Below are 131,109 nucleotides of genomic sequence, written 5' to 3'. Positions count from 1 at the left end.
TAGTCCAGCTGATAATTGTTCAATTTTATGACAACTATCAAACTTGTTACACTAATACTGGATACCTTACCTTGAGACATTTTAAAATATTAGAGGCAGTCTGGGTAGCCTGTCAGTCAACCATTAAAATGTCTGCCATCCTGATTTCCTGTTAGTAGAAAATAGGGTAAAATCAGTCCAAACAATATAAAGTTGATTTGGCAAATATGGACACTTTTGTACGTAAAATGTTTTTGAAAATAAAACCTATTGAAACGTATTTTCTTCACTCTGTCTGGAAACAAGATCTAAGTAACTGAGACCATACTTTTAAGAATATCATCATTTTTAAAAATCGGTTTCCGAATACCAAAGGGGAAATGTCATTACCACCATGTCATAAAATGTGCTATTTTAGTTGAAAAGGTCATTACAGAAAGGTATTTTGTATAACATTTCACATTATATATATATATATATATATATATTAACTATTTTGAAGTTTTAATTATATGTATTCATCATTGTCATGTCTACATATGCCTTGATGATACTCAGAAACATGTATTTACCAAATCAAAATGTTAAGATTATTCCTAAAATATAAAATATTAAGAACATGCATACAGTATAAAGGTTAACATATGGGAAAAATCATCAATATCAGTTGTAATTGACTTAGTATTGTGGTAATGACAGAGTGTGGTGGAAATTACATATCATATACAACTGATGAAAAATACAATTACATATTTTGTCACAGTAATTTTATTGAAGATATGGGACAGACCATTCAAAACCTCAAAAAACTAAAAGGTCACATGCCTCAAGAACGTAAAGAATATTTTATAACAATTTGGGATTCAATGCATTAGGCATAAATACAAGGTTGGAAACACTGGTTGACATTAAACAAATTATTGTTCACTGGCTGCAGTCTATTGATTCAGACACATGAGACAGGTGTGTGCTCACTTAAGATGAGGTTTTGCCCTTAACCCCATCTGGACATAGACATAACTGATATGGGCAGAATGCTTAAATTCTTCTTAATCTAACTGCACTGTCCAAATTACAGTAACTATTACAGTGAAATACCATGCTATTGTTTGAGGAGAGTGCACAGTTATGAACTTGAAAATGTATTAATAAACCAATTAGGTACATTTGGGCAGTCTTGATACAACATTTTGAACAGAAATGCAATAGTTCATTGGATCACTCTAAAACTTTGCACATACACTGCTGCCATGTAGTGGCCAAAATCTACATTGTGCCCAAACTTTTTCTTTGTATTATCTTTTATCAGATCTAATGTGTTATATTCTCCTACATTCATTTCACATTTCCACAAACTTCAACAAAGTTTTTCCTTTCAAATTCTATCAAGAATATGCATACATGTATCCTTGCTTCAGGTCCTGAGCTACAGGCAGTTAGATCTGGGTATGTCATTTTAGGCAAAAATTTGCAAAAAGGGGTCCGATCACTCTATTGCTTAACGAGAGACCAAATTTCCTCCCAGACGTCGCCATCAAGCATCACATGCCATTTTGTCACTGGATGAGGCTCAGAGACAAGCCCAAGCACATTTTCTAGTTGGTACTGTACCATACAATGTCCTCTCTCATTGGCCAAAATAATCGGTTGGCTCCCTCACGACTCATGGTTTTTCAACATCTTGTATAATACCAGGGTAAAGGGTCAATATCATATTTCACTACACACCACTTTCCTATCAGTCTCTCAACACACCAATTTATTTTCTCTTGAGGTATCTTTTTTTTGTTTCTTAAGATACTCTTGGTATCTTATAGGATCTTATTTGATTTTGTTTAAATACACACTACATTACCAAAAGTATGTGGACACCTGCTCGTCGAACATCTCATTCCAAAATCATGGGCATTAATATGGAGTTGGTCCCTCCTTTGCTGCTATAACAGCCTCCACTTTTCTGAGAAGACTTTCCACTAGATATTGGAACATTGCTATGGAGATTTGCTTCCATTCAGCCACAAGAGCATTTGTCAGGTCCGGCACTGATGTTGGGCAATTAGGCCTGGCTCGCAGTCAGCGTTCCAATTCATCCCAAAGGTGTTCGATGGGGTTGGGGTCAGGGCTCTGTGCAGGCCAGTCATATTCACCAACAACAATCTCAACAAACCATTGCTGTATGGACCTCGCTTTGTGCACAGGGGCATTGCAATGCTGAAAGAAATGGTCTGAAACAGGAAGGGGCCTTCCCCAAACTGTTGCCACAAAGTTGGAACCACAGAATTGCCTAGAATGTCATTGTATGCTGTAGTGTTAAAATTTCCCTTCACTGGAACAAAGGGGCCTAGCCTGAACCATAAAAAACAGCTCCAGACCATTATTCCTCCTACACCAAACTTATCAGTTGGCACAATGCATTGGGTTGGGTAGCGTTCTCCTGGCATCCGCCAAACACAGATTTGTCCATTGGACTGCCAGATGGTGTAGCGTGATTCAACACTCCAGAGAACACGTTTCCACTGCTCCAGAGTCCAATGATAGCTAGCTTTACACCACTCCAGCCGACGCTTGGCATTGAGCATGGTGATCTTATGCTTGTGTGCTTCTGCTCGGCCATGGAAACCCATTTCATGAAGCTCCCGACGAACAGTTATTGTAATGACAATGCTTCCAGAGCCCGTTTGGAACTCGGTAGTGTGTTGCAACCGGAGGACAGACCATTTTTACGTACTTCAGCACTCCGTGGTCCCGTTCTGGGAGTTTGTGTGGACTACCACTTCACAGCTGAGTCGTTGTTGCTCCTAGACGTTTCCACTTCACAATAACAGGGCACCGAATACAACAGTGAAATGTTAACTTACCAATAGTGCAAAAAAGGTGTTAGGTGAACAATACGTAACTAAAGAAATAAAACAACAGTAAAAATACAGGCTATATACACTAGCGAAGCTATAAAAGTAGCGAGGCTACATACAGACACCGATTAGTCAGGCTGATTGAGGTAGCATGTAGATATGGTTAAAGTGACTATGCATATATGATGAACAGAGTGTAGCAGTAGTCTAAAAGAGGGGTTGGCGGGTGGAGGGTGACGGGACACAATGCAGATAGCCCGGTTAGCCAATGTGCGGGACCACTGGTTGGTCGGCCCAATTGAGGTAGAATGTATGTGAATGTATAGTTAAAGTGACTATGCAAATACGATAAACAGAGAATAGCAGCAGCGTAAAAAGAGGGGGGCCACACAATGCAAGTAGTCCGGGTAGCCATTTGATTACCTGTTCAGGAATCTTATGGCTTGGGGGTAAAAACTGTTGAGAAGCCTTTTTGTCCTAGACTTGGCGCTCCGGTACCGCTTGCCATGCGATAGTAGAGAGAACAGTCTATGACTGGGGAGGTTGGAATCTTTGACAATTTTTAGAGCCTTCCTCTGACACCGCCTGGTGTAGAAGTCCTGGATGGCAGGCAGCTTAGCCCCAGTGATGTACTGGGCCGTACGCACTACCCTCTGTAGTGCCTTGCGGTCAGGGGCTGAGCAATTGCCATACCAGGCAGTGATGCAATGTTGGCAGCTGTAGAAACTTTTGAGGATCTCAGGTCCCATGCCAAATCTTTTTAGTTTCCTGAGGGGGAATAGGCTTTGTCGTGCCCTCTTCACGACTGTCTTGGTGTGTTTGGACCATTCTAGTTTGTTGTTGATGTGGACACCAAGGAACTTGAATCTCTCAACCTGCTCCACTAAAGCCCTGTTGATGAGAATGGGGGCTTGCTCGGTCCTCCTTTTCCTGGCCCCACCCGGCCAGGTCTCTGATCTCCTCACTATAGGCTGTCTCATCGTTGTTGGTGATCAGGCCTACCACTGTTGTGTCGTCTGCAAACTTAATGATGGTGTTGGAGTTGTGCCTGGCCATGCAGTTGTGGGTGAACAAGGAGTACAGCAGGGGACTGAGCATGCACCCCTGTAGAGCTCCAGTGTTGACGATCAGCGTGGCAGATGTGTTGCTACCCACCCTCACCACCTGGGGGCGGCCTGTCAGGAAGTCCAGGATCCAGTTGCAGAGGGAGGTGTTTAGTCCCAGGATCCTTAGCTTAGTGGGTACTATGGCGTTGAATGCTGAGCTGTAGTCAATGAAAAGCATTCTCACATAAGTGTTCCTTTTGTCCAGGTGGGAAAGGGCAGTGTGGAGTGCAATAGAGATAGCCTCGTCTGTGGTACTGTTTGGGCGGTAAGCAAATTGGAGTGGGTCTAGGGTTTCTGGGAAAATGGTGTTGATGCGAGCCCTTACCAACCTTTCAAAGCACTAAATGGCTACGGATGTGAGTGCTACGGGTCTGTAGTCATTTAGGCAGGTTGCCTTTGTGTTCTTGGGCACAGGGACTATGGTGGTCTGCTTGAAACATGTTGGTATTACAGACTCAATCAGGGACATGTTGAATATGTCAGTGAAGACGCCTGCCAGTTGGTCAGCACATGCCCGGAGCACACGTCCTGGTAATCCGTCTGGCCCCGCAGCCTTGTGTATGTTGACCTCTTAAACTTTTTGGGGATGAGGGCAGCATTTGGAATTTTGGATGAAAAGCGTGCCCAAAGTAAACTGCCTGCTACTCAGGCCCAGAAGCTAGGATATGCATATAATTGGTAGATTTGGATAGAAAACACTAAAGTTTCCAAAACTGTTAAAATATTGTCTGTGAGTATAACAAAACTGAAATGGCAGGCGAAAACTTGAGGGAAATCCATCCAGGAAGTGTTATTATTTTGAAATGGGTGTTTTTCCATTGAAAGCCTATCCACCATTTAAAGGGATAGGACCCAGATTCAGGTCCCTATGGCTTCCACTAGCTGTGAACAGTCTTTAGACATTGTTTCAGGCCTATTTTCTGAAAAATGAGGGAGATTGGGCAGTTTCAATGAGAGGCCAGTGGAAAGTCCCCAACCTGTTTGGTGCGCAATCTTTGCAATCTTCTTTTATATTGAAGACGCTATTGTCCGGTTATTTAGGCTAAAAACAAGCTCAAGATTGATTATAAACATCGTTTGACATGTTTCTACGACCGTATTTGAGCCATTGGATTACTGAACAAAACGCGCCAATAAAATGGAGGTTTTTGGATATAAAGAGGGACTTTATCGAACAAAACAAACATTTATTGTGTAACTGGGAGTCTTCTGAGTGCAACCATATGAAGATCATCAAAGGTAAGTTATTAATTTTATTGCTATCTCTGACTTTTGTGACTAATCTACTTGGCTGCTAACTGTTTGTAATGTTTTGTGTGCTGAGCGCTGTCCTCAGATAATTGCATGGTTTGCTATCGCCGCAAAGCCTTTTTGAAATCTGACACGGCGGTTGGATTAACAACAAGTGAAGCTTTATTTTGATATATTGCATTGATATATTGCATATATTGATTTCATGAAAGTTAAATATTTATAGTAATTTAATTTGAATTTGACGCTCTGCAATTTCACCGGAAGTTGTCGAGGTGGGACACGACCATAAGAAGTTAAAGGTCTTACTCACGTCGGCTACGGAGAGCGTGATTACACTGTCGTCCGGAACAGCTGATGCTCTCATGTATGGTAGGCTTGTGTCACTGGGCAGCTCGCGGCTGTGCTTCCCTTTGTAGTCTGTAATAGTTTGCAAGCCCTGCCACATAAGACAAGCATCAGAGCCGGTGTAGTATGATTCAATCTTAGTCCTGTATTGACGCTTTGCCTGTTTGATGGCACAGCAGGATTTCTTGTAAGCTTCTGGATTAGAGTCCTGCACCTTGAAAGCGGCAGTCACTGTGGGGACGACGTCCTCAATGCACTTATTGATAAAGCCAGTGACTGATGTGGTGTACTCCTCAATGCCATCAGAAGAATCCCGGAACATGTTCCAGTCTGTGATAGCAAACAGTCCTGTAATTTAGCATCTGCCTCATCTGACCACTTTTTTATTGACCGAGTCACTGGTGCTTCCTGCTTTAATTTTTGCTTGTAAGCAGGAATCAGGAGAATAGAGTTGTGGTCAGATTTACCAAACATCACACCTGTGGGACAGGTACAGGATGGCAACAACACACTGCCCGAGTTACACCAGGAACGCACAATCCCTCCATCAGTGTTCAGACTGTCCACAATTTTATTTTTTATTTTACCTTTATTTAACTAGGCAAGTCAGTTAGAACACATTCTTATTTTCAACAACGGCCTAGGAACAGTGGGTTAACTGCCTTGTTCAGGGGCAGAACGACAGATTTGTACCTTGTCAGCTTGAGGGTTTGAACTTGCAACCTTCCGGTTACTAGTCCAACGCTCTAACCACTAGGCTACCCTGCCTAGGCTACCCAGCCAATAGGCTGAGAGAGGCTGGACTGAGGTCTGTTGTAAGTGATGGGGTCAAATTGGGGTCATGATAGGGGCTGCACCAAATGTTTGGTTTATTATAGTAATTGATTATGCTTTTGTTGTATTAATAGAAAGGGAGGGGCTATAGGACCCTCCTCCTCCACATTTATAGAGTCCTAGACTACAGATTAACAATATATACAGTGGGGAGAACAAGTATTTGATACACTGCCAATGTTGCAGGTTTTCCTACTTACAAAGCATGTAGAGGTCTGTAATTTTATATCATAGGTACACTTCAACTGTGAGAGACGGAATCTAAAACAAAAATCCAGAAAATCACATTGTATGATTTTTAAGTAATTAATTTGCATTAACTGCAATCAGAGGCAGGTGTTTATCGTTGTCTCTGATTGGGAAACATATTTAGGCAGCCATATTCTTTGAGTTTGTCGTGGGTGATTGTCCTTAGTGTCAGTTTGCACCAGTTTAGGCTGTTTCGGTTTTCACATTACGTTTATTGTTTTTGTAAAGTTCGTGTTTCTTTATTATTAAATTGGTCCGATCCTTGCTACACCTCCTCGTCCGAGGAGGAAATAGAAGAAAGCCGTTACAGAATCACCCAACACAAACGGACCAAGCAGCGTGTCAACAGGCAGGAGCAGCCCAAAGAGGAGATGCGGAATAAGGATTTCTGGACATGGGAGGAAATCCTCGACGGGAGAGGACCCTGGGCTAAACCAGGGGAGTGTAGCCGCCCAAAGGTGCAGCCTGGAGAATATCGCCGCCCCATAGAAGAACTGGAGGCGGCGAGAGCTGAGAGGCGCTGGTATGAGGAGGCAGCACGGCGACGCGGATGGAAGCCCGAGAGTCAGCCCCAAAAATGTATTGGGGGGGGGGCTAACAGGGAGTATGGCTACGCCAGGTAGGAGACCTGGGCAGACTCCCTGTGCTTACCGGGGGGCTAGAGAGACCGGGCAGGCACCGTGTTATGCTGTGGTGCGCACGGTGTCTCCAGTGCGGGTGCATAGCCCGGTGCGGTACATTCCAGCTCTGTGTATCGGCCGGGCTAGAGTGAGCATCGAGCCAAGTGCCATGAAGCCGGCTCTACGCATCTGGTCTCCAGTGCGTCTCCTTGGGCCGGCTTACATGGCACCAGCCTTGCGCTCGGTGTCTCCGGTTCGCCTGCATAGCCCAGTGCGGGCTATTCCACCAGGGCGACCGTGAGCATTCAACCAGGTAAGGTTGGGCAGGCTCGGTGCTCAAGAGCTCCAGTGCGCCTGCACGGTCCGGTTTTCCCAGTACCACCTCCACACCCTAGCCCTCCGGTAGCAGCTCCCCGCACCAGGCTTCCTGTGCATGTTCTCGGTTCAGTACCACCAGTACCAGCACCACGCATCAGGCCTACAGTGCGCCTCGCCTCTCTAGCGCTGCCGGAGCCTCTCTCCTCTCCTGCGCTGTCGGAGTCTCCCGCCTGTTCAGCGCAGCCAGAGCCTTTCTCCTCTACAGCGCTGCTGGAGTCTCCCGCCTGTTCAGCGCAGCCAGAGCCTTACTCCGCTACAGCGCTGCTGGAGTCTCCCGCCTGTTCAGCGCAGCCAGAGCCTTTCTCCTCTCCTCTCCTCTCCTCCTCTCCTCTCCTCCTTTCTCGCAGCCTGCATGGAGCAGCCAGAGCTGTCAGTCTGCATGGAGCAGCCAGAGCTGTCAGTCTGCATGGAGCAGCCAGAGCTGTCAGTCTGCATGGAGCAGCCAGAGCTGTCAGTCTGCATGGAGCAGCCAGAGCTGTCAGTCTGCATGGAACAGCCAGAGCTGTCAGTCTGCATGGAGCAGCCAGAGCTGTCAGTCTGCATGGAGCAGCCAGAGCTGTCAGTCTGCATGGAGCAGCCAGAGCTGTCAGTCTGCAAGGAGCTGCCAGTCTGCAAGGAGCTGCCAGTCTGCAAGGAGCTGCCAGTCTGCAAGGAGCTGCCAGTCTGTAAGGAGCTGCCAGTCTGTAAGGAGCTGCCAGTCTGCACGGAGCCGCCAGAGCTGCCAGTCTGTAAGAAGCCACCAGAGCTGTCAGCCTACATGGAGCAGCCAGAGCCGCCAGTCAGCGTGGAGCAGCCACAGCCACCAGTCAGCATGGAGCAGCCAGATCTTTCAGTCTGCCAGGATCCGCCAGTCAGCCAGACTCTTCCAGATCTGCCAGTCAGCCAGACTCTTCCAGATCTGCCAGTCAACCAGACTCTTCCAGATCTGCCAGTCAACCAGACTCTTCCAGATCTGCCAGTCAACCAGACTCTTCCAGATCTGCCAGTCAACCAGACTCTTCCAGATCTGCCAGTCAACCGGGATCTTCCAGATCCGCCAGTCAGCCGGGATCTTCCAGATCCGCCAGTCAGCCGGGATCTTCCAGATCCGCCAGTCAGCCGGGATCTGCCAGAACCGCCAGTCAGCCGGGATCTGCCAGAACTGCCAGTCGGCCAGGATCTGCCAGTCAGCCAGGATCTGCCAGTCAGCCAGGATCTGCTGAAACCACCAGCCAGCCAGGATCTGGTAGATCTATCTACCTGCCTGAGCTTCCTCTCACTCCTGAGCTTCCTCTCACTCCTGAGCTTCCTCTCACTCCTGAGCTTCCTCTCACTCCTGAGCTTTCCCTCAGTCCCGAGCTTCCCCTCAGTCCCGAGCTGCCTCAGTCCCGAGCTGTCCTTCAGTCCCGATCTGCTCCTCAGTCCAGTGGGGTTCTGGGTGACGACTACTAGGCCATGGTCGGCGGCGAGGGTGGACTATCCAGGGACGCGAGGAGAGGGGACTAAGACATTGACTGAGTGGGGTCCACGTCCCGCGCCGGAGCCGCCACCATGGACAGACGCCCACCCAGACCCTCCCTATTGTTTTGAGGTGCGGTTCTGTCACGCCCTGGTCAAAGTATTTTGTGTTTATCTTCATGTATTGGGTCAGGCCAGGGTGTGGCATGGGTTTTTGTATTGTGGTGTGTTTTGTCTTGGGGTTTTGGTGTGTATGTATTGGGATTGTAGCTAGTGGGGTGATCTAGCAAAGTCTATGGCTGTCTGGAGTGGTTCTCAATCAGAGGCAGGTGTTTATCGTTGTCTCTGATTGGGAACCATATTTAGGCAGCCATATTCTTTGAGTTTGTCGTGGGTGATTGTCCTTAGTGTCAGTTTGCACCAGTTTAGGCTGTTTCGGTTTTCACATTACGTTTATTGTTTTTGTAAAGTTTGTGTTTCTTTATTATTAAATAAACATGGATTGCAATAGCCACACTGCATTTTGGTCCGATCCTTGCTACACCTCCTCGTCCGAGGAGGAGATAGAAGAAAGCCGTTACAATACTACTATAAATCAACTTGAGGAGTGGACATTTACTGCTAAGCCTTTAGATAACACTGAAATTATGTTTGTATAGCTGTGGATGCATGGGCTTGGTCTCATGAGTAAAAGGTAATGACGTAGGCAGTTACATCCCAGGGGGTTGACTGCAAGCATGATAAAAGCAACTTGGGACTTTTCCTATTTTGCAGAACTCAGGAGAGACATCAGTTGTATGTGTGATGTTTGATCTCTGACTTCTGTCTACAGCTGTATTTTGATAAAAATTGTTATGATTTATAGGTGCACATTTTAAGTGTTCCTTATTTGTTAAGTAATTAAAACAGAGCACAGAAAAACGGAATAAACATTTGGCGAGCTTGCCAGGAGGGAGTGAGTGCAACGCTACTGGACGGAACCTGAACCCCCTTCTCTGATCACCAAATTATAATGTAAGCAGTCAACTGTTATATTGAAGTCCATAATTTATAAGAAGTGTGTGTTCAGTGTTTCGCTGGTATGTAAAAGCGCTGCCTCCCTCTTGTAATTGTAAAAGCAAAGGAACCTAAAATGTGCATGTATAAGTCAATGAATGTGTGGTAATTGTTGTATGTCAATGTGTGTTATATGTTATATATATTAAGAAGAGTAGCTCACCTTCTAGCTTGTTGGAGGTGCTGGGGTAACTTCCGGAAGGGTACTCAAGAGTAGTTAGGGATCAGAAGCTTTATCTAGCGTGAAAGTTCTGAAACAGGCGATATGGGGCACCTGGAAGATAGGAATAATATGTTGTTTGTCCTTATGTGTTTGGCGTGAGTGAAATGCGCAGTGGGTGAGGAGATAACCAATTCTCGATTTGTTTATTTGGTCTGAGGACTGAGAGCCGTTAAGTGGATTTTTGATAAGGAGGAGGACGAGGAACAGTATATAGATAAAGGCATTAAATTGGAATAGTATAAGAAAATGATTTTTGGAAGTGAGGACGGCAGGAAGGAGTTCTGTCATTGTATAAGAAAAGACGAGTTTGATAAAGATAAGACGTATATTACCCTACACCCTGAGGAACTAGTAATAACCTCAACATATTTTGTATTAGTTGAAATACGACCTATGTTGAATGCCACTTGTTGAATGATAGTTAAGGAGCCTTTTAAGTGGAATTGGTGGAGAGGAGGTTGTGTTTTATGGGCACATGAGAAGACAGTGGAGGAAATATAGATAAAACTGATACAACAGCCACTATTGATATTATTACAGGTTAGATAATAGGTAATAACATAGGTCACCTACACCAGTATCATTACATGGCTGACTGTCAAATAAAACCAAGCTAACGCTCACCATGTCTGCAAAGGCCTGTAAAGTTTTTTATTATTAGGTATTGGCCCAAGGGTGGAATAAAAATGTAGGAGTAGGACAGAAGTTATTTGAATAAAATGTTGAACATATTTGTTAGTGACACTTTCCTACAATAGGATAGTATATGAAATGTACAACCCTTAGTATACCAGTAAACTTATTACAAGGAAGATGAGTTCTGTAGAGATTTCAATAGAAAATGACTTTGTGACGCTATCACCAGGGGACACTGGTGAATAATATACACTGCTCAAAAAAATAAAGGGAACACTAAAATAACACATCCTAGATCTGAATGAATGAAATATTCTTATTAAATACTTTTTTCTTTACATAGTTGAATGTGCTGACAACAAAATCACACAAAAATTATCAATGGAAATCAAATTTATCAACCCATGGAGGTCTGGATTTGGAGTCACACTCAAAATTAAAGTGGAAAACCACACTACAGGCTGATCCAACTTTGGTGTAATGTCCTTAAAACAAGTCAAAATGAGGCTCAGTAGTGTGTGTGGCCTCCACGTGCCTGTATGATGTCCCTACAATGCCTGGGCATGCTCCTGATGAGGTGACGGATGGACAGTCTCCTGGACAGTCTGTGGTACAACGTGGCGTTGGTGGATGGAGCGAGACATGATGTCCCAGATGTGCTCAATTGGATTCAGGTCTGGGGAACGGGCGGGCCAGTCCATAGCATCAATGCCTTCCTCTTGCAGGAACTGCTGACACACTCCAGCCACATGAGGTCTAGCATTGTCTTGCATTAGGAGGAACCCAGGGCCAACTGCACCAGCATATGGTCTCACAAGGGGTCTGAGGATCTCATCTCAGTACCTAATGGCTGTGCGGCCCCCCAAAGAAATGCCACCACACACCATGACTGACCCACCACCAAACCGGTCATGCTGAAGGATGTTGCAGGCAGCAGAACGTTCTCCACGGCGTCTCCAGACTGTTACGTCTGTCACATGTGCTCAGTGTGAACCTGCTTTCATCTGTGAAGAGCACAGGGCACCAGTGGCGAATTTGCCAATCTTGGTATTCTCCGGCAAATGAAAAACGTCCTGCACGGTGTTGGGCTGTAAGCACAACCCCCACCTGTGGATGCCGGGCCCTCATACCACCCTCATGGAGTCTGTTTCTGACCGTTTGAGCAGACACATGCACATTTGTGGCCTGCTGGAGGTCATTTTGCAGGGCTCTGGCAGTGCTCCTCCTGCTCCTCCTTGCACAAAGGCGGAGGTAGCGGTCCTGCTGCTGGGTTGTTGCCCTCCTACGGCCTCCTCCACGTCTCCTGATGTACTGGCCTGTCTCCTGGTAGCGCCTCCATGCTCTGGACACTACGCTGACAGACAGAGCAAACCTTCTTGCCACAGCTCGCATTGATGTGCCATCCTGGATGAGCTGCACTACCTGAGCCACTTGTGTGGGTTGTAGACTCCGTCTCATGCTACCACTAGAGTGAAAGCACCGCCAGCATTCAAAAGTGACCAAAACATCAGCCAGGAAGCATAGGAACTGAGAAGTGGTCCCCACCTGCAGAACCATTCCTTTATTGGGGGTGTCTTGCTAATTGCCTATAATTTCCACCTGTTGTCTATTCCATTTGCACAACAGCATGTGACATTTATTGTCAATCAGTGTTGCTTCCTAAGTGGACAGTTTGATTTCACAGAAGTGTGATTGACTTGGAGTTACATTGTGTTGTTTAAGTGTTCCCTTTATTTTTTTGAGCAGTGTATTACTGTTAATCTACACCCTTAAGATAATATTAGGAATTGAAGTCTAGCATGTAGTTGTCTATGTGAGGCTCGTGTGTGAAATATATTTGAGTTTCGTAGAACCATTTACTATAGCCTGGAGTAAGTGAGAGTAGAATTAGGATTTCAGTGTCACCCACTGTTGTTTAAATCACACTGAAAGGAGATAGAGAATAATTTATATAGGCATATTCATACATATTACACCCACTTTAGGATTACCCTATAGAAATTGCTAAATACATTACACGCAGACTAAATAAAAAGCCGGAGCACCATGGCACAGTCAAACCATAATGAGGAGATAGGCGCAATGAAGCCTGTCACGCCTATTGAATATATGCAAAATAAGTTTCCTGCTGTGGAATTTACATTCACTTTTAAGAAATGGCATGTCTGGACAGAGATGGCAGGAGAACATAGATATCCAATGGCTGGTTCATTCAACAAGACTAGGTTGGATTTAGTCAAGGAGATAATTCAGACAGGAAGAATGGATAAGGAGATGAAGAGAAGTGCCCTTGTATGAGAAACTGTGATGGGAATGATGATGCTGGAAGAAAAAGGAGGCACAGCTCAATCCACAAAAAGGAGTGGAAGACCCTAGACATATAGAAGCCTGTAGAAAACAAACTAACTACTAAAGAAGTTAAAGAAAAGTACAATGTGTCACCATCCATGGGTGACCTATTCAGAGACCTGAGAGAAAGGGAAGAAAGAAAGAGAAGAAAGAAGACTGGAAAATGATAAGTTGTATACATTATGAAAATAGGAAGTTGATAGAAGATCTGCAAGTGCTAATTGCTGATAAGATTTAAGAGACAATGGACACAGATGATGTGGATGAAAGTAAAAAGCTAAAAGAGGAGGTCAGACAAGCCACGGATATGGTAAAGACAATACCAGAGGGAGATTGAAGAGTGCGACATGAGGACGACTAGACACTGCACTGGAGAAGGCCCAGCTTGCACAGATCGAGAAAGGAAGTGGTGATATTACTCGCAATATGATGGCTGCTAAAGTTGTTTCTACAGGCTCACCACAATCCCAGCCTGCAAGGTATGTGCTTTTCACCACTCAACATTATGGTGACCCACAAACATGGACTGGGAGAGGAGGTGGGCCCGCCAGAGCCCTTCGTGAATGGAACAACACTCAATGCTGGACCTGTAGGCAGTTGGGGCATGTGAGTTTGCAGAGTGGGGGAAATGGAAGAGGTTACAACAGGGGCAGAGGAGACTTTGGGTCTGGCAGAGGAAGAGGAAACTCAGCCGTAGTTCCACTTACCCGGAGCTGGAAATGCCCCCAGGGGCTACCTATGGACAAGGAGGACAAGTTAATGATAGAGGACAACCATGGCCAATGGGAAATCAGAACACCAACAGCTCATATTTCCCTCTGAATCAACAATGAAGGCGCCCGACTCCCCTGCTCCAGTGTCCCTAGTATGGATTCAATGATGGAAGAGAAGAGCCAATGGTTACTCTTAATGTTAATGGATATGACCTACCATTTCTAACAGACATTAGAGCTCACTGTTCCTGTTTAGGCAAACCTGGACAAGTTGTTTGGACTTCTCTGAGCAAATCATCAGTAACAATAACAGGGACATCGGGACAGCCTAGGAATGTGTACTGGACAAAGACTTGTATGATGAACCTCTGCTTGACTCTGACATGGTGCTGTTCGTTGATGGTTCTGCTTATATAGATCAAAGCACAGGGAAGAAACATGTAGGATTAGCTGTAGTAGATGTGGAGGGTGATTGAGGTTATACGGCCCCTACCAGACCATTTATCAGCGCAACAGGCAGATTTATTAGCTCTGACCACAGCTTGTGAATTGGGGGAAGGGAAGGCCCTTACTTTCTACTCAGATTTAGCATATGCTAGTGGGATTTGGAAAGCAAGAGGGTTTACTAATACCACAGGCACACCTATTAAAAAGAGACCTTATGTTGAAGAGTTGATTGAAGCTATTTGAAAACCTAACACATTGGATATTGTTAAGGTTGAGGCACACACGTGTTGGTGTGATTATGCTAGAATTGGTAACATCATAGCTGATGAGACAGCCAGATTGGCTGCTTCCTGTTGTCACACACATGCATTCTATTTATAGTCGTTTGTGTCATCTGAAACTACTGATCTTGAGAAACAGCAGCAGGCTGATATTCTCAATCACTCAAAGTGTGGAGGGAGAGAGGGTGTGCTCTCTGTCCTAGGTCTGGCTTATGGCTACATCTTTTGTCTGGCATGCCCTGTTTACCATCAACCATGATCTTTAATATTTGCAGATTGGCTCATGGATTGCTACGGATTTCATAGACATGGTAGAGCGAAAAGAAAGAAAGAGATACTGCCTGGTGATAATTGACAGGTTTACCAGGTGGGTGGAACCATCCCACTACCAACTGTTATTGCCGAACAGTTGCAAAATTGCTAGTTAGGGAAATTATACTCAGGTTCGGAGTGCCTTAGGTTTGTCTGCAGACAATGGGACCCATGTCATAGGAGATGTGGTTATCCAAGTGGCCAAAATGATGGGTGTGTCAATCTATCAACCGTGGCGTAACGGGAGTTACTGAGAGGGCTAATCAGACCCCGAAAGGCTCCCTTGCCAAACTAAGCCATTCCACAGGAATGACATGGGTAGAGGGATTACCTCTTGTCCTTATGAAAATCTGCAGCAGCCTTAACAAAGATATTGGCTGTACACCTTATGAAATGTTAATAAGACGACCAATGAACACCCCAGGGGTGAGACCTATGACTGACCGACAGATAGACATAACTAAAACATAGTGTGACCATTTTGAGTAAATGAAGGAACTAGCTTCTGTTGTAAGTGTTCTCCACTCTCACACTAGGAAAGCAGCAGAACCAATCCAAGAGGTCCGGATGGCACCACCTCTCCCATTCCAGGCTTCTCCCAGGTTGGCAACCATCCTGCTTGGAGGACACAGAGGTGGAAAGAGGCTGAGATCCACTGATGAGAAGGGCCGGAGGAGAAAAAGGGGAAGACCACAACCAGAGGGCTGAGACCAAAGGCCATAAGAACCAACAGAGGGTTCAGCCAGAGAACCTGAAGAGTTATGTATCTGCAACTCAGGGAATGTGGATGTAGGAAACACCACTAATTGCCTGTCTTACACAGGCTTAAAAACAGATACCAATCATTTTGATGTACTTGTTTGGAAACAATTTATATTGAGGGTAAATATGTCAAACATAGGCAAATGCATGGGGACACCTCTGGATCTGTGGGTGTAATGGCTACATTTCCCTCCCCATGGGATGGAAAGGATGTTATCTGGAGAAAACTGAACTGACAGCAGCATCGTTACCTGCTTCTGAGCTGCTGAACAGTTCTTTGCAAATTAGTTTCAGATCGAATGGCAGAGCTAAAAGAGCAGTGGCTCAAATGAATGAGGCTTATGGACACGTGCCGTCTCAGGTAGAGATGGCAGCCCTAGTAATCTTTCCAGGTGCAGGAGTTGTAGTAAGGGTAAGGGGATTAACAATTTGACATACTCCATGCAGGCCCTTACTAATATGACTGTACAGGGTTTTACCCAGTTGTCACAAAATGTGCAGAAATAGAAGGCAGTAGTGACCAGAGACAAAATGGCACTCAAGTATATATTGGTTGCAGGGCCCTTGGAATAGACGATGAGGATTACTGTGTCATGTTGCTTACTGACTCCTCTGACAACACTATTATTGATGACCTGGCTAAATTAAGTTGTACTCTGGGAAAAGCTGACAACTGTCACGGCTGGCTGAAGGACTGGATCAAAGTGCAGCATGGTAAGCGTACATTTTCTCTTTATTCAAAAAATGACGCTGACAAAACAAAGAACAAAAAACAAACCGTGAAGCTTTGGGCTATGTGCCCTGAACAAAGACAACGTTAACTTCCCACAAAACAGGTGGGGGGAAAAGGGTACCTAAGTATGTTTCTCAATCAGAGACAACGATAGACAGCTGCCTCTGATTGAGAACCACACCCGGACAAACACATAGAAATAGAACATCATAGAACATAGACTGCCCACCCAAATCACACCCTGACCAATCCAAAATAGAGACATAAAACGTTCTCTATGGTCAGGGCGTGACAACAAAACCATCTTTGACCAAATTGGACACTGGTTTAATGGTGTATTTGGAAACGTGATGGGTAAGGTAATGATGTTCCTGTCTGCCATGGTAGGACTACAGTGTTTTGCTGTTGCTTTCTGTATAATAAAGTACTTGGCTAAAAAAACTATTGAACATTTGGGGATGTCAGAAGAAGGGAGCAAATGTACCTAATGTGGTAAAGGGAAGTAGGTAGATCGTGTACATATGGATCAACTGAGAGAAGAGTATAGTGATAGGATAAACTATACTAAAGGGGATTTTAATGTGACTTACAGCGACAGGTGTAAACCTTTCCAGGATAGAGGAAGGCATGAGAGCACCTTTTGGATGGATGTGGGTATGCAGCGATAAGGGGTATCTCACTTTACCTCCGGGATGAGGGGGATGCTGTTATTTGGGGAGAACATAAATGTACATGTTATGAATTATTTCCAATGAGACAGGTAAAACCAACTCTGGGGAACTGAAGCATGCCAAACGACTCATCCCAGACAATCAGGAAGCCTATGGTCATGTCCTACACCCGAGTGAGATTTCTGGTATGCTCGTCATACCCTCCTGGGGTGTGGCTGTCCTGGGAAAGTGGGTAAACAATTTTACCTACTCTCTACAGGCTCATATGAATTTATTGATCCGAGGGTTTAGCGAACTCTCATTAGATGTTCAAAATCTGAAAAATCTGTTTTTGACATAATTGGTGACTGGTTTAATGCTACATTTGGAAATGTAATGGGGGAAGTTATGTTGACTTTTTTCATTGTTTACTCCTATACTTGTAGGAGGTTTTCATGATTTTGGCTACAGTTTATATTTGTAAGAACATGACTGTAACTGCTCTTGAACATGCTGGAGTAATGGTGTTGGTGGAAGCATACAACTCGTGCTGGTGCTGTTCTGGTTTCTCATAATCCCATTGTTTATTCAACTCATGTGGTTCTTCCCAGAACTCAGGAGGAAATGGGAGTATAGACAGACACGCCCCACCCCCACCAGCCTTCCAGGAACCTCAGGAGTTGTTTCTACCTTTGGCAGGCCATCCCTGGGATCAAATGGATCCGGAGGATTGCCAAATCTGTTTGATTTCAGAGGAGAATAATATGATGGAAGGTGTAGGGGGAAATGGGGGAATGATGGGGTCAAATTGGGATCATGATAGGGGCTGCACCAATTGTTTGATGTATTATAATAATTGATTATGCTTATGTTATATTAATAGTAGGGGAGGGGCTATCGGACCACTCCTCCACATTTATAGGGTCATTTATAGAGTGATTTCCTGCAAGACAGGAATGTCAGTGTTCTGCCATGGCCAGCGAAGAGCCTGGATCTCAATCCCATTGAGAATGTCTGGGACCTGTTGGTTTGGAGGGGGAGGGCTAGGGCTAGGGCCATTCCCCCCAGAAATGTCCGGGAACTTGCAGGTGCCTTGTTGGAAGAGTGGGGTAACATCTCACAGCAAGAACTGGCAAATCTGTCCATGAGGAGGAGATGCACTGCAGTACTTAATGTAGCTGGTGGCCACACCAGATACTGTTACTTTTGATTTTGACCCACCTTTTGTTCAGGGACACATTATTCAATTTATGTTAGTCACATGTCTATGGCACTTGTTCACTTTGTGTCTCAGTTGTTGAATCTTCTGTTCATACAAATATTTACACATGTTAAGTTAAAATAAAAAATAAATGCAGTTGACAGTGAGAGGACGTTTCTTTTTTTGACGAGTTTACATAGGGCAAAGCAGTCTCTAAAGTGCAGGGTAGAGTATCGGGTGGTAGCCAAGTAATAACAGTGACTAAGGTTCAAGGCAGGGTACTGGGCAAAGGCCGGTTAATGGTGAACAGGCCATAGCTCGGGTGGCTGACATCTTGATCTCTTGGGCCTTTCTGTGACACTGGGTGCTGTAGATGTCCTGGAGGGCAGGCAGTGTGCCCCCGAGGATGTGTTGGGCTGACAGCACCACACTCTGGAGAGCCCGGAGGTTGCGGATGATACAATTGCTGTACCAGGCCATAATACAGCCTGACAGCATGCTCTCAATGGTGCATCTGTAGAATTTTTTGAGATTCTCAGGGGCCAAGACACATTTCTTCAACCTCCTTCGCCACACTGTCTGTGTGAAGGGACCATTTCAGGTAGTCTGTGATGTGCACACCGAGGAACTTGAAGCTTTTGACCCTCTCCACTGCGGCCCGTCGATGTAGATGGGGGCGTGCGTGGCCACGCCATCATGAGTGAACAAGGAGTACAGGAGGGGATTTAGCACACACCCCTGTTGGGCACCCATGTTGAGGATCAGCATGGGTGAAGGGTTATTGCCGACCATCACCAGTTGGGGTCAGCCCGTAAGGAAGTCCAGGACCCAGTTGCACAGGGAGGGGTTCAAACCTGGGGCCCTGAGCTTAGTGATGAGCTAGGAGGGCACTATGATTTTGAAGGCTGAGCTGTAGCCGATGAACAGCATTCTTACATAGGTACTGTATTTCTCTTGTCCAGGTGGGATAGAGCAGTGTGCAGTGCAATCAGAATTACGTTGGCCGTGGATCTGTTGGGGCGGTATTGTAGTGCATCTAGGTTGTCAGGTAAGGTGGAGGTGATATGGTACTATTAATTAGCCTCTCAAAGCACTTCATCATGACAGAAGCGAGTGCTTCCGGGTTGATGGTCATGTTATGAAAAAAGTGCCTTTGTTTGTTTTGGTGTTCGCCAGCGTTCAGAGTTAGGTAGCTGAAGTCTACGCCCCTTCATTGGGGATTGGTCAACAGTAGGGATCCTTCAATGAAGTGTTTGTTGTCATTCAATGAGAGACGACCATGTTCATGCTAATTTTTTTCACTTGAAATATACTACACAAAACATCTTAGATGTAAAAGGGTGTGACTAAGACCTCTGCAAACATCAAAATTAATTACAGATTTCTTGAGTTATCTTAGATTATTTCAGACTATTTTGAGGAATTGTACTTGCTGATTTGGCTACAGCGTCTCAAGACGGACAAACAGTAATATTGACTCTTCTTTCTAGTTTTTCAAGCCAAGTTATTTTAAGGGAGTATGCGAGCGCAGATGTTCACTTCACCTAGCTGCATTCTACACACTGAGGCATATTGATGAGACACTAAGAAGACGTTGCAGTTCAGTTCAATTGTTTATTGAAACTTGACATTTAATTAAGTTCCTCTCATGCATCTCCGATCTCACCCTATCACCTGGTCTTGCTCTCCACCATCAAGCTGGAATTGCATCCCAATCTTATTTTCTCTACATCTTTTTCTCTCCTTTCCCTCTCATCCTTCTCCCTCAAGACATTTCTCCTATCATCCCCCTTCCTGCGCTAGAACCTGTCATTGCTCTGGTAACTCCCGGAGTGTTAACATGATTGGCAGGCGTCCCTGGCATGACGGAGCCGGTGTCTGATGTAGGCGGTGTTACTGTAGACTGGTTCATCTGTGGAAGGGATCATCTCACATCAGATCAGTTACTCTCACTCCAAATCAGTTACATTACATTAAATACATTCAATTCTAGGCTCCAGAGTTTTTTTTTTGGTCAGGTTACAAGGTCGTGTGAAGCTCTAGGACGTAATCATTATGCAACATACATAACTTAAAATTACATTGTAAATTGAGATTCAATTTTCTCCCCAAAAAGATTGTCAAAATAGTTTACCTGTGCTGTATCTTTGCCTCTTTCTCCATTGAAATGCAACCACAGCCAGCACACTAGGAAGAAACACAGCTGAGCATCCACCCGCTGTGATGACAATCCACAGTGCTACCCCTGTATCCCCACCAACTGGCACATCTGGGGTGCTAGATGAACTGTTGGTTGCAGTCATGTTCTGTGAATCTGAAAATCTAAGAATAAATATCCAGGCCACTAAAACATGCTGGGTTAAAATCAACTACATTTTGATTATTTGGTAACCCAGCGCTGGGTAAATATTGGACAGAACACACACTGGTAAATTTTGACCCAGACAGTTGGGTTGTTGGGATTACCCAAACATGGGTTAATTTAACAATCAATTGGGTATTTTTTAACTCTCATAGTGGGTTGGCTTAGCAGCTGGAACTTTTTAGAGTAATCCTTAGGCTATTTTCAGGATGTGTGGCTAGTTAGAAGTTTGGCTTTCAGGTAGATCATATTGGCCACCCATGTCATGCCTGTTCATCATGTAAAGTTTACATACAAATTTCCCCTTATTTTGTGTGCATTTTCCACATTCATCTAGAATAGTAAGATTACCTCATTAGAATATGTAATAAACATGCTACCTTATTATATCCCAACAGTGAGATTTACATAGGCTTTTAGGGGAATTCATACACTTCTGTAAGGCTCATTGAAGCTACAAAAATGCTAATGTTTGATAACTACAGAACAGAATAGATGAACATGAATGAATGACATTTACTCTCATGGGTGAATAAAAAGCCACACCCCTACTAAACTATGCCTCCAGTCTTCTGATCTGACACACTGGGTCACATCTTTAATGCAAATTACCTAACTAAGTGACCCAATGCCTGCAACACAGCAGTTGGGTCAACCAAACCACCCAGTATTTTTTGTATAATCTCAAACACAAAGAAATTAAATGTTTTACCCTAAATTGGCAATAAAGCCTTTGAACTTAAATCATTTATAAAGTGCTCAAGGGGTAGACAGCATCCAGATAACACTGAAGATTGGGGTCTGAAGGAAATTAGGACTCAGATTCTGAGCTTCTGTCTGTTCCTACAAATAACTCGAAGCTAAAAATGGCCTCAGAAAATACAAATAAACTGCTCTTACCGGAGATGACACTGACAGTTGGGTGTGATTCCCTGTCCACCCGCACATTCAATGTAACAATGTGTGTCTGGATGGTTCTGCCTGTGGAGACCACACTGCAGGTGTAATCCCCTGAATCTACCCGACTGAGACCCTGGATACTCAGAGATCCATTATTCTGGATCTGCATCCGGTTGTTAAAGATGGTTGTCTTGTGGTCACCATCTTTGAAAAATTGTACTATAGACAGCAGCTTATTTTTTCCAGGTAGACTATATCTCCATGCAACCCGACTTTGAGGTTCAATCTGCTCACTAGGTAAGGTCAAAATGATGGACTGACCCTCAAAGGCTGTCCTTGTCTCAGCCACAGCCAACACCTCTGGGACCTCTGTAGGGAGGAAGGAGGAGATGTTTATGTTAGTGGAAATTTAAAGTAAATAGGTCATCGTAAGACAATCAATAAATGTTTCTTACCTATGGAGAGAAGCTGGAGAGTGAGGAAGACGATGATATGATGGGGCTTCATTTGTCCCAGAAGCTGATCCTATGAAATCTGTGTCAGGTAGGAATGTTTGACGATGCACTAACTGACTAGGTATCCCTCTTTCCCTTGTATCTCTCTCTCGCTCTTCTCTCACACCTCAGTGCTACCATGGGTTTTTCTATTTTACATAAAACGACATCACTGAACCACAAAATGGTTTCTCTAATGCCATGGCTACAGAGAGCAACACAGTCTCCAATTGCAGAGCCTCTAGAGCATAAATTGCATACTCGTGCCTCTACTTCCTGTGTACAAGGATGTGGTTACTGAAGTTAGAACCCTACACAGTATAGGGCTGAAGGCCATTGCCAGCGTGGGTCAGAGGAGATGGTTAGGTTGTGGTTGGAGGTGTGTTGATCTATTGAGTAGGCTCTATGACCTGAACACAACCGTGATCTCTGCAGATAAGCATCATTTATTACATCCAAGTCCATTCTGACTGACATACAGCCCCCAGTGGTTTAATGTTTTGCAAGTTCCTGCCATATGTGTCTGCTAGATTGCATTGCTCTCTCTATGACATATTAAAGTGAAAAACGTATGAAGCCTGTCATACATCACCGAAGCACCGACATACACAAATAATATTAATTTATGTCAGAACATGTTTGTAATAATTACCTGTATATTGTTAGCACTGCTCACATAATCCATACATTTATGGGCTTTATTCCATGATCATAGAGCCCCACAGTGGAGGTGTCATAATACCCATAAAACCTAGCAGTCAAACAGGACAATGGTTCCAATCATTTTTCCCATAGTGGATTTTTCAAAACACTTAAAATAAGGGCAGTGTTTCGTGTAGGCTTATCCTGGCATGATGTTTTGATAACCATGTAAATCTCTCGGACAAGGTGACTTTTATCAATATATTGGGCTCTGTTTACTCTCACATTCGAAAATGTTAATTAGGTATCAAAGTAGAGATCATGCCAAACTATCCCTGCAAGCTCCTGCATATCATATCTAGCTGTCACCTTTGCTAACAGGTATTGTGCCAATTAAAAACTTGCACAAGACAGTTCACAGAATAAACCATTTAAAGAAATTTAGCAAATGTATTCAATACTACATTTAGCTAACAGTTGATAGTAAATCCAGAGATTCTTACCTTTGCCTCGATTCGGCAGTCTCATCCAGATCACCATGGCATTTGTAGTTCTTTATGATAGCCACATTAGCAGCTAATTAGCATTTCATTTTTGTGGGGTAAATACAGGCAAATATATTGATAGTCACCTTGTCCTAGAGAGATTTACACAGTTATCAAAACCATACCGCAGGGTAAGCCTACACAAAACATAGCCCTTATTTTAAGTCTAAAATCCCCTTTGGGAAAAATGAACAGTGGAAAAACGATTGGAACCACTTCCCTATTTGACAGCTAGGTTTTGTGGGTATTATGACTCATACTGTGGTACTCTATTTTGGAAGCATTTGTTTGAAGCCCAGTCAGAAGAGGCCCAACCTAGCAACTACCGCCCTCCTTGTGCATATCATTATGCATATAGGCTATCGATCTTATTGTAGTCATTATCATTAGGCCTAACCATATTTTTTATAAACTATTGCAAATCATGTATGCTAATCTTTACTCTAAATTACAGGTGTAATTATTAGTCCAAAGAGTTACAAGAGTTTCTATTAGACGAATTCGTGAAGAAAAGTTTTGCAACAGAATCGGCATAATGAATACACCCCTGGTGTCAAAGTCATTCCATGGAGGGCCGAGTGCCTGCGGGTTTTTGCCCCTTCCCTGTACTTGATTGATGAATTAAGGTCACAGATTAGTAAGGAACTCCCTTCACCTGGTTTTCTAGGTACTCCATGGAATGTTTGACCCCCCTGCTCTAAATCATTGAAATAATAATTGTTTGTAGCCATTGAACACTTGTCTGTTTCCCATCATAATAGTACAGTGGCAAACCTGGGCTATGTTCAGTACGAAAAAACATAATAGAACATTAAATGAAACGGAAATGGTACTGTACTAAACAACCAGTTGAAAAATGGGCAGGGGTTGGGTTAAATACATCACTCATTGCTTCAAGCGACACCCCATAACACCCATCAAATTGAGAAAACGTACCTCAAAGTCTGTTCAAGAACGTTTTGGGAAACAAAACATTCCACAACATAGCAAACGTTCAATTGAACTGAACTCAATCCTGGTTTGGAAGATTTTAAGGTCTTTTAGTGGAGGGTAGAGCTCTAGGTAGACCCTCCCGCCAAACTTCCCGGGGTTCAAACTAAGTATGGTATAGGGGGGAATTTATAAAAAACGTTTGGAATGTAGGTCTATGCTATTGTATGGCTACCCATGTCATGGTCATGTCCAAATCATCCGAAAGTATCTACAATTGATTGTGAAGCTGAACAGAGTCACTTATAGATGCTATGAACATGATGCGTGAAAAATGCTCATATAGGTCCCATGACTTGAATGGGATTTGTGCCACAAATGCTAAAATGTTAGCATGTGGGAACAGTGCCAGTGAAACTAAACCAAAGCATGAATTGCTGTCAAACCTTGTCCATCAACCTGGACTCAGGGATAGACGTAACATAGTAAGGATAAATCCGGGACACTCATTTGTCTGATATGTTATGTGTGTATTAATTTGTGGATGTCCATCATCCATTTCATATGATATGCTACGAATTACAATTTGTATGGTATGCTGCGAATTGCAATATGTACAATATGGTATGATTTGCAATTCATACGAATTTGCAAAACTTCTATGTAATGAATTACAATTTGTTGTGGCTAATGTTAGCTAGGTGGCTAACATTAGCTAGGCTAGGGTTAAGGTTAGGAGTTAAGTTAAAGGGTTGGGGTTAGCTAACATGCTAAGCAGTGCACAGTAGCTAAAATGTAGTAAGTAGTTGCTAGTGCTAAAGTTGTCTGTGATGAGATGTTCGAGCTACACAACCAACCTCCCTACCTTTGTTTTTGCCTTAAGTAACCTTCTGTCTTCTGTAACCATACCAAATGTAGCATGTCATACTAATTTGAGTGTCCTGTATTTACATTTAGTATGTTATGTCTAGTCTGACTATGAGACCAGACTGTATCCATAGACTTCTTACATGGTAAGGAAATCAATGGGTGTGTTTGAGCAGGTAGCCTAATGAAGCCTACTGTATACGAAAGTTGACGAGTAAAGTCGGGAGAGGTGCATCTAGCTGAAAGTCGGACACTAGTGGTTTTCCAACAGCAAGGCTCAGCTCAACTTGTCAGTATCAACAAAGCTGATATGGTTGATATAAGTTTTTCTGGATAAATGTCCAAATAAACTTTTTATTTAACTAGGAAAGTCAGTTAAGAACCAATTCTTATTTAAAATGACGGTCTAGGAACAGTGGGTTATCTGCCTTGTTCAGGGGCAGAACGACAGATTTTTACCTCGATCTAGCAACCTTTCGGTTACTGTCCCAACGCTCTAACCACTAGGCTACCTACCTACAGTATATATACACCATACAGTATAACACAATGAAAACATAAGGTGTATAATGAATTGATGAGAGAGATGTCTCAAATATGACTTTCATTTGTAACCCCTGTTGCTTTAGAATAAAATAAAAGTTGCTTCCTGATTCAGTCACATCTTTAGCCACGTTTGTGTAGGTCAAACAAAAACACCCTCGTGTGGTTGACCAATAGTGCCACCCACAATGCAGGTGATGGCTGCATGGTGCAGTTGGCGACTTAATCAAAAACCTCATGACCTTTGATCACATCATTTTTGTCAAGCTCATGCAGTCAATATTTAGTTCCAAGTCTGATCTTTTTTATAACCATATTACAACACACTTTGAAAGCCTTGACCAACGATGGTCACCGACTTAATAAAAGTGATTCGTTCGGAAAATAACAAATAATAACAAAATAACCACGTTGTTACCTGTTCGTTGACATTTGTATTGCAGTCAGACATGAATTTAGAACCTTTGAACTGGAAGTATTCTATAGATTTTAGGCTGTGGTTTCCTGATCAAAATGTTGTTTCTTATGGATTCAGTGATCATGTTCACCTCACAGGTAAGAACTAACGTTAGCTAGATAACGCATCACACCATTTTGGGATCTTATTGCTTAGCCAGCTAACGTTAGGATGTTTGCACATACACTGTCTGGTGCAAGTTAACTCACGTGGAAATCTTCCAACTCTCTTCCCAGGTGCTGTTCTTTGGCTTTGGGTGGCTGTTCTTCATGCGGCAGCTGTTCAAAGACTATGAGGCATGTTATATTAGTTACTAGCTACACAAGTAACGTTATTGCTACAGTGCCTTCAGAAAGTATTCATACCCCTTGACTTATTCCCCATTTAGTTTTGTATTACAGCCTGAATTTAAAATGTATTAAATATATTTTTTTCTCACCCTTCTACACATAATACCCCATAATAACAAAGTTGTCAAAATATGTTTTTAGACATTTTTGCAAATGTATCGACAATTAAATTATACTAATTTACATAAGTATTTACACCCCTGAGTCAATATTTGTTGAAGCACCTTTGGCAGCGATTACAGCTGTGACTCTTTCTGTGTAAGTCTCTAAGAGCTTTCCACACCTGGATTGTGCAACATTTTGCCATTTTTCATTTCAAAATTCTACAAACTCAAATTGACAAATTGGTTATTGATCATTGCTAGACAACCATTTTCAGGTCTTTCCATAGATTTTCAAGTAGATTTAAGTCAAAACTGTAACTTGGTCACTCAGGAACATTCACTGTCTTCAGGGTAAGTAACTCCAGTGTAGATGTGGCCTTGTGTTTTTGGTTACTGTCCTGCTGAAAGTTGAATTCATCTCCCAGTTTCAGACAGAGACTAGTTTTGGTCTAGGTGTTAGCCTGTGCTTAGCTGTTTCTTTTTTGTCCTGAACTCCCCAGTCCTTAACTATTACAAGTATACCCACATCATGATGCAGCCACCACTATGCTTGAAAATATGGGGGGTGCTACTCAGTATTTGCCCCAAACATAACACTTTGTTTTCAGGACAAAAGGGATATTCAGTGTCTGCTTTTTTCTTTTTTTTTACCCATCTACCAATAGGTGCCCTTTGCGAGGCATTGGAAAACCTCCCTGTCTTTATGTTTTTGAAATTCACTGCCCGACTGAGGGACCTTACGGATAATTGTATGTGTGGGGTACAGAGATGAGGTAGTCAATCAAAAATCATGTTAAATACTTTTATTGCAAAAATAATGAGTCCATGCAACGTATGTGACTTGTTAAGCTACATTTTACTCCTGAACTTATTTAGGCTTGCACTAAAATATATAAGGTTGAATGCTTATTGATTCAAGACATTTCAGCTTTTCATTTTTTATTAATTTGTGAACATTTCAATAAATAGAATTCCACTTTGACATTATGGGGTGTGTAGGCCAGTGACAAAAAACATTTGGAAAAGGATATTTAGCTAGTCTACTGCCCGTGCCTTTATTTCTGCAGCTAGATGGCTTACTGTCATTATTTTCCTGGAACTGCCTATAAGACCAGTTGTAAGAACCAGCATGAAACAGAAAGTGACTGATACATCAGACTGATACATCAAAATACTAATACCAAAGCAAAAACAAACAATAATGCATAATAAATTCACACAACTCAATGGTAAAATCAACAAAGTTTGATAAGGTGATGCAAGGGTAGTGTTATTGGGGATCTTTTAGAGGACAATGCCTATTCACAATAGTGAAGGTATTCAAAGTATTTGGAGCAAAAGCCAGTGGGGGAGACACTGGTAGTGTTCAGCCAGAAAAATAGCTGTAATTCACAATGACTTGTCTTTCAATCCAATGGCTAAATAGAATTTGAGGATTGTCGATGGCTGCGGATTAAATGAGAGAGGTGCAGGCTACTTAACTTGGGGAAGGGTGAACACGTTTCACCCCAAAAGGCCACCTCTCTGCTTCGATCCGGTTCACACTAGTTTGTTGCATTGAGGTCTGTGTTGTGTGCGGGGCTCATTGTTCTCTGGTCAGGTCCACGCAGCTAGAAATTCAACCCACAGGTGTGCTGTACAATATTTCTTAACATTGTTGATGGAATCTGACGGTTTTGCCGGAAGATATTGATCTCCCTTTGCCATAAGTGCTACGGACTGGATAGTCTTGGAAAAGCAGAAACAAGTTGCACATCTAGTCTTGGGGTTGTTGCCACCAAAACTCCCAAATCATTGAGTCCCAAATCATTGAGTTCCACTTAAGTACTTAAGTAAACAGTATTTATGTTCAAAGCATACTCTGTTTTCTGTGTTACCATATTCTAAAAAGAATTGAGTGCCCCAAAAATGTGTGTAAATATTATTCATTCAGAGGAGTTCAAGATGCAGTACCTGAAGAATTTCCCCCCATATTATGTTCTTTGTCACACATAAATTCATGCAGGTCCCCCCCCCCCCCCCCCCCCCCCCACACACACACACACACACACACACACACACATATATATATATATGCATTCCAGGTGACTACCTCATGAAGCTGGTTGAGAGAATGCCAATTGTGTGCAAAGCTGTCATCAAGGCAAAGGATGGCTATTTTGAAGATTCTAAAATATATTTTGACTTGTCTAATACTTTTTGGGATTTCATAGTTTTGATGTCTTCACTATTATTCTACAATATAGAAAATAGTAACTATGAAATAACAGATATGGAATCATGTATTAACCCAAAAAGTGTTCATGGGGGTAGTCACCTGGAATGCATTTCAATGAACAGGTGTGCCTTGATAAAAGTTAATTTGTGGAATTTCTTTCCTTAAATGCATTTCAGCCAATCAGTTGTGTTGTGACAAGATAGGGGTGGCATACAGAAGATAGCACTATTTTGTAAAAGACCAAGTCCATATTATGGCATGAACAGCTCAAATAAGAAAAGAGAAACGAAAGTCCATCATTACTTTAAGACATGAAGGTCAGTCAATCCGGAGAATTTCAAGAACTTTTAAAGTTTCTTGAAGTGCAGTCGCAAAAACCATCAAGGGCTATGATGAAACTGGCTCTCATGAGGACCGCCGCAGGAAAGGAAGCCCCATAGTTACCTCTGCTGCAGAGGATAAGTTCATTAAAGTTACCAGCTTCATAAATTGCAGCCCAAAACAGACACATCTCAATATCAACGGTTCAGAGGAGACTGTGTGAACCAGGCCTTCATGGTCGAATTGCTGCAAAGAAACCACTACTAAAGGAGACCAATAAGAGACTTGCTTGGGCCAAGAAACACAGGCAATGTACATAAGACCAGTGGAAGTCTGTCCTTTGGTGAGTCTAAATTTGAGATTTTTGGTTCCAACCACTTGTCTTTGTGAGATGCAGAGTGGTGGACGGATGATCTCCGCACGTGTGGTTCCCACCGTGAAGCATGGAGGAGGTGTGATGGTGTCGGGGTGCTTTGCTGGTGAAACTTTTATTTAGAATTCAAGGAACACTTAACCAGGATGACAACTACAGCATTCTGCAGAGATATGCCTTCCCATCTGGTTTGGGCTTAGTGGGACTATCATTTGTTTTTCAACAGGACAATGACCCATAACATCTCCAGGCTGTCGAAGGGCTATTTGACCAAGAAGGAGAGTGATGGAGTGCTGCATCACATGACCTGGCCTCCACAATCACCCAACCACAATCCAATTGAGATGGTTTGGGATGAGTTGAACGCAGAGTGAAGGAAAAACAGCCAAGAAGTGCTCAGCATATGTGGGGACTCCTTCAAGACTTTTGGAAAAGCATTCCAGGTGAAGCTGGTTGAGAGAATGTCAAGAGTATGCAAGCTATCATCAAGGAAAAGGTTGGCTACTTTGAAGAACCTAAAATATAGATTATATTTTGATTTGTTGAACACGTTTTTTGGTTACTACATGATTCCATATATGCTATTTCATAGTTTTGATGTCTTCACTATTATTCTATAATGTAGAACATCGTAAAAATAAAGAAAAACCCTTGAATGAGTAGGTGTCCAAACTTTTGACTGGTAGCGTGTGTAGTGTTGTGTTGTATTTTGTGTTAAGCCTATTGTTATGTACGTTTGGTTGATTGTAATAATGTGTCTTTGTCCCTCTCTTCACTCTTTCTTTCCTGGACTGTAGGAGTGGATTGAATACTCCAAGACATTCCAGGGGAAATACTTCAACTTCCTGGGTTATTTCTTCTCCATCTACTGTGTGTAGAAAATCTTTATGGTAAGAGTTACAGACATAGTCTGACTGAGACCTAGATTCACCTCGGCCCGACTAGCCACTGGTTAGCTTGCTTGACAGCCTTAGAAACAGAGGAATCTGAGAAAATCAAGTTTGAGTTTGGTATCTGTCAGTTTAGAGAATATTCAGTGTCTTTTGATCTCTATTTAGTAACATGTATTGTGTCTAAGTTAAAACATTTGTTATTCTACCCATATTGTTTTTGCTTTCAAATAGAATGACCTTATACTTCACATACAGTCAGTTTATCATATCCACATCAGGCCCCAAAACTATATCTGTAGTAACCCTGTTTTTTGTCCCTCTAAGGCCACCATTAACATTGTGTTTGATTGTGTTGGGAATGCTGATTCAGTGATTAGAGGGATTGAGATCACTGTTAACTACCTAGGCATTCAGTTTGATGTGAGTTCTGCTGCTCATGCACACACACACCTCAAGTAATGTTAATGGTTGTCATTTTATTAAAATGCCCTTCTGTACTCAATCTTCACTTTTATGGGATAATTCCAAATGGAAATAGTAAGTTGTATTGGTGTGTTCTATTGTTGCTCCAGTTTTCCTTACATATCCTCTCCTCGGCAGGTAAAGATCTGGTCTCAGCACATCTCCTTCATCCTGGTGGGCATCATCATCGTCACCTCTATTAGAGGCCTTCTCATCACACTCACCAAGGTAAGCCAACTACAGACAGGAAGTAGTCAGTCTACCGAGGCATGTTATGATGTATCCTAACACTGATCTTGTTTCTCTCTAGTTCTTCTATGCCATCTCCAGCAGCAAGTCCTCCAATGTTATAGTGCTGGTCCTAGCTCAAATCATGGTCGGTATGTGTTTTGTTATATGCAAGATTTGTGACAAAGAGCAGAGGGCATATATTTCAGTTCAAATGCTTTTTTTGTGGTCAGTTGTCTATTCAATCTTTAGATAAGTTAGTGCAAAAGACAACTGACATCCTGCGTGTCTCTCTCTAGTTTCTCTTAGGGGATGTACTTTGTCTCGCCCGTTCTCCTCATGAGGATGAGCATGCCTCTAGAGTATCGCTCTATCGTGACCGAGGTGCTGGGCGAGTTGCAGTTCAACTTCTACCACCGATGGTTCGACGTCATCTTCCTCGTCCATGCACTCTCCAGCATCCTTTTCCTCTACCTCGCCCACAAACAGGCTCCCTGACCCCCTGACCCCACTTTGAACTTGACCCTTTACCTGGAAGCTCAGCTGGCGTCCAGAACTGAACTTTGAGTCTGTGGGATTTAGATTTTCTCTTTTTAAATCTCTGGTCCGTCTGTGTGGTGGCGAGAAGAAGACGTTTTGCCTGTGTTTCCTGAATCAGGAAGGGCCGACGCTTGGCCATGTGGACCATTGGTGTCGTGGGGATTCAATGGAGGGGAATTGGTGCCATGGAACGCTGGACTAATGTTGGGGTGAACGTGGGGGTGGAATGACTAAAACAATGTGGATGTGTCATCGTGCTGTTGAGCCGTTGGACACAGGTTCTGTCTAGCCTTAAATGAATCTGACCACAGGAGAACTGCATAGTATACAGCACAGACCAGCTTCACTGCAAACACTAGCTTTGTTGTATGAATGGATTGTAAAGACCATCACTACCTGAAGTTTACACTCTATTTTTGATAAACAGAATACTCAAAATTAAAGAAGAAATGTATCCCCAATGTCCATGATGCTATTTGCTAGCATCATTCATTCATGTACCTAGGGTTGTTTGTTGGTGTATGTGTGCGAATATCTACTGTACTCTACTGTGCTTTCACACAGGTGGGAAAGCTACAGAATAAACCAATAAATTTGGTTATTAGTTACTCCGTTCCCTTTCTTTTAAGTACTGCAATGCCACTATACATTTACCAGTTAAACAGAGAATAAGTGAATAGTGACTTATAGAAAGATCTGGGACTGGATACTTTGTCTCTGTGAGCGCGGTATTTGGCATCTGCTAAAATAAATGACCATTTAAATGCTATGTAAAAGACAGCTTTATGATTAAGGTGCAGGCCGATGTCTCTATATGGTTTTTGTTATAGTATAACACATTGAACTGGTATTACTAGTGTTATTTTTCTACATTGCAGGTGCTTGTAATAAGATCATATGAATCCATACGTTTGTTGGGTAACAGTGGCATCTAACTGATCAATGCAATTATACATCAATAAATATATAACAATTTATTACTATTTTAAACCAATTGCATTTATACCTTTAAACAGACTGTCATTGGAATGTATTCAGTTTGATCAGAGTTTTTATGCCAAGATATCCACATTATCCTGCATGGTACAAAGGTTGACGGGAGACAGAAAAAGTCAGGAAGTTGTTTCTAATTGGTGACTTCTCAGAGTCTCTCATCAACACTCGAGCAAGATGATGCTGCTGAAGACACAGATGGAGTCTAAGGGAGAGAAAGAGTCAAATAATTGTCTGCAATAGAATTGTGGGCAAATACAATTGATACTAACTTGCTTCTGAATACTTTGGTTCTAGTCTATACATTCAGAGTAATTTGAATCTAGTTCAGAAGGTACCAAGGCACTCGAGCACATTTATGTTATGTCACTCACTCTCTCTCGTGTCTGGGGCAGTGGGATGTATGGCTTAGCTTCCTCCTCCTCCTCCTCCACCTCCTCTCGGACTTCCTCCAGAGTGGCTGGCGTGTCTATCTGGGCTGGTGTGTGTCTTTGGGCTGGGGAGGGAGGTGGGGTTGGGGACCTGGCTGTGGGGGAGGGGGGTGGGGATGGGGACCTGGCTGTGGGTGCGGGGGTGAGGAGCTGGGGTCTGATGGCCACCCCTTTGGCTTTGAAGTGGTTGTAGGCCTGCTTCCCAGCCACTAGGAGCACCAGTGAGCTGCCGCTGTTACGGATCAACCCCACCACTTGCTGGTGACTGCTCTGCTCCACGTTTACACCGTCCACCTCCACCACAATGTCATCGTCCTCCATACCCACCCTGTCTGCAGCTCCGCCCTTCACCACCTGAGCGAGAGAACACCGCAAGTGGTGAGCTGAGTTTGGAATGGTTTGAAATGTAAACAGTTGACAGTTGCTGAATGACCGGAGTGTTTCAGAGGTACACAATATATACAAAGTATGTGGACACCCCTTCAAATGAGTGGAATCGGCTATTTCAGCCACACCCTTTGCTGACAGGTGTATAAAATCGAGCACACAGCCATGCAATCTTCATAGACAAACATTGGCAGTAGAACGGCCTTACTGAAGAGCTCCGTGACTTTCAACGTGGTACCGTCACACGGTGCCAACTTTCCAACACGTCCGTTCGTCAAATTTATGTAAGTGCTGTTATTGTGAAGTGGAACGACTATGAGCAACAACGGCTTAGCCGCGAAGTGGTAGGCCACACAAGCTCACAAAACGGGACAGCCGAGTGCCTCTGGAAGCAACGTCAGCACAAGAACTGTTCGTTGAGAGCTTAATGAAATTGGTTTCCATGGCCGAGCAGCCGCACACAAGCCTAAGATCACCATGTGCAATGCCAAGCGTTGGCTGGAGTGGTGTAAAGCTCGCCGCCATTGGACTCTGGAGCAGTTGAAACGCGTTCTCTGGAGTGATGTCTCATGCTTCACATTCTGGCAGTCTGACGGACAAATCTGAGTTTGGCGGATGCCAGGAGAACGCTACCTGTCCGAATGCATAGTGCCAACTGTAAAGTTTGGTAGAGGAGGAATAATGGTCTGGGCCTGTTTTTCATGGTTCAGGCTAGGCCCCATAGTTACATTGAAGGGAAACTTTAACACTACAGCATACAATGACATTCTAGACAATTCTGTGCTTCCAACTTTGTGGCAATAGTATGTTTCAGCATGACAATTTGTCTGGAATTGTTTCGCTTTGTGCACGGGAGGTCCATACAGAAATGGTTTGTCGACATCGGTGTAGAAGAACTTGACTGGCTTGCACAGCGCCCTGACCTCAACCCCATCGAACACCTTCAGGATGAGTTGGAACGCAGACTGTGAGCCAGGACTATTCACCCAACATCAGTGCCCGACCTCACTAATGGAAGCAAGTCCCCGCAGCAACATTCCAACATCTAGTGGAAAGCCTTCCCAGAAGAGTGGAAGCTGTTAAAGCAGCAGGGGGACCAACTCCATATTAATGGCCACAATTATGTAATGAGATGTTTTGACGAGCAGCTGTCCAACATACTTTTGGTCATGTTGTGTATGAAATTGAGGTTTATTATGTGCTTTGTTCCCTTGATCTTTCCCATATCTGATTAACAGTCTTGTTAAGTTCATGTATTTGGGATGCAGTATCTTATCCGTTCGGCTACCCATTGGGTATAGTAGGTGCTCTACATTGTACTTACCTCATTGATGTACAGGCCACAGACCCCCTGGATACTGTTGAGGTGGAAGCCGTACCCAGCGGAGGTCTTCTCCATCTTACACAGCTTGAGGAGCGCTGTGGTGGCTGGGGCAAGGGCCGGGATGCACTCTGGGTAGCTGGGTGGAGGGCTCGCTGGAAGGAGGAATCCCATCTCTTCCAAGTAGAAAAGAGGAGACACGCCTCCCTGTGGAATATCACAATTAATCTCAGACCTACATCTCAATCCCCACTATAGTCTTCTTTACTGCACTGTCTCTCTGGCCACTTCCTGAGCCTGTAATATATGCTATGATAGTTACCAGGAAATGATTGCCCCTCAGCCATTCATTTAAAAAACAATTATGTAGGCTTTTTGAATGGTCTTCAAAGGGCAAAAATGTAGCACAATGGACTTAAGTGCAAAATGTTTATAATATGCATCTGGCAGAAGTAAAAAAACACATACTTTTACATATATATAAAATGATATAATTGTGAAGCCTGTTCGATATAGCTTTTTGATTGAACATGAAAAGCACTCAACAAATGTAATTGAATGTTATTATCATTATTATTAAAGATTAAGTGACATGATCTGGAAGTAAAGTGGAAAAGGAGGTTACTTTCACTGAGTATTCAAAAAGTTTGAGTGCTCATCAGGATCAGCTCCCCCGTCTCATTTAATATAATCCAAAAGGAAAAACTGATGCTAGATCAGCACTCCTGCTCTGAGACACTTAAACTGCCCCAGATGTGTTGGCCTATGTGCTTTAGCCAACGCCTTTGACTGTCGTTTCATTCATTTATTTCCTAAATCCAACAGGAAAGATTTCTCCCTGACTACTCACCATCTTGTAGAGCGTGTCCGTGTCTTCATCGACCACCAGGAGGCAGCACTTGTTGCCACATTGCCTGATCCTGTCCACCACCTGCTCATGGCTGCAGCTGTCCACTTCCTCTCCCTCCACGGCAACCAGCCTGTCCATCTCCTTTAGTCCCGCCCTATCAGCTGGGCTGCCCCTGTCAATGTCCTTGATGAAATGGCCTGCAGGTGGGACGATATTTACAATGCATGTCCTTATTGTGTAAAATAACGCAGACTGATGACTGCTGTTGGTGAATAGTCAAATATTAATAATCCTATGTGGCTATTAGTAGATGTGTTGTTATAAGGGATTCATACATTCTGAAAAGTCATTATAACCACATCTTAATGCATTATACTGGTTGGCTTTAAGTAAAGTGTAACCAAGTTTTCAAAATTCACACACCACACAAGCACACACACCTGTCTTGTTAGGCTCAGCCTTTAGGAAGTATCCATAGCCGTCTGATCCTTTGAACAAGTCTACAATGCGTGGCTTCAGTGGGAGGAACTTCACTGTGGCTAGCCCCGCACCAAGCTTGATGCGTTTGTTCTTGTAGAACTTGTCTGTGACCTCGTCCACCAATAGAAACATGATTCTGCTGCCTGATGCCTTGACCTGACAGAGAGGCCACAACAGGGGCTCTTTAAGGATGCTGTAATGTCAAATAATTATCAGATAGAAATGAATTGTGAAGAATAGACTGATGTAGAATAAAGACTTATGGCATATCTTTCCTTAACTTGACCAATCACATTTGTTTCTGCTCTCAAGGCAAAGCTGCCCTTAGAACAAAGATGGAATCAGGAAAACTGATTTGCCGAATTATCATTGTCCCAACTCTTGCATTCTGAGTGAGTCCACATCACTAAGGTATTGCCATGGTCCACACACACCAACACAGTCATGAAGAGGGCATGACAATGCCTCTTCCCTGTCAGGAGGCTGAAAAGATTTGGTATGGGCTACAGCTAAACCACTGAGAGCATCTTGACTGGCTGCATCACTTCTTGGCATGGCAACTGCTTGGCATTCGACCGCAAGGTGCTACGGATGGTAGTGCGTATGGCATAGTACATCGCTGTGGCCGAGCTCCCTGCCATCCAAGACCTCTATACCAGGAGGTGACATAAGGCCCTAAAAAGATTCCAGCCACCCAAGTCAGACTGTTCTCTCTGCTACCGCACGGCAAGCTGTACTTATACACCAAGACTGGAACCAACAGGACCCTGAACAGCTTCTATCCCCAAGCCATAAAGCTGCTAAATAGTTAGTCCAGGTGGTTAACCATTTAAATGGTTAGCCATTTAACTATCTGCATTGACCCTTTTTGCACTAGCTCGTTTGACTCATCACGCACCCTGTTGTGACTCTTTCTTACATATCCTGTTGCCTAGTCACTTTATTCCTACCTGTATGTACATATCTACCTCAAGTACCCCTGCACATCGACTCGGTCCTTGTCCCCCATGTATATACCCACGTTAATGTTACTCATTGTGTATTTTTTTCCCATGTGTTATTATTTTTCTATTTCTCTTTTTTTCCCTGTGTATTGGTAAGGGCCCATAAGAATGTAACTGTTCATCTACACCTGTTGTTTACCAAGCATGTGCCAAATAACATTTGATTTGAACATGATGTGTTGACAGGCTGTAGAATAACATGACAGATATTGAACTTAAAGTTCACCACAGAGTAGTGTAAATATGGGGTGAATCCTAACCTTCTCTACTATCTGGTCATGAGTGGCGTTCTCCATATTCTCCCCGTTGACCTCTATCAGACGGTCGTTGGCCTTGACCCCTGCCCTCTCGGCCGCACCCCCTGGGTTCACCTCTGCCATGAACATGCCCACCTCACCTGGATCAGGAAATGGAGGAAAGAAAATGGAGTTTAAAACAGAAATATTAAAATCATTATCATTGGATATGCAAAAGACGAACAGTATAACACCCCTACTCTTACGATAAGTGACCAAGGAGATTCAGGACACCGATCCGAAAGATGGCACCCTACACAGGGCAATGTCCCCAATCACTGCTCTGGGGAATACATTTTTTAGACCAAAGGAAATAGAACCTCCTACTGGCCCTCCAAAACTACTTCCAGCAGCATCTGGTCTCTCATCCAGGGACTGACCAGGACCAACCCTGCTTAGGTTCATATAGAAGCTAGCAGTGGGATGGAGAGTGGTATGCTTCTGGCTATGCGAGACAATGATAATGTGTTTATTTCTTGCTTGATCAACAAGCAAAACAGAGATGACAAGACTTGCTATGTGTCCTATCAGCTGTATCACACACAATCAAAGAAATAACCAAAGAGATTACATCTGTGTGTGTGTGTGTGTGTGTGTGTGTGTGTGTGTGTGTGTGTGTGTGTGTGTGTGTGTGTGTGTGTGTGTGTGTGTGTGTGTGTGTGTGTGTGTGTGTGTGTGTGTGTGTGTGTGTGCGTGCGTGCGTGCGTGCGTGCGTGTGTGCGTGTGTGTGTGTGTGCCCCACCCCTCTCACCTTTGACAGAGCGCAAAGAGAAGCCGTAACCCCCGCTAGACTTGGCCAGGTAGCAGAGTTTAGGTTTGGGTGCCTCTCCTGCCACTCCGTTCATGGTGGGCTGGGTGGGTTTGGGGTGAGGGTCAGAAAGATCCACCCCCTCAGTCTTGGCCTGCTTGTAGGATGCCACATCCAGAACATGGAAGGTGACGGATGCACCACTCTCCTTCACCAGGCCTACCACCTAACCCAGGGCACACAGCACAAAGAGATGGGACAAAGCATGGTATGTTGCTACAGCAGTACCTATGGCTCTAGAGTTATCTAGTAATTCCACATTTACCAAACCCAAAATGGTACCTACTCAAGGCACTTTACAAGATTTGATAGGTGTGAACAATACCAGAGGATAAGGTTATTACCATACTATTATCTTACTATTACCTTACTATTACTATGTTGCTTACACCTGTAGAATTTCAATACAATAACAGTGGAAGAAGCTAGGGGTTCATGTGTAATTGGACAACTACTAGCCCTGTCAGCTCCCCTCCCCTCCTCACCCGTGAGTGGTCCATTTCATCCACGTAGGTTCCGTTGACCCGGAGAATGCGGTCTCCATCCTTCAAACCCGCCAGCTCGGACGGCCCACCCATCTCAAGGTTCCTGATCAGGTGACCATCCTCGCCTTTCTCCACCCTCAGGAAGAAGCCAAAGCTATGACCTGGCTTCTTACTCAGAACTATCACCCTGGGCTTGTACCCAGCCATGTCCTACAACAGACACCACAGGGTAAGAACACAACACGCCACACCACATACTGATGCACACAGTCACCCTCTATTTTTACCCAGCCATATCATGCAATGCAGACAAGAGTGTGAGAATGCTAATACACACAAACTTCCCTTCTATTCCCAACAAAACGTTTTTTTTTCACCCTCAAATCCTCCCGTGTGTAGCAGTGGTAAAGCCGGTTTGATCTAATCTCAATGTCCTAAACTCCCACATTGTCAGACTTGCCAAATTACCTCAATAACGCAATGTGCTGTAAAACGTAGCTATTCTGTAGCAGCTCACAGGTACATACTGTACGGTAACTACACCCTCAGATAAATGGAAGTCAATTGGGTGTGGAGTGGAACAATTGCACAGCATAAATCTGATTGGTCATATAGAAACAGAGATATGAACAGAGAGACAAAAAATACTAGATTTTACACAGAGATGTAACAGTGTGGGGTTGTGCTGAAGACCGTGGTCATTGATTACACAGATTGATACTTTACTGACAGACCTCTGGGGTGTATTCTGACAATCATTACGGGCGAGTCCCTAACTCACGCGCACACACACCAAGATCTACACTCTTGAAGACCTTTGTTTTGGATAGTTTAGCCAACTGCTGACATCTCCAGAAGAAGGTTAACCTGCTATGCCAACTTTTCCGTGGCCGCGAGCGGGGTGTTAATGGTTAACGGCAGCCAGGGCCAGCTGAAGGTGCGAAGGGCTCTTTTAACTAGAATGTGTGAACTTTGACCCCCAGATAAAGAATGTCAACGTAGGAATCCTTATAATGTATAATACACTGTTGTCACAGGGAGAAAGAAAGATGTGATGGGCGTAACTGTGTTCAGGTGTAAGTGTAGTGTAAGTCTGGGTGTGGTTCTGTGCTGATATTTATCTGTCCTACTGTTTGCTCATCTTTTTCCAACTGTTAGATTACGGTGAACACTGTAATATGTCAAGTTGTATCATTTAATCCATCACATAGTCACTGTAGATTGCAGTGTCTGCTGGAAGAAGATGGAGTCCTCAACTCCTTTAAGCTAGCCCAAGATGACAGTTGAAAGGAAACTCTATCTACATTTGGGAAGAAACCTTGAGTGGAACCATGATGCTATTTAGAGGGATGATATCCCATGAGTTTGAATCCTCACTTAAGTGTGGGGGTACATGTCACATATTAACCCTAAAGTCTCACCGTTAGAGTGTTATATGGAACCCCTCTATCCACTGCTCCTATATCTCTGATCTTTCTCTATGTCAATTACACTCTTACAGAAAACACCTGCCAACACCTGCCACAAATAAGATAACCAGTACATGCAATATCAAAATAATGAGCAAATCGTAGAGTTGACCATGTTAATAAATACAGCATTAATTAGAGAAACAGTAGAACATTCACTCACCTCCTCCTGTCTCTACTCCCAGTCCGAAGGAGGAGCTCACCTAATGCTCAGGTGTTATCTCTATCTGAGTCTTCTCTCTCTCCCTCTTTCCCCCTCTCTCTCTCTCTCTGAAGGACTTTGACAGTCCAAAGGTTGACCTAAATGCTGAGCTATTTAACAGTGTCTCATGGCAGGAGTGGAGATGCATGTCCGACAAGGTAAAAATCGATCTGCCCCTGAACAAGGCAGTTGACCCACTGTTCCTAGGCCATCATTGAAAATAAGAATTTGTTCTTAACTGGCTTGCCAGGTAAAATAAAGGTTAAAAAAATAAAAAATAAAATGTCTCAACAGCCCAGTCCAGGTAACCCTTTAAAAAACCACTGTTACAATCACAACCCAGTCATCTGTTCAGATGGTCAAAGGTGACAGAAAATGGTGGAGAAAGCTACTTTCAATGTCAAGGATCAAGGCTTGTCAACATAATGCAGGGTTAATGGGAGCGAAGACTAGCTGACTGTGGGCATATTGCCAGGATGGAAGAATTGCGTGTTTTTTATGGAAATTGACTTTATCTGTGGTATAGTCCTCCTCATAGTACGATATCTCTCCATGGATGATGGAAGTAAATGAAGATAAGGTGCATCAGAACAAACCAAGCCACCAATATGAGGGGAGTCACACCCATCTTATGAATGGCTGAGGCCAAATGTAATGTCTTTGAAAATATTTTGTGCAAATAGGAAACTTGAAAATATAGTTTGTACTGCATATTTATACTGTATATATAAATGCAACATGTAAAGTGTTGGTCCCGTGTTTCATGAGCTGAAACAAAAGATCCCAGAAATGTTCCACAAAAAGCTTATTTCTCTCAAATGTTGTGCCCACATTTGTTTACATCCCTGTTAATTAGCATTTCTCTTTTGCCAAGATAAACTATCTACCTGACAGGTGTGGCATATCAAGAAGATGATTAAACAGCATGATCATTACACAGGTGCACCTTATGTTGGGGACAATAAAAGGCCACTCTAAAATGTGCAGTTTTGTCACACAACACAATGCCACAGATGTCTCAAGTTATGAAGGAGCGTGCAATTGGCATGCTGACTGCAGGAATGTCCCCGAGCTGTTGCCAGACAATGGAATGTTAATTTCTCCACCATAGTTCTCCTCCAACTTATTTTCTGAGAATTTGGCAGTGTCCAACCAGCCTCACAACCACAGACTACGTGTAACCATGCCAGTCCAGGACTTCCACATCCGGCTTCTTCGCCTGCGGAATCATCTGAGACCTGGACAGCTGATGAAACTGAGGAGTATTTCTGTCTGTAATAAAGCACTTTTGTGGGGAAAAATACTTTTGATTGGCTGAGCCTGGCTCCTCAGTGGGTGGGCCTATGCCCTCTCAGGTCGAGCCATGGCTGTGCCCCTGCCCAGTCATGTGAAATCCATAGATCAAGGCCTAATGCATTTATTTCAATTGACTGACTTCCTTATGTGAACTGTAACTCAGTAAAATCGTTGAAATTATTACATGTTGTGTTTACGTTTGTTCAATATATATCCGCAATTGAATAAAGAGAGGCACGTTCCTTTTCAGTTTCAATAGGCATATCATGATGCTTCTGTAGCCAATGGGTGTATCCGAATACCGTACTAGCTTACTACATTCTTAAACTGCATACTCACCTCGTGTTTGACAACAGCTGATAATCAGATTATATTGACACACTACCAAAATTAATGAATGGCGGGGCTACAATAAGCTCGCACAGTCTCATGTCAGAATTAGATATTCATTCAAATGTCAAATTTCAAAGTTGTCCCAAATGTCAAATTCTGAATTGTTTAAGGTTAAGTTTAGGCAATAATGTTTAAGGTTAGGGTTAAGTTTAGGCATTAACTCTGAAATCTTAAGATTAGGCATTAACTCTGAAATCTTAAGATTAGGCATTAACTCCAAATGGTTAAGGTAATGGTTAGGGTTTTGGATAGGCTTTGAAACAAAAATCGCAAAAACAACTTTCAATCGATGGATTCAAACATGCAACCATTGGCACCAGAAGTTGTTCCAAAGGTCAAATTTCAAAGTGATTTCAAAGAATATGGACTTGTATCATGGGTGACTTTACTGGGGAGTCAACGTAATCATGCATTAGATGACTTATTCGGAGTACTTTTTCCGAAATTTCACATACTTAAAATGTACGATAGTATGAGTATTTGGACAGCGCCAGTGTTCGATGTAATGGTTAATTGATCTATGAAGAATGTTTTATTGTCAGGGGAGCCAGTTTGGTACTACTACTAGGGTGTCACATAGCATAGCCATTAAGAGCGTTGGGCCAGTAACCAAAAGGTCTCTTGGTATGAATCCCCGAGCCGACTAGGTGAGAAATCTGCTCTGGATACAAGTGTCTGCTAAAAATCAAAATGGTGTGATCTGGTTGGATGAAACTCTTCCAGGTTCTGTGAACAGCTTAGAACAGTTTAAAAGTAATGAATCCACTCTTATCTGTCTGTCTTTTACTCACTGATGGTCACTATAAAGCCCAGACACACAGCTTGTCCAATGATATCTAGACGCATCTCAACTTAGTTATCAGTATGACAAAGTACAATCTTTGACAACTGAGTTTAGGGTTAAAGATTGAAATGTGAATTTGCTGGGACTGTTACAATCTGACCTGGACCAATACATATCTTGATGCTGGTAATCTGGGTCCATGTAACAGAGGTTTGAGAGGGTTCCCCCAGCTGATCTCTGCCTCCTGCTGTCAGGACAGAAGAGAAAATAAATAAATATTCACTCAAGGGGAAACCCATTTTGTACGACAACTGCAAGCCAGATTTATGAACTGGTTGTAGTTGTATGGGATTGAAGACAACGAGACAGTGAGATGAGAGAGGGAGAGTATCAAGAAGTGTGTGTTTGTGTGTGTCATACACAGATAGGTGTGTTATTGTGTGTGTTTGTTGTCGATTAGGTCAGAGACAGAGAGTCTGATGGGCAAGGGCTGCCCGAGGTCAGCATTCACTCAACCATTAGTCAAATCTGAAGTGATTTGGTGTCTGCACACGCGCACACACACACACACACACACACACACACACACACACACACACACACACACACACACACACACACACACACACACACACACACACACACACACACAATGCTGGGTGAGAGATGAGGCCCCATACGCAGGTGTGTGTCCCTGGGGTAAACAGTAGAGACAAGATGGAGCGTTGTACAGCCAGGGAGAGAGATAAAGAGATGGCCCTCGATCCAGGCAGGTACTCACCAGGGGCCTGGAGCTGTGTTTGAACAGATTGATGTGAGGGGCATCGGATAGGACAGGAGCCATGCAGGGCCATGAGACTTAGTATGTGAGAGAGAGACAGAGATCCTCTTCAGCTTGAGAAAACACTACTGCTTGACTCATTTCTGTTTGTGCGTGTGCGCGTGTGCTCGTGAATAGGTGCATATGTGGATTGGACCTGCATGGTTCAAATACTATTTTAAATATCTCAATTACTTTCACATACATTTTTAAATAACTATTCAGATATGTTTTATTTGAAAAGACAAGTAATTGAATATTGGAATACATTTGGAAATATACTTGAAATGTATTGGCATGTATTTGAAAATACTCAAATACACTCCCAGGCATTTAACAAAGGTATTTGAAAATCATTGTTTTAATACGTATTTGAAAACACATTCAAATAGTAGGCTATTTATAGGAAATAATGTGAAAATACTATCAAATACTTCCATTATCTGAAAATACTCAAATATGGATGTAGGAAGAAGATCCTAGCTTTATCACCCTGTTGCAGGAGAACGTTCTTGCAATGCAGGACATTTTAAACTGTTTAAATGTTTAAAAAGGCTTCCAAAGTTTTTTCATAAGACTGAAATTTGAAAGTGGAGATTACAATGTATCAACCTCTACAAAAATATCCATTAATTACAATCCACATAATAAATCACATTTCCTGTTGCTGCAGGATTATTTCCCTGATGTACCAAACTGGATCAAATTAACATCCTATATCTGTACACAGAAAATAAGTATTTAAATAACAAACCATTTGAACCCAGGTCTGGTGTGGATACCGACATCAGTGTTAAACCATTTGGAGTCATTACTGTTATACCGTCCGGGTGTAATCAACATGTCATCCCAGAGAGAGACCATGATGAATAACACTCCTTCCAGCGGGTAGCAGTCGTCTCTCTATCTCTCTCGCTCTCTCTCTCTCCCTTTCTCTCTCTCCCTCCTTTGATTGGCACTTTGATTGGCTTGTTTAGGTGGGTAATTGGATCTGCAGATTGTAGTACCAGGCTAATTCAAGCTGTGGATAGTTTGGGTTCTGGGGCCTGGAGAAGTAGCGGACAGTCATCTCTCTCTCTGAGTGAGAGCAGTTTGCATTCTCATCACTCAACCACGGGCCTGTGTGATAGTCCCTTCTCTTCACAGCAATACCACGCCTCAGCAGGCAGCTAGCTGCTACAGTACAACAGGTCCTTTGATTATAGTAAAGCTGGTGTTACAGCCAATCCAGTGGCCCATTCATCTCTGCCTGCTTACTTCCATGTGGAAAATATGTAAGTGATGGAATAATATGGTTTAGCATATACAAAAATGGTTTGTTTTTGTAATTCTAATCTATGGAATACAAAACACCTGTGCGTTTTCTTGATGTATGTATTTTCAGTAATTTCTGTAATTCAGGGCTCATCTGTAAAAAAATACATTAAAAAAGACATGATTAGATACGTCAATAATAATAGACTATAGATCTCCTGAAGTCATAAAGTAGAAGTCTATCGTAATAAATGAGTCCCTGCAACAATGAGCGTTCCTAACTGCTTTCTCATTTTGAAGGCCTACTCCAATTGTTATTATACTAATCTTATAAAATCAATGTGGGTTATTTGCGCACCACTTGAGGGCGCCATTGGAGCACTCAGTTGGCCATTCATAACTTTCTACCCCAGAGGACCATTGCCCCACACTCCCAACAGCGTACCCGCAAACAGAACCAACGACCAATCCCTCGCTCCCCCCACCCCACATGCACTCAGCCTTTCCCCATATTACCCGACCGCTGCACTCTGCGCTCAGTCCGAGCCGCAGTCACTCCAACGGGCGAGGCGCAGCGGCACGGCGGGGTCCCCAGCCTTCCTGCAGTGCAGAGATCCACTCAACTCATGAACCCATACTGGCAACTGACAACTTCAAGGATACCGTGAATGTGTTTATTAGGAACAAAATTGGAAAATCTACAGACAAACATTTAATTTGGTTGGAGTATTTTTGGAAAGATTTAGGCTACTACTGTTTTTAGGGTTTCTATGGACAGTCATATGACCACAGCAAATGCTCATGAGCAATAATATAATGAGTACTTTTGACATTTCTCTTTAACCCTCAAGATGGATTTACAAACCCTGAACGAGACCTCTGTGTTCTTGGAGTGTGTGGAAGCGCAAGGCGCAGCCTCAAATGGAACGCCAAACTCCAGCCTGGAACTCACAAACATCACCACCTGTGGAAACGCTTACGTCGTCCTCAAACCGCAACATGTCAAACAGAAAGGTGAGGAGCCGGGCCACCTATATTTATTTTTATTCTTAAACCTAAATGAAATGACCAAATACGCCAAGCCAATGCATTTTCACGAAGCTGACACAAAACCCAATTCACCATAGCCTAAATTTCAACAGCAACAGGCGCTCAAACTACCGATTCGTTCATATTTCGATCATTATCCAAATACCAGAGACAAGAAAACCTATTTTAAGCAAAGTTAATCTCAACTGGTAAATGCGAAGTGCAAATGGTCTAAACATTTTACCATGATTATATTCTATAAGTTCATTTAATAACAAATCAAATGATTGATATAATAATAATTGGTTCCCAATTAATATCATTTTAAAGGGCTGGAATATCATGTTTTGATTGTCGTAATCAGTGTCCCATTTATTTCTAAGAATTGTATGACAATCGAGTCAACTCTAGCGCAGATGCGTAGGTATATCACAAATGAATTACAATAACTTGTCATACAGTGTGTGTACAGGTGGTGTGGGTGTGCCCGCGCGCGTATGTGTGTATATAGTGATGTAGATTATTAATATGGGGACAGCAGAGAAAGCAACAGCGCATTCATGTATCCAGCCTAGCTACAATCCAACCCAATGCCAGAAACCATACCAATTCACACTTATTCAGAAATTCTCACGCTTGGGAATACCCCCCATCCCCCCCATTTAAAACCATGACTACCACCCATCCTTTGACAGACATCAATACTGCATTCTCGACCATAAATTAAGCTAGTTCCCATTGATCCAGTGTAGTCAGAAGACTGAAGCTTTACCCTCATACCAAAAGGTCAGCATTGCACTTAGACTAAATGTTTCAGCTGAAGACCTATTTGTCAACTTCTAACAAAGTGTCTCCTTCCCACGCTGTTGTTCACAGCTAGAGCTGTGTGTGTGTGTGTGTGTGTGTGTGCGTGCGCGCGCATGTGTGCGTGCATGTATGTGTGTGTGTGCGTGCGTGCGTGCGCGGGTGTGTGTGTGCGCGCGTGTGTGTGTATGTGAGAGACCGTCTCTCAGATCAATCATGGACAGATGTGGAGAGACATTTGATATCCAGTGAAATGTGGCAAAGACAGCATTCCCTTGCGTTAATTTGCTTCTCTCAGTGATTGAATTTGACATGCTCACACCATAATACAAATCTACTGCCAATGAGAAATGGGCTGGTGTCAGAAAATGTAATCAAATAAATGATACTAACCTGGAAATAGCGAGGGGTGATACAAAACAATTATTATTACAAACAAATTTTCGTCATGACATGATTGAGGTTTCTTGTCATACAGGAGCGGGAGTGAATCGTGCATCGCGCCAACCCGTATGGAATAGAGTCACATCCTAAGGGGGGATGGGAACATTAGTCAGAAATATGTTTTGGGTAGCAGAATGTTAATAGATTTGTGTTTGTCTCTCAATAGGCTATCTCTACACTCATAAAAATACAAGTGCAAGTTGTACCCAAGTAAGGTTCTTGAAAGCGATGCCATAGGGGAACCGTTATCTGCATGGTTTCTGAAGAACCATACATGGAATGGTTCTTTGAAGAACCATACAAAAATGCCCACGTACAAAAATATTGAGGCAAAACATAGCGCAAGCATGTTTCCCGTTATAAATCGGATTTGTAAAACTGTGCTCGCGTGAACGAGCCTCCATTCACCTGTATAATTTGGAATTAGTGGAATTATTAGGACAGGGAATGCAAAATACGAATTGTTCTTCAATATTTAGTTTACCAATAGATTATTGGGTTTATATGACCTGCCTTGATATAGTCTATGAGATTAAATAGGCAATAGGCAGGCACAACGATACTGTAGGCTACACATGATGTCAAATATTTGACATAAACTACCGGTCTCTTTACTGTATTTACTGTATTAGCAATACTTTATGCTCTATCTGGAAAATGACTGTGTCCGAACGAGTAAACAATGGCAAACTGTTGTGGACCTGTCAGCAGAATGTTTGAATTTAACAATGTTGTATATGAACTTTCCCCCCAAACGAAATATGAGGGACCGCCCGCGAATTCTGAAACATTGTAGGGGAGGCTACAAAAAAAATGCAATTGCAGTATTACTGTTTTTGTTCTACTTTACTTTTTTTTGAAGTAGTATTGATATTGATTACTGCATTGTTGGGAAAGAGCAAGTAATAAAGGCATTTCACTGCACTTGTGCACGTGACAATAACAACTTTAAACTTGATACATAGGCCTACTTCAATGTAAAATATCAACTGTTAAATTCGACTGTATACCGATTTTATAAACTGCACTGCCTATGATATTGCAAAACTTGAAATATATTAAACCTATCTATTTACTAGACTACAAGGGACAATTGAATGAGAGATGCACATGGTTATTTGTTCTATGGCTCATTCGGGAATATTAACTCATCAAGGCCAAAAAATGTGAGGAACATACTGCATTCTGCAATGGTTATGAAAATAAATAGGAATAATATTTGTGTCTAATTTCTATATCGATTTATTTTAGAATTCACTTTTCTCACTAATGGCAAATGGTGGCATTCTTGTTAGTATGTTTTCCTGATTTTTGTTTTTTATGAATAAGCTTTTCACCATTTGCACAAAATATTTACTTGCCAACTTTCAACACAATATTTCAACCACTAGCAGATGTGCATACACATAGTCTAAAGTTTGCCAGGAGGTGAACACATTCTCACATCAATTACTTAAAAAAAAAAAAATGAATGCCAACTTTTGCGTGAAAACTGGTGGACACACATTTTGGGGTATATTTTGTACATATTCACGGTTTATAAATGAGGTTCATGACTGGTTTTGAATGGCCTTGCTTTCAGGGTTTTAGGCATTATTTGCATATTTACCAGGGTGCCTTTCGAGTGAATTTGAGAGTTACCAGTACCATCCATGACTGTGTTTGCTACTGATAGAGACATGGTTGTTGCATTCATGAATGTGCAGTCCTGAGGACTTCACAGAATAATATCCTAAGTGAATTTGTTATATTTAAAATGTAATACAAAGCTTTACCCTAATATAGTGGTTAGAAACTAATAGTTTACTGGTCATATCTGGCCTGCAAATCACATTATGGTGGCTTGCAAAGAGTGTAATTCCTATTGGAATCCAGCCATAGTGGGCATATCTGACATTTTGAATTTGATTCCGCATGACTGGGTTTGGAAGACTAAGATCTGATACTACCTTAAATATCTAAACTGGAACAACCATTTCAGTAATGGGTGCAATAAATCCAGGATTGGAATTGTTTAAAAACATTTGTTATTAATATTTCAGTAGCATAAGATTAATTAATCAATGTACAAAACAGAGTTATGGGAAAAATATATGTTAATGATTGGCATGGTTTTGGTTCAACTCTATTCTTAAACAGCAACACTGGGGTTCTTTTACACCAATGTGTGTTACTGTAACTTCTGTGTCGGTTTTCGCGCCCTGATCTTGATAAGGCAGGGTTTACACATACAAAACACACACCACCAGTCCATGGGAAGGGTTAACACGGTTTATTTTTTAAAAATCAGGTAGGGGCAAGGTTCCTGATATACAAAACGCAAACAAACAAAGTAAATACGTCGCCATCAGTGGAAGAGCCTCCACTCTTGGTCTTTGGGGTTCACTCCTTGTTGAAATGTTCAGTTCCTTTATTCTGGTAAACCTCCTGCTCCACTGTATGCTCAGTCTCTCCAATAGCCGCCTCCTCCTCCTCCTCCTCCTCTTCCTCTTCCTCTTCCTCGTTCACCTGCCGGATTCAAAGGAAAGACAAAGAAAGCAAACCCAGGGTGCCGTTAAGTAGAGGCCCCTGATTGGTTTCACCTGTCTGCCGTTTAGTCTCTAATTACAGCTGGAGACAGGTGTGGCTGTTCTGCTGCAGTCTGGCAGTTTCCCCTGAGCTGTCCATGGCCCTGCCTCTGGGGAATATTTTCCCATTGCTGTCCATGGTCCTGGCAGCCAGAAAACACAGATTCCTCGCAGGCACATACCGTCCATCCACCAACACAACCCCTGATATCGCTACACTACATTTACATCGCTCTTGTCCAGAGCGAATTACAGGAGCAATTAAGGCTAAGTGCCTTGCTCAAGGGCACATCATCAGATTTTTCACCTATTCGGCTCAGGGATTTAACCAGTGACCTTTCTGTTACGTGCCCAATGCTCTTAACTGCTAGGCTACCTGCCACCCTTGACTCTTTATAGTGTTAATTTAACTCTTGATCAACACTAACATTTTACACTGAAAAATCAACACTAGTTAACTCTGGCCAATTTGCTGTGTGATATGAAAGGGGCACATCTGCAGGCTTCCATACATTTCAAGTACCTTTTAGAATTCTGAAGAACCGTAGATGCCACGTCAAGAACCCCACACTTACCTCAACGGTTCTTTATCGGCCAAGAGTTCTCCAAGTAACTTTAAGAGCTGGGGAATAACCATTTCAGGACCTTCATTTTGTTCAGTGTATTCAGTCTTGACACCAGCCAGTACGATACTGGTCCATACCACACCTTGTGTTCCTTTCTGTAGTGATCTTTGTGTGTGTGTCTGCATGTGTGGTGTGTGTGTGTTTGACCAGCTCTCTGTCAACAACAGCATTTGGTTCAAACTGAGGCTGCGGAGGGAAAGGGGAGAGTTTTGTGCTCTTCACTGTCCTGTATGTAACAAACACAAAATTTCAACAAGCTCTCACAGTCTCACTGCAGCATTAAAACGTTTGTCCATAAACGTCCAATGTTGAAGGTTAATTATAGGCAATCATTCTGAATGGTTAAGGGTTAAGGATTGTGATAGCGTTAAAACAAAAACAACTCAACGGTTAAGTTTAGGCATGAATTCCGAATGGTGAAGTTAAGAGTTAACAAACAAGTGCTCCTTGAACACGCAACCCTCAGAGCCGGAACTTGTGGCTTACGCCCATCCGCCATCCCTATCCACTAATCTGGACCGACGTGAAATTTTGCAGTAGATCTTGAGTGACCTGGCTATATATTTAGCATACCCCTCGGGATCTGCCACAAGTTCCAACTGGACCACACAGACATTATCAGACTAGCATGCACGTATACACACGCACACACACACACACACACACACACACACACACACACACACACACACACACACACACACACACACACACACACACACACACACACACACACACACACACACACACACACACACACACACACACACACACACACACACACACATACGAGGACTGTGATCGCAGCTGCTGCCATCATCTTTAGTCACTCAGTCACCTTAACAATTTCTCAGACTGTCCCTCTGTTTCTATCACTGTCCCTCTGTCCCTATGTGTTTTGCTCCATGCAAAGTATTTATAAAGCAGTAGACTGATGCAGACAGACATACAGTGCAGCTGGTTGAATCACATAGAGGGTTGAGTGATTTCATGGCAAGCCTCCATGACCAGAGGACTATCGGATCAGCTCTAACGGATTCAGACTACCCACACCAGCTTCACTGTCAACGCTCTACTCATTGTAAAATAGACGGCCATTCCTGATTTAAACTATTTTTCACAGGACTGGGATCGTTTCCATGTAAATTCCATCACTTCAACATCAATTGACTTCGGTTGCCAAGCAATTACATTTAAATTCATCATGTGAATCGATGGAGTTGAAATGTAGTTGACCCTGGTTTGTGTTAAGGTAAAGCCTGCCATCATGCATGACTGTAGACTGCATGGGCTATCATATCAAGAGAAGTGACCCCCCTACAAGTCATCTAACACGGCAATGAAACACACAGCAACTCAGGTCTTCTGGCAATCTCTCTAACTAGCCACAGTACATCACTACATACAATATCACAGTGTTATAGCTGCTCATAATGGATATTGTCTTTTATGAAAGTACTTGACAGTTGACACCTGTCGTATCATGCTTATGACATCGTAAAGTAGGTTGGTCAAAAGTAGTGTATTGTGTAAGAATAGGCTGGCATTTGAGACTCAGGCTTTGTATCTGTAAGATATTGGCACACTGCCTCCAGGTTTCTTTCTCATTATTTTTCTCTTGCACATACTCCATCATTCTCTTTCATACTTTCTTGCTCTCATCCATTTTCTGTCCCATTCTCCCCTTTTCCCCCTCTCTCTTGCACAATGATTCTCTCTCTCTCTCTCTCTCTCTCTCTCACTTGCTCAACGCCCTCTCTTTCACACACATTGCTCAAGTTCTGTTGTATTCCTCTAATGGAGGTGGTCCATCACATCACTGTGAATTTGCAGAGTTATGCTGTGAATTTGACAGTAATTTATAGGAAGCTAATTCGCAAGTAAGTTACTGTATTTCATATTACAGTATACCTACTGTAATCGTAATACAGTATCAAAGCAAGTACTGTGTAGTGACACAGAGTACAATTCCGTACATTTGACTGTATTATATAATAGAGTATTTTACTGATATTACAGGGGATAGGTGCAAGCAGGTTGGCTTCTTGTTAATGTGTTTACACAGTACAGCATATCAAGGAATATTTTGTGTTTTATATCACTTGCACTTCAAGAGGCCTTAAAATAGGCCTCCAAACTGGCATAGACTACAGGGGAAAAACAGACCTAAAGGACATGGCAAAATGCTCAACCATTAAAGCTTTAAGGCTTGCTGCAACTCCTGTCTTCCCCTATACATTTTAAATCGATGGGGCACTATAACCACAAAATAGCAATTATTTCCCCGCCCACAATATTCTCCCACAATGCACAATAATTTACACTATCATCGCTTCACAGTATTTTACTGTTGATAAAACAAAACATTTCAGTTTTCCGTTACAGTGTACCCTGCTTATACAGTAGATATACAGTGGAAAGAAAAAGTATGTGAACCTTTGGAATTACCTGGATTTCTGCATAAATTGGTCATCAAATTTGATCTGATCTTCATCTAAGTCACAACAATAGACAAACATAGTATGCTTAAACTAATAACACACGGTTTCATGTCTTTACTGAACACACCAAAGGGTTCACTCCATCTCCCTCACTGGCTGAACGGGTCTATTTAAGTAGCATTTTGGGTTAGAATAGACAGATATGACATTTACTGTGGTAGATTAGCCATTAGCTATAACATTTACGTGTATCTTACTCTCTGAGGAGAACCTTTCTTCAGCTAAGCCCAACTGAGCATCTGGGTCACGGCACCACTGTTACGGATGTCACGTTGCTTGCTTAGCGAGTACCACATCCCCTCCGATTTGACTTATACCTGGCTCGAACTCGGAACCTCTGCTTTGCTAACACATGTGACCGCCCTCCTTGACAACGTTCCAACAGTTTGAGACATCCAAAAGGTACTAATTGGATGGCTCCATCCACTACATTTCAAGATAGCTGTGGAGTGAGCTTACAGTATGCTCTTAACTCCATTACATTTGCACAGTGTGATGAGGGTGAAAAGAGCAAATTGGGAACTAAACAAAGGAACTCACAGCCTTACAGCCTTTATAGCCTTAGTAGCTGCAGTATAGTGACATTATCAGGTGTTCATGAAAGACATCTCACATAAAACACAGAAAAAAGCTGTAATACAGTATAATTTATGTTAGGCGAGAAACAGCCAATTTAAAATACTGTTGTTGTGTTGTTGAAATTCATAATATATTCAACCACATGTTTCATAGTAATGCTAATGTTATTTGAACCATGCAGATGTTCTGGGTATGTGTGTGTGTGTGTTCTGTATGTGTGTGTAAGTTACAGTGATGTAAAGTACTTACGTACTTGGGTAGCTGTGCTTTACTTTACTATTTATATTTTGGACAACTTTTACTTTTGCTTCACTACATTCCTAAAGATAAGGATGTACTTTTTACTCCATACATTTTCCCTGAGACCCAAAAGTAGTCATTACATTTTGAATGCTTAGCAGCACAATAAAATGGTGTAATTCACACACTTTTTAAAAGTACATCCCTGGTCATCCCTACAGCCTCTTATCTGGTGGACTCACTAAACACATGCTTCGTTTGTAAATTATGTCTGAGTGTTTGGAGCATGCCCATGGCTATCCGTAAATAAATAAAAAACAAACAAATGATGCTTAATATAATGACATTTACTTTTGATACTTAAGTATATTTAAAAGCAAATACTTTTAGACTTTTACTCAAGTACACTCTAAAAATAAAATATTCCTTTCGGGTTTATTCAAATTAAAACTGTGGAACCCCTATAAGTTCTTAGAGGAACCCCTTAAAAGGGTTCTTCAAAAAACTCCTTTTAATGGTTCCGCGACAAACCGTTGAAGAACCCTTTGGGGTTAATTTTTGAACTACCCCCTCTCCCCTAGTATTATTGTTATTGTTATTACTACAAATAATACTAATAATATGCAAAACAATAACCCAATATTTTAGTTGTCAGTGTTTATTATGATTTTAGTGGCAAAGCTGTATTCAAAAAATCCAAATATGGATTCACAAACTTCACCCTCCCTCCACCTCTGATGAATATAACAGGACACCTGTTTGATCTCCATGCACTGCAAAATCATTCTGGCTATGGATACAGAGAACATCAACACATTAATATCAACACGCCAGAGGATAAACCCATTGGACTTGAGGCTCTGCTGGGAGTTATAGTAATTATACAGATGATTAACAAAACATGCACATGACAGAATTCATACTCTGGTTTATGTAGGTAAATGTGAATGAAAAAAATATATTTTGATAATGGTTTTCATAATAATACCTTGTCCATAATGTAGAGGCCCATGGGATATTCATTAAAGAGGTAAGGAGGAGGATGGTAAATGTGATCTGCATAACATAACATACCAATGCCAATAGACATACCTTTGTATGCCTAATCATCTATATACTGGAAGGCACAGATACAAAAGTGAGCAGTTCAGTCATCTGCTCCCAATACAGCTGGCCTTCAACAAATTCTTATAGCCTACACATTCTTAGCTATTTGTTGATTGATATCCATTGACTTGTGTCCATTTTCTGTTTTAGAAAAATTTGAACAAATTTGAAAAGATAGATATTGTCATCATAAAACAACCTTACCTTAAATTGAGATCTTTACGTTTTTCAGTTAGGGCCTGCACCTGCTGTCCTTTCAAATTCAAATCCAAATGTTTCAGTTGGGCAGTTCTTAGAAGAACCCTCTGGGGGCAGTTTTCAGTGCCAAGAACCCTAAGGTTCTTCTAAGAACTTTGAGGATCTTAGAAGAACCCTTGTTGAACCCCTCATTTTTAGACAGCAGTATTTTACTGGGTAACTTTCACTTTTACTTGAGTTATTTTCTATTAAGTGATCTTTAATTTTACTCAAGTATGACAATTGGGTACTTTTTCCACCACTGGTAAGAATCGTATGATTCCAACGAAGCAGACTCAGTTGGTGTCATGTGTATCTGCTACCCTGTTCCCTGCTGACTGTTTAAGCTAAGCACACTGTGAAAGATATCTGTGCAGTGCAGTTCTGCATGATCAATCCAAAATCTGCAGTGGCCATACAGCATTTACTGTGATATGGCCTCTGCAGAAGTCAGTGCATTCATACTTCTTGCGCTTCGCGGAGCACGAACACGATGGTGTTCTCCATTTTGCTCTACAACCCCCACAAGTGTCACAGGACTTGTTTGAAGGTAGCCTATACAAACAAATGGAAGCATTTGTGGCAACAAAAATAAGGGGTTAAATATGTATCCAAAAAAATGAAATATTTCTCCTAGATATAGGACAGACACTTCAAAACCTTATTACTTAGGATTTATTCTTTGATTGTCTTTTTTTGCCATTTATGAATGTGTTAATCAATGCGTTTCTATGGGCTATAGTAGTAAAGGCCAAATTCAATTCAATATGTTATCAAATATATATCTATATTTTTTTAATTGGATACCTAAAGGAGTCCTAAAATTCAACAACTTAGACTTTTAGACGTTAAAAGATAGAGTTTGGGAGCAGCAAAACAGTGAGCGGACATCCACTTTTTTATCTATGTATTGTACATTATTTTAGCCAGCTCCTGTTTCATTTTTTTCTGAAGCCAGAAGCAGGCTAGTATCAGCTACATTTATGCCTTTACTAGACTATGGGGATATTTGATATATGAATGCTTCCACTAAGTAATTGAGATCAATTGACACCGTTTACCATGGCGCATTGAGATTTTATTTAAACTGCAAAACCCTTACACATCACTGCACTTTATATACCAGGGTTGGCTGGCCTTCTCTAGTCACTCGTAGGCTCAGTCACTGGTATACTTTTATTTACAAAGCCATTTTGGGTTCACTACCATTTTATTTGGGCATTTTTATTGTTCAGAAATGTGGTGGGTACTCTCTTCGTTTGCAGGACTTCATCCTGCTAACTGTTCCAAATGTCCAAACTGAATTTGGTAAAAGGGCTTTTATGTACTCTGCGCCATCGGCTTGGAACGCCTTATAAAATACTTTTAAACTGGAAGAACTTATCCCAATTTGTGTTTTTAAATCACTGTTGAAGGATTTTGAGGCTGATTCCCTGACCTGTCAACGTTTTTAATTAGCTGTTTTATGATTTTGTTATACTCTTGTGAATTCTATGGTTTTAACTAGATTACTTGTAGTTTTTCATGTTGTCTGTCTGTAATTGTGTAATGACTTGGTGCTGCCTATCTTGGCCAGGATGCTCTTGATAAAAAGAGACTTTAAATCTCAATGAGCCCTTCCTGGTTAAATAAAGGTAAAATGAAAATAAAAAAGGTGTTGGATGTGCGTAAAACCCCCTCCATGTAGGCTACATGTCCATATGACAATCATGGAATGAGAGGTGAGCCAAGTGCATTAGCCAAGTATCCTCATCACCGTTTCCAAAGAGCGCCTCTTGTAGGCAGCAGGTAGTTGGCAGGTAGCATATCGGTTAGAGAGGTGAGCCAGCATAAAGTTCAAATCCCGAATCAGACGTTAAAAGAAATCTGTTGGGAAGTGGAGGGTTGCTGGTATCAGAGGGTTGCTGGTATCAAATCCTAGATGCTATTGCCTGCCGTTGTGCCCTTGAGCAAGGTATTTAACCCCACACAACAACAGTTTGCCCAGTGTGGCAGTCCCCGCACCTCTCCAAAAAAATGTAATGTGTCTTTTGGAGGGGTTAAAAGTGGAAGTCAAATGTTTGTTGGACCTTGTGTGCAATTGACCAATACAGTGATCATAATCGGAATCTTGTCTGGTAACCAAAGACGCGCTCCTCCAAACATATTCAAATGATTCAGTCCTAGGCTAAACTATATGGCTTATTGAGAATGTGCCTCACACATACAATTTATGGGAGCCTAGTATTTTTTATTTGAGGAGGTGCAACACATGCAGTATTAAGCCATGCAATGTGTTGATTGGTCAGTTAGTGGCCAGGCCTTCGCCACACCTACAATTTCTTTATTCATCGATCCCAGCCCTTTCATGCCACCACCACCTATTGAGCTCCTAATTCCTAAAAACATTCTGATACTCCCCTGGACCTATAGCACCACCGCCAACGGTAAGATTTACCATTGTGTCAAAACAAAGCCCTCTGTCTCAGTGACATAAGGATGAGTTTGTAATGGGCTGTATTGATTTTTATTTTCTACCTATGTCTCTGTTTCCCTCCACCCCCCCAAGTTGTATACCAGGGGTGATTAAGGAGAGAGGTTTCTCCTCTCCTCTCCTGGTACAAACAGCAGGATGACAGAAGTAAATGTGGTCAGGGAGTTATGGCTGTTCCCTGCACAGCCACTGAGCAAACAGGAAAGTAATTGGCTTCGATTAGGCTGAAACCTGTGTAACATATTTCATTAGGGAGACAGAAAGAAAGAACGAGGGAGAGTGAGAGAGAGGAGAGGCTGAGTGTATTTTAGTTGTCTTCCCTCTCCATTACCTGATTGTGGTGTACATGAAGGCACAGACATAAATACACGCACGCACTCATAAACACCACAAACCCAAACGCATAAACACACACACCCTACTTAGGCTCAACTTATTAATGAGAATGTGTTTCATTGCAGGTGCCTCCAAACACATTCTGAGCCAACACTGAGGTGCTTCCAAGTTAGAGCTGATACAGCATCAGTGCATTGTGAGAGAGAAAGTGTGTGTGTATGTGTGTGAAGATATATTTGTTATTGCATATTGTCATCTTTTAGGACATGTGTTGTGTAATAGGAGTGTGTGGGTGGATTCAAACTTCCTCAGCACCACATAAGCTCCTGAAGTTACTTTCACCGTCATCAAAGAAAGTAGGTGGAATACTTCCTCTTAAAACCTCAGTGTGTGATATCAGGGGCACACAGCTGTTCTGATGAAACAGAGAGAGACCTCCTCCTGGAGTTCTTCCTAAAATTCCTGTTGGGTTTTCAGTATCAGGTAAAGTTATGTCTTTAGCCAGGAACAGGAGGGTAGGAAAGAACAGGTCTGAAGACAGTGGATAAGAATGCCTCAAGATGAAAACATAATATTCAATATCTGTAAATCTGAGTAAATATTAGCACTTCAATCCACATACTCGTACATTCGTGGGAAATAACCTTCAATCTGGATAACAAGAAAAAACAAATTATACGGCTAGAGAATTTGTTCGACCAATAATACCAACACAGTCAACACCAAAACATGTCAGAGAGTAAGCATGGAGAACCAATTCCCGAAAGAAAACCAGACTCCTCGACTGACACTGACGATTTATGCTTTTCACCACCTGGAATGGTAAGTGTAGAAACCGCCTTGCTAAAGACGATAAATAATAAATTGTGAATACTTGAACTAGTCAGTAACGATATAAAGGAGTTGAAGACGAGCCTCGAGATGAGTGACAAAAAAGCTGCGACAATGGAGAAAGAAACAAACAAGCTAAAAGGTACAGTCAATACTACTGAAATGGACGTTACTTGAAATACAGACTAGATCTATGCGAGAAAATCTGGTACTTACCGGTATTACAGAGAAGCCGGGTGAAGATCCAGAGTGTGGTGAAAGATAGCTCGAAGGTGTACACCATTTCGGACAGAAAGGATATCGATACGAACGCCCAATCGTTGCCATATTTGCATTTTTAAGGATAAAATAATGGTTAAAAGCCTGGGCAAAAGACTCGCTGGCACGAAAATAGGCATGGATGATCAGTTCCCGAAGGAAATAGCGGAACCCACTGTTCAAAGTGAATAGACTGAAAGGGAAACATGTAGCTCTTGTAGTCAACAAACTGTACATTGACAACCAACTGTTCTGAGACACCAAGACTACTCCAAGGCCATTCTAAATAATACAAAGTTCCCATAGAGGAGACGAATAATGGAACACCCAATACTATCCATGGAAGAGAATACAACAATTGATGAAGAAATAAACTAGATACACTATACCATTCAAGATAGGTAATGTTATAAAATAATTAGTGTTCAACTTTATATTTACATAATTTATAGAGTGCATTCGGAAAGTATTCAGACCCCTTGATTTTTTCCAATCTTTTCCCCTCATCAATCTAGACACACCCCATAAGGAGAAAGCAAAAATCTATTGAAACAAAAAAACAGAAATATTACATTTACATAAGTATTCAGACCCTTTCCTCACTACTTTGTTTTTAATTTTAATTTTATTTAACTAGGCAAGTCAGTTAAGAACTAATTCTTATTTACAATGACATCCTAGGAACACTGGGTTAACTGCCTTGTTCAGGGGCAGAACAACAGATTTTTACCTTGTCAGCTCAGAGATTCAATCTAGCAACCTTCTGGTTACTAGTCCAACGCTCTAACCACTAGGCTACCTGTGGTCACCTTGAGTCTTGAGTATGACGCTAGAGGCTTGGTACATCTGTATTTGGGGAGTTTCTCCCATTCTTCTCTGCAGATCCTCTCAAGCTCTGTCAGGTTGGATGGGGAGATTCCCTGCACAGCTATTTTCAGGTCTCTCCAGAGATGTTCGATCGGGTTCAATTCCGGGCTCTGGCTGGGCCACTCAAAGACATTCAGAGACTTGTCCTGAAGCCACTCCTGCGTTGTCTTGGCTGTGTGGTTAGGGTGGCTGTCCTGTTGGAAAGTGAACCTTCGCCCCAGTCTAAGGTGCTGAGCACTCTGGAGCAGGTTTTCATCAAGGATTTCTCTGTACTTTGCTTTGTTAATTTTCATTCGATCCTGACTAGTCTTCCAGTCCCTGTCGCTGAAAAACATCCCCACAGCATGATGCTGCCACCACCGTGCTTCACTGTAGGGATGGTGCCAGGTTTTATCCAGACGCGACGCTTGGCATTCAGGCCAAAGAGTTCCATCTTGGTTTCATCATACCAGAGAATCTTGTTTCTCATGGTCTGAGTCCTTTAGGTGCCTTTTGGAAAACTCCAAGCAGGCTGTCATGTGCCTTTTACTGAGGAGTGGCTTTCTTCTGGCCACTTTACCATAAAGGCCTGATTGGTTAAGTGCTGCAGAAATGGTTGTCCTTCTGGAACATTATCTCATCTCCACAGAGGAACTCTTGGAGCACTGTAAGAGTGACCATCAGGTTCTAGAGCACCTCCCTGACCAAGGTCCTTCTCCCCCGATTCCTCAGTTTGGCCGGGCAGCTAGCTCTAGGAAGAGTTTGGTGTTTCCAAACTCCTCCCATTTAAGAATGATGGAGGCCACCATGTTCTTGGGGACCTTCAATGCTGCAGAAATGTTTTTGCACCCTTCCCCAGATCTGTGCCTCGACACAATCCTGTCTCGGAGCTATGCGGAGTCCTTTGACCTCATAACTTGGTTTTTGCTCTGACATGCACTGTCAACTGTGGGGCCTTATGTGACCGAATGCTTTGATTTGGTCTGTAGCAAAATTAGAAATTGTGTTTTTTACATTGGATAAAAGTAGAGACTCAGAGCTAGAAAATAGTGTATCATACACTGCAGTGAGGAACAATAGGAAATTAATTCTGCTTTGAAAGTTGAATATTTTGGTATACCTACAGGAGAGCTCTTCTTTGTCTACACCTATTTAACATCAGTCACACCCTCTTAAGCCTTAGCCACACCCATCTCTTTAACCTCTACTGACTCCCCATCCCGCATGCGGGAGCGTAATCATCGCCTGACACTAATTAGCATAACGCAACGGACATAAATATCCATAGAAAATATTCCTATTCATGAAAATCACAAATGAAGTGATTTAGTCATACCCAGTTTACCTATTTGCTTATGGCCCTGCCTACACTTAATGACTTGTTTTTAAAAATTCTATTAGCAAAAATACGTTTTATTTGGAATGGCAAAAGTTTTATTTGGAATGGCAAACCAGACAAAAATAAACAGGCTTATTTATATAATGGAAATGAATTTGGGGGAGGGGGGGCAGACATTTTTTATATTAAATCATTAGACCTCTCACTAAAGGCTTCAGTCATACAAAAGCTATACTTAAATCGGAACTGATTGTTCAGCAGATTAGTAAGAATGGCTCACCGCATGTTCAAGAATGGTATTTTTCCATTTATTCAGATTACCTCTCACTTTCGGTTATTTGAATATGAAATAATCTCCAAAATATCGCCATTTTTAAAACAAGCCATAGAATGTTGGTTGCAATTTCAGGTTAACCCACCATAAAAATATTACAACAAATATAATGGTTAAACTCGAAAATACTGATTGATAAAAAAATATATATTGTCGACTGTGGTTCAAATAATTAACTCCACTAATACGTCATCAAAGCGCGCAACAGAACATCGTACTGTCTACACTCGGTTTGTTGTATATAAACATTTTTTTCATTAGGATGTGAAATGTCAGAATAATAGTAGAGAGAATGATTTATTTCAGCTTTCAATTCTTTGATCACATTCCCAGTGGGTCAGAAATGTACATACCCTCAATTAGAAGTTTACATACACTCAATTAGTATTTTGTCTGTCTGGCTAGACTGTAAACTCTCCTTCCAGACTCACATTAAGCATCTCCAACAAAGCATCCTTCACTCATGCTGCCAAACACACCCTCGTAAAACTGACCATCCTACTGATCCTCGACTTCGGCGATATCATTTACAAAATACCCTCCAACACTCTGCCCTCCGTTTTGTCAGCAAAGCCCCGTATACTACCCACCACTGCGACCTGTACACTCTCATTGGCTGGCCCTCGCTTCAAACTCATCGCCAAACCCACTGGCTCCAGGTCATCTACAAGACTTTGCTGGGTAAAGCCCCGCCTTATCTCAGCTCACTAGTCACCATAGCAGCACCCACCCATAGCACGCGCTCCAGCAGGTATTGCTCACTGGTCACCCCCAAAGCTAATTCCTAATTTTGCTGCCTTTCCTTCCAGTTCTCTGCTGCCAATGAACGAACTGCAAAAATCACTGAAGCTGGAGACTCATATCTCCCTCACTAGCTTTAAGCTGTCAGAGCAGCTCCCAGATCACTGCACCTGTACATACTGTAGCCTAACTGTTAATAGCCCATACAACTACCTCATCCCTATACGGTATTTATTTATTTATCTTGCTCCTTTGCACCCCAGTATCTTTACTTGCACATTCATCTTCTGCACATCTATCACTCCAGTATTTAATTGGTATATTGTAATTACTTCGCCACCATGTCTATTTATTGCCTTACCTCCCTTATCTTACCTCATTTGCACACACTGCATATAGACTGTTTCTACTGTATTATTGACTGTATGTTTGTTTATTACATGTGTAACTCTGTGTTGTTCTATGTATCGAACTGCTTTGCTTTATCTTGGCAAGGTCGCAGTTGTAAATGAGAACTTGTTCTCAACTAGCCTAACTAAATAAAACATTTAAAAAATTGGTCGCATTGCCTTTAAATTGTTTAACTTGGGTCAAACATTTCAGGAAGCCTTCCACAAGCTTCCCAAAATAAGTTGGGTGAATTTTTGCCCATTCCTCCTGGCAGGGATGGTGTAACTGAGTCAAGTTTGTAGGCCTCCTTGCTCACACACGCTTTTTCAGTTCTGCCCACAAATATTCAATAGGATTGAGGTCAGGGTTTTGTGATGGCCACTCCAATACCTTTTTGTGGTCCTTAAGCCATTTTTACCACAACTTTGGAAGTATGCTTGGGGTCATTGTTCATTTGGAAGACCCATTTGCAACCAAGCTTTAAATTCCTGACTGATGTCTTGAGATGTTACTTCAATATATCCACATCATTTTCCTACCTCATGATGGCATCTATTTGTGAAGTGCACCAGTCTCTCCTGCAGCAAAGCACCCCCACAACATGATGCTGCCACCCCCGTGCTTCACGGTTGGGATGGTGTTCTTCGGCTTGCAAGCCTCCCCTTTTTCCTCCGAACATTACGATGGTCATTATGGTCAAACAGTTCTATTTTTGTTTCATCAGACCAGAGGACATTTCTCCAAAAAGTACGATCTTTGTCCCCATGTGCAGTTGCAAACCGTAGTCTGGCTTTTTTATATACAGTTGAAGTTGGAAGTTTACATACACTTCGGTTGGAGTCATTTAAACTTGCTTTTCAATGACTCCACAAATGTCTAGTTAACAAACTATAGTTTTGGCATGTCTGTTAGGACATCTACTTTATGCATGACACAAGTAATTATTCCAACAATTGTTTACAGACAGATTATTTCAAGTATAATTCACTGCATCACAATTCAAAAGGGTCAGAAGTTTATATTCACTAAGTTGACTGTGACTTTAAACAGCCTGGAAAATTCCAGAAAATGAAGTCATGGCTGTTGAAGCTTCTGATAGACTAATTGACATCATTTGAGTCAATTGGAGGTGTACCTGTGGATGTATTTCAAGGCCCACCTTCAAACTCAGTGCCTCTTTGCTTGACATCATGGGAAAATCAAAAGAAATCAGCCAAAAAAATGTTTTGTTGTTGACAAGTCTGATTCATCCTTGGGAGCAATTTCCAAACGCCTGAAGGTACTAAGTTCATCTGTACAAACAATAGTATGCAAGCATAAACAGCATGGGACCACGCAGCCTTCATATCGCTCAGGAAGGAGACACGTTCTGTCTCCTAGAGATGTAATGTACTTTGGTGCGAAATGTACAAATCTATCCCAGAACAACAGCAAAGGACCTTGTGAAGATGCTGGAGGAAACAGGTACAAAAGTATTTATCCACAATAAAACGAGTCCTATATCAATATAACCCGAATGGCCGCTCAGCAAGGAAGAAGCCACTGCTCCAGAACCGCCATAAAAAAAAATCTGAAAAAGACGACGTCTTTAATCTTGCGTTGTTTTATATATCAACTCATACATCCTGTACCATGGAGTCGGTACATCAAAAATCTCTCTCAACTATGGCACAGTTGTCAACATCCTGGTCCTCAAATGAAGCTGGTATGCTTTCCTGTTTATGATATTTTTATTCCTCCACCAGTTTTGATCCTATATATTGGGCAGACAGACTAGTTCCCTAACTCCTCCCATTGCCACCTGTCTCATTTTTTGGGTAATGCTATAATCAATTGGTTGTACTCTTGGATTATGCAGACCTTCCCGTACAATTCTGATCACTCCATGAAGGACATAACTCTACCATTCCAATGTACAATATCATTTAAGAACAAAATACCCATTTCAAAGATCTTTCCCAAAAATACAGGTATTTTATCAACCAGCACATTTGAGTTCAGCCATAATATTTGTTCTATCTTTTCAGGGGGATGAAATTGAAATTGTAGCCAGCTCTGCAATGCTTGTTTGAAAAAGCGAGATACTTTGAAAAAGGTATCATTTTCAATTATTCAAAAATGAGACACGGCAATCTGCACAAAGGCAAAAAGGCCATTTTTAAACAATGGATAAGCTTTTCTTAGTAATCTACTTGAGAACCATTTAGCGTTCAAGGAAAACTTTTGAATACGTGAAGCTTTTAGAGAGAGGTTTAGTGCTTTTATATTTAATAATCTCAACCCACCCTATTCATTTTCTAAATAGGCACGCTTTATTTTGTCTGGTTTAGCTACCCAGATTAAGCTAAATATTTTTTGCTCATATGATTTGAAAAACAAATCATCAGGAGTAGGCATAAGTGAGTAAACTGAGATATGACAAAGGAGTTAATCAGGGCAATTTCTCCATAATTAGACAGGTATTTGCCTCTCCATGGTTGCAGGATCTTGCCTATTTTTACAAGTTTTCTATTGAAATTCATTGTGAGGAGCATATTTATATATTTTGTGATGTGAATACCGAGTATGTCTACTTCACCATCAGACCATTTTATAGATAAACTGCAGGGTAATGTAAAAGTTGTATTTTTTTAAAGATGCAATATGTAATATTGTACACTCATCATAATTAGGTTTTAGTCCAGAGAGTACAGAAAAGTTATCTAGAGACATTGCAGGGATCTAGCTTTCATATTTAATATAAAACTTGAGTCATTGGCATACATGGACAACTTTGGATCTGATTTTAATAGCTAGCATTTCGAAGGCCATGCCGAATAGATATGGTGACATTATTTTATAAGAGAATCACCGAAATTGAAAATATCCAGGCATTTCTACATAATATCCAGACTTACTTTATCAAATGCCTTTTCAAAACCGCTATAAATACCAGGCCTGGCTTCTTAAATGTTTCATGATGTTCTATTATTTCTAGTAGTTCTCATATATTATCTCTGATGTATTGCCCATATAAAAAAACCTGTCATATCAGGATGAACAATACCTGATAAAACCCTTTTAATTCTGAGTGCTATGCATTTCGCTACTATTTTTGCATAACAACATTGAAGTGTAAGGGGCTACCAGTTTTTTAGATAGACTGGGTCTTTATATTTGCCATCTGGGTCTTGTTTTAATAATAGAGAAATCAGACCTTCCTGTTGAGTCCCTTACAGATTACCATTTCTATAGGAGTAGTTAAAACAATCTAACAATGGAGCTTTTCGTATATCAAAAAGGCTTGATATACCTCTACATGTATTGTCACAATTTTCTTCCGTCGAAGGAGAGGAGGACCAAAATGCAGCGTATTTCGTGTTCAACATGTTTAATGAAAGACGATAACGTGAACACTACACAAATACAAAATAACAAACGTGGCAAAACCCAAACAGTCCTATCTGGTGCAGAGAACACAAAGACAGGAAACAATCACCCAAAAAGTACCCACAGAATATGGCTGCCTAAATATGGTTCCCAATCAGAGACAACGATAGACAGCTGCCTCTAATTGAGAACCAATCTAGGCAACCATAGACATACAATATACCTAGAAAGGCGACAGCCCCATAAACATACAAAGCCCCTAGACAAGACAAAAAAACACATACATCACCCATGTCACACCCTGACCTAACCAAAATAACGAGGAAAAGAAATAATATTAAGGTCAGGGTGTGACAGGTATGCCATCAAGCCCTGGGGTTTATCCAGGCTGAAAGGATTTTACAGCCTCTAAAAGTTATTCCTCTGTAATTTCACCTTCGCACTGATCTTTCTGTACATTTGTTAATTTTCTATTTTTTATATTATTTGGAAAGAATTCCTTACTGTAATCTTCATTCAGTGGGAGAGGATGAGACAGGAAAGAGAACATCTGTGTCACGCCCTGACCTTAGATATCTCTGTTTTTCTTATATTTTGGTTAGGTCAGGGTGTGACTAGGGTGGATACGCTAGTTTTTGTATTGTCTAGGTTTTTTGTGTCTAGGGTTTTAAAAATAAGTTGTCCTCCAGTAAACTTTGATTACATTTCCAATATCCTCATCCACGTGGAAAACCTGTAAGAGTTGTGTGAATGCCAATTAGATGATGATCCGATCGCATTCTGTCTACTATTAATAAAACTATTTTAACCTTTGATGCAAGAGAGAAAGAGACAAGAAAGTTGTCAAGATGACTAGCTTGATTAAGTCTCCTCCATGTATATCTCACTAGGTCAGGTTTTTTAGTCTCCAATATCCACTATTTCTAATGTGTCCATAATATTTGTGATTTCCTTAAGGGCACGGTGATGATAGTTTGTAGAGTAATTACCTTTACGGTCCATTGAGATACTTAATATAGTCTTATAGTGTCCTACCGTAATGATTTGATCATTTGTTGCCTGTAAATTCAATAATTTAGAAAAATGTTTTCAAAGAAGTATGGATCATCCTGATTTGGATCATATAGATTAATGAGCCAAATCTCTTTTTTGTCCAATTTCATTTTCAAAAAGATCCACCTTCCTTGCAAATCATTCCTGACTATTTGCACATTCATTTTTGTTAATTAATATCATCACACCTTTTGAGTTCCTTTGTCCATGACAGAAAATTATTTCACCAACACATTTCTTTTTCCACACAACTTAATCTAAGGATGTAGAGTGAGTTTCCTGTAAACAGTATATGTTATATTCCTTTTGTTTTAGCCATGTAAAGACTGATCTTCTTTTTTATTTTCTGCTAAACCATTACAATTATAACTGGCTAGACTTATTTCACCCTGTATCATAACTAGATACTATTCTCAGGCTAAATGTACCATAATTAGTGCTTGTAAAGTTACTGCCATCAGAGGTATTATGACGGTCAAAACTAGAGCTTTCAAATGTCTGATATTTAGAATCCAATAAATAAGTTCTAGTAATATTTGTTTTATTCCCTTGCCTGTTTGCCTGTGAGCCAATTCCAGAGATATTATGTGTGTAGTAATTCTGAGTAGGTTGATGTGCATGATATTGGATGTGATTTAGTGAGAGTGTGTACAATGTCTGTATAAGAATAAGACTATAATATGTGATGTCCAAATACATAATAACTCCGCCAATTTGCATGGTTGAGTGTCTGTGTGTGTGAAATGTAGTGCGTATAGCTTTAATATTCATGATGATAATTGTAGTCCATCGTGTCACCGTCATAATTGCATCATAATTACCTTTAAAATCATTGGAAAACACATCCCAGCATTTACAGAGCAATTGCCGTTTCACATGATCATTAAAAAGACCCTGCATTACTCTAGAGACGGCTTCACAACAGTACAAATGTATTATGTATGATATGTTATTATTCCCCAATGCCCCTATTTTGATATCTTCCCCTTGCTTGTTGTAAACATATATAAACTTGTAGACAAATACATAAAAAATAGACAAACAATAAACATATTCAATTATAAAACAGTTCTCGACAATAGAGAGAGAAGGAGAGAAGAGAAGAGAAAAGAGAGAAAGAGAGAGTGAGAGAAGAGAGCGAGATCAGATGTGTGTGCATATGTGTAAGTCTGTATGTGTAAGGCGAGCACGTAATTGAGTATATGTGTGTTCATATCCACTTCATAGTGTTCAGATATTTTTACAGTTCCCATAATTTATTTTTTTCGTAACCTGAAGTCCCTGTAGAATTTAGTAAAGCCATGGTGCCATGGCACTGTCTATGAATAGCTGTCCATCTATAGAGAGTTTGTCCACAATGAGAAAGGCACTCTTACCCTTCTCCTTTTTTGCCTTTGTACCGGATACAGTTTTTTATGACGTTAATTTATGTCCCTTGGAAATTGGTAATTGAGACCGAATTTGGTCCCTTTAAGCTCCCTTCCGCTGCATTTGATCAGCTCCTTTCGTTGGTAGTGTTCAAATTTTGCGGTGATCGGTCGGGGACCTTTGGTCTTGTTGCTCCGAGCTCCAAGTATGTGTACTCGGTGGAAAGCTACCTTGTTTACACTCTCTATAGGAAGTTTTGAGCAGATTGCATGAATTCTCTGATCGCGCCCTCTGGATTATTGGATGCGTCCTCAGGAATCCCAGATTTTTTTTTATTTTTACGCCTACTAAGAGTTTGTATATCTAGTAGCGACTACTTCATCACCCTGTTTTCCCTGAGTAGACAATCCTTGTTGGAATTGTGGATTTTTACCTTGGCTATGTGCCTTGTTTTCTCCTTGGAGAGTGAGAATTTCACTCTAGCTAAATTCCAAACTTGCATGGATTCTAGCCAGAGCACTAGCCTCTACTTCAACGGTAAGTAAATCGTCCGTGTCTGTAGATGAATCTGTTTTTATTTTTTCGGGTTTAAAGTACGTGTATATATGTATGTGTATATATATATATATATATATGTGTATATGTGTATATATGTATATATATGTGTATGTGTATGTATATATATATACATATATGTATGTGTGTGTGTGTGTATGTGTGTGTGTGTGTGTGTGTGTGTATGTATGTATGTATGTGTGTATATGTATGTGTATGTATATATATGTATGTATGTGTATGTGTATGTATGTATGTGTATATGTATATGTATGTATATGTGTATGTATGTATATATATATGTATATATGTATGTATATATATATATGTATGTATATATGTATGTATGTGTGTATGTATGTATATGTGTATATATATATATATATATATAGTATTTTAGATGTACACTCAAACCAGTGAATATCACTTATTATAAATGAGATCATTAACTATCAGCTCTTGGAATTCCAGGGCCTATACTCTTCACATTTTGGTTATAAAACAACTAATCCAGAATTGATTAAAAACATCAAGGGACAGGACATCATAATCCTACTGGAAACATGGTGTCGTGGAGTCAGTGTCCCTCAGGCTATAGAGAAAGTTTACTACCATCAATCAAACATAAAAATGTTAAACGGGGCCGAGACTCAGGTGGAATCATCATTTGGCATAAGCAGGACTTAGCACTGAATGAAATGAAAAAAGGTACCACTCACATTTGGCTAAAACTTAACAAAGGTACAATCTATTGTGACAATGATGTATACATATGTGCAGCTTATGCTCCTCCTTCAGATTCATCATATTATGATGATCAGTTTTTTGACAATCTCCAGACAGAAATCATTACATTTCAGGCGCAGGGTAAAGTGCTTCTTTGTGGAGATTTCAATGCAAGAACAGGTTCTGAGCCTGACTACACTGATGCGGGAGGTAACCACCACATATTTGGACACCCCTCCTTGTACAGTAGCCCTATTATAAATAATAGAAACAGTCCTGACCAAATACTGAACAAAAATGGAAAAGAGTTAGTACATCTCTGTCGAGCCTTAGGCCTGTACATGCTTAATGGTAGAATCAGAGGGGACTCTTTAGGTCAGTTTACTTACTGCTCAGCTCTTGGGACAAGTGTAGTCGATTATGCCATCACTGACATTGACCCCTCCTCCATTAGTGCATTCACTGTCAGACCACAGACACCATTGTCAGATCACAGTCAGATCAACGTGTTTCTGAAGAAATTAACCGGCAATATTCATTCAAAAAAACAGCCCAATAATCTTTACAACATAAACCAATCGTTCAGATGGGCTCCAAACAGTGCAGAGGCATTCATTGAAACATTGAACTCAAATGAAATGATGAACTCTATACAGTTTTTCAATAACTCACAGTACCAAAACAATAAAGATGGTGTCAATTCAGCTACCCAAAACATCAACTGCATATTCCAAAAAGCAGCATCGAAAGCAAATTTGAGAAAACCAAAGCAATGCAACATCAGAAGCAAAAATCAAAACGTTTCTGACAAATGGTTTGATAATGAATGTAAAACAATTAGAAAACACCTAAGACAAATGTCAAACAAAAAACATAAGCAGCAAAACAACCCAGAGCTACGATATGAATACTTTGAAACTCTGAAACAGTATAAACAAACACTGAAATGCAAGAAATTGAATTATACCAACAAGACACTTGATGAAATTGAAAACGCAATTGACCAAAATCAGTTCTGGGACATGTGGAACAATTTAAGCACAACAAAGCCACAAGAATTAGCCATACAAGATGTAGGAATTTGGAAAACTTACTTTGATAATCTATACAAAAACATCCCACAAAAAGACTTAAACCAGAACCAATTAGAAATTAAAGAAAAATTGAACATCCTGGAATCAGTCATTAAAAACAACCAAAATCCATTAGATTACCCAATAACCCAACAAGAACTAAATGAAAAGCTAAAATCTATTAAATCAAAAAAGGCTTGTGGTGTAGACAACATCAGAAATGAAATGCTGAAAAACAGCACACCTGAGTTGCTTAAATTGTTCAACATGGTTTTAACTTCTGGCTGCTTCTCTGATGTCTGGAACCAGGGGCTCATCTCCCCTATCCACAAAAGTGGAGACAAATCAGACCCCAATAATTACAGGGGAATTTGCGTCAACAGTAACTTGGGAAAGATTTTCTGTAGCATTTTGAATTCAAGAATTCAAACCTTTCTTCAAGAAAAAAATGTAATAAGTAAATGTCAAATTGGCTTTCTCCCTAACCATCGCACTACTGACCATATATACACCTTACACACACTAATTAAAAAACACGTCCACCAAAAAAAAGAGGGCAAAATCTTTGCTTGCTTTATTGACTTTAAAAAAGCATTTGATTCGATTTGGCACGAAGGGCTATTCTACAAAATTCTACAAAGTGGGCTTGGTGGTAAGGTGTATGACTTAATAAAATGTATGTACACAGAAAACAAGTGTGCAATAAAAATCAAAAACCAAAGAACAGAATTTTTTTCACAATGTCGAGGTGTGAGACAAGGCTGCAATTTGAGTCCAAATCTTTTCAACATTTATATCAATGAATTAGCAGACATGTTGGACCAATCTCCAGCCCCAGGACTCACACTATTTGACACAGAGGTGAAATACCTGCTATATGCTGATGACTTGGTACTTCTATCACCAACCAAAGAAGGTCTTCAACAAAACATTAATATTCTGGAGGCCATAATTGGGCCCTGGCAGTAAATTTCCAAAAAACTAAAATCATGATTTTCCAAAAAAAACCCAGATGTCAGAAACAAAAATGTAAATTCACCCTGAACAACACCTTAATTGAACACACAAAAAATTACACCTACCTTGGTCTGACCATATCTGCATCGGGAAACTTTAATATGGCAGTGAAGGCACTCAAAGAAAAAGCCCGCAGAGCAATGTATGCAATAAAAATGAAATTATTCAAAATCAACATCCCAATTAGAATTTGGACTAAAATATTTGACAGTGTAATCCTACCAATAGCACTTTATGGAAGTGAGGTTTGGGGGCCACTCAATAAACTGGATTTTAAAATGTGGGACAAACATCCAATTGAAACCCTACATGCAGAATTCTGTGCAATGAAATACACCAACTAATGCATGTAGGGCAGAATTGGGCCGTTTTCCAGTAATAATGATACAGAAAAGATCGCTACATCTAAATTCAAGTCTGTCTGCAATTTAAAGCACTTCAAGCCCAAGAGCTGAGCCCAGAAACGAGCCCTCTCAGTCAGCTGGTGTTGGACCTCACCAACCAAGCTGACTCCAGCACTGCTTCAAAAGAAAGAATTCCAATAAACAAAATCATGAACCAATCAAAGGAATCATATTTACAATACTGGAAAAACGAAACAAAATCCCAAAGCCGACTAAATTGCTATCTGACCCTAAACAGAGAATATGAATTGGCTGATTATCTCTACTCTGTCAGAGATACGAAGCAGAGACAGATCCTTACCAAGTACAGGCTGAGTGACCACCGATTGGCAATAGAAACCGGCAGACATAAAAAGACATGGCTACCCAAAGAGGAGCGTGTATGTGGTACTGCATGACAGGGGAGGTAGAGACAGAGATGCACTTTCTCCTTTACTGTGATAAATATTCCTCACAAAGAGATTCATTATTCACAGAAATGACTACATATATTCCAAATTTTTACAAATTGAACCCAGAGGAAAAACTAAGAATACTCATAGACAATCCTCCTGCCATAGCCTGAGGGACACTGAATAATAACATCTGCATAGTAAACAGTAACTTACTTATTATTACTATTATTGGTTTACTGTAGACTGTTACCATTTTATTGTTATTCATTTAGTATTTAATTTTGTATTATTATTTACTACCATTTTATATTATTATTTGCTATCATTTATAATTTTGTTACAATGTATATTGCATACATTGTTGCTTTGGCAATATTGACACAATGTTTTTCATGCCAATAAAGCAGCTTGAATTTGACTACATTTTCCAAGTGTCCGCCTGGTGTCCTGCGTCGAATTCGGTGCGCAAAATCATGTGTCCAAGAACGATGTATCAATGAAGAATATGTCCGTGGAAAAAAGTTTGCGTTTTCTGGATTTTTTTTGGTGGCCCGGAGCTATTTCTAATACACAAGGAATCTTTTTGGAAAAACTAGCTATCTAACTGAGAGTATCCTCATTGAAAACATCAGAATGAAGGCTTTTATGTTTTTGTTAATCGTAACGCTAATGCTAACGCTAAATCTAACGCTAAATGCTAACTCTAGCTGCTACTTTTACACAAATTATTGTTTTCCTATGGTTGAGAAGCATATTTTTTTATTTTTTCGGGTTTCAACCTCTGGTATGTGGGACGCTATCCAGTTAGATTGCAGAGTGCCAAATTCAAATAAAGAAATACTCATTACAAAAATTCAGAAAACAAAACATATTTTACATAGGTTTAAAGATTAACTTCTTGTGAATCCAACCACGGTGTCAGATTTAAAAAATGCTTTACAGCGAAAGCATACCTTACGATTATTTGAGAACATAGCCCAGCAGACAAATCATTACAAACAGTAACCAGCCAAGTAGAAGCGTTACACAAGTCAGAAATAGAGATAAAATTAATCCCTTACCTTTGATGATCTTCATATGGTTGCACTCAGAAGACATTCATTTACTCAATAAATGTTCCTTTTGTTCGATAAAGTCTCTTTATATACAAAAACCTATTTTTGTTTGCGCGTTTTCTTCAGTAATCCACAAGCTCAAACACAGTCAAAACAGGCAGACAAAAAAATCCAAATTGTATCCGTAAAGTTCATAGAAACATGTCAAACTATGTTTATATTCAAACCTCAGGTTGTTTTTAGCCTAAATAATCAATAATATTTCGGACAATAACGTCATCAATATAAAAGGTAAAACAAGAAAGGCACTCTCTCGGTCGCACGCATGAAAAAGCTCTGTGACACAGCAGGTTCCACTCATTCAGACTGCTCTTACTCCCTAATTTTTCAGAATTCAAGCCTGAAACAATTTCTAAAAGACTATTGACATATAGTGGAAGGCATAGGAACTGCAATTTGAGTCCTAAGTCAATGGATACTGTAATGGCATTGAATAGAAAACTACAAAACCAAATTAAAACTACTTCCTGAATGGATTTTTCTCAGATTTTTGCCAGCCAAATTAGTTCTGTTATACTCACAGACACTATTTTAACAGTTTTGGAAACTTTAGATTGTTTGCTATCCACATCTACCAGTTATATGCATATAATATCTTCTGGGCCCGAGTAGCAGGCAGTTTAATTTGGGCATGCTTTTCATCCAAAATTCAGAATGCTGCCCCCTTTTTTATTTATTTATTTATTTCACCTTTATTTAACCAGGTAGGCTAGCTGAGAACAAGTTCTCATTTACAACTGCGACCTGGCCAAGATAAAGCATAGCAGTGTGAACAGACAACAACACAGAGTTACACATGGAGTAAACAATTAACAAGTCAATAACCCTAGAGAAGTTAACGTTCTTTTGTGAGGTAGTCGGATCTTTCCATGATGGAGTATGTTGTTCCTCCATAGCGTAAAGCTGTTGGTACTCGAGCGTAAAGCTGTTGGTATTCGTTGATTTCCCTCAGGATCTCCTTAGAATCCAGGTTGGCTCTTTACTGCAACCAGTTGTTTTACGAAAAGATAACAATGAGTCTTTCCCATAACGATGACAGGTGTCTGTAGTACATTACAGCTAGCACTCATGGATTCCACGCAAAAAAATGGAACACAAACTTGCAGTCCCAGCCGTAAAGGCTAACCGCGTCATGGAATCCTTAGCAACAAAACTGATTAAAAATCGATTTAAATCACGGCTGTGACTATAACAGATTGTGTGTTTCATTGAAAAACGCAAGAAAAACTGCTCTCTGAAAGCTAAAAATAATTTCCATAAGTCACTTCCACGAGTTGTTAAAAGAGGACAAAATTTAATATCGACCTGCATGCAATTCATACAAATTCCACACGATGAATTAATTGTTGGAAAATCCATCTATCTGGCATCCGTTTCTTCCAGTCTTCACCCGGATGTTGTTAATGAAGACATTGGCAGCAATTGATTTGCAAACGAGGAGCTATTGAATATACATCGCCCTGTAATCATTTTGATAGATTATAAACGTTTACTAATACCTAAAGTTGGATTACAAAAGGATTTCGAAGTGTTTTGTGAAAGTTTATCGTCAACTTTTTTAATTTAAAAAAATTACGCAGCATTTAAAAACGATGTTTTTTTCTGAATGACACAGCTTCCATACAAAGCTATTTTGGGTATATATGGACCGATTTAAACGAAAAAAAGACCCAATAGTGATGTTTATGGGGCATATAGGAGTGCCAAGAAAGAAGCTCGTCAAAGGTAATGAATGTTTTATATTTTATTTCTGCGTTTTGGGTAGCGCCGGCTACCGCAAAATCTGTTGTTTACGTGTCGTGCTGGTATTTTGGGGGGTGCATGCTATCAGATAATAGCTTCTCATGCTTTCGCCGAAAAGCATTTTAAAAATCTGACTTGCTGGCTAGGTTCACAACGAGTGTAGCTTTAATTTAATACCCTGCTTGTGAATTTTGATCAAGGTTTGAGTTGTAACGAGTACATTTAGCATTTAGCGTAGCGCATTTGCATTTCCAGGTGCCTACTTGAGACGTCTGCGTCTCAAGTAGGATCAAGAAGAAGAAGAAGAACCTCTAGTGACTCCCCATCCCGCATGAGGGAGCATAATCATCGACTGACACTAATTAGGACAATGCAACGGACATAAATATTCCTAGAAAATATTCCTATTGAAAATCACAAGTGAAATATATTGAGACACAGCTTAGCCTTTTGTTAATCACCCTGTCATCTCAAATTTTCAAAATATGCTTTACAGCCAAAGCTAGACAAGCATTTGTGTAAGTTTATCGATAGCCTAGCATAGCATTTTGTCCAGCTAGCAGCAGGTAACTTGGTCACGGAAATCAGAAAAGCAATCAAATGAAATCGTTTACCTTTGATGAGCTTCAGATGTTTTCACTCACGAGACTCCCAGTTAGATAGCCAATGTTCCTTTTTTCCAAAAATATTATTTTTGTAGGCGAAATAGCTCCGTTTGTTCTTCACGTATGGCTGACAAATCGCCCGGAAATTGCAGTCACGAAAATGCCGAAAAATATTCCAAATTAGCACCACAATATCGACAGAACATGGCAAACGTTGTTTATAATCCATCCTCAAGATGTTTTTCAAATATCTATTCGATGATATATCCGCCGGGACAATTTGTTTTTCAGTAGGACCAATTGGAATAATGGCTACCTCTGTATTTTACGGGAGAATCACTCTGGGAGCCATCAGGTGACCAGTTGCGCAATGTAGCCGCTTACGGGTATTCTTCAGCATAAATGCGTAATACTACATCACAATGCTGTAGACACCTTGGGGAATACGGAGAAAAAGTAATCTGGTTGATAGCCCATTCACTGCTCAATTGGGACGCATTGGAACGTAGCGCTTTCAAAACACTTCCAGATTGGATTTTTCTCAGGCTTTCGCCTGCAATATCAGTTCTGTTATACTCACAGACAATATTTTTACAGTTTTGGAAACGTTAGAGTGTTTTCTATCCTAAGCTGTCAATTATATGCATATTCTAGCATCTTGTCCTGACAAAATATCCCGTTTACTATGGGAACGTTATTTTTCCAAAAATGAAAATACTGCCCCCTAGTCACAAAATATAGTGATCCTAACTGATTTAAAGACAGGGCAGTTTTACTAGGATTAAATGTCAGAAATTGTGAAAAACTGAATTTAAATGTATTTGGCTAAGGTGTATGTAAACATCCAAATTCAATTATATATATATATATAAAACATTATTTTTTAGAAAGAGTGTTTATAAACAGTATAATCTTTGAAAATTATATCAGAAATACCACTGGTGGGGTTATGTCACACATGCAGCTAACAAAAACATGTGCAAATGTCTGCTCTATCCAAAATTACAACCAACTATTTGCAGCATTACATCAAAAATGGAAGAGGCAAGCGGAAGGGGGAGAAAGTAAGAAACTTGTCTGTCACCCTGCATTAAATACCAAAATAGGTTGAAGAAAAATTATGAGAAATTAAAAAGAATACAAGTTTCATTGAAGGACCAAAAACAAACAAAAGATAACTCATGTAAATGTATATAGTACTGTATGTATAAGCTGGAAGTAGACCCTTAATCTATAACGAATGTTATCCTCCCCCCAAAAAGTATTTAACCAGGGCACAGATATCAGAACTGCATTGAGATAAAGAGATTGATGCAGCTTACATCTCAGGTGGATGATAAGCAGGGAGGTCTCAAAGAGAGCGAGAGAGAGGCAGTGATAGACATGGAAAGAGATGGGTAGAGGTTGTGAGAGAGAGAGAAAGACAGAGAGAGAGAGAGAGAAAGACAGAGATAGAAAGAGAGACAGAGAGAGAGAAAGAAAGAGAGAAAGACAGAGATAGAAAGAGAGAGACAGAGAGAGAAAGAAAGAGAGAGAGAGAGAAAGACAGAGAGAGAGAAAGAAAGAGAGAAAGACATAGATAGAAAGAGAGACAGAGAGAGAGAAAGAAAGAGAGAAAGACAGAGATAGAAAGAGAGAGACAGAGAGAAAGAAAGAGAGAAAGAAAGAGAGAAAGACAGAGAGAGAGAGATAGAAAGAGAGAAAGACAGAGATAGAAAGAGAGAGATAGAAAGAGAGAGACAGAGAGAGAGAGAAAGAAAGAGAGAAAGACAGAGAGAGAGAGAAAGACAGAGAGAAAGAAAGAGAGAAAGACAGAGAGAAAGACAGAGAGAAAGACAGAGAGAGAGAGAGAGAGAGAGAGAGAGAGAGAGAGAGAGAGAGAGAGAGAAAGACATAGATAGAAAGAGAGAGAGAGAGAGAAAGAAAGAGAGAAAGAAAGAGAGAAAGACAGAGAGAAAGAAAGAGAGAAAGACAGAGAGAGAGAGAGAGAGAGAGAGAGAGAGAGAGAGAGAGAGAGAGAGAGAGAGACATAGATAGAAAGAGAGACAGAGACATAGATAGAAAGAGAGACAGAGAGAGAGAAAGAAAGAGAGAAAGACAGAGAGAAAGAAAGAGAGAAAGACAGAGAGAGAGAGAGAGAGAGAGAGAGAAAGAAAGAGAGAAAGACAGAGAGAAAGAAAGAGAGAAAGACAGAGAGAGAGAGAGAGAGAGAGAGAGAGAGAGAGAAAGACATAGATAGAATGAGAGAGATAGAAAGAGAGAGACAGAGAGAGAGAGAAAGAAAGAGAGAAAGAGAGACAGAGAGAAAGAAAGAGAGAAAGACAGAGAGAGAGAGAAAGAAAGAGAGAAAGACAGAGAGAAAGAAAGAGAGAAAGACAGAGAGAGAGAGAGAGAGAGAGAGAGAGAGAGAGAGAGAGAGAGAAAGAGAGAGAAAGAAAGAGAGAAAGACAGAGAGAGAGAGAGAGAGAGAGAGAGAGAGAGAGAGAGAGAGAGAGAGAGAGAGAGAGAGAGAGGGAAAGACATAGATAGAAAGAGAGAGACAGAGAGAAAGAAAGAGAGAAAGAAAGAGAGAAAGACAGAGAGAAAGAAAGAGAGAAAGACAGAGAGGGAGAGAGAGAGAGAGAGAGAGAGAGAGAGAGAGAGAGATAGATAGAAAGAGAGACAGAGACATAGATAGAAAGAGAGACAGAGAGAGAGAAAGAAAGAGAGAAAGACAGAGATAGAAAGACAGAGATAGAAAGAGAGAGACAGAGAGAAAGAAAGAGAGAAAGAAAGAGAGAAAGACAGAGAGAAAGAAAGAGAGAGAGAGAGAGAGAGAGAGAGAGAGAGAGAGAGAGAGAGAGAGAGAGAGAAAGACATAGATAGAAAGAGAGACAGAGACATAGATAGAAAGAGAGAAAGAAAGAGAGAAAGACAGAGATAGAAAGAGAGAGACAGAGATAGAAAGAGAGAGACAGAGATAGAAAGAGAGAGACAGAGAGAGAAAGACAGAGAGAGAGAAAGAAAGAGAGAAAGACATAGATAGAAAGAGAGACAGAGACATAGATAGAAAGAGAGACAGAGAGAGAGAAAGAAAGAGAGAAAGAAAGAGATAGAAAGAGAGAGATAGAAAGAGAGAGACAGAGAGAAAGAAAGAGAGAAAGAAAGAGAGAAAGACAGAGAGAAAGAAAGAGAGAAAGACAGAGAGAGAGAGAGAGAGAGAGAGAGAGAGAGAGAGAGAGAGAGAGAGAGAGAGAGAGAGAGAGAGAAAGACAGAGAGAGGGAGAGAGAGAGAGAAAGACAGAGAGAGGGAGAGAGAGAGAGAAAGACAGAGAGAGAGCTAAAGAAATACAGCAATAAAGAAGGAGAGGAAAGACCTGTGATATAATAGCATGCAGAGAATGAGAGCTAGAGTGTACTGTATGTGTGAAAGACAATCAGAGTGAGCAGCAGAGACAGTTTGTTAATTGGGGTGCAGTCTTGCATAAGAGTAAATCCAAACCCTATCTGCAATACCAGTGTGTCAGCTCACTAGCACCACAACCAACAAACACACACATGCCACGTTTACGCAAACATGCACACACGAGCACACACCCACCCACACACACATGAACAAACACGCAGGCCTGAGGCTGTCAGGCCCGGAGGGTGAGTGTTTGTAGTTGAACATACAGAGCGGCTCTTATCCCTTGGGCATGGTTGCCTTGGAGCGTGCTTAGATGGTCTATGTGTCAGCGGGGGACGGGTGGGGTGGCAGGCTGAGATTTGAGTGACAGGCATAGAGACGGGACTTCAACAGGATATGACCCGCTGGAGCCCAAAATACACTGGGGCTGCATCTTCTAAAACCTAACTAACCAAACACCTCTTTCTCTTTCTCTTTCTCTTTCTCTTCTAAACCTGAGCTGCATTTCATTTCAAACAGTTGCACCCTCAGCTTTGATCTATTCCCTCCCTCATTGACTCCCCTTCACTGGTCTGATAATTTTGCAGGTGAAAACAACATGGTGGAACGGACTGAAGGTTTTTTATACAGAGGAAGATGGGGCACTAACAGGATACAACCCACTGGGGATCCTAATCCTCAGAGCTCATGCTGGCTCTCCTATAATTTGACCACCCAAATACTAAGAGGAGAGAACATGGACTCTTTGTCAGAGTCAGTGGAGGGGAGGGAGATACTCACTGGGCAAAGACGTCATTTCAACATCTATTCCACATTGGTTCAACTTAATTTCATTAAAATGATGTGGAAACAACGTTGATTCAACCAGAGTGTGCCCAGTGGGTAGTATGTCTGAGTGGAACAGAAAGGCAGAGAAAGCATTGGTACAGTAGGTAGGACATTTGTTTGAAAAAGGAGGTTGCGTGAACTCTACATAGATACTGTATGTAAGTATGTTATAGTCCCATTAATATTTGAGTTGTGCTGACTAGATCTGATCTGGCCCACAGTGAGTTTGTGTCAAAGACATACATGATAACATACTCTGTGACATTCAAATAGTGTTTTACTGTACACTATCAGCACTTCTCTCCAATTAACATTCCTTATCCCTTTTAATTATTCATTATGGGAAACATTCTTCTCTTTACAATTACTTTCTCATCACTAACCGACCCCGTTGGAAATGTAATTGTGTAATTCATTGCGTGCATTAGGCCATGGTCTGTAAGTGAATGGTGTCCCATTCCCTCCCTCCCTCCCACCACTATCACTATGGTGCACCCAGAAGCCAGTTAGATGTAGAAATCAATAGAAACACAGTGAAACAGGCTGATTGTATTGAGCTGTATGTTCAACAGTGCTGATTAATCTGTTAAACTGGACCAGGGTTCCTGTCCTCACTCACTTTCTCGCTCGATGGGCTTCTATAAAGAATTTACCTGACCTCCTCCAGGCTTGGCAGGGGGAAGAGTAGTGTTCTGGTGACATGACATAATAACCATGTATCTAACCACCTGTGGCTGAAGAACACAACACAAATACTGTGTTGGATTGTGAATGGTGGGATTTTATTGCTTTAATCAGGTTTTGAATCTAACATGTTGTTTTATCTCCACCTCTGTTTGTCAACCCCTCTCTCTCATGCTCCCCCCTCTTTCTTTTATACCCCCTCTCTATCTCTCTCTTTTTTATCCTCCTCCATCTCCTCCTCCCTCCAGAGGTGGACTCGCTGCGTATCCTGCTCTACTCAGTAATCTTCCTTCTCAGTGTGTTTGGCAACCTGCTAATCATTGTGGTCCTGACGGTCAACAAGCGCATGAGGACGGTCACCAACTCCTTCCTGCTGTCCCTGGCGGTCAGCGACCTGATGATGGCCATCTTCTGCATGCCCTTCACCCTCATACCCAACCTCCTGGAGGACTTCATCTTCGGGCCCACCATGTGCAAGATAGTGGCTTACCTCATGGGTAAGAATGGGGGACTGGAAATGTTGAGGGCGCGTGTGGGAGATATCGAGGCTGGAGAGAGAGAGAGAGAGAGAGAGAGAGACAGGATGGATATCTGTCTAACTTTCTGATCCACTCTATCTAGCCAAATCTCCCAATCATGTTTTACTAACACATCCATATGACCTTAAAAACACATCTTCATTTAGAAGTCCACTGTGCATACTGATCTGATTCACAAGCTGCAGTTAGGGTCACATTTAATCTGATCCCTAATGGTTTGAAAAGTTTGAACTTTAAGACTTAAACAATTGCTGAAAAAATGACTTGTGTCATCCACAAAGTAGATGTCCTAACCGACTTGCGAGAGCTATAGTTTATTAACAAGAAATTTGTGGAGTGATTGAAATATGAGTTTAAATGGCTCCAACCGAAGTGTATGTAAACTTCCGACTTGAATTGTACATACATACACTTACATACAGTTGAAGTCGGAAGTTTACATGCACTTAGGTTGGAATTATTAAAACTCATTTTTCCACCACTCCACACATTTCTTGTTAATGAACTTTAGTTTTGGCAAGTCAGTTAGGACATCTACTTTGTGCATGACACAAAGTAATTATTCCAACAATTGTTTACAGACAGATTATTTCACTTATAATTCACTGTATCACAATTCCAGTGGTTCAGAAGTTTACATACACTAAGTTGACTGTGCCTTGAAACAGCTTGGACAATTCCAGAAAATGATGACATGGCTTTAGAAGCTTCTGATAGGCTAATTGACATAATTTAAGTCAATTGGAGGTGTACCTGTGGATGTATTTCAAGGCCTACCTTCAAACTCAGTGCTTCTTTGCTTGACATCATGGAAAAGTCCAAAGAAGTCAGGGAAGATCTCAGAAAAATAATTGTAGACCTACTCTGGTTCATCCTTGGGAGCAATTTCAAATCAAATCAAATCAAATCAAATTTTATTTGTCACATACACATGGTTAGCAGATGTTAATGCGAGTGTAGCGAAATGCTTGTGCTTCTAGTTCCGACAATGCAGTAATAACAAGTAATCTAACTAACAATTCCAAAACTACTGTCTTGTACACAGTGTAAGGGGATAAAGAATATGTACATAAGGATATATGAATGAGTGATGGTACAGAGCAGCATAAGCAAGATACAGTAGATGGTATCGAGTACAGTATGTACAAATGAGATGAGTATGTAAACAAAGTGGCATAGTTTAAAGTGGCTAGTGATACATGTATTACATAAGGATACAGTCGATGATATAGAGTACAGTATATACGTATGCATATGAGATGAATAATGTAGGGTAAGTAACATTATATAAGGTAGCATTGTTTAAAGTGGCTAGTGATATATTTACATCATTTCCCATCAATTCCCATTATTAAAGTGGCTGGAGTTGAGTCAGTGTCAGTGTGTTGGCAGCAGCCACTCAGTGTTAGTGGTGGCTGTTTAACAGTCTGATGGCCTTGAGATAGAAGCTGTTTTTCAGTCTCTCGGTCCCAGCTTTGATGCACCTGTACTGACCTCGCCTTCTGGATGATAGCGGGGTGAACAGGCAGTGGCTCGGGTGGCTGATGTCCTTGATGATCTTTATGGCCTTCCTGTGACATCGGGTGGTGTAGGTGTCCTGGAGGGCAGGTAGTTTGCCCCCGGTGATGCGTTGTGCAGACCTCACTACCCTCTGGAGAGCCTTACGGTTGAGGGCGGTGCAGTTGCCATACCAGGCGGTGATACAGCCCGCCAGGATGCTCTCGATTGTGCATCTGTAGAAGTTTGTGAGTGCTTTTGGTGACAAGCCGAATTTCTTCAGCCTCCTGAGGTTGAAGAGGCGCTGCTGCGCCTTCTTCACGATGCTGTCTGTGTGAGTGGACCAATTCAGTTTGTCTGTGATGTGTATGCCGAGGAACTTAAAACTTGCTACCCTCTCCACTACTGTTCCATCGATGTGGATAGGGGGGTGTTCCCTCTGCTGTTTCCTGAAGTCCACAATCATCTCCTTAGTTTTGTTGACGTTGAGTGTGAGGTTATTTTCCTGACACCACACTCCGAGGGCCCTCACCTCCTCCCTGTAGGCCGCCTCGTCGTTGTTGGTAATCAAGCCTACCAATGTTGTGTCGTCCGCAAACTTGATGATTGAGTTGGAGGCGTGCGTGGCCACGCAGTCGTGGGTGAACAGGGAGTACAGGAGAGGGCTCAGAACGCACCCTTGTGGGGCCCCAGTGTTGAGGATCAGCGGGGAGGAGATGTTGTTGCCTACCCTCACCACCTGGGGGCGGCCCGTCAGGAAGTCCAGTACCCAGTTGCACAGGGCGGGGTCGAGACCCAGGGTCTCGAGCTTGATGACGAGCTTGGAGGGTACTATGGTGTTGAATGCCGAGCTGTAGTCGATGAACAGCATTCTCACATAGGTATTCCTCTTGTCCAGATGGGTTAGGGCAGTGTGCAGTGTGGTTGAGATTGCATCATTTGTGGACCTATTTGGGCGGTAAGCAAATTGGAGTGGGTCTAGGGTTTCCAAACTCCTGAAGGTACCACATTCATCTGTACAAACAATAGTATGCAAGTATAAACACCACGGGACCACGCAGCCGTCATACCGCTCAAGAAGGAGACGCATTCTGTCTCCTAGAGATGAACGTACTTTGGTGCGAAAAGTGCAAATGTCACGTTCGTCGCATGAAGGAGACCAATGTGTAGCGTGTTATGTGTACATTCTCTTTATTAAAAGAATGATCACCGAACAAACTAACAAAATAACAAACGAAACGTGAAACTATACAATAGAGTGCTGACAGGCAACTACACATAGTCAAGATCCCACACCAGAAAGTGGAAAACAGGCCTGCCTGAAATATGATCCCCAATCAGAGACAACGATAAACAGCTGTCTCTGATTGGGAACCATATCAGGCCAACATAGACATACAAAACCCCTAGACATACAAACCCTAGACATGCAAAAACCTAGAGTACCCACCCTAGTCACACTCTGACCTAATCAAAATATATGGAAAACAGAGATATCTAAGGTCAGGGCGTGACAGTACCCCCCCCCCCCCCCCCCCAAAAGTGCGGACTCCCGGCCACAAACCTGAACCTGTAGGGGAGGGTCCATCTACCCTCGGTGGCAACTCCGGTTCTGGACGCAGTCCCCGCTCCCTACACTGATCCCTCCGCTTCTGTGGAACCGGACCGTGGATCGTTGTCGGAGGAACCGGACCGTGGATCATCGCCGGAGGCTCAGTACTGGGAACCACCGCTGGAGGATATGGACTGCAGCTCTTCGCCGAAGACTCTGGACTGCTGCTCGTCGATGGAGGTCCCAGACTGGGGACCGTCGATGGAGACCCCGGACTGGGGACCGTCGCTGGAGGTCCCGAACTAGGGACCGTCGCTGGAGGCCCCAGACTGGGGACCGTCGCTAGAGGCCCCAGACTGGGGACCGTCGCTGGAGGCTCCGGACTGGGGACCGTCGCTGGAGGTTCCGGACTGTGGACCATCGCAGGAGGTTCCGGACTGTGGACCGTTGTTGGAGGTTCTGGACTGGGGACCATTGTTGGAAGCTCTGGACTGGAATCTGTCGCCGGAAGCTCTGGACTGGGAACTGTCGCCGGAAGCTCTGGACTGTGGAGGCCCACTGGAGGTCTGATGCTTGGGACCGGTACAGGTGTCACCGGGCTGATGACATGCATCTCAGGGCGAGTCCGAGGAAGAGGCACAGGACGTACTGGACTGTGGAGGCGCACTGGAGATCTGATGTGTGGGACCGGTATAGGTGTCACCGGGCTGATGACACGCAACTCAGTGCGAGTCCGGAGAGGAGGCACAGGACGTACTGGACTGTGGAGGCGCAAGGGAGACCTGATGCGTGGGACCGGTACAGGTGGCACCGGGCTGATAACACACACCTCAGGGCGAGTGCGGAGTGGAGGCACCACCCTTCCTGATTGGATGCTCACTCCAGCCCGGCAAGTGCGGGAAGCTAGCACAGGACGCACTGGGCTATGAATGCGCACTGGTGAGCTGATGCGTGGGACCGGAACAGGCGACACCGGGCTGATGACATGCACCTCAGCACGCCCGCTCTGCAGTGCTCTCAAAACTAGCACCTCTCCCCGGAATCTTGCGTTGAGCTCCTCATCCAACTCCCTGACTTGCTCTGGTTCGCTCCTCGGCCCCGCCTCCCCCCTAAATGTTATTGTGGTTGCCTCTCATGCTTGCTCTGTTGAGCTATCTCCTCGTATCGTCGCCGTTCCGCTTTTGCTGCCTCTTATCTCCTCCTTAGGTCGGCAATACTCCCCGGCCTGCGTCCAGGGTCCTTTTCCCTCCAGAATCTCCTCCCAGGTCCATTCCTCCTGAACACGCTGCTTGGTCCATTTTTGGTGGGATCTTCTGTCACGTTCGTCGTATGAAGGAGACCAAGGCTCAGTGTTGTGTGCATACATTCTATTTATTAAAAGAATGAACACCAAACAAACTGACAAAATAAGAAACTAAACGTGAAGCTATACAATAGAGTGCTGACAGGCAACTACACATAGTCAAGATCCCACACCAGAAAGTGGGAAAAAGGCCTGCCTGAAATATGATCCCCAATCAGAGACGACGATAAACAGCTGTCTCTGATTGAAAACCATATCAGGCCAACATAGACATACATAACCCCTAGACATTCAAAACCCATAGACATACAAAAAAAGCCTAGACATACAAAAACCTAGAGTACCCACCCTAGTCACACCCTGACCTAACCAAAATATATAGAAAACAGAGATATCGAAGGTCGGGGCATGACAGCAAATCAATCCCAGAACAATAGTAAAGGACCTTGTAAAGATGCTGGAGGAAACAAGTACAAACTATCTATATCCAAAGTAAAATGAGTCCTATATCGACAGAACCTGAAAGGCCGTTCAGCAAGGAAGAAGCCACTGCTCCAAAACCGCCATAAGCCAGACTACGGTTTGCAACTGCACATGGGGACAAAGATCATACTTTTGGAGAAATATCCTCTGGTCTGATGAAACAAAAATATAACTGTTTGACCATAATGACCATCGCTATGTTTGGAGGAAAAAGGGGGAGGCTTGCAAGCTGAAGTACACCATCCCAACCGTGAAGAACGGGGGTGGCAGCATCATGTTGTGGGGTTACTTTGCTGTAGGAGACACTGGTGCACTTCACAAAATAGATGGCATCATGAGGGAAGTAAAATTATGTGAATATTGTTAAGCAACGTCTCAAGACATCAGTCAGGAAGTTAAAGCTTGGTTGCAAATGGGTCTTCCAATTGGACAATGACCCCAAGCATACTTCCAAAGTCGTGGTATAATGGCTTAAGGACAACAAAGTCAAGGTATTGGAGCGGTCATCACAAAGCCCTGACCTCAATCCTATAGATAATTTGTGGGCAGAACTGAAAAAGTTTGTGCGCGCAAGGAGGCATACAAACCTGACTCATTTACACCAGCTCTGTCAGAAGGAATGGGCCCGAAATTCACCCAATTTATTGTGGGAAGCTTGTGGAAGGCTTCCCGATACGTTTGACCCAAGTTAATCAATTTAAAGGCAATTCGACCAAATACTAATTGAGTGTATGTGAACTTCTGACCCAGTGGGAATGTGATGAAAGAAATAAAAGCTGAAATAAATCCCTCTCTACTATTATTCTGATGTTTCACATTCTTAAAATAAAGTGGTCATCCTAACTGACCTAAAACAGGGAATTTTTACTAGGATTAAATGTCGGGAATTGTGAAAAACTGAGTTTAAAAGTATTTGGCTAAGGTGTATGTAAACATCCGACTTCAACTGTATATAATCTAAACTCTTAAGTTTTGTTAGTTATCTAGTTTATTTTTCTTTATTTTCCAACAGGTGTTTCCGTGAGTATCTCCACCTTCAGCCTGGTTGCCATAGCAATTGAGCGCTACAGCGCCATCTGCAACCCGCTAAAGTCACGGGCGTGGCAGACCCGTTCCCATGCCTACCGGGTGATTACTGCCACCTGGTTGCTGTCCTTCATGATCATGAGTCCCTACCCGGTGTTCAGCCACCTGGTCCATGTCCCCCTGAAGGACAACATCACCATCGCACGCATGTGTCGCCATATCTGGCCCCACAGGGAGGTGGAGCAGACCTGGTGAGTGTGTGTGTCTGTGTATGTGTGTGTGTGTGTGTGTGTGTGTGTGTGTGTGGGGGGGGGGGGGGGGGGGGGATGGGTACATACTCATACTCATCTTACTTTTTGCTTACTACTGTTTTCCTAATACTTCATTTTATGGGGTTTGGGTGGAACTGTATTTACAAAGAAAGGAAAATCGTCCTACACTTATGAATTGATGATACAGAAATATTGTGTTTGTATACACAGTAGAATATAAAACGATCACTAAAATGCTCTCAACAGCAAAATAATTTAAACTTGTCCTCCAGCTGACCATTTCCCACCAGAGAAGCCATTAATGTGTCATTGTAGTAGAAGTGCATCCCAGGTCACCAGGTGCATTGTGGATGACTGTAGGGCTCCTCTGGGGGAGGAATTAGACACAGCCTGTGTACAGTACAAGACGTACTGCTGCTCTCTCATTATTATTTTATATTGGTAGCCTACTGCCATAACCCCTTATTGGTGGAGTGGAGTCCTGTGAGAAAAAGACACTTGAGGCTTTCCAGTCTACAGAAAAGAACAACTACAGTCCAGTGGAGGCTCCTCAGTGGAGGAAGGGGAGGACCATCCTCCTCAGTGAATTTCATAAAAATAAAAATAGTGAAACATTTAAAAAGTTATGCTTTTTACATAAAACTACACAAAAAAATATTCACATGTCACCAAATAATTGATTAAAACACACTGTTTTGCAATGAAGGTCTACGTTAGCCTCAACAGCACTCTGTAGGGTAGCACCATGGTGTAACCAGAGGACAGCTAGCTTCCGTCCTCCTCTGGGTACATTGACTTCAATACAACATATAAGAGGCTCATGGTTCTCACCCCATTCCATAGACTTACAAAGTAATTCTGCCAATTTCCGGAGGTCATCCTCCAACCTATCAGAGCTCTTGCAGCATGAACTGACATGTTGTCCACCCAATCAAAGGATCATAGAATGAATCTAGTAATGAAACATATGCTACAACTAGCTAGCACTGCAGTGCATCAACTGTGGTAAGTAGTAGACTCAAAGGGAGAGAAAGACAATAGTTGAACAGTTTTGAACAAATTAATTCATTCAAAAATGAATGAGGAGCGAGAGAGAGAGAACTAATGTTAACTAACTCACTTTTGTACATCGCGCTGGTCTGTATAATTGACCTTAATTTAAAGCCCAAAAAACGTAATTCTTCCAGATCACCTGTAATATCAAGACCATTGTAAAGCACAAGATCTCCCCTTTCCAACAAAATCAATGACAAGACCTTCATGATGCCCATCTCTGCATGATTCAAGAAGGCAATGAGCTCCATCGGGTCTTTTTAAAAACGGTGGGTGGGGAAGCGAAACCTATTGTGTGATAGTGAGAAGGAGAGATGTTTTGTGGGGAAACAGCTTTTTTCACCCAATTTGTCCAACTTATCACATTATCACCTCTAAAATGTAAATAAAACACTATAAAGAGTTGATATAATGTGTCATTACATACCTATTTGAAGGTTTGTGTTGAATATGAGTCTGTTTTTTAGGGCGGTGCTAAAGTTATATTCAGAAGTAAATAGCGGCTGTCGCTGCTTTTTGAGAGTCATGATGGCTTGCAGTGATGACGCAAAAAATGACTAGGTATCCTCCTTACCCTGTCCCTTTCTTATTTTTAAACAGTGAGGGAAGCACTGGTGGAGAGAGGCTGTAAGACACAGCATTAGTTGCTTTATGCGTGCTGTACATTACGTCATGACACGTCACAATTTAATGTACAGCATTGGAGGGGTCAGTTTTTTCAACTTTTCTCCAATACTATTGAGCCATTACCATGTCAATCAATGGTGGAATAGAAACGTAGTTCACACCCCAGATTTTGATGTTAACACAGTCGCTACAGTCCCATTAGTTTTCATTGCAGCCTTTGTACGGAATGGGGTTAGTCACCTTTTTTGTCCTTTTTTTCACTTTCACCTACTTAGCTAGCAAATGCAGCAAGCCAGTTTTGCCAACTCAAACACCCAGCTCATCCAGATGGATGCTATGTTAGCAAGCTGGCTATGACTATTCAACACTGGAACTCTTCCAGGTAAGCTTCTGGTTTGACTAAATTATTGCCCGCCGTGTAACTGCTAAACTACTTACTGTCTGTACACTGTACTGCATGATTGTAGCGGGTTTACTAATGCATTAGTTCTATTAGCTATGTTATTTTAGCCAATGTGGTGACAACAATGTAGGCTGTCTGTAGCGGTTATGATATGAAGGTTTGATTTTGGAAAGTTTTTTTTGCCTGGTCACAGACAGCTGATGTGTTGTGCATTGAAGTCCACAGGCAAAGGGAAAGGTGAGAGGAGGAGACCACGTAGATGCGAGAAGGAATACAACAGGCTGTTTCTGTGGCTATGAAAGTGAACTATTTGCGTTTGATCAGGGGTGTGTTCATTCCGTAGATTCTGTTGAAAAACGTTTCTTAAATGGAAGCAAACGTAACGAAACGGGGATAAACATACCTGAATTTTTTCAATAGAAATTCTCATTTGCAACTGTTGGACTAATGATTGCAGCCTAGGTCAGCTAGATGCAGGCAAGAGTGTGCAAGGCAGTATAGAATGTGTCACTGTCTGTCCATCTGTCAATGTCTGTCACCTCAAATCTTTCTCTCGACCTGTGTGCACCTATGCTGTAAACTTTCATTCCTAGGCTAGGTTCTAGTAACCTCATGATGGGTATATGGGAAAGTTGAGTATCAATGATGTTACATTGAACTAGGTGAATGGAATATGAATGACAGTCATCCAATATGCTGTAATAGAAATAAGGCCATGCTCATTAAAAAAATGAACATCCTCCCTCATCTTAAATGGCACCGACTGCCATTGTTATAGTCATTAAGAGAGCCTTAAGAGAGAAACACACCTCAACAGTTTTGTTTTGTTTTGGTCTTTCCCTACAAAGCAGGCTCAGGGGTAGCCTAGTGTCTCACGGTTTATGCATCGCCCTCCAGTATCTCCACCAGTACTAACTCCGCTCTCGGCCTCGCTAACCTCTCAACCCCTTACTCTCTTTCACATCTTACGATCTCTCTAACCCTCTAATTCTTCTTCTCCCTCTTCTTCATAGCCCTCTTTCTATTGCCTCCTCATCCCTTCTCCATCTGTTTGTCTGTCCGTCTGTCTCTCTCAACCCTTCATTCCTCATCTCCTCATCCTTTATCCCTCATCCTCGCTCTCTGAGGAACTCTGACCGAAATCAACCATACATGTAAATGTTAACTTGTTAAGTGTGTTTTGTCTTCCACTGTGTGTTAACATCCAGTGCTGTCATTCACAGGGTTCTCTGGGGTTCCTCTCCAACCTCTCGGTTGTCAGACATCCATTTGAAACCACTATTGAGATGAATCAAATGCACAAAACGTTCTCTTTATCTTTTCTTCCACTCAGGGTTTAATTGTGAGTTACAAAGTCTAGAACACTACGAACCAAAAATAAGAACAATTATTGCAACGGAAAATGCATGCAAATCAAATTATTCTAAACTGCTATCGGCTCTCTTATGATTGAGGAATATAATTATAATGGCCGTGGTAACTCTTCAAAGGAAAACCCAACATTTTATGTATAGCTATTAAGGCTATCATTCATGTGACTTTCCCCAGAGCGGTAGTTAAATTCGAACAATTCCCATTCTCAATTCACCAGATCAATGTTTCTAGGAAGATGTAGCCTTGGTTTTGGCACTATTACTTGTATTCTGAAATTGTATTTAGTCACTAGTATTGATTGTACCCGTTTAAGGCTTTTAGTATGAAGCACTTAATTATTCCCAGAAGCCACCTGCTTGTGTCAGAGTCAAGGAGAAGGAGCTATTATGTCGATGTGATTCCTGGCTGTTCTTGTGAAGGAGAACTAATACAAGACTAAATACTTTATCTGTTGTAACCTGTGAGTTATTTTATTCTAAGTCCCACGTGTCCTCTGGAGAAGAGATTATAATATATAGATTTTCACAATCAAGACATTACGCTTACAAATGTATTTAGAGTTCCTCTTTTCAGATATTTTGTCCTTCATGATGACAACTGGTTGGAATGGATAGTATAAGAAACAACATCGTGGTGTCTTCTATAGTGTTAGAGTAGTAACCAATATTCATTTTTTCAGCACTGAGCAAATTTCAGATCTACTGAGCATAAACTCGAACATTGTGAACATTCTGTGCAACTTCTGGCATGCGTTTTTATTGTGAACACTGAGGCTGTACCTGCTTTAAGTTACCAATAACAGTGGCGAAGTAGGCTACTGTGGCTATTTGATAACAATGTAGGCCTATCAGAGTGGCCTACCATCAAAAACAATGGTGAAAATGCATCCCACAACATTTATGGAAACAGCTGTTCTATAATTCAGCCTACAGTAGCAGCCAATGTGTGGTTGGCCTACATTCTATGAAACCTTAGGAAAAGATATGTAGGGCTTGACAATAACCTGTTTAGTCATGATGAAAATGTGTTGTTTGATGTAAGAAACCCCTTTACAAAATAAAGCTCATTATTATTCCCATACATTTATTACAGAGAATCAGACAAATTATGCTACCCTCTGTCTATTGGCTGCTTAGTTTATTCAAGCCTGCCTCAAAATATAACCCTGCCCCTTTGAGATAGAAAAAATGCTCTTTACCTGACTTTTCAAAGATGGCTAGAAATGCACACGTTTTGTGCTCTTGTAGGAAGCAACTACTCCCCTTTGCTGACTAGAAATTAGCTATAACTCGGCTAATAACTCCCTTACTAGCAAAGAATATGAACAAATGTGAACACATGGCTACATGCAGCTCTCGCTTTGATCTCACAACAAGTGCATCTACTCACGACCACTCATGCTTTAAACACAGTCCAGTTCAAAGTGAATGGCACAGACCATATATAGCAATGGTCTATTTGCATATAGGGGTACTGCAGCTCAGATTGGTTATACTGCACCGGTCTGTAGAGTACGGGCTGAGTTGTGCCTGTCAATGCAATAGAATACTACTCTGGTGCATTCTCCCTACAATAAAATCTATTGCATAGATACATTTGCATACTAAGTCTTGCAAATTTCGTTTTGTTTTGGTATGTTGCATTGAAAGTGGCTAATATTGGCAATTCCCACAGTAGAGGGAAACATTGATAGTCTTAACTAAAGGGGAAAACTAGAAAGATGAGTGGAGTTCAATCTTGTGCTTCTCAGCACGGGCTGATGTATCTTCTGCATGGCAGTCCAAGGGGAGCTGCAAGCCCGCACACTCGCACAGCTTAGAGGAAACATTGGTAGTAACCATTATGTCATGTCTCCACCGGTTGTATCCCAGCACAGATATTCAAGAACTTCCTCTACCTAACCTCTTTCTGGAAGTCTCCCGTGAGCAAGCCCTCTTCTTTTATGCATCTATCATGGGCTCCCGAGTGGCACAGTGGTCTAAAGGCATTGCATCTTACTGCTAGAGGCATCACAACAGACCCTGGTTAGATTCCAAGCTGTATCACAACCTGGCTGTGATTGGGTGTCCCATGGGACAGTGCACAATTGGCCCAGCATTGTCCAGGTTAGGGTTTGGCCGGGTAGGCCGTCATTGTAAATAATAATTTGTTCTTTACTGACTTGCCTAGTTAAATAAAGGTTAAATAAAAAATAAAATATCAGTACTCCTTGTGGAAGCTGTCCTCAGGCACAGATCTAGGATCAGCTTATCCTCCAAAAATCCTAACCTTAATCATTAGAGGGGTAAGGTACAACTGACTTGTTAATCCCAGTTCCTGTGTGTGTCCCAGGAATATGATGTTGCTGCTTACGCTCTTTGTTGTTCCGGGTGTGGTGATGATCGTAGCCTATGGACTTATCTCCAGAGAGCTGTACCGGGGAATCCAGTTTGAGCTGGGTCAGAAGACATCATCCCCCAGTGAGTCCTTCATTACTGCTATTTAATTATTCACACATGTATTCACTTCTTTCAGCAGCTGGGTAAGTGAGAAGACATTAGAATGCGGAATTGGCATGAACAACAAATGTTAGAATTTTAGTACTGAACATATTGTGTATCTTCTAGTTTCTGCCCATTAGTGCTTCCCAGATGTTTTAATTATGATCCAGATTATCTTGGATTTGAGTGCACCCTCTCTCTCTCTCTCTCTCTCACTCTCTCGGATTTATCAGCATGATAATCCTAATTATGGTCACACAGAATAAACATTTTATTAGCAGTACAATCATGGTAATGTGTTGCAGGTGTGAGCAAAATACTCTTTAGTCAGTACGAAAGGGCTCAGTTCAGATTTACAAAATCAAATCCTTTTTTACACGTTTTGATTTAAGCACTTCTTAGAAGTTGGTATTCAGACTTACTATATGCAGGTGCGTAACAGGCTTTGCAAGTGGGGCTCCATGGCACGCACTGAATTAATTGAATTCAACTGCTGAAAACTCTCCCACTTTCTGTCCAACTGATTTTCTCAAGGAGTTTTCATTCAATAGGGTTTTCAGTACATTTACTGTTTCTAAAGCCATTCCTTTAAATATGGTGTTCCATTAACTTGAATTCTCATGTTAGAATTTTATAGAAAGACAAACTAGAATATATATTGAGAAAACGGGTTCAGAATAGGGATCAATGAAAGAAACCATCTAAACATGCACATTTGTCTCCTTTTCAGTACCAATTGGTAGATACTCTGATCTTGTATATTATTTAGGGTTAGGAAAGTATTTATGAATTTTTATAAATAGTTTAGAGAGCCTTTACACACAAAATATGTAAATGAACATAATATATATCCTGAAAGTAGCTATATTCAATTGTTTCTTTCCATTAAATATTGTACAGTGATTAAAGTGTACAATAGGGGTTGACCAGTATTCCTATATATCTACCTTAATAATCCTCACTAACCATAGAACTGTGATGACAACTGTTCAGTCATAGGGAACCATATACCAGGCTCCAGGGTTTAAACTGCTACGTGTGGTCTACGTTCCAAAAGGATTCAAAAAGGTTACATGTTCCAAATGATTGCACAACTTGTAATCCGTTGTTAGAAATCCTCAGGAACAACCACACAAATGTGAGGAAAGAAAGGTAAACGAACAATGTAATGGGATGACGCAAAATGTAAGGAAACTAACACTAAAGTGACAGTTATTAATGTAGGTTGGTATGACTGATGGTGGCTACCGATAGTGGCTAATATTTAACATAATACAAAATGTAAAAAATACAGCGAAAGGTCTGGGAATATAATTATATAATATAATTAAAATATTCTAGAAATCATAAATCAACTCGGTAGGTTGGCATTATACTGGCATTTGCACATGGTTACAGAAGCCTATAGCTTGGGTTTCCACATTTCATATCTGCAAGTTATAAGGCCAGCATTTCATAAACTTCACTGTGGAAAAGGTGATATGTTGATATGCTTCAGTCTGCTGCCATGTAGCTGGTTTCACATTTGTCTCCAGAGATCATAAGATAAAATAGATTCAAACAATTGCAATTTATATTTACAATCCCCTTATCCAAATGGCTTACTCATTTACCTAGCACTTATCAATAGCTACTATCAATTTGTAAATTACAGTGCATGGAGAACGGTGTTATTTTTATCGTAAAAAAAGTAGATGTTGTTCCACTTGGAACCAACAGGTTGCTTGACCTTAACGTATTTTCACTGTGGGCAAAGGTGGTGGAATTATTAGGGAATTAAGTCAAGGTCAAAATATGGCGTATCTATAGACGCACCTCTGCCACACCTTAACTTCTTTGATCTAGTGGGTGAATAGTATGCTATTCTCGTACCTGTTCAAGGTCAGAATACGCGTAGAGGGAAAGGTGCATAAAAAGGAAATGATGTTCCATTTAAGCATGTTTAACTCAGGTCGTAATCGGCCCCTAAGTGAAATAGCTGGGATGATCAAATGTGTAGAGTGTATTTGCTGCTGATGCTTCATTAGAGGATGAAACTGGCTGATGGCAGTATGCCTCGCCTTCACCATCTGTCGGTCCAATATGAGAGAGTGAGGGACAAGGGGAGTTGTGATGTAGAGAAAGAGAGAATGCGAAGGCACATTAGCCCTCAGATGTAAGATGACGCAGGTTTTTTGGTGATTCATCGCCGTATCAATTAAGGTGAGCGACTGTTTTTAAGAGGCATGATTCACAGAAACAATTTCCACTGGGATCTTTAATTGTGCCAATTATCAGACACGGAAGACAAGAAACTTGGTACAGGTGGAAAGTACAGATAAGCAGGGGATGTGTGTGTGTGTGTGTGTGGCTCGTTTTGCCTCAATTCAGATGTATGGGGTGTTAAATGGATCATAGACTTTTGTGAACTTCTGAAATGATTAGTTACGGAACGTAATTGATCTGACCCCTCACCACAGTTTTGGAACTCTACTTACTATTCTTTGCTCGCCCCTTCACAGGTCTAAAGAATGGCCTGACCGGCACCGTGTCTTGCGGCAGCGACGACGGCGATGGTTGCTACGTCCAGGTCTCCAAGCGTCCACACTCCATGGAGATGTCCACTCTGACATCATCTACTGCGAGCACATCCAAAGTGGAGCATGCCCGCAGCAACTCCTCAGAGGCCAAGCTCCTAGCCAAGAAGCGTGTGATCCGGATGCTGGTGGTGATCGTGGCTCTGTTCTTCCTGTGCTGGATGCCACTATACTGCGCCAACACCTGGAAGGCTTTCCACCCAACCTCTGCCCGCCGTGCCCTCTCTGGTGCCCCCATCTCCTTCATCCACCTACTGTCCTACACCTCGGCCTGCGTCAACCCCATCATCTACTGCTTCATGAACACTCGCTTCCGCAAGTCGCTGCTTGCCACCTTTGCTTGCTGCTGTCGCCCTCCCTGCCGACGCCAAGGGCTGCGGGATGGAGAGGAGGACGCAATGGCTTTGGGGGTGTCCATGTCCAAGTTTAGTTACACCACAGTCAGCACTATGGGGCGTGCTGAGGGAGGGACCACTGACTGACTGGGGGACAGGGGAGACCAGAGAGATATGTGGTTATGTGAACGGTTTAGTCATTTCTATAGGGGAAACCATTAACCTGTTGTCATTAAGTATGGGGGAGATTAGGTTTGGGCGGTATCCAGATTTTCAAACCTTCCTACCATTCCTGTACCATACCGGGGTACAAGTTATTACCGGCATTGCACACAAGGGGGGCTATTTATTTTCAAAAGCAAAAAACAACGCCAACAAAACATTTAAACAATTCTGATTTTTTTACTCACAAAACAAATTTGGGCAGGATCCAGGAGGGGATTGACTTATTTAACATATAGTTATGAGCAGTGGCGTAGCATTTATATATTTACGGTATTCGAAATCATACCGTCGGAATTTCAAAATTCCCCCGGTATACCGCCCAAGACTAGGGGAGATGCACCCACAGTCTATAGGGAAGTCAACACAAGACCATGACTGTAATGCTAATGTCAAGACCAATTGGCTCAGAGATGTATTATCTAGTTAAATTAACCTACTGTATGTCAATGGGTAGATCAAACCTGTAGTCCTTTAAAAAAGGGAAAATACTCATGGCCTATGGAGAATGAATACCCAACATACCCAAAGGAAAAGGACAGTTATACACTGTTCAATAGTTGAAAAACAAAAGAAAATAATGGAAATATAATAGCACTGTTTTTCATTAGCATTTGTCCCAAGCGATGGAAAACAATGTTTCATTTAATGGTATGTAGCCTATGTAGTTATTTCGTTATCATCTGGGACTCATTAAAACAGCTTGCATTCATTTTTACTGTTGAACCCCTAAAATAGGATGGGAACTAACATCAGGGTAGAATAAAAGGGTTATGTGTTGGTAGGGAGATATTCCTGAATGATACGCTATGGAGTTGAGGTGCAGTAACTTGTGGAATACCATTTGCAAAGTTTCTACTTATTTTCACGTTGCTTTGGGTTTTTACAATGCTGATGATGTGCTTATTATTAGTGTTGTCAATGTCCTGATGATGAGAAACTCTGTTGTGGACTATAAGTGCGTGCCTGTAAATGCTGATCTTTCTTTGAGTATCATCTGTTTGCTGTGCTGTGGACTATGTATTTCATGACGGACATTGTAAATACGGTGTTGCTACATCATGGTCTTAGCCAGACTGGATTGGATGTGGATTGGAGGCCAGACTCAACTGCGACCAAACCAACCCAACCTTACCGAAGACAGCAGCGATAATGAAAGTAAGTAATGTGGGGTATTAGGGAGGTACTGTTACTGTATATTTAGGCTGTTAGTCTGGATCCAGCTCATTTGTCTCTTTTAGAGGTGCATCCTTGCTTTTTCAAAAACAGCTCGGTCTCTGCAGAAAACTGACGACACAACAACTTGTGTTGCATATCATTGACCTGCTGTGTACAGTGTATGTGCTCTGTTGCCATCTAAAGCGCCATGTTGTCCATGTATCCACTGCACTGTTGGTGTGTGTGTTTGTGTTGCTGCTAACAGGGTGTGTAAAGTTACTCAGCTGAGCAGGGGAAAGATTCTACAGACATTACTGATTGGCTTCAGCATCATCTAAACTGTCAAAAATGTACTGTAATTCATACAGTAAAACACTGGCAGCACAGAAGCCTGAGATTTACAGGACCTTTACTAAAATATCAATTTACAGCATATTACTGGAACACCTGACTACAGCCACATGCTATATTTCTAGAATCTACAGTGTATATGTGACAATAAAACATATACATTGAGTGTACAAAACATTAATATGGAGTTGCACCCCCTTTTGCCCTAGGAACAGACTCCATTCGTCGGGGCATGGACTCTACAAGGTGTCAAAAGCGTTCCACAGTGATGCAGGCCAATGTTGACTCCAATGTTTCCCACAGTTGTGCCAAGTTGGCTGGATGTCCTTTGGGTGGTGGACCATTCTTGATACACAAGGGAAACTGTTGAGAGTGAAAAAACGAGCCACATTGCCGTTCTTGACACACACAAACTGGTGCACCTGACACTTACTACCATACTCCGTTCAAAGGCACTTAAATCTTTTGTCGTACCCATTCACCCTCTGAATGGAACACCTACACAATCCATGTCTCAATTGGCTCGCCTTCATCTACACTGATTGAAGTAGATTTAACAAGTGACATCAATAAGGGATCATAGCTTTCACCTGGATTCACCTGGTCAGTCTATGTCATGGAAAGAGCAAATGTTCTTAATGCTTTGTACACTCAGTGTGTATGTTCGTGTTTATCTCGTTTTTACGCAAGTTTTTAGACAAAAAATATGATAGGGTACTGTATTCTGTGAGATATAGCATTCTCACCAATGGGACACGCCTCAATACAGTATACAGTATGTAAATGAGATTCTTTCTCCACCTACGGCAGTTTGTTACAGTGTCGATTTAGCCCAAATCACCTGCTTATGCAGCTGTGTAAAAATGACATCATGTTGTAGATTATACTATTTGGAGGCTGACGTTATCAAATTCAAATCAGATGTTGTTGACTGAACATGACTGCTCTCTCTGAGTTACGAACATACCCTTATTATGTCTTGTCTTTAATCTGGCTACAGAATGCGACACATTATTCTTCATATTAGATGGTCTCTTTTGGGCGTTTCTCTTGGTCAGGTTGGCGGTTTCCTTCATGCATGTGGTTGCGTTAGAAGTGGCATCTTATTCCCTACAATAATGCACTATGGCCAAAAGTAGTGCACTATTTAGGTGATAGGGTTCCATTTCAGACAAACCCCTTAGTCTCTGCCTCATCCACTCTGCTTGTACTAATTGTGTTGTGATCTATTGTGATCTCAGCCCGTGAGAGTGGAATGCTGTCAATTTCACAAAGAAAGATGTATGGTGTGCTTTTGTGAGGTAATATTTGACGAGCGCATGTCCATAATGTATTTGAGCAGTACAGACAAGGGCCTGTTCTGTGTGGCTGCCCCAAATGCATGTATGGAATCTAAAATCTCTCATGATTTGTATTAATCTCCATTGTTGATATTGTGTTGTGAGTAGACCATGTAGAAACAGAACTTTGCCTTAATCTAGGGGACTGGGTCAAGAGACGGTGATTAGATGGCATGGGGCCTTCATCCTTCATCTCTGAGGCTGAGTGTAGGGTATAGGACAGGTTTTCTTTGAAAAACAATTATTCAGTGTCTCCTCTCCTTGGCTCAACATTATCGCTGCTGAATAACAACCATCTGCTGCTCACGCTCCTCCTCCTCCAGCAACAAAACAGAGTGTGTTGTGTTAAAAATCGTCCCCTCCAGGGAGAGAGGGGGAGAGGAGTCACACTCAAAGCCTTCCCCAAGCTTTACTCACATGGACACTGTTGACTAATTATTACTCATCCTCAGCGCACCGGAGATCTGCCCACTGACCTTCTCTGCCTCATCCGTTTCTCTCTGTTCCCCTTTCATCTGCTAACTGTGGCATAGATGTCAGAGTCGTGGGGAAGGCTTCAGCCTGGAGTGTGTATGCAGGGACAGCATGAGAGAGCAGAGAGCAGAGTAGTGAGCAGAGAGGGTTTTCAGGCAGACATACAGGCTGGAGAGAGAATGTACTTTAAGCAGATGTCCCCCAGATGTCAGAGCAGAGCCCGGGGAGCATGAGAGAGTGTGCGGGGGAGAGAGAGGAACATTCACCAGATTCAAGCAAAGGTGTAAAGTAACTTGGCGGGATGTGGCTCTGATTTATGCACTGTGATCTTGATTTTGATTTCATTTTGTGAGTGCATCTTTGCATTACATCTTGTAGGAAGATAAAGCAATGCACTACTACAATGACCTCTCTAGCTCCTTCCATTATGTTTTTCTGAGAACAATGACAAATAACACAGACTTACTTACTCTCTATCCCAGTGGTAGCGTCATTCTGTGGAACAGATTGAAACAGAGGTAAATGAGTGGGATCTCTCTCTCTCACACACACTCACACACACCCACCCACACACACAAGATACATGAGATATTAATGCCTCTGCTGGTGGCGTATGCCTACAGAATGCTTAATGCATTGGGGCGGTAGTCCAGGATTGGAAAGCCCTCCTTAACGTCCGATAAGAGATGCTGATTTTCCAATGGTGGCAGAGAGAATGTTCAGTGTTATGACTTTGCTACACACACTCACACTGTCTCCTTTCTTTCTTTTTTTCTATATTATCCCCCGTCACAAAGATAGCAAAACAAAATACACTGCAGTACATAAACAAAAGTATGTGGACACCCCTTCAAACTAGTGGTATTTCAGCCACACCGTTACTGACAGGTGTGTACAATTGAGCACACAGCTATGCAATCTCAATAGACAAACATTGGCAGTAAAATGGCCCGTACTGAAGAGCTCAGTGACTTTTAATGTGGCACAATCATTGGATGCCACCTTTCCAACAAGTCAGTTTTTCAAATTTCTTCCCTGCTAGAGTTGCACAGGTCAACTGCAAGTGCTGTTATTGTGAAGTGGAAACGTCTAGGAGCAACAACGGCTCAGCCACGAAGTGGTAGGCCACACAAGCTCACAGATCAGGACCGCCATATGTTGAAGTGTGTAGCACGTAAAAATCGTCTGTCCTCGGTTGCAACACTCACTACCGAATTCCAAACTGCCTCTGGATGCAATTTCAGCACAATAACTTTTTGTCAGGAGCTTAATGAAATGGGTTTCCATGGCCACACACAAGCATAAGATCAAAATGCGCAACGCCAAGCGTCAGCTGGAGTGGTGTAAAGCTGGCCGCCATTGGACTCTGGAGCAGTGGAAATGCGTTCCTGGAGTGATGAATCACGCTTTACCATCTGGCAGTCCGATGGACAAATCTGGGTTTGGCGGATGCCTGGAGAATGCTACCTGCCCCCAATGCATAGTGCCAACTGTAAAGTTTGGTGGAGGAGAAATAATGGTCTGGGGCTGTTTTTCATGGTTCGGGCTACACCCCTTTGTTCCAGTGAAGGGAAATCTTTAAGCTACAGCATAACCTTACATTCTAGACGATTCCGTGCTTCCTACTTTGTGGCAACAGTTTGGGAAAGGCCGTCTCCTGTTTCAGCATGACAATACCACCGTGCACAAAGCGAGGTCCATACAGAAATGGTTTGTCGAGATCAGTGTGAAAAAACTTGACAGGTCTAAACAGAGCCCTGACCTCAACCCCATCAAACACCTTTGGGATGAATTGTAAGGCCAACTGCATGACAGGCCTAATCGCCCAACATCAACGCCCAACCTCACTAATGCTCTCATGGCTGAATCGAAGCAAGTCCCTGCAGCAATGTTCCAACATCTAGTGGACAGCCGTTCCAGAAGAGTGAAGGCTGTTATAGCAGCAAAGAGGGGACCAACTCCATATTAATGCCCATGATTTTGTAATGAGATGTTCGACGAGCAGCTGTCCACATACTCTGATCATTATACACATTATAAACTCTTCCAATGTGCTGTAGACTGAACAGCCTGAGGAAGCGAATAGGAAGAAAACATAGTAGAATTCCTCTAAAGGTTAGTGATAATGCAGGACTTGATTTCATATGGGAAAGCTATTAGAATAATATCCTTAGAAAAGGTCATTGTCTGACACACACACAAAAAAAGACGCAATTCATTTGGTCCTCACAGTGGCATTTAAGTGCACCAAAAACACAGGATATGTCTGGTCAGACCCACTGTCACAGGGATTCGACAGATTCACAAACAATTTGCCCTTTATTATTTTCAGAAGTGAACAAAGGAAATGAAAATGACACCGAAAGTCATTTGCATGTACACACGCACACACACACACACACAGCCTTGTTTTAATCTACAGATATTACATATATTTTGTGTTTAATTTGTATAATGTTCTATGTCAGTATCAATGAGAGATAGAGATGCCACTGCTCCACGGCAGAATGTCATTCATCATCAGGGTTATTTTAAAGGAGGAGTTCCCTCAGAGACATGTTAGAACACTACAGATTCTAATCTCAGTTGTTCCTTTGTATAATGGGGCAGATACACTAATTGCTGCTTTTACGGGATGATTCATTGGCTTTGTGAAGGATGATTCATTGTACCTCCCAATCAAAGTATGCTGGCACATAATGACAATGAAATTGCCTGTTTTCTGAATCCATGTTTGGATAGTTAATGGCCTTCTGAGAAAACAAAACATATTTGGATTGAAACTGGGGTGTGTGTAAATCTATAATGCCAACAGGACAGAAAACTGAACCCAGGGGAGTGTCAGTAATGTCTAGCCCACCTCGGTTGCAGTGGAGAAGCTTTAGTAATTTGGTTGTCATACAGTTTGAGGGAGAAACACAATGCACAATGGCTGTCAATGCACCATACTAAATATATGGAATTGTAGATGTCCATGTGTGTGCATATGAGAATAGAATAGAATTTACAATCGTTCAAACACGTTTGGGGATATTCTATTTGGTAGGTGTCTGTCTAAAGTCTCAGTGATGTAGGGTAGAGTGTAACATTGTGGGTATGTCTAAGAGTCTGAGTGGACTGTTGTACTGCAGGCAAGGCTAAGAGGATGAAGTGTTAGAGGTGGAGAAGAAGGGGAGGAGATGAGGAGAAGAGGGGGAGGAGATGAGGAGAAGAGGGGGAGATGAGGAGAAGAGGGGGAGATGAGGAGAAGAGGGAGAGGAGATGAGGAGAAGAGGGGGAGGAGATGAGGAGAAGGGGGGGAGGAGATGAGGAGAAGAGGGGGAGGAGATGAGGGGGAGGAGATGAGATGAGGAGAAGGGGGAGATGAGGAGAAGAGGGGGAGGAGATGAGGAGAAGGGGGAGGAGATGAGGAGAAGGAAGAAGGGGGCATATTTAGATCTACTCCATTGGTCACAGTCTCAAGGCCACCATTGCCTTAAGTGTGTGTGTGTGTTTGTTTGTTTGTTTGTTTGTTTTGTGTGTGTGTGTGTGTGTGTGTGTGTGTGTGTGTGTGTGTGTGTGTGTGTGTGTGTGTGTGTGTGTGTGTGATGTGTGTGTTTCTGACTCATTCAGTTCGAGGGGAGTTTTTTTCTATGACTTATTTTTTGTTGAGTTGCGAGGGGTAGATGAAGGCATGTGGGAACTCCACCGTAGAATGTGTGGAGGCTGTTTGTGTGTGCATGCTTGTGTGTCTCTATGTGTGTATGACTGCTGTGTAAGTAGCCTGCTCTGTATGAGCGTGTTTCATACCAGTGAGACGCTGTGACTCTCACGGCCAGACATGTGGTCGTGGTTGTGTTTTTCTGCTGCTGTGCTGCAGTGCGTGTGTTTGTGTTGCTCTGCAGCGGTAAAGGGCCCTGGATGTTTACATACGCTTCAGAGTGTCTCGTTTTCCGTTCTGGCTTAGGCTACACAGCTCTCTGTTGGGAGAAGCCCAACCTGCTCTGCCTCTCTCTCTCCTGTGCCAGCACTGATATATAGCTATTATGATTGTTGTTACAGCTACTGCCCGATGTTTCTGACTTGGCAGAGACACAGAAGATGTGCTATCGCTCCACTTGAGGTTTGTCTGGTTTGCATGTAGGCTTTTGCAGATGTTCTAAATGTATGTGTGTTTTTCTGTGTGCATGTGTGCGTGCAGGGCCGGCCCTAGGCGTAAGCAACATAAGCGATCGCTTAGGGCCCCCGGCCTCTAGGGGCCTCGACCTAAAACATTTTTAGGAAATCTGTCTGGATCTCAACTTACTGTCGTAGTAGAATAGTAATGTAGAATAGTAATAGTAGAATAGTAATAGTAGAATAGTAATAGTAGAATAGTAATGTAGAATAGTAATAGTAGAATAGTAATAGTAGAATAGTAATAGTAGAATAGTAATAGTAGAATAGTAATGTAGAACAGTAATAGTAGAATAGAAATGTAGAATAGTAATAGTAGAATAGTAATGTAGAATAGTAATAGTAGAATAGTAATAGTAGAATAGTAATAGTAGAATAGTAATAGTAGAATAGTAATGTAGAATAGTAATAGTAGAATAGTAATGTAGAATAGTAATAGTAGAATAGTAATGTAGAATAGTAATAATAGAATAGTAATGTAGAATAGTAATAGTAGAATAGTAATAGTAGAATAGTAATAGTAGAATAGTAATGTAGAATAGTAATAGTAGAATAGTAATGTAGAATAGTAATAGTAGAATAGTAATAGTAGAATAGTAATGTAGAATAGTAATAGTAGAATAGTAATGTAGAATAGTAATAGTAGAATAGTAATAGTAGAATAGTAATGTAGAATAGTAATAGTAGAATAGTACTGTAGAATAGTAATAGTAGAATAGTAATAGTAGAATAGTAATAGTAGAATACAATTTGGAAACTTGGTTGTGCATCAGCAGTTTTTTTCTTGTTATGTCAGTCACTGACAGTCTAGTGACTATAAAAAAATATAACATTTTTGTAGCCTGACGGCCATCAGCTAACCTTTTTTAGATTGGTAAATCAGTCTAACCAGCTATCTAAACTTGTAGACCTCCAGGGGGCCCCCATTGATTTTCCCTCGCACTCAGATATCATATTAATGGTATAGGTTATGGAAAAATGTGTAGAATTTCAGGACATTAGCTTTAAACTACAAACATTTCTCTCTACCCCATGGCAAAATGTGTAGAATTGCAGGAAATTAGCTGTACAATTTAAGAAAAATGTATTTCTCTATCTCTATTGGTGTAAACAGTGTTAGTGATTGCAGAGACTGCTTCTGCTGCATTTACAGTTTTTAAATATGTATTTGAAACTGGTCACATCCAGCTGGAACTACTTTTGCTTTCACGTGTAATGTTATTGAATTAAAATAAAGCCTCTCTTTGCCAACTGTCTACTATACTTCCTTAGTCTACCATCTAACAACCCCTCATGCTATAGTACCATTGTCATATTGCATGCTGAGTGCAATAAGAAGTCACTGGACTAATTATGTCAAGCCTGTACTGTAACTAACGTTGCTGTTTGTACTCTCTCTGTGAAATGGTGTCTTTCAGAGGAATATAGAGGAGATCAACTGTATCAGTTAGCTGTAATACGGTGCTTTCAGAAAGTATTCATACTCTTGACTTATTCCACTTTATTATGTTACAGGCTGAATTCAAAATGCATTCATTCAATCTACTCACAGTACCCTATAATGACAAAGTGAAAACATGTTTTTAGAAATGTTTCCAATTTTATTGAAAACAAACAATACTAAGGGAAAACATTGAGACATCACCAAAGTAATGCTTAGAAACTAAGAGCCCCTTTATAATGAATGCAGAACACAAAGCAGGGTTCATTTAATAGAGAACCACAAGCTGGGTCAACAACACAATGGATGGAAAATTAATTAGAGAGAGACAGAGAGAAAGAGAGAGAGAGATCGCAAAATGGATGAAGACAGAGAGAGAGAGAGGAAACCCTCGACCCTTTATAGGTCTCATACCAGAGTATATCCTAAAGAACCAATGTAGCATTACCCTGTTACAACCTAGTAGGTGTACTGTTGTATTGCCTCATAGTTACTTTGGAGTAATGCCTATACAGTGTTCCTAATTTGGATCTATAAAGATATAGTAATACAAGCATGTCTAGAGATAGTTAACCTTGTCCCCAGTCTGTTGTGAAGTAAGTGTATGTGAAAGAGATGTTGAGAGCTAAATGTATATTTCTGCCTCTAGACAGGAAAAAATAACCACTCAATCACAGACATTAATTTGGGCTCTCAAGCTCTCTTATGCAGACGATGAACATCACACAGGAACGTTCTGACAGTTATGGATTGGGTCTATCTACTGTATTTCTACAGTGATAGATTGCGCTGTTCAGTAAGCAGGGACATATAAATGCGGTGCTTTCAGAAAGTATTCATACCCTTGACTTATTCCACTTTATTATGTTACAGGCTGAATTCAAAATGCATTTAACATGTATCAATCTTTCCAAAATGTCAGTGCTGTAAACATATTTTTTAATGTTACGCAGTCACAATTAGTTTTGTCTTCTCAGTGCATCCCAACATCAGTCAGAAAAATTGTCTCCAAAGACAGTCAGAAAGAGAAATGTATTTTTCTCTCCCATTTGGATCCCTCCAAATCACCCAATCAAACTCTACAAATCAAAAAGGAGGGACCTCTGTGTGTCCTCTGACTCTAAACTCAGTAGTCTGACCCTGGAAGCCAAAGCCATCTCACACACAACAACAACCACAACAACAGCCATTTACGTCTCTAAGGAACATCTAGTAATGACCAGCTAATAACAACCCCTCTGAACTGAGGGCAGAGAAGAAGAGATGATAGAGGGATGGGGGAGAGAGCAGAGGAGAGAGCAGGGAAAGCATCAAAAACACATTTCCGTCTGAAGTCAGGGAGGGAATGGTATAATGATCACAGGAAGCAAAGTTGACCAAGATTAATGATGGAGAAAACATAACCTCTGACATCCAACTTTGGAACAAATCACATCCTATATCAGCAAGGCAATGTGTGTGTAAAGGCATGCTTGCAGACATCTCTCTCTCTCTCTCTCTCTCTCTCTCTCTCTCTCTCTCTCTCTCTCTCTCTCTCTCTCTCTCACACACACACACACACATACACATACACGTACACGCATGCAATCATGACATTCCTGTCTGTCTGAATGGTACGACCTCAATTATGAGTGTTTTGACCTTGAGAAAATGAGCGAACTAGGAAAAAATGCTAGCTATGTTTTGGGCTCTACAAAGAACTAAATAAAACATTTCAGTGTATGTACAGCACATGCTGATTTGTATACCAATCTATTTGAAGGGGCTTATTTCCAATTTCCCCTAGGGAGAGACAGGGAGAAAGAGCCTGCAAATGTGAATAGAGCAAGAGAATGATCGACGCACATCAGTAAAGGTAGGGAAGGGGAGTAATTTGGGGGGGCAGAATATCTACTGTAAAGTCCTCTTCCCCACATCCCTAACACCCCCCCCCCCCCCCCCCCCCCCCCCCTCACCAGATCATTACGTCCCAGTATCCCTCTCAAACAACACCGCCTCATTCTGTTTGCAGATTGCTTTCCTCTGGGCTGAACCTATGAGTAGCAGGTTGGCTTTATTGTGATGACTTATATACTCGAGGCAGCTCTGCAAGGTAGTAAACAGCCACAAAGTCATGAAGTCAGATTTGAAGTATATCCTTAACCCTTAACCACACTGCTAGCCTTATGCTTAACCCTAACCTTAAATTAAAACAAAAAAACACATTTTGGATTTCATAAATTTTTACAATATATAACTTTGACTTTGCAGTTGGTCCATCTAATATAAATCGCTCAGCTCTGCTCTGACAAGATACATCCCAATAAACGTCAACCTGCCTATCAGTACTCAGCCGGAACACATTATCGCAGGGTAATAATATAAGACTTAATGCCTAGCGAGTTGAACCAACGGCGGCCAAATGAAACGTCAAAATGAAACAATGAGCTCCAGATGTGGTGCACACGGCTGCAGTGGCTGTTTTACAAGCCTGAGTTATGCTATGTTTCATTGAGCCGCACTGTGTGACAATGCATGTAATGGGGAGACATTTTGTAATCCGTTACCACTGGGGTAACCTGACCCTGACCTAACCAAAATAATAACGAAAACAGTCAGGGTTATAACTAAAGTCATAACTAAAGCCCCCCCCCCCCCCCCCCCCCCCCCTCCCCCGGAAAGGTGCGGACTCCCAGCCGCAAACCTAAACCTATATGGGAGGGTCTGGGTGGGCATCTAACCTCGGTGGCAGCTCTGGTTCTGGACGTCACCCACCTTCTTTACACTGAGTCCGCTGTTGTAGCACTGACCCATGGATCATCGTCGGAGGCTCTGGACTGCGTATCCTTGCCGTAGGCCCCTTGGCTGGGGACCCTCGCTGCATGGATCATCGCCGGATTTTCTGGACTGGGGACCGTCGCTGGAGACCCTGGACTGGGGACCGTCGCTGGAGACCCCGGACTGTGGCCCGTCGTTGGAGGTTCTGGACTGTGGCCCGTCGCCGGACGCTCTGGACTGTCGAGGTGCACTGTAGGCCTGGTGCGTGGTGCCGGCACTGGTGTCACCGGGCTGGTGACATGCACCTCAGGTCGAGTGCGGGGAGGAGGAACAGGGCATACTGGACCGTGGAGACGCATTGGAGATCCAGAACATAGAGCTGACTCAATACGTCCTGGCTGGATGCCCATTCTAGCCCGGCAAATGCGAGGAGCTGGAATAGAGCGCACCGGGCTAGAATAGGGCACTGGAGACACCGTGCGAATCTCTGCATAACACAGTGCCTGACCAGTTACACGCTCCCCACGGTAAGCACGAGGAGTTGGCTCAGGTCTCCTACCTGACTCATGCAATCTCCTCGTGTTCCCCCCCAGAACATTTATTGGGGCTGCCTCTCAGGCTTCCGTGCTAGCCGTGTCCCTTAATATCTTCACTGTTCCTCTATTCTCCTGTATTTCTCCTGGTAGTATCACCGTTCCGCTTTCGCTGCCTCTAACTCCTCCGTAGGACGGCGATACTCCCCCGGCTGTGTCGAGGGTCCTGCTCCATCTAATATCTCCTCCCAGGTCCATTTCCCCATTAAACGCTGTTCCTTCTTTTTACGCTGCTTGGTCCTGGTTTGGTGGGTTATTCTGTCACGTTCGTCATAATGAGGGGATTGGAATACATTCTTCTTTTATTTAATGAAGAACACTTAAACAAACTAAGAAAACAACAAACCAACTGTGAATCTATAAACAACTAGTGCTGACATGCAACTACACATAGGCAATAACCCACAAAACCAAAATGGAAATTGGCAACCTAAATAGGATCCCCAATCAGAGACAACGATAAACAGCTGCCTCTGCTTGGGAACCCATTCAGGCCTCCATAGACCTACATTTACCTAGTCATACCAAAATCTCATAGATATACAAAAAACATGTTTCTACAAACTGTAATAGGAACTTTTTTGACTTTTCATCTGGACTTAGTGCCCGCACCTTGTGCATTTGGATTACTGGACTAAACGCACAAACAAAAATGAGGTATTTGGACATAAAGATTAACTTTATCAAACAAAACAAACATTTATTGTCTAACATGGAGACCTGGGAGTGCCATGAGATGAAGATCATCAATATTAAGTGATTCATTTTAACGCTATTTCTGACTTTTGTGACACCTCTCCTTGGTTGGAAAATGGCTGTATGGTTTTCTGTGGCTAGGCGCTGACCTAACATAATCGCAAAGTGTGCTTTCGCCGTAAAGCTTTTTTGAAATCTGACAGGACAGTTGCATTAAGGAGAAGTTGTTCTTTAATTGTATGTTAAACACTTGTATCTTTCATCAATGTTTATGATGAGTATTTCTGTAATTTGACGTGGCTCTCTGCACTTTCACCGGATGTTTGTTTGAGACAATGCATTTCTGAACATAACGCACCAATTTCAAATGAGATTTTTGGACATAAAGATGAACTTTATCAAACAAAACACACATTTATTGTCTAACATGGAGTCCTGGGAGTGCCATCCGGTGAAGATCATCAATGGTTAGTGATTAATGTTTTAATTTTTGGAAAATGACTGTATGGTTTTCTGTGGCTAGGCGCTGCCTAACATAATCGCAGTGTGCTTTCGGTGTAAAGCCTTTTTGAAATCAGAGACTGTGGCTGGATTAACAAGAAGTGTATCTTTAAAATGGTGTATAATACTTGTATGTTTGAGGAATTTTAATTATGAGATTTCTGTTGTTTGAATTTGTCGCCCTGCAATTCCACTGGCTGTTGGCGAGGTGGGACGCTACCATCCCACATATCCGAGAGAGGTTAACACTCTTTTGGTTAATATATGATTCAATATGTGTTATTTCATAGTTGTGATGTCTTAACTATTATTCTACATTGTAGAAAATAGTACAAATAAAGAAAAACACTTGAATGAGTAGGCGTGTCCAAACTTTTGACTAGTACTGTACAATAAGACGCACTCTGTTTTCTAAACATCTCTTCAACAATCGTATTATATACTTATTGAACTCTCTGTAAACGATCAATCTTTTTCCATTGACTTCTGGGAAATGTCATTGATTGGTTGACTTATTGACACAAAGACAAATAGACAATAACAATGACAAATAGAAAAACCAATGTTCTAAAACCAAGCACCACTTAGTACATTAATGTGTCAGACACCATTTCCGCCACAGTGACACCAATCAATCCTCCTCCAGGACAGAAATGAACCAGGAATCAACCTTTGACCCCTTGATGGGGGTATTTGCTGCTATGCAGATATACTCTGAATTGCCCCTGGTGTCTGTTAGGTAGTATGGAACCTTCCTCCTGACATCCTGTGTGTCTCTAAGAAGCAAAGGTCCTGCTATGGTTTTTCTGTACAAAATATATCATCAAAAAAAAATGAACTAGATGGTCTTAAATATGGTCATTACATACTGTTTAATGACAGAGTAAAAGGTGACGGTGAAATGAAAGACAGAGCAGAGAACAATATAATTATGCTAATCTAATGCTATAATACCATAGGCAATTGCTAGGCTATCTACTAGTGGTAGATTTAAATTATTGATTTTAATCTACAAATAAATGATTGAACTAGGTATAGATCTGATGGTCTATGATTCAAAAGTCAAGTCAACCATTGGCCAGTCTTTACCATCAGTGTTCCTGACGCCTACCAGGAATAGGATGTGTATGGGGATTCGATTAATCTTGCCTGGGCGACCATGTACACGTGTTTTGCACCAGCTGAAAGTTGATTGCATTGAATTTGGAACCGGGTTGCCTCCCGGACTTGAGCCAGGTGGCCTAAGACACTGCATGTCAGTGCAGGAGGCGTCACTGCAGTACCCGATTCGAATCCAGGCTGCATCACATCCGGCCTTGATTGGGAGTCCCATAGGGCGGCGCCCTATGTTTGGCCGTGGTAGGCCGTCATTGTAAATAAGAATTTGTTCTTAACTGACTTGCCTACTTAAATAAAGGTTAAATAAAAACAATTTAAAAAAAGATAGCAGCTCTGTCTGACGGCAAAGCCGGCTCAAAACCAGTGACGTAATTAAGCATGTGGAGGAATGAGTAGGATTCTGTGTTTTCTCATGCAAAGATTGCTTTTAATAAATTACTTTAATTGCCTTCCCAATGAAAAATGGTTATAAAATAACAACATTGGTTTTATGGTAATGACATGTTGCATGTTTCTGGACGATGCACTATGCTGCCTTGTTGACAACATGACAGAGCACCGCAGATTACTGTTTGATTTAAGAAGGGCACTCCTCCATCCCGTCTTTCGCACGATTTCAACCCGGGTCAGCATAAAATAACTCCCTCACTTTTAAAGGTATGAAGGCGTGTCCTCATGAATCACCTTTCTCAACCAATCAAAACGAGTTTCAGAGAGAGTGCTTTTTCAGTCTCTGCCCGGTGTGTAATACTGACAGTTTCTTGGAACTGATGGCTTTTACGGTTGCGTCTAGAGCTATGGTCATATGGACCAATAGTTGCATGTTCGAGTCGAGTTGGGGACAGCTGTAGCATTTTAACTAAGCCTAACCCCTTTCCTAACCTTAACCTAATTCTCCTAACCTGCCATGCTAATTCCCCCCTAAACTTCTGTGTTAGTTCTCCTAACCTAGTATGTAGAAGCCATCAGTTCTGGGTACCCATCAGTATCACCACACCGGTTTGGCTGGCTGGCTGACTGACTAGTAAGTTTAGTTCTGGCTAGCCAACTTTGAAACTAGCAACAAAACCAAAACAGAACCGGACAGACCGACACCATCCCTTTTTGGACAATAACCAGCAACTATAGAAAGTCTACTCCAGGTATGTAGACTATAATACACATTTACTACCAGCAAGCTGTCTTTAGAGCCACTAGCGCCACACATTTAATTAATGTGCTTGCTTCAGCAACAATTATTACAGTCATAGGTCTATCTCTTACAGACAGCTGAAGCAAGCACAGTTTTACTTCAGAAAATGTTCCCTTTCTAGTCTTGAATTATTACTTGGGGTTCATGTTTACATGCGGTGCGGTGTAGATGCAGTCGATGTAAATAACTTTGAGATTTAGAAAAGCACTGTAAAGAACAATGGAGGGTCCCACAATTACACTGGCCATGTGAGGCAAGGTAAAGGGAGAACACGTTGTGTCTACCCAGCCATTTGTCTCCGCATGTGCCTAGTGTGAGAAGGTTATGCTGCACTAGGCTAGGTAGAGGACTGCTTTCCACTTTCCTACTATCCAACAGTCCAAAAATAGATTCATCCTAATAGTCTTTTCAAATGGTACAGTAATTATTGGTACTGTAATTGTCAGACATTCAAAACTATTACCACAATTTTATCCCAAAGTAACAATGTACAGGCTTTTAGGATATGTCAGGACAAAATGAAAGGACATTAATAGCACAACCCTCAGATGATCTTTAATAGCTCCTAGAGTGTGTGTGTGAGAGTAGTGTGTGTGTGTGTGTCTGTGTGTCTGTGTGTGGAGTGGGACAGGACAGGCCATGTCATGATGGGGACTCATAATCATCTTTAGTGATCTAGCCCCATCAGCTCTGTACTCTATCATCTACCTCCTGTAATAAACACACTCCTGGCTATATTTATGTCGTTTTCCAAAACACTCCCTCCATTTTTCATTCACTATTTTTATGCTGCAATTGGTAGATAAAGGAGTCAGCACTAAGCTCTCCCTCTGTCCGTATCCTCTCCCTCTTTATTCTACTCTCCCTCTTCATCTGTCCCTCCCTTCCGGTCTCTTCCCCTCTCCCCTCTCCCTCTCTTTCCTTTACCGACTACTTTCTCTCAGCTTCTCTCTGTCTCTCTCTGTAGGAAAGTCCAGGTCGGTCTGTATTGAGTGAGTGGAGGGAGAACTTTCCACTTAGTGGTCAACCTCTCAACAGCATAGACCTTTCATCATCACCTAGCCGGTAATTGGGCAGTGTCATAACGTATGTGTGCGGCACACGTGCGTGTTACGAAGCTCTGTCAAACTAGCCCTCAAAGAGCAGGAAGCTGTGTGTAATGAGTCGCAGACCAGGGAGCAGTTTGAAAGCTTTTAGAGAGAGTAGTTCTGATGGGATTGGTCCATAATTTTCCATGACACACACACATGCAAACACACTCGATTAAGTGGAAAAATGAAGATGAAACATATTCTGACGTCACAGTGTGACTAACTGGATGAGTACACTATCCAAACAACCTCAGGTTCCAATTGAGCTGACCTGTATGCATCACACCCAACCTGCCATCAAAAGATCTGTCTGTCCTCAGAACCTCAGCACTGTAGATTGGCACTGATCTCAGCATAGAAGGCTCCATAACAGGAATTGTAAACATGGATTTGATTTTACCAAGCTATTCAACCCACCAATGCTAATCAGTGAACTATAATTTTGCAATCTATTCTACTCTGTACGCTGGCAGACCTCTCTGTGACCTGTGCCCATAATTATCAAACGTTTTAATGACTCATTTCAAATGAAATATAAAATGACCTCAAAAATTGACCTGGGGAATATAAGGACATAGATTTGTTGGCCAGTAACCAAAGCACATGTCTGTGGCTATTTTTTCTCCACAATTTTTATCAAATTCTGTGGCGCACCATTAAGTCCTTGGCTTTAGTAGCCTATAATCAGTTGGAATACCAGGTTTGTTGTTAACATCATGCTCAGAGCTTTTTTGCCTTCAAGTTTACTCTTTTGCAAATACGAAATCTATGGCATTATTTAGGATGCTTAAAACATAAATGTATACTATACTAAATAACAACTGTCACGTCCTGACCATAGAAAGCCTATATTTTCTATGGTAGAGTAGGTCAGGATGTGACTAGGTGTTTTAGTCTAGTTTATTATTTCTATGTGCGGTTCTAGGTTTCTTTTCTATGTTGGGGTTTGTGTATGATTCCCAATTAGAGGCAGCTAGTAATTGTTGTCTCTAATTGGGGATCATACTTAATTTGCATTTTTCCACCTGTGGGTTATGGGGTATTGTTTGAATGTATGTGTTTTGAGTTTGTGCACATAGCATATCTGTAGTCACGGTTCGTGGTTAGTTTATTGTTTATTTGTTTTTGTCATTGCTTAGTTTCACTTTCATTCAAATATGTGGAACTCAACATACGCTGAACATACGCCTTGGTCCGACCATCATTATTACAAACAACGTGACAACAACAGCGTAGAAAGTGTGGTTTCACATAAACCATTTTCTATTAGTGGAGCTTCAACAGGATTTGACCTCTAACCTCACATCCCTGAATGTTCCACAGTTCCCTACTCTACCTGCTAAACTACCAGTCAGGTGAAACTTTTAGTATAAAATCCTAGCGATATTTGTCAGTCTTGCAAAGTACTTAATTAAGTAAAAGTACTTTAAAGTACTTTTTTGGGGGGGTATCTGTACTTTACTATTTATATTTTGGACAACTTTTACTTTTACTACACTACATTCCTAAAGAAAATAATGTACTTTTTACTCCATACATTTTCCCTGGCACCCAAAATAACTGCCTTTGATCTGACTAAACACTAAACACAAATGCTTCGTTTGTAGATTATGTCTGAGTGTTGGAGTGTGCCGCTGGCTATCCATACATTTAAAAAACAAGAACATGGTGCCGTCTGGTTTGCTTAATATAAGGAATTTGAAGTGATTTATACTTTTCCTTTTGATACTTAAGTATATTTTAGCAATTACATTTACTTTTGACACTTAAGTATATGTTAAACCAAATTCTTTTAGACTTTTACTCAAGTAGTATTTTACTGGGTGACTTTTACTTTTACTTGAGTCATTTTCTATTAAGTTATCTTTACTTTTACTCATATATGACAATTGGGTACTTTTTTCACCACTGAGTACGGTGTCTAGCAGAGGTTGGTGTTTAAAAACTCTACAGGATCAGTGTCCCGTCCTCGGGAAGGTTGAGCTAACATAGGCTAATGTGATTAGTATGAGGTTGTAAGAAACACAAGAAAATCCCAGGACATAGACATATCTGATGTGGGCAGAAAGCTTAAATTATTGTTAATCGGACTGCACTGAGCAATATACAGTAGCTATTACAGTGAAACAATACCATGCTACTTTTCGAGGAGAGTGCATAATTATGAACTTGAAAATGTATGAATAAACCAATTAGGCACATTTGGGCAGTCCTGATACAACATTTTGAATAGATTTGCAATAGTTCATTGGCCTTTCTCTAACTAGGCCTTTATTTTACTAAGCAAGTCAGTTAATAACAATTCTTATTGACAATGACGGACGAGGAACAGTGGGTTAACTGCCTTGCTCAGGGACACAACGACAGATTTTTACCTTGTCAGCTCGGGGATTTGATCTAACAACCTTTTGGTTACTGGCCCACCCCCTAACCACTTGGCTACCGGCCACCCAACGTACAAAATTACAAGTCTCAGAAACCTCACAGAGGACTTGACTGAGTTATTGTGTTTACGCCACTTGTCTGCTGAGGGATTTAGAATGGATCTGAATAGATACAGCCCATAAGCAAGGTGTCATTATTTAAAGGAAGTGAAATCAATAGATCCTAGCAGGATGAATGGCTGAGTTAGTGAATAAACAGAAGAAGAAGAAAACACTCATCAGAGTTGCAGTGGTAACTCAGGGCTTGAAACATACTTACTGTAATAGAATGGACCCAGCTGAGCCCCATTATGGGTTATGTAATGTATTATTTTTTATTTTTTATTATTATTATTTATTTTTATTGAAAATCCTAAACATACAATATACTTGCAGTGAAGCCGCTCAACAACTACACCACACAAGTCATCCAACAGACTCCCATTCAGAGCGACACACAAAAGCATCCAGGGTCAATGCCCTGCTCAAGGGCACGTTGACAGATCTCCCACCAGGCCAAAAAACGTGAACCCGAACCCTCCGAGATTCCCCCCACAGGTCCCCAATAGCTGTCCCCATTCGAGACCCCTCCCACAGTCCCCCCCCCCACCAAGAATACTTTTTTTATAAAAAAATACAATTCATTCCATTCCTCACCCCCCAAGAACCCCCCAATGCACCAACAACCAAGAGAATGAACTAAAGAGAAAAAAGAAAAAGACAGAAGAAAACAGCAAACATAAATGCAAAAAAACTAAACAAACAAAAATAAAAACAACTAAAGACATCAAGAGCAACTAATATCATGACAGCAATGCCAACTGTATGTGTTTGTGTGCATGTCTGGTACTATTACATGTTTTGCCTCAGGCAAAACAGCATTTGTTGTAAAAACACTGTCCCTCATTGTCATTCAAACATACTTTTTATCATGTTTTATTTAGACTTTTTTTAAAACTTTTATCTTCGACCATCATTCTATCTCCCGCACAGCAACTCCACTCCCACTTGTCTCTAATTCCACATCCCAACCCTCAGCTTCCCTCAGTCCATCACATCTATCTCTGCTGGCCACGCTCTTCAGGTATCTACGCAACACATATCCTTCAACTATGCTGTGATGTTTAACGGACAATTTCAATTTATCTAATCGAATCCACAGATTGTGAGTTGAAGATAAATACTTTTACTAAGAGTATTAGTATATTAGTAATTGACTGACCCGGTGTCTCCAGATCTCCTAACAGTACTATTTATAGGGTCAATTATAGATCAAAGATATGCATTTTCAGCCATTCCTGAACCTGAGACCAGAAACAGGCTACCTGAGGGCAATACCAAAATAAATGGTCTATTGATTCTGTATCCTCACAACAAAATCTGCAAAACTTTGATGATTTTATGCCCCAAATATTCAACATTTTGTTGGTGGCAAGAATGATATATAATACATTTAGCTGAAAAGCACAAAGTCTTGAATCTTGCGTTGTTTTATATATCAACTCATACATCCTGTACCATGGAATCGGTACATCAAAAACTATTTTGCAATCTGTATGGCACAGTTGTCAACATCCTGGGCCCCAAATTAAACTGGCATGCTTTCCTATTTATGCTATCTTTATTCCTCCGCCAGTTTTGATCCTTTATATTGGGCAGACAGACCAGTTCCATACCTCCTCCCACTGCTGCCTGCCTCCTCCATTTTTGGGGTAATGCTGTAATCAACTGGTGGTACTCTTGGATTGAGCAGACCTTCGCATACAATTCTGATAACTCCACGAAGGACATAACTCTACCATTCCAATTTACAATATCATTTAATAACAGAATACCCTTTTCAAAGATCTTTCCCCAAAATACAGGTGTTTGATCAACCAGCATATTTGAGTTCAGCCATAATATTTGTTGTAATATTTGTTCTATCTTTTCAGGGGGATGAAATTGAAATTGTAGACAGCTTTGCAATGCTTGTTTGAAAAAAAGAGATACTTTGAAAAAAGTAGCATTTTCAACTAATCGAAAATGAGACATGGCAATCTGCACAAAGGCAAAAAGGACATTTTTAAACAATGGATTAGCTTTTCTTTGTAATCTACCTGAGAACCATTTAGGGTTCATGTAAAACTTTTGAATGTGTAGCTTTCAGAGAGAGGTTTAGTGCTTTTATATTTAATAATATCAACCCACCCAATTAATATTCATTATATAGATAGGCATGCTTTATTTTGTCTGGTTTAGAGTCCAAGATAAAGCAAAATATTTTTTGCTCATATGATTTGAAAAATGAATCATCAGGAGTAGACAACACATTAAGTAAGTGAGTAAACTGAGATATGACTAAGGAGTTAATCAGGGCAATTTGACCATAAATAGACAGGTATTTACCTCTCTATGGTTGCAGGATATTGTCTATTTCTACAAGTTTTCAATTGAAATTCATTGTGGAGAGCTTATTTCTATATTTTGTGATATGAAGGCCAAGTATGTCTACTTCACCATCAGCCCATTTTATAGATAAACTGCAGGCTAATGTAAAAGTTGTATTTCTTTTAAAGATCCAATACGTAATATTGTACCCTTATCATAACTAGGTTTTAGTCCAGAGAGTACAGAAAAGTTATCTAGATCTCCAATGAGACATTGCAGGGATCTAGCTTGCGGACTTAATATAAAACTTGAGTCATCGGCATACATGGACACCTTTGTTTTTAAGCCTCTAATCTTCTAATGTTGTTATTGGATCTGATTTTAATAGCTAGCATTTCGATGGCCATAACGAACAGATATGGTGACAGCGGACACCCTTGTTTAAGTCCTCTTGACAATTCAAACCTTTCTGAGAAGCAGTCATTATTTACTATTTTACACACACTCCAGCAGGTATATTTCAATGGTCATCCCCAAAGCCAACACCTCCTTTGGCCGCCTTTCTTTCCAGTTCTCTGCTGCCAATGACTGGAACGAATTGCAAAAATCACTGAAGCTGGATACTTATATCTCCCTCACTAACTTTAAGCATCAGCTGTCAGAGCAGCTTACCGATCACTGCACCTGTACACAGCCCATATGTAAATAGCCCAACCAACTACCTCATCCCCATATTGTTTTATTGTTATTTGTTGCTCGTTTGCACCCCAGTATCTCTACTTGCACATCATCATCTGCACATCTATCACTCAAGTGTTGATGCTACATTTAAATTATTTCGCCACCATGGCCTATTTATTGCCATACCTCTCTAATCTTACTACATTTGCACACACTGTACATAGATTTTTGTATTGTGTTATTGACTGTATGTTTGCTTATCCCATGTGTAACTCTGTGTTGTTATTTTTGATGTTTTTTCGCACTGCTTTGCTTTATCTTGGCCAGGACACATTTGTATATGAGAACTTGTGCTCAACTGGCCTACCTGGTTAAATAAAGGTGAAATAAAATGTTATTTAAAAAAAACAATTACAGTCTCTTTAGGAAGTTTCAAGGTGGATTGCATGAATTCTCTGATCGCGCTCTCTGGATTATTGGATGCGTCCTCAGGAATCCCAGAAAAAAAATATTTTCACGCATGCTATGACTTTGTATGTCTAGTAGCGACTTCTTCATCACCCTGTTTTCCCTGAGTCGACAATTCATGTTGGAATCGTGTATTTTTACCTTGGCTCTGAGTGTTTTAATTTCTCCTTAGAGCGTGAGCATTTCACTCTGGCTAAACTCCAAACCCCTCAGCTCTGCTACCTCCTCACACAACTTTTCCAGTGTTGCATGGATTCCAGCCAGAGCACTAGTCTCTACTTCAACCGTAAGTAAATCGTCCGTGTCTGTAAATTAATGTTTTTGTTTTGGGGGGGGTTAAAGTTATTTTGTGAAGTAGTCAGATCTTTCCATGATGGAGTATGTTGTTCCTCCATAGCGTAAAGCTGTTGGTACTCAACGATTTCCCTCAGGATCCCCTTAGTATACAAGTTGGCTCTTTACCTCAACCAGTTGTTTTATGAAAAGATAACAATGAGTCTTTCCCACGATGACGACAGGTGTTTGTAGTACAGCCAGCTAGCACTCGCGGAATCCACACAAAAATGGAACACAAACTTGCAGTCCCAGCCATAATGGCTAACCACATCGTGGAATCCTTAGCAACAAAACATTAGTTCTGATTTAAAAAATATATTTTTATTTTTTATTATATAAATAACAAGACGTGTAGACGGTAAAATGTTATTTTCCACACACGGATTATGTTTTGTTGTCATAGCGCTATGTAATGTAATTGAGAGTGATGGTGTATAGAGGAAATAGCCGAGAGGAAACCTAAGCAGCAACAGGAGTACTAATTTAATCCTCAGGTTCATTCTTCTCATCTGTGTAAATTTGTGATTTATGTTAACTAACTCCACTGTGTGACTGTGAAGACTATCTGCTACTTTGCCATGTAAATTCATAATCACTTTCTGATAACCTCTGTGACTTACTTATTCCGACTGACACTGGGGATGACGCAGGGGTCATTGCTGTCATCTGTAGTGATGTTGTGATGGAGAGGCTGATTAGTCAGTCAAATCAATGTACTCCCTCTTCAACCAATTATGGGTCACTTCTCAATCTGTCTGTCCAATTAGGTTTAATTTGTGTGTGTCTGGTGATTTGCCAAAACAGATAGCAGAAAGTGTCAATTCAATTATGGTCAAGTGAAGCTTTGGGAGAGTCAGAAAATGGCAACAACAGTATTTTGAACACATTACCATGCTATTTTGAAAAATGGTCACTCTAATACAGCAATTTAGCATTTAGTCTAATTTTGACATTTGAACCCTGGCTGGGTACAAGAGGGTAAATGTCCACCATAAAAATAATAAAACATCACTGAGGTTAAGGTCATGAGAGACATAAGGTGACTTCAATCCCATCAGGATGAATGTCGAATTACATAACAGGTTCTGTTTCTGTTCAACCAGCACAGTGACTGTGAAAAAAATATATATTTGCACACTACTCAGTCAGAGTAAATCATATAAAAATTATATTTGTTACATGCGGCGTAAACAACAGATGTAGACTAACAATGAAAAGCAGACTTACGGGCCCTTCCCAATGATGTGGAGAGAAAAACTGAAATATAATAAAAATATAACTTGACTATATACACCGGGTACCAGTACCAAGTCGATGTGCAGGAGTATGAGGAAGTTGAAGTAGTTACAGTGCACTCGGAGAGATCCTTAATGAAAAGAGAAAATAGTATTCTGACCCCTTGACTTTTTCCACATTTGTTATGTTATAACCTTATTCTAAAATTGATTAAATTCAATCTACACACAATACCCCATAATGACAAAGCAAGAAAAGGTTTTAATACATTTTTCTTGCACATTTCAAATTTAAAAAAGGAAATATCACATTCACATAAGTTTTCAGACCCTTTACTCAATACTTTGTTGAAGCACTTTTGGCAGCGATTACTTCCTCGAGTCTTCTTGAGTATGACGCTACAAGCTTGGCACACCTAAGTTTTTCCCATTCTTATCTGCAGATCCTCTCAAGCTACATCAGGTTGGATCGGGAGCTTCGCTGCACAGCTATTTTCAGGTCTTCCCAGATATGTTCGATCGGGTATGGCCACTCCAGGACATTTAGAGACTTGTCCCGAAGCCACTCCTGCATTGAGTTGGCTGTGTGCTCAGCATCGTTTTCCTGTTGGAATGTGAATCTTCGCCCCTGTCTGAGGTCCTGAGCGCTCTGGAGCAGATTTTCATCAAGGATCTCTTTGTACTTCGGTTCATTAATTTTTCCCTTGATCCTGACTAGTCTCCCAGTCCCTGAAAAACATCCCTACAGCTTGATGCTGACACCACCATGTTTCACAGCAGGGATGGTGCCAGGTTTCCTCCAGGCGTAACGTATGGCATTCAGGCCAAAGAATTCGATCTTTGTTTCATCAGACCAGAGAATCTTGTTTCTCATGGTCTGAGAGTCCTTTAGGTGCCTTTTGGCACACTCCAAGCGGGCTAGCATGCCTTTTACTGAGGAGTGGCTTCCATCTGGCCCCTCTGCCATAAAGGCCTGATTGGTGGAGTGCTGCAGAGAAGGTTGTCCTTCTGGAAGGTTCTCCCATCTCCACAGAGGAACTCTGGAGCTCTGTCAGAGTGACTATTGGGTCATCTCCCTGACAACGGCCCTTTTCCCCCAATTGCTCAGTTTGGCCGGACGGCCAGGTCTACGAAGAGTCTTGGTGGTTCCAATATTTTTCCATTTAAGAATGATGGAGGCTACTGTGTTCTTGGGGACCTTCAATGCTACAGAAACACAATCCTGTCTCTGAGCTCTATGGATAATTCCTTCTACCTCATGGCTTGGTTTTTGCTCTGACATACCGTAGACTGTCTGGTGTGGGACCTTATATAGACAGATGTGTGCCTTTCCAAATAAGCTCCAAACAATTGAATTTACCACAGGTGGACAATCAAGTTGTAGAAACATCTCAAGGGCGATCAATAGAAACATCAATAGAAAAGATCCACCTGAAAAAAAATTCTGGTCTTATACCAAAGGGTTTGAATAATTATTTAAAAGAGGTATTTCTGTTTTTAATTTCAATACATTTGCCAAAATGTCTACAAACCTGTGTTTTCTTTGTTATTATGGGCATTATGGGTGTGTAGATTGATGAGGGAAATTTTTTATTTAATCCATTTTAGAATAAGGCTTAGAATAAGAATAAAGTCAATGGGTCTGAATACTTGCACTGTATAATCCATGAGCAACTGCGTTGTTTGTGTATAGTAAAGATAGTAGAGTGTTAACAGCTTCTAAGCTCCACTGAGTTGATGCAGGTAGAAAAGATATTCACCTTCTAGGCGACAGACTGGCTGATATTACTATAATTAGTCAAGTGGCAGATGATTAACTGTCTCTCTCTCTTGCTCTTTCTGTCGTTTTCACTTTATTTCCTTCCCTCTCACTAACACCATTCACTGGGAAAACTGGGTAAATATTACAGGATATTTTTTATCTATATACACTATATATACAAAGGTATTTCGACACCCATTCAAATGAGTGGATTTTGCTATTTTCAGCCACACCTGTTGCTGACAGGTGTATAAAATTGAGCACACAGCCATGCTATCTCCATGATCATACATTGGCAGTAGAATGGCCTTAATGAAGATCTCAATGACTTTCAAGATGGCACGGTCCTAGGATGCCACCTTTCCAACAAGTCAGTTTGTCAAATTACTGCCCTGCTAAAGCTCCCCAGCTCAACTGTAAGTGCTGTTATTGTGAAATGGAAACGTCTAGGAGCAACAACGGCTCAGCCGTGAAGTGGTAGGCCGCACAAGCTCACAGAATGGGACCGCCGAGTGCCAAAGCGCATAGCGCATAAAAATGGTCTGATCTTGGTTGCAACACTCACTAACAAGTTCCAAACTGCCTCTGGAAGCAACTTCAGCACAATGACTGTTCATCGGGAGCTTCATGAAATGGGCTTCCATGGCCGAGCAGCCGCACACCAGCCTAAGATCACAATGCGCAATGCCTGGTGTTGGCTGGAGTGGTGTAAAGCTCGCCGCCATTGGACCCTGGAGCAGTGAAAACACGTTCTCTGGAGTGATGAATCACGTTTCACCATCCGGTAGTCCGACAGACAAATCTTGGTTTGGCGGATGCCAGGAGAACACTACCTACCCAAATGCTTCGTGCCAACTGTACATTTTGGTGGAGGAGGAATAATGGTCTGAACATTTTTTAATGGGTCGGGCTAGCCAATTGTTTCCAGTGTAGAGAAATATCAACGCCACAGCATACAATGACATTCTAGACGATTCTATGCTTCCATCTTTGTGGCAGCAGTTTGGGTAAGGCCCTCTCCTGTTTCAGCATGACAATTCCCCCGTGCACAAAGCGAGGTCCATACATAAATGGTTTGTCGAGATCGGTGTGGAAGAACTTGATTGGCATGCACATAGTCTTGACCTCAACCCCATCGAACACCTTTGGGATGAATTGTAAGGCCGACTGCGAGCCAGGCCTAATCACATTAAAATGTGCAGTTTCAAGAATTGAGGCAGCGTACAATTAGTGGCCTTTTATTGTATCCAGCACATTGTGCACCTGTGTAATGATCATTCTGTTTAATCAGCTTCTTGATATGCCACACCTGTCAGGTGGATGGATTATCTTGGCATTGGAGAAATGCTCACTAACAGGGATGTAAACAAATTTGTGCACAGAATTTGGGATAAAGAAGCTCTTTGTGTGTATGGGCAATTTCTGGGATATTTTATTTCAGCTCATGAAACACTTTATATGTTGTGTTTTTATTTTTGTTCAGTATACATGCATCCATTCCAGACCTCCAAAATCTCCCTTCTACCCTATGAGTCCAGGGAGATATCTGGGTTGGGATAAGTTCAAGACACGCACCTGACGTGCGTGCAAATGCTTACATATTTGTGGAACTCCTTAAAGGGTATGTGTCATCATGGAGACATATCTAAGCTTGTATTGTCTGGCATGAATGAATCCACATATTTTCAGAATTGTATAATATTTGTAGTCTTTACCTGATCATTTATTCACAGTCAATTCTCGAGTGTTAAATCAACAATGAGAATGTAACATTTACTGTAAAACTGGTCAAGTGTCTATATGGTTCCACATTTTTCAGTTTTGGATTTGGACATCATACAGTGTAATCTGAATTATTTAACAATTACTGCCGATTCTTCACCAGAGGTCACTGATAGAGCACTGCTGAATTCCCGCCCGGCGTGGGAATTCACTTTGAACAAAGGGGAAAACAAAAACGGCTGCTCCCCTTTGTTATCTTAGCATCCCTTTGTTAGCTTAGCATCTGGCACAATGCTTAGCTTCCCTTATGCGGGATTTCCAGTTCGCCATACGAGGAAAGTTCCCTCCAACAAGGGAACACGCCCCAACCGTTAAACTCTTCACGTTACTAAAACGCATAATGACATAATGACTTCGCTTTGGTCAAACTAATATATCTACTCAAATTTCCTATGTCCTCTGCTCTAGAAATTGCTTATGACCGAGTCTGCTCGCTCCTGAAAGCGATAGACAGATATAACACTATGTTGGGCAAACTAGTAGTATTCTCAGAATGCCTGCAGCGGCTGGTACATATTCCCTAGCTCGTAGCATTCAGTAACCCCCCCCCCCCCACACTGACTGTCATCAGATATACATCACAGGGGTGGTTCAGGATCTGGGTGTAAAGGAAAATCACACATGCTATTCTCAACAATAATCCTGCCTATAGCTATTATGTGTACACAATTGGTATGGAATTAACCCAATAGTGTGGCCTAGTTTTAGCTTAGATTCCTCACACAGGGCACCAATATGTTGTGACGTTGTATTGATTAATCTGACAACTGCTGCTCGTCGAATGATTAACGGTTAATAATTACTTGATTAAATGAATCAGGCAATTATTAACTCATTAATAACCTCTTAGAGCTCCCCCCCTACTTTGTGCAATTTCCACCTGAAGACATACCCAAATCTAACAGCCTGTAGCTCAGGCACAGAACCAAGGATATGCATATTCTTGGTACTATTTGAAAGAAAACACTCTGAAGTTTGTGTAAATGTGAATTGAATGTAGGAGAATATAACACAATAGATCTGATTGAGATAAAACAATGAAAAAAAACATGCGTTTTTTATTTTTGTATCAGCATTTTTAAAATGAACAAGATAAAACAAACATTCAGATAGGATGATGGGGACAATTTCAGTGAACAATATAAGAGGAAACAGTACTTGTACAAAGTTTCAGAATGATAACTTCCAAAATGAGTGTGCTACATGACATTTATCATGAAGTCACCCAGGTGTCCCACACAAGTAGCCCAAATGTCCCCAAGTGGCCAAATTGGTGAAGGTATACATTTTGAAACAAATAACTATATACAAAATACCAAAATGGTATTCTAACACACACACCTCCAAAAATTGAGAAAAATAAAAAAATAAAAAAATAAATGAAAAATATATATTGATAAAAAAATATATTAAAATATATATATATATATATATATATACACATTTACAAAATAACATGGGTAACTATTTACACACTTTCAATATTTGGAAGACCCTCAGTCCTCTATTAAATCAAATCTATTTATATAGCCCCAGCCTAAAACCCCAAACTGCAAGCAATGCAGGTGTAGAAGCACAGTGGCTAGTAAAAACTCCCTAGAAAGGCGAAAACCTAGGAAGAAACCTAGAGAGGAACCAGGCTATGAGGGGTGGCCAGTCCTCTTCTGGCTGTGCCGGGTGGAGATCACAGTGGTTGTAGAGGGTGCAACAGGACAGCACCTCAAGAGTAAAAATGAACAGTTTAGTCCAGTTAGAATAGTTTCACATATGAGCCCTGTATCAACAGGTATGATAAATCAAATCAAATCAAATCAAATTTTATTTGTCACATACACATGGTTAGCAGATGTTAATGCGAGTGTAGTGAAATGCTTGTGCTTCTAGTTCCGACAATGCAGTAATAACAAGTAATCTAACTAACAATTCCAAAACTACTGTCTTGTACACAGTGTAAGGGGATAAAGAATATGTACATAAGGATATATGAATGAGTGATGGTACAGAGCAGCATAGGCAAGATACAGTAGATGGTATCGAGTACAGTATGTACAAATGAGATGAGTATGTAAACAAAGTGGCATAGTATAAAGTGGCTAGTGATACATGTATTACATAAGGATACCGTCGATGATATAGAGTACAGTATATACGTATGCATATGAGATGAATAATGTAGGGTAAGTAACATTTATATAAGGTAGCATTGTTTAAAGTGGCTAGTGATATATTTACATCATTTCCCATAAACAGATATATATATAGATTACAGGGAAAATAAAGTTGAATGTATTATTATGACCTGCTAGATCTACTGTCTCTTTTATATTATGAAATTTCAGCTAGATCTACTGTCTCTATTATATTATGACAGACCAGCTAGATCCACTGTCTTTATAATATTACAACAGACCAGCTGTATCTACTGTCTCCATTTCACTTTGGCCATTGTTGTGGGCCTGCCCTCCCCTCAACAGCCTCAAATAGGCTATTTCATGTGGGTTGGGGTGGGACGGCAGACACACGCATCTCACATTTCATGACATTACATATTATATATTGCTTCTAAAATTAAAAAAAAATCACAAATAATATTTAATATTATTAATTTCAAACAAGGGCATTAGCATGATAAGTTCTTACCAGTCCAAAAAACCTATTGTCCCAGAGTCCATTTATTGCATGTGAATGTTCTGAGGTCAGTTCTCCATAGTGAGAGGACAAAGGAATTTTGTCTGCTGCCTTAAGATTTACAATGGCCTCTCTTCTCTCTTCTCTTCTCTCTTTACTTCTCTATCGTTCCTCGCTCCTCTCTTCTCTCTTTACCTCTCCTCTCATTACCTCTCTGTTTTTTCTCTTTCCTCTCATTGCTATTCTCTCTCCTCTCTTTACCTACTCTATCCTCTCTTTATCTCCTATCTCTCCTCTCTCCTCTCTTTACCTCCTATCTCTCATCTCTCCTCTCTTTACTTCTCTATCGCTGCTCTCTTTATAAATAAATAAATAAGACCTTTTTTGGTAATGTTACCTGTGTGACGGGCCACCCTAGCCATGCATTGTTGTGTGTGCAGGAACTAGGAACTCTTGTTCCTGCTCCAGAGCCGTAGTTGACTGTGACACTGGCAGACAGGAATCAGATGAACAATTAAAGATTCCTGGAATTTAAATATTAAATAACGTGGTTGTTTTCTAAAAGCATCCTGAACTCCAAATTGAAGCATCAACCACCCATGATCAATGCCGTTTCATTACTGCAAGATCGACTGTGTGTGTGTTCTGTCTGTTTGTATGATGTAAGTGATATACTTTGCAGTGTGTGTGGGTGTGTGCAGGATTGGGGAGTAACTGATTACAGGTAATCAGTTGTTACCAGCAAAGATATTGTAATCAGATTACAAATACTTTTGAAAAACGAGTTGATTACTTATTGGATTCATTTTAAATTCAGAAAGGATGTTAGAGAAAAATACATTTTGAAACATTTCTGTTTTCTCAGTGACATTCAGTTCAGCAATGAAAAAAAGTGCAAGATAAAGTTTGTTCCAGCTGAGCAAGTCTGACCAGAAGTCAGAGACTAATATAATGACACACCAAATGCATTAGATGGATATTTTTTGTCTTCTTGTAATGTCTTCAGATTGCGTTACTAAATTTGGGTAATCCAAAAATTACGTTACTGATGAACATTTTTAGACAGAGAAAACAAAAAGATGATTACTTGACACATTGGAAAGAATTAACAAAAAAACAGAGTAAACTAGAATGCAATTTGGCCCTAAACTGAGCGTACACAATGGCAGAACACCTGAACAGACTCAGTGAGCATAGCCTTGCTATTGAGAAAGGCCACAGTAGGCAGACCTGGCTCTCAAGAGAAGACAGGCTATGTGCACACTGTCCACAAAATGAGGTGGACACTGAGCTGCACTTCCTAACCTCCTTCCAAATGTATGACCATATTAGAGACACATTTCCCTCAGATTACACAGAACCACAAACTATTCAAAAACAACCCTAGTTTTAACTCCCAAATATATTGGGTGAAATACCAGAGTGTGCCATCATAGCAGCAAGATTTGTGACCTGTTGCCACAAAAAAAGGGCAACCAGTGACGGACAAACACCATTGCAGACATTATTTTAACAGTTTTGGAAACTTCTGAGTGTTTTCTATCCAAATCTACTAGTTATTTGCATATCCTAGCTTCTGGTCCTGAGTAACAGGCAGTTTACTTTGGGCACGCTTTTCATCCGGAGGTGAAAATACTGCCCCCTACCCAAGAGAGGTTAATCCAGGCCCTGCAGTGCCTAGCTCCACTCCCACTCCCCAGGTGCTCTCATTTGTTGACTTCTGTAACCGTAAAAGCCTTGGTTTCATGCATGTTAACATTAGAAGCCTCCTCCCTAACTTTGTTTTATTCACTGCTTTAGCATGCTCTGCCAACCCGGATGTCCTAGCCGTGTCTGGATCCTGGCTTAGGAAAACCACCAAAAATCCATCCCTAACTATAACATTTTCCGAAAAGATTGAACTGCCAAAGGGGGCGGTGTTGCAATCTACTGCAGAGATAGCCTGCAGAGTTCTGTCTTACTATTCATATCTGTGCCCAAACAATTTGAGCTTCTACTTTTAAAAATCCATCTTTCCAGAAACAAATCTCTCATCGTTGCCGCTTGCTATAGACCACCTTCTGCCCCCAGCTGTGCTCTGGACACCATATGTGAATTGATTGCCCCCCATCTATCTTCAGAGCTCGTGCTGTTAGGTGACTTAAACTGGGACATGCTTAACACCCCGTCCATCCTACAATCTAAGCTTGATGCCCTCAGTCTCACACAAATGATCAATGAACCTACCAGGTACAACCCCAAATAGATATCATCCTAACTAACCTGCCCTCCAAATACACCTCTGCTGTCTTCAACCAAAATCTCAGCGATCACTGCCTCATTGCCTTTGTCCATAATAGGTCTGCGGTCAAACGACCACCCCTCATCACTGTCAAACGTTCCCAAAAACACTTCAGTGAGCAGGCCTTTCTAATCAACCTGGCCCGGGTAACATGGACAGATATATCCCTTGGTTCACTCCTGACCTTACTGCCCTTGACCAGCACAAAAACATCCTGTGGCGTACTGCATTAGCATCGAATCGCCCCCGCGATATACAACTTTTCAGTGAAATTAGGAACCAATATACACAGGCAGTTAGGAAAGCAAAGGCTAGCTTTTTCAAACAGAAATTTTCATCCTGTAGCACAAACTCCAAAATGTTCTGGGACACTATAATGTCCATGGAGAATAAGAGCACCTCCTCCCAGCTGCCCAAAGCACTGAGGCTAGGAAACACTGTCCCCTCTGATAAATGACTGCCTCACCTGGTTTACCAACTACTTCTCAGACAGAGTTCAGTGTGTCAAATCGGAGGGCCTGTTGTCCGAACCTCTGGAAGTCTCTATGGGGGTGCCACAGGGTTCAATTCTCGGGCCAACTCTTTTCTCTGTATACATCAATGATGTCGCTCTTGCTGCTGGTGATTCTCTGATCCACCTCTATGCAGACTACACCATTTTGTATACTTCTGGCCCTTCATTGGACACTGTGTTAACTAATAATAAATAATGTATTTTATTTATTTTACTCCTTTGCACCCCATTATCTCTACTTGCACACTCACCTTCTGCACATCTATCACTCCAGTGTTTAATTGCTATAGTGTAATTATTTTGCCACTATGGCCTATTTATTGCCTTACCTCCCTTATCCTACCTCATTTGCACACACTGAATATAGATTTTTTCTATTGTTTTATTGACTGCATGTTTGTTTATTCCATGTGTAACTCTGTGTTGTTGTTTGTGTCGCACTGCTTTGCTTTATCTTGGCCAGGTCGCAGTTGTATATGAGAACTTGTTCTCAACTGGTCTACCTGGTTAAATAAAGGTGAAATAAATAAAAATAAAAATCCTGATACATGCACACACATGCACGCAAGCACAAACATGCAGCATACTGGCTGGCTCGCATACTTTGCTTGTTGTGTCTGTGTGCTTAGGTATGGAGAATAGGAGCAGGCAGGAGGATGAGAATGGAGCAAAAGTAGGAAATTACTTGAAGCTAGATGCTTTGAGTTATACAGTGCATTCAGAAAGTATACAGACCCCTTGACTTTTTCCACATGTTGTTACTTTACAGCCTTATTTTAAAATGTATTAAGTCATTTTTCCCCCTCTTCAATCTACACACAATACCCATAATGAAAAACATTTTGCACATTTTCAGCAAACTTAACGTGTGAATATTTGTATGAACATAACAAGATTCAACAACTGAGACATACAGTGGGGCAAAAAAGTATTTAGTCAGCCACCAATTGTGCAAATTCTCCCACTTAAAAAGATGAGAGAGGCCTGTAATTTTCATCATAGGTCATTGCACAATTGGTGGCTGACTAAATACTTTTTTGCCCCACTGTACATGCTGTTATGGTAATATTTACATAGGGTAAGATGCTGATATTT

At 41.5% G+C, this 131,109-nt stretch overlaps 2 protein-coding genes and 1 pseudogene across 2 annotated transcripts; 2 read left to right on the top strand and 1 right to left on the bottom strand.

Annotated features, from left to right (window-relative positions):
- The first annotated feature begins 26,094 nt into the window (after window positions 1-26,094).
- On the top strand, window positions 26,095-31,604 carry LOC139380103 (Golgi pH regulator-like; annotated as a pseudogene).
- An 845-nt stretch (window positions 31,605-32,449) lies between these two features.
- Window positions 32,450-40,384, bottom strand: LOC139380346 (Na(+)/H(+) exchange regulatory cofactor NHE-RF3-like). The gene is made up of 9 exons (XM_071122960.1): window positions 40,334-40,384; window positions 38,702-38,911; window positions 38,160-38,382; window positions 37,373-37,509; window positions 36,069-36,264; window positions 35,629-35,825; window positions 34,782-34,985; window positions 33,014-33,424; window positions 32,450-32,844 (listed from the first exon to the last, which is right to left on the bottom strand). Exons 2-9 carry the CDS (start codon window positions 38,906-38,908, stop codon window positions 32,788-32,790), a joined length of 1,632 nt encoding a protein of 543 aa, XP_070979061.1. The 5' UTR covers window positions 38,909-38,911; window positions 40,334-40,384; the 3' UTR covers window positions 32,450-32,787.
- A 5,386-nt stretch (window positions 40,385-45,770) lies between these two features.
- LOC139380398 (cholecystokinin receptor-like) lies at window positions 45,771-96,591 on the top strand. Its single transcript, XM_071123038.1, has 5 exons — window positions 45,771-45,933; window positions 81,173-81,421; window positions 87,311-87,575; window positions 93,385-93,512; window positions 96,035-96,591. Exons 1-5 carry the CDS (start codon window positions 45,771-45,773, stop codon window positions 96,589-96,591), a joined length of 1,362 nt encoding a protein of 453 aa, XP_070979139.1.
- The last annotated feature ends 34,518 nt before the right edge of the window (window positions 96,592-131,109 follow it).

Source organism: Oncorhynchus clarkii, chromosome 22, assembly GCF_045791955.1.
Source record: "Oncorhynchus clarkii lewisi isolate Uvic-CL-2024 chromosome 22, UVic_Ocla_1.0, whole genome shotgun sequence".
NCBI lineage: Eukaryota > Metazoa > Chordata > Actinopteri > Salmoniformes > Salmonidae > Oncorhynchus > Oncorhynchus clarkii.
This window is presented reverse-complemented; position numbering and strand designations above follow the sequence as displayed.

Excerpts from the sequence above, each read along its gene's own strand:
- LOC139380346 (XM_071122960.1), bottom strand. The coding sequence starts at position 38,908 with ATGGCTGGGTACAAGCCCAGGGTGATAGTTCTGAGTAAGAAGCCAGGT. Across the intron at positions 38,383-38,701 it reads ATGAAATGGACCACTCACGG|GTGGTAGGCCTGGTGAAGGA; the intron begins GTGAGGAGGGGA and ends GCCCTGGGTTAG. Across the intron at positions 36,265-37,372 it reads ATGACCAGATAGTAGAGAAG|GTCAAGGCATCAGGCAGCAG; the intron begins GTTAGGATTCAC and ends CCTCTCTGTCAG.
- LOC139380398 (XM_071123038.1), top strand. The coding sequence starts at position 45,771 with ATGGATTTACAAACCCTGAACGAGACCTCTGTGTTCTTGGAGTGTGTG. Across the intron at positions 87,576-93,384 it reads AGGGAGGTGGAGCAGACCTG|GAATATGATGTTGCTGCTTA; the intron begins GTGAGTGTGTGT and ends TGTGTGTCCCAG. Across the intron at positions 93,513-96,034 it reads TCAGAAGACATCATCCCCCA|GTCTAAAGAATGGCCTGACC; the intron begins GTGAGTCCTTCA and ends GCCCCTTCACAG.